At 36.3% G+C, this 144,179-nt stretch overlaps 3 protein-coding genes and 1 long non-coding RNA gene across 5 annotated transcripts in view; 2 read left to right on the top strand and 2 right to left on the bottom strand.

The window, feature by feature from the left end:
* Positions 1-26,539, top strand: part of LOC145667040 (uncharacterized) — a 43,814-nt gene extending 17,275 nt beyond the window's left edge. Inside the window, exons 4-8 of the mRNA XM_081734733.1 lie at positions 9,816-9,891; positions 10,979-11,206; positions 13,636-13,763; positions 21,314-21,534; positions 25,158-26,539. Coding sequence (XP_081590859.1) covers positions 9,816-9,891; positions 10,979-11,206; positions 13,636-13,763; positions 21,314-21,534; positions 25,158-25,346 — 842 coding nt within the window. The 3' untranslated portion in view covers positions 25,347-26,539. The remainder of the gene's footprint in view (positions 1-9,815; positions 9,892-10,978; positions 11,207-13,635; positions 13,764-21,313; positions 21,535-25,157) is intronic.
* Positions 26,540-46,540: 20,001 nt separating this feature from the next.
* LOC145667038 (DDB1- and CUL4-associated factor 10 homolog) lies at positions 46,541-82,666 on the top strand. Its single transcript, XM_081734730.1, has 6 exons — positions 46,541-46,949; positions 53,462-53,575; positions 60,716-60,913; positions 63,536-63,707; positions 68,372-68,587; positions 75,104-82,666. The coding sequence occupies exons 1-6, from the start codon at positions 46,735-46,737 to the stop codon at positions 76,187-76,189; spliced, it is 2,001 nt and encodes a 666-aa protein (XP_081590856.1). The 5' UTR covers positions 46,541-46,734; the 3' UTR covers positions 76,190-82,666.
* Positions 82,667-103,923: 21,257 nt separating this feature from the next.
* Positions 103,924-140,788, bottom strand: LOC145667036 (facilitated trehalose transporter Tret1-like). 2 transcript variants are annotated; one of them, XM_081734729.1, is made up of 3 exons: positions 140,655-140,788; positions 115,802-115,947; positions 103,924-106,274 (listed from the first exon to the last, which is right to left on the bottom strand). In XM_081734729.1, exons 2-3 carry the CDS (start codon positions 115,899-115,901, stop codon positions 104,950-104,952), a joined length of 1,425 nt encoding a protein of 474 aa, XP_081590855.1. In that variant the 5' UTR covers positions 115,902-115,947; positions 140,655-140,788; the 3' UTR covers positions 103,924-104,949. The 2 variants fall into 2 exon arrangements, with proteins under 2 accessions (XP_081590855.1, XP_081590854.1); XM_081734728.1 differs by lacking the exon at positions 140,655-140,788 and adding an exon at positions 126,142-126,194.
* On the bottom strand, positions 132,701-140,361 carry LOC145667035 (uncharacterized). The gene is made up of 3 exons (XR_014127855.1): positions 140,209-140,361; positions 137,836-137,941; positions 132,701-132,934 (listed from the first exon to the last, which is right to left on the bottom strand). It is a non-coding gene; the product is annotated as an uncharacterized LOC145667035 (long non-coding RNA).
* Positions 140,789-144,179: the final 3,391 nt, after the last annotated feature.

The following is a 144,179-nucleotide window of genomic DNA, read 5'->3' as shown; positions in this document are numbered from 1 at the left end:
AAAACTAATATTGAAAGTCATAGAAGCACTGCAAAATTTTCAATGTAAGTTATAATTGTCAACATAAATATTTGTCTTCTAGCCAACTCACGTAAACTATCATATCCAGTAGCGGCTATAGTGGATAGGTCGGGTAGGCACAGGCCTACCCAAAAATTTTGAAAATATATAAATACAAGATACCATAGGCGCCGACTTGAAGAAAATATTGGGGGGGGGGAATGAATAAATATATAATCATATTCACCCGTTTTCTATCAACTGCTGGATAAAGGCCCCCTTCCCTCCAGATCTCGGTCTGCTGCATCCGCTCCGCTGCTAAATTCATGACCTAAGTCAAATTTGTGTAAACGCATTAAAACAAATTCAAGTTCAAATTTTTGGAACTTCACTGCACCACATTGATCTTCACTTCTCATATCAGTGTTACCATAGTGTTGGTTGAAGCTTCAGTGCTCTATTAGCTCTTTTTAGGATTTTTGGTAACTTCTGTCACCATGGCGTACTATGGTCTTTGACCTCTTATTTAGGTTCTATAACAGGTACTTAAATCGTTTTTGTTTTTTATTAGTCAAGTCAAGGATGGACCAAAGAACACCCCAGATGCGTTTTGGAACCAGATGGTCAATTTGGCTGCGCCAAGTGGGCGCGGAAGGGCGTGACTTTTTACTTTTTCTTAAGGCAAATTTCAAAAATTTTTCACGCCTGTAGTTTTCACGATATCAGATTGCAATTGTATGTACCTTTGGATATTTCTCAAATCTTTCTGGGAATCTCTACGTGAAGCCGAGTCCGGGCACGAGGGCCGCAAAGGGGTTCTGAGGGGCTGATTTTTTAAAGAAAAAAATTCAGTTTTCCCGATTTTTCCGGTTCAGGAATACGATACGTACATGTGTTTGGCGCCGTTGGAAAGAGCTTGTTGTACCAAAGAAAATAACGTTTAAGCCATGACTCTAGCCTAAATAGTAATGATGCAGTAAATTTTTATAAGTATATACGTATGTGTGTGTATAAAGAGAGAGCCTAAATTCAGACTTGCAACAATTCTGCCCTTTGTATTTAAGATACAAGATTGGAATTTTGCACACGTATTATGTACAGGGTTTTCATAAAGCCTGGACGGATTTACTTTGCTTATAATTTTCATAAAAATGCTCATAATGAAATCAAATAAAGTGCAAACGGTAGCGGAAGGATTAAATTTTTAGTTGGCAACACTGTTACCGTATCAAAGATGGCGTCGGTGAAAGAGAAAGCGCAATGTGTTCTGTGGTACGCAGAGCTAAAATCACCAATTCTGGTGTGTCGAAAGCTCACCAAAGAGTTAAAAAACCCGGCACCGACTGAGAGTGCAATCCGAAAGTGGCATGCTGAGTTCTTGGAGACAGGAAGCGTCCTGGACCGTCCTCGAAGTGGGAGGCCGCCAACATCGCCTGCAACAGTGAGCATGGTAAGGGAAAGCATCATCAACAGCCCACAGAAGTCGATTCCTAGTGGCGCCCAGTTGGAGGTGTGGCGGTGAATGAACTGAGCTGGTGCAGATTACAGGTAAAAATTTAATCCTTCCGCTACCGTTTGCACTTTATTTGATTTCAATATGAGCATTTTTATGTAAATTATAAGCGAATTAAATCCGTCCATACTTTATGAAAACCCTGTACATAACAATGTATTTTTAGAAAAAATTCAGATCCCTACGTCAACCCAGGCCTAGGCCAGAGGGGCAAAATGTTTTGGTTGGATTTGGAAAAATACTTCCGAGTTTTTCCCTAATTATCTTATGTAATTGTATGATACGGATATGTAGTGATACGTTGGAAAGGGCTTATTATACTGAAGAAAATTGCGTTTGAACCATGACTTTAGGCTAAATAGGAATGACGCAGTACATTTTTTTAAATATTTTATACCTAGGTATATAGAGAGGAAGTTCGGGTATTATGGAATACCATTTTTGTTTCGCTTGTAACTCAGTCAATAATTGCATATTGAAACAAAAAGGAAAACAAGTATACGCCTTACATATTTGGCTTTATTTATGTATATCTTGATAAAGAAGTTTCGTTACAGGGGTGGGTAAAATTTATAATTTGTAAAGAAATCACTTTGGAGGGTAATATGAAATAGTCGGGTAATATGGAACATAAATGCTATATAGAAAATAAAAAAGTTTTCTGTTGAACATACAACGAATACAGTGACAATATATGAAAATTCTGAATGCCAAGCCATAACTGAATGTGATTACTTACAAAAGTCATAAATATAATACTCTGCTTCAGGATCGGCACAGTCATTGTGTGCTCATATTAAAAATGATGATCACTGGACTCAATCTCACCCCTTGTATCATCAGAAAATTTGCTGTAATAAAAAATACACTTAGTATTGTTGTCATCATAAATGTATTTTAATTGCCCAATACCGATAGATATTTTTGTAATCGGAATACCATACGGAATACGGAATACCATGCTTTTATTGCGGGTATTCCATATTGCCCTCCACGCCAGCTTGGAAACGAAAGAGCTGTTAAACGCATTTGAAGGCGTATAGGAAAATGATGCTTATCAAACTACCACTCTGTATATCCAACGGTCATAGTAAATAAAGAATTGTTGTTCTATTACATTTCAATAGGAAAATATAGGTTGTAAACCACTTACCTGTAAAAGTATGCCTGAATAAGAAATCAGATTTTCACGTCTACTAACACAACGAATGTCCCAATCACATGAGACTGACTGTAGAGCATCATGGGGACGTGAGGTAGTAGTTTCTTTCCTCTCCGCTTGGAAGCAACACATCACAGGCGAGCTAATGAGGTATTCCATATTACCCGACTATTCCATAATACCCGAACTTCCTCTATTTATATACATATATGAAAAGATGGGTCACCTTCAGACTTTCAACAATTTCTCCCGACCTCAGTTTTCAAGATACAAGAACGAAATTTTGCGCACGTATTATGTATATAACAAGATTTTTAAAAGATTCAGATCCCTACGTGAACCCAGGCCCGGGCCAGAGGGGCACAAAAATTTCGATTTTTTTTTCGAAAACTCTCATGTTTCTTTTCAATTTTCTTATGTCTGATGTATAATACGGACAAGAGTGCTACCGTTGGAAAGTATGATCTATCCTGAAAAAAACGAGGTATGAACCACGATCCTACGATAAATAGTAAGGAAGCAGTAGCTGTTTGAGTGAAAGTCTAAAATTTACCTCAAAAAGTGGCAATTCTAAAAAGGTTAAACGCCGATTTGAAAACGGTGCTTTTTATCGAATAAGAAGGCTGTTCCTAATATTGAATTAAAGGCACTACGTAATTTACGACAGTAATTCCTCTTTGGTAATTCTTCCTCAACTGGATTATATTGGGGGGGCGAGGACCCCACCTTTAAATATTGGGGGGGCCAAAAATGCCCTGCACCCCCAAAGTCGGCGCCTATGCAAGATACAATAAAGAGTGAATATATTTTATAATATTTATATTGTAATGTCCCACGTGGTGTTGTATACAAACAACTTCACGCTTATGTTTACAAACACCACCACATGGTTTTGCAAGAGAACTCTACACACCAGATGGATCCACTATCACCTGCAGACGACGGACTTCTGGCTCCTCCCACGAAGCAGACGACGACAACGGAGCAGTAGCGCCATCGCCGTCCAAGGACCCCTATGAATTTGATGCCTGACAGTGTACCTGTACCAGTTTTCTGGTGTCCCTCCTACTAATTGCAACGGAACATTAGAAGTAACCTAACCCCAGGCCTTTAGCCTGCTACGGGACTCTTGGTCTATCCTTTCTCTCAGCTTAGCCTGCTACGGGTCTCTGGGAATCCTTACCTCAGGCTGCTACGGGGCTCTGTTGGCCACTTAACCATCCCTCTGCTTGCCACGGAGCATTGGGATCCCTGACACCACACTGCTTAGCCTGCTACGGGGTTCTGTGGAGATCCTGTCTGCGACCACACGGTCAAAGACTACCTGTAACTAACCTTGCAAACTTGGAGAAAATCATCTTTGTAGTATTTTGTAAAATACTGTTTCTAGTGAAATTTTTATAATAAATGTCAGTAGTGGGAGTCTATTCCGGACGCTCTTTTTATTAACGCCCTACCTACAACCTATATACTATGGGACAGAGTTTTACATGGTCGAGGCTTTGACCGGCTCAGTTTTGATCTGAATACCCCCTACCGGACGTTATTTTTATTAACTGGAAATGAACTTTTTTCATAGGTATACGATCTTCTTATCTGTGAAATTAGTGACTCCGATTTTATTTTAGTGTATGCCTCATACAAGGTCAAGGGGGAAAAACACTTTTCCGGATGACAGTACAAACATGGAACAGAATTTTCGCCCTTCTTTCAATATTCTACACCTTACTAAATACTCGGGACACGTTACGGAAGACCCTGATAGGTTTTTTTAATGCTATTTGACCATCTTGCGTTATTGCATTCTTTTAACGCAGAGAAAAAGAAAGAACTGTTACCTATGTACCTTCAGGACGTGGCTCTTGATTTAGTGTTGCAGTTGAAAGCACAAAACAAATTAGACTCACTCAATTATGAACAATTAAAGAGAAAACTAATTGATACTATGGGGCTCTGTTTGGGAATCCTAACCACAGCCGCTTAGCCTGCTACTGGGCTCTGGGGTCACCTAACCAACCCTCTGCTTGCCATGGAGCTTTAAAGTGATGTCAAAGGCCAAAATTACTTGCATTTGAAAAATTTTAGATTCAACAAGGGTAAAACGAAATAATTCACATATTAAAAAAAAAAAAGAAAGAAAATTCAGGGTTATCCGTCAAGTTATACCTCAGGCAACCGAAGAACAGAAAATAAATTATATATCATTAGGATTAAAGATTTTTTTTTTTTTTTTTTTTTTTTTTACAAAAAATCGCATTAGAAACATTTACAACAGTTCAAGCTTTGCAGTCACACTTGTATAACTTGGAAAAGGCGCGCAACCTAATGAAAAAACGTGATTATGTAGAATTACAGCAAGTAATCTATTCGCTTTGTGATCAAAATCCGCCAGCCAATCGTTTACGTTCGTCGCCAGTTGCTAGCGCTTCCTTTCCCACATATCAACAACCAACTTATCCTTTATGTAATCAGACACCCAACTGACATCACTACCAACAACCTGCTCCAGTATTTCCTGTACCTTCAGCACTACAACTACAGGGTGCCTCACAAACTCAATTACCTTCAAATCCTCCCTCCCAAGTTGGTAATTCGCAACCCCCACCCGACCCCCCTGCACCTAGCACATCTGGTACATCGAACACCAATAGTTCATTAGAATTTAGTAAATTAGCTAATTAAATGGCCGAATTATCTCTTTTTTATGGTCCAAAATGCTATTAAAAATTAACAATTTAGACAATTTAGACAAAAATTAACAATTTAGGCCGTAATAATGCAATTAATGTAAGTCAAGAAATTCAATTAATGGCAACAGTAACCTACACAGAAATGGGAAGAAAAGCAATTCTAAAAAACAATAAAAATAATAATACACCTAAACGAGAAACAGTCACAGTTTGCGGTACGTGCTATAAACAAGGACATTCTTCTAGCATATGTTATAGGAATAACAAGCAGAGAAACGCATAGGGAGGCCCCAGGACAATTTTCCTCAAGAACATGTTCTGAGGGCCATAGCGCAAGAAGTAAATGAACAACAAGAAGTCGCACGTACTAGCTCTAACAAACAACCATTGACATCATTTTATACTGTGGCTCCAGTGACCGACAGGAGAGAGAACATTTCATTATTAAATCAGGAGCATAAGCTGTTAACTAATGTAATAATTAACAAAGAAAACTATCAAGTAATAATTGATACAGGGAGCTCGCTGACTCTGTGGGCGAAATCGGTGATTCCTCCAAACACACAATTAATTTCATTTAACACCAACCTTCGAGGAATTGAGAATTCCATCGTAAATTTGCGTTACATAGCTCTAATTAAATTCAAAATTGGCTCAACAACATTTTCTCACTACTTCCGAATTTTAGAAACGAAGAATTCTTGCCTTTATTTGTAAAAGATATTCTAAATCGTTTGAAAGCCAAAATTGATTTACAAACTAATACATTGTCAGTAGACGGGAAGCCACGGCCACCGCCGTATCCAATTTAAGTTAATGCTCAGGAAGAATTATCAGCAAGTGCAATTCATTCAATAAAACAGCATAAGTCGGCTGATGTATTTACCACTCGCAAAGTTACCATACCAGTTAGGACACATTTCTTTCTACCCATTAATATTAAGAATCGAAAAATGGATACAGAGTATTTCATTGTCTCTCCACTAGAAAATTTGTTAGATAAATACGGATTACAGATTTTACCTACTAAAGTACCTAGAAATAATTTCATTCTCCTTACATCTAATCCAACTATAGGCCAGTAACATTAGCAAAAAATACACCGACGGCATATGTCGAGGAGAACTTGCAAGAAGTCGATCTACAGGCAGATCAGCAAATAGACGAACAAAATTACGAAACTTTTTATAGATCTCAACAAGAAATTCAGAATAGACTGGACAAAACTAAATCACTTTTTGACATTAAATTATTTGACACAAACCCGAACCTTACGGATGAACAGAAAAAGGCTGTACATAATTTACTTTTTAAATACAGGGATGTCTTTTCATATTCACCAACAGACATAGGGTATTTTCGTGAATATGTCCATAAAATAAGAATAGACAAAGGAGCTTCTCTCCATCAGAGGTCACCTCCTATTTCTTTGGAGGTGAGACCGCAAATTGATTTACAAATTAAACAGCTCTTGGAAGCTAATATCATTAAAGAGACCAGTGACAGCTCGTTTTCGTCGCCATTTCTCATAGTGCGCAAACCAAACAGTTCAGAATTTCGTTTAGTTTTGAATTTACAGGCATGCAGTAAATTTACAAAATATCTTAGCATACCATTCCAGTCCACAGAAGACATTTTAGATGAACTTAGGGGCAAATCTTGCATTTCTACCATTAACATAAAATCTAGTTATTTCCAGCTATTATTGCATCCTAAAAGCCAAAAATATATGACTCAGACAGATAAAAACACTTTTCATTGCGATACAAACGCTTCCTATTCTCTCTCTCTCTTTTTATTTTATTTTATTATTATTATTATTATTATTATTATTATTATTATTATTTTTTATTATTTTACAAAAAGCTGATTCATTATTCTTCACTGAACGAAAGAATGCTGAGATTGCATTTCCGCATTTACAAGGCAAATGATCTGTACAAGGACAAGTACCTATAATTCTACATTTCCTGGATATTTTTTTCTTTTTTCTCTATGAACTACATATTGTCACCGACATTATGCAATATAAACATTATACAGGATGCTACAAAAGTCATGATCACTGTTGCGTTATACAGGATGTCCAGGAATTCAAGTTCATCATAATTATCATCATCATTGGCATTTAAAATTGGATTATTTTATTTAAATACATATGTTTAGTGCAAATATATTAGATATTTTACACGTTATACAGGGTGACCAAGAAATCACGCTGTTCGCATTATGAGCTTTCCAATATATAAGATCTTTATATTCCTATGATAATCACAACTTTTTTTAGTATTCGCAACTCTTATTATCTTATATATACTAAAGATAATAAGCCGAGCGCCGGTGTATATGGTACCGAGCGCCGTCTTCGCTCGGTACCAAAAACATCCAAAAGACCTCGTCTAGATATATCTCCACTAATTCCAATGGACACATTTTATAACATTCATACAACTAATGCGAACAAACGATTTCACATACTTCAACACCCCTCACCATTAGAAAGTTAATATATGTATATTAACGCCAAAGCTTAAAACAGCCCTACCTTGAGGAGAATGAAGTGACATGTAATATGCACCGATCCTGCCTGTGTTTAGGGAATAACTGTTTAGTGCTTTCTTTCACTGCCTTAATAGTGCTGCTTCGAAAAGGTGAAATTTTTTCAGTGTTATCAGCGCTTTTGATGATTTTTGTGTGTGATCCCTTAGTGCTAATACCCACCCCCCCAAGAAGAAAAATAACCCTTCTGCTTATTTTTTAAACAAGCCAGGCGGGTGTAATGTCCCACGTGGTGTTGTATACACACAACTTCACGCTTATGTTTACAAACACCACAACATGGTTTTGCAAGAGGATTCTACACTATCACCTGCAGACGACGGATTTATGGCTCCTTCCACGAAGCAGACGACGACAACGGAACATCAGCGCCACCGCCTTCCGAGGACCCCTATAAATTTGATGGATGACAGCAGACCTGTACCAGTTCTCTGGTGTCTCTCCTACTGTTTGTAACGGAACATTAGAAGTAACCTAACCCCAGGCCTCTAGTCTGCTACGGGACTCTTCGTCTATCGCTTCTCCCAGCTTAGCCTTCTTCCAGCTACGGGGCTTTGTTTGGGAATCCTAACCTCAGCCGCTTAGTCTCCTACAGGGCTCTGTGTTCACCTAACCAACCCTCTGCTTACCACGGAGCATTTGAATCCCTGACACCACTCTGCTTAGCCTACTACAGGGCTCGGTCTGGGAATCCTAATCTCAACCGCTTAGCCTGCTACGGGGTTCTGTTGGCCACTTAACCATCCCTTTGTTTGCCACGGAGCATTGGGTCCCTAACTCCACTCTGCTTAGCCTGCTACGGGGCTCCGTGGAGATCCTGTCTGTGACCACACGGTCAAAAACTACCTATATCTAAACTTGCACACTTTTTCTCGTATTTTGTAAAATACTGTTTATAGTGTTATTTTTATAATAAAAGCAGGTAGTGGGAGTCGATTCCGGACGCTCTTTTTATTAACGCTCTACCTACAACTTATATAGGACAGTATTTTACAATATTAATAGTAGATAATTATTTAACAAATAGCATCAACCACTACTGTAAAAGTAATTTCCTACTATCATTAATCAATCAAATGTGCATATGTACCGTGCTATGCAAAAATGAACTAAGCGCCAAACTTTGAAAATCCACGTAAATGCGACGATTGGTTCCTGATAAGCATTAGAACGTTTTGCACAATCGAAAAGAGAGGAAAACCAACATCTTTCCAAAAAAAGAAACATAATTTCACTTTTGATTACGGCTACATTAATGTTGGACATCAACCTTTAAACGTAATTTTCTTAAAAGTATAAAAGTGGCGCTTAGTTCGCTTTCGCAGGACACGGTACAATTATGTATCTATAAGCGAGGGAGCGGGCCTACCCAAAATTAAAATCCTAAAGCCGCCCCTGGTCATAGCGTAACCAACAGATATTAAAAACGTCTCTTTCTATTTACATTTCAGTATATTTTCATTGTTTACTTCTTTTCACATTTTCCTAGGTTGCGTGTATATTGACCTAACTTTGAAAGTATTGTAACACTACCTAGTTATAATTAAAATGACAATACTGATAAAGGGGATATAACATTGTGTTATTATCTCGATGGAAAATATGCGAAGTATATTGTGTCATAAAATTATTACTCGTATTTCTGTCATTGACAGCTACAATTTTGCAACTATTCACTTGTTAAGGGAAGCTACTAAACCAACTTAGCAAAATTTCTAAATCCTTTTAACAGTTATGAAGTGTTTCTTGTTGATTTCATCTATGAACGGAAAACGACAAACGAGGTAAATTCACAAAGTCTTGTATTTAAAAGTGATAACCAAGTGAACATGTATACCCAAAATTGTCATTAATATATATAGATTAATGAAATTCATTTTATTGTTTTCAGGGATGCCTGCTAAAGACTTACAGCTTGCAATTGAATATGGAAAACACCAGAAAGCACAATCTATCTTGAGCAACATGTAATGAACTAATTAAAAGCTGATTGGTACAGTACAGTGTATTTGCATGCTGCTGTTTCTATTCCTGATCAGGATTAAACACATTATAGATATGCATTTTAGGTTGATAATCAGGGTCACATGCTTTGCTCGTATGCATTTTAGGATGGCCATCAGGAGCAAAAACTTAGTAATTATGGGCCTTATGCAGAGTCGTTCTGACAAGTGATTAGTGCAATACTAAAGAGCTCGACTAACATATGTTTCCTGCAGGTAGTCAAACCTTTAGTATGATGCTAATCATAAGTCAAAACGACTCTGCATAAGGCGGTAAGACTCTAGAATGATTAAACAATGAATATCTGCACTATAGAGTAATCATCACTACATTGATTTGCATTCTACTTTTGTCATCGGTGTTGAAAAATTTGTAGATTTGCCCTCCAGTCTGGTCATCACGATTAAACATTTCGTTGGTCACACTCTAGTCTAGTCACCACAATTAAAAGTGCAATTAATATGCATTCTATACTCTGTATGTATACATTCTATGCTGGTAGTCAGAATCATACATTCTTCTAATCTACATTCTAAGTTGGTAAGCATAGTAGATGTGCACGCTGGTCTGGTTATCACAGTCATTCTGCTGATATGCACTGAAATTTATCACTAGTATCAAAGGTCCTGTAGTTTCCTAAGATTTGGACAAGTGGTGATAATTTCATGGGATGGCCGCGGGGAATTTATCCCTAGAGCTACAAAATTATTTCTCGGGGTCATATAGCCGATCGTGTTGAACGTGAATTTCCAGTATTCTTGAAGTAACATTTTTCATCCCGTGATTTTATTTTGAAAATCCTCTTCGGGAAAATCTTATGAAACCACCACTGTGCATAGCATGCCTATGTCAAATTATGAAGAAATATCTTAAATAATGCCACCTGAAATTATCGCAAATTGAAATTGACTAGTTTTAGTCACATGTAATTTAACCTTCAATCACATTTCACATTGAATCGAGTTTTACATGTAACTGAAGTTTGACCGTGCTTATCAAATCATTTTTATTTGTGCAACTACTGATAACGAATATTTTAACTTTTTTCAGACCTAGAATTGTTAATGTGATTACTAGCTTTGGCTTAACGCCTCTTATACAGGCCACAGAGAAAGGTGATATAGAAATGGTAAAAATATTACTGAAAGCAGGTGCAGATATTAACATGAAATGCGATGGTTCTTGGAGAACTGCCATTATGGTGGCGTGCTTTGGTGGAGACTTGGATATAATTACTCTTTTACGAGACCATGGAGCTTCTTGGGAGGACCGTGACAGGTAAATATAAGAGATAAAAAAGATGTTGAATAACAATTTAGTTGCTAATATTGAAAAATCAAACAGTTGCAGTATAAAGTCAACTTGTTCAAGAAATAAATTCAGTCACTCTTCGTATAAAACTTTTTAAAGGGCGTGTTCTATGTGCATAATGTCTTGTTGTCTTATACAGGTTTTCAAATGTATCATTCAATTCAATCGCACATTCGGCAAGACATGTCTTATCCGGAGTTTTAGACAACCAATAGTAACGAATGTTATAGGAATTTAACTTGTCTGTCACAGAGAAACGTGATTTGTTAGTTAATATAGGACACCTTCTACAAAATTTGGATCAATTACAGTTTCAACAACGTCGCGTCATAAAACCGTGTACAATCGTTCTCAATTAATTTCTGCGCAGGATCCGGTAGTGTTGTTCTGTAATACAACTTTTTTGGAGGTGGGATAGTGTAGCGGGGAATAACGTATACTGTAAGGGTGTAGTGGGGAGTAGCCTACACTGTAAAAGTGTAGCGGGGAATACCCTATACTGTAAGAATGTAGCGGGGAATAGCCCATACTGTAAGGATGTAGCGGGGAATAGCCTATACTCTAAGGATGTAGCGGGAAATAGCCTATACTATAAGGATGTAGTGGGAAATACCCTATACTATAAGGATGTAGTGGGAAATACCCTATACTGTAAGGATGTAGCGGGGAATAGCCTATACTGTAAGCGTGTAGCGGGAAATACCCTATTCTGTAAGAGTGTAGCGGAGAATAACCTATACTGTAAGGGTGTAGCGGGAAATAGTGTATACTGTAAGGTTGTAGCAGGGAGTTGTCTATATAGTCTATACTGTAAGGATGTAGCGGGAAGTAGCCTTTGCTGTAAGAGTGTAGCGGAGAATAGCCTATACTGTAAGGGCGTAGCGGGAAATAGCATATGAGGGGCAGTGAGAAAGTTCCCGGAATTTTAGCTGTAATTGTTTATTATCAGAATATAAGTACATATTTATTTTATCGCCGTCAAAGTTGGCATCTTCGGAACAGACACACTTTCTCCACCCCTCGTGCCATTGCTGGAAACACCGACGAAAATCCTCTTTTGGCATCTTCCAAAGTTCAAGTGTCGCGTTGGTTTTGATCTCTTCTACGGTGGTGAAACTTAAAAGTTCCATTTTTAGCTTTGGGAAGAGCCAGACATCCGATGGTTCTAAACTATTTTTAAGGCTATCAAAGTCTCTGAAGCAAATTTTTCCAAATTTGCACATGAACTTGATGTTTGCGCGTTGCTCGACCTGTGTACCAACTGATCACTACACACCCCTCTGTTCAACTACTAGTCGCGCATCGCCTGTTATGACATGTTCACACATGTCAATTTCATAAGTAGGCAACCTAAGGACTGTATTGCACAAGATTGCATTACACATGTCAAAATTAAAACAAGATTTCTGGAACTTTTCGACTGCTCCTTGTTGTAGCGTGAAATAACCAACTGCACCAAAATTAAGCCTCGATCGTTGTTCGGGGCCCATGTAAGTAGCATGATACATCCTTCATAAATTAGTTATATATAAGGACACAAACCAGAAAAGCTCGAATTCATTCAATTTGTGGAATAGTTGCTGTTTATAAAAATGTCACAGTGATTATGTGGTAAATACTGTTATTACTGTACAATACGGTCAACAGAAAGGCGTATCAAGCGACTTCCAAAAGAAACTGACAGATATTTCGAACATTTTTCTGTCGCTTGCAGCGCATCCCACACTGGAACGCGAAATTGGTTTTTGGTTAGGATATAAGTGACTTAATTCCGCTGCCGCCTATTAGTGTAATTATCGACCATCAATATGAGACACGTACGACACTCTTAAAGATCAATGTGATGCATTACGTAACAGGGGCGTCATTTCAGACTTCGCTTGAAGGGGGCAAGAGCACCATCGACGTAAACTTTCACGTTTTGTACTAGTATATCTGTAGACAATCGATTAAAATATATGTATTCCTTAAATTCTTGGAGGAGGGGGCCAATTGCCTCCTCCTGCTCCCCCCAAATGACGCCCCTGTTACGTAACCTCCTAAAACATCAAGACAAAATACCCACTTGATTTGGAACACCCTATATAACGAAAAGAAAATATAGCATTACAATTACATGTCATTAACTAACTATAACTTTTAAGTGAAGATGGCGGTTAAAACATTTATTTAAGTATAATGCTTTAGAAAACAGTCCTTAAATCCTTTTTAAATTTAATATAATCATAATTACTATACGACACAGTACTTTCTTATGGATCTTCTGTTTCCTTCCACATGCGCATTCGACTAAGTTCTTCATAATCAATTAATTTCTTATCACCTGTTCCTTTTACCCTGAAAGATCATTTACGTGGAACATTAAATTATTTTGTATTATTATTATTATTTTACAGATTTGGAGCCACCGCGTTATATTACGCAATTTTGGGATCACATTTGGAAACAGTTTTGTTTTTGTTAGAAAATGGTGCAGAGACTGCAATTACTGATAGATACGGTGACACACCACTTATGAAGGCAGGTATGACGTATTTTGATGTTCTTTATGAAACTTCTCGCCTCTGTTAGATAAAACTTAATGTCATAAGGCGAATTACCAATTTAGTAGACTGTTTCTTCCGTCTATACAATTCTGGTTATTTTCATTCTGTTTAGTTACACAGTTTAAATTTATTTTGATACGTTTTTTTGTAGTAGAAATCAAGAAATTGTAAACATTAGTCTGACTACTTCAGATATGAGTAATTTTATCATGTTAGTAATCTATACACATAGAAATGAACTTGACTATGGTTGTGATTTAATAACTCTTGAACCGCACGACCGATCTCGATCAAATTTTCAACACAAATGAGTTTCGGACCTGGGATGTTTTTTTATCATTTCACTTTAATGGTGTAACTTAGGGGAGGGAAGGGTATATATTCGTGATATATTCGTATATATATAAATGATCCAAAAAGACCGATATCTGTTGAATCCATAGTTTTTGAGGTCGCTGAGATTAACAGTGACACTGCTGATGCCGTTTAAATCCAAATTCGGCCCAGCAACTTTGGGCAACAGCGGCATCAAAAGTGTCACTGTTTATCTCAGCGACCCCAAAAACTATGGATTATATATATATGAACATCATCGAAAAGGACCGGTGTCGAATCCATAGTTTTCAGGGTCGCTGAAATAAACAGTGACACTTCTGATGCCGTTTAAATCCTAATTCAGCTCCGCAAGTTCGGGGAGAGGGAGATATATAAAAATGATCGAAAATGAACGATATTAGTATCGAATTCATGTTTTGGGGGTCCCTAAGTTGGTTGATGACAGTTTTGATGCCCTTTATGTCCAAAATGGAAAGTATTCTCCCCAGACGAAGAACGGGCATTCTACTATTTAGAAATAAACAAATACAATCGCTGCACCTGTATCTAAGAACATTTTAAATAGGTTTTAAAGTTAAACCAAGACTAAGTAAATGTCCTTAACAGTGTTGGGTAAGTTACTTGTAAAAATGTAACGCGTTACAAGTTACTTTACTTTCTCTTAAAATGTAACGCGTTAGTAACTCGTTACTTGCCCCCAAAAAGTAACTGTTACTTTACTTCGAAAGTAACGCGTTACTAACGCGTTACTTTTAGGTCCGAAACTTTAAAAATGTGAAAAAAAATTATTACTTCAATTTTCCGTACTACTATTACTACCGCTATTATTATTATTATTATTATTATTATTATTATTATTATTATTATTATTATTATTGCACGTTCTGAATCGCTTTATGTAAATGCAAGGACAATTTTTTAAATATATGAACATTTTCATATAATGTAACATTGATAAAATGCCATAATGCATTACTCGTAGGGATGGACACGAGCGAGTTCGAGCGATTTGACTAAAAACAGACATCTTTGAGCTCGACCCGAGAACTCGACTCGAAAAATTTCCTCCAACTCGACTCGAATTGGGGTCGAGTTTCGAGTCGACTCGAGCCAAATCCGGTGTGTAGTTTCGAGTACATTCTTTAATTATATTACATAGACAGTATAATTATTATCAATGAATCTACTACTACTGCAACTTTTATTATTATTATTATTATTATTATTATTATTATTATTATTATTATTATTATTATTATTATTATTATTATTATTATTATTATTAATTATAACAACACTGTATATAAAAATGAAAGATAGGCGGTTTGTGTTTGAATACTAAAAAACTAATTGATTGACAACCTCAGTAATCGTGAAGTCTAGAAGTCAAGGATATTGTTCACGAGCTTCTGAATTTGGATTGAGGGTCTAGGTTGAGTATTCGGGCTCGAAGCAAACACTGTTAAAAGTTATAGGTCACTGGCTAAATATCTTCAAAACTGCTCGCCCCAGGTTCAGAATTCTCAACGACTCGGGCAGCTCGGCTCACAGTTCCTTCACTATCGACCCGAACTGAGAAGTGAGCCTAGCCAACAGCTCATCCAACCGACTCGGCTAGAGCCCTCGGCTCAGTTGAGCCGAACCAAGTAAATGGCTCATCCCTACCAAGCCAGCTCGAGTCTATGGTTCACCCCAAGTTAGCCGGTTCGAGCCATCTTCTCAGTTGAGCCAAGCCGAGCTGAGCTTGTTATAAAAAATCTCTTTTGGTCTCGCTATCGAGACGAGACGTGATGCGAGCAGTGTCTCCTCTCGAGAGCAACACTAAAAGTATTCCATATTACTGTTTAGCTTACATTTCCCATGGCTTTCGTTTTTCAGTGTGATCAGACCATGATTTCAAGACGACTTAAAACGAACGAGCCATTTTACAAACTCGACTGGACTCAAAAGTCGACGCGAAAAACTGATTCGGCTCGGAACTCGACTCAAGGATATTGCACTTGACTTGACTTCAAACTCGACTTGAATTCGAGTCGAGTCGAGTTTTAGCTTGACTCGTGCTCATCTCTATGAGTTAGAAAAAACGGTTGCTTGTTATTATTCTGCTAAACTAATTATATAATAATAACAATGTTATTATGCAAAATTAAAAATAAAGAATATAGAGAAACATTACACTACTCTATAATCAACGGGACTCTAGGGTAAGCAAAGTGATCTGAAAGAACTCCAATATTACATACTATCAGCAAACTATTTTCTAGTAATAAAGTAGACCTGCTCATCAGAACACAGTTTATTCATATTAACCCCTTACTGTATATCGTTAATTATGGCACCCTAGTTGTTGATAAATATTTTCCGCCGGGGCACTTCAGACACTTTACTTTTAAATTCTGTATACCATTATCCTCAGGTTTTAAGAAATATTCTTTAAAATGTTCAAACAGTAAACTATTTTCGTTCTCCATTCTTATAAAAACAACACCAATCAAAGTAAAATAGACTACCGGTATAATTGCACTCCTAGTTCATTCACTGATTGTATTGATTTGGAGCTGTCAAAATCTACGACAAAATCTTCCAGGTGCTTGCAATCAGTACATGTGATTTCCCTACGGCTGTCCTCATCTTCGAAAAACAGCAAGTGGCACTACGAACTTCTCTGTTTCTCTGTGTGTCAATGACTGTCGGTCATTGACGTACGTAAATCATGCTCGATTGTTTCATTCTGAAAAATTCACTTACAGGAAAGAAACATTTGTTTCCGAAAAAAAATATACATCTATTGTAGTTACTCATCCGAAATGTAACGCGAAAAAGTAACGCAAACTAGGTACGTTACTTAAAAATTTGTAACGCGTTACCGTTACAGTTACTTTGGAAAAAAGTAACGCGTTACTAGGAAACGTTACTTAAAAAGTAACGCGTTACAAGTAACGCGTTACTTGCGTTACGTTACTTCCCAACACTGGTCCTTAACACATGGTAACCCTGGTGGCGGGTCGTGAGGGAAGTCACATTGTTAAAAACTAAGCTTTACAGTAGCGACGCAACTACGCCAGTTGTCGCCCGGAGCAAGAACTCGCCTTAGCGACCCTTCCCCTGTCCAACCAAACCAAAACGCTCCCCGACTACACCTGATATGGGCATCACACAGTAATTCTCTTATTCCATTTTTTCTTCAAATGGTAAAGCTTGATTTCGAAATTGCAGTACATAATTTAATTTTTAGTACAAGATAAATCACCAACCTAATTAGTATTTGATTGGTAAATAATCTGAGTAGCATGCTTGACATATTCTTATAGTCTTATCATAATAACTGCAAATCACAATGTTTTTGGAATTATATCGGGATGTGTATGTGTAGAATGAATTAACAGTCTGTTGTTTTAAAATAGAATATTTAATTATGACAAACAGTCAAGCGGTTTTCTCGAGTACAGTATTATTCTTGGACTTTTGCAAATCTCTTAAATAGATGTGTTACATAAAAACAAAAAGCTGGAACTAACATTTTACTTTGAGGCACTTTTGGCTGCAAAGGATTTTACAATGTGCTCAAACGATAGCTTTGAAGCTAACTTATGCTCTACGCATATGATCCCAAGTCGTTTTTGTCCTGGTAAGTTTCTGAGCTAATTTTTTTAATGATCTTTAGTTTGCTAAATGTCCTTTCCTTCCTTGTAGTGAAAATAAATATTTGCCCAATTTTACGCCTTCTCAATCTAGTGCCCGGGGCACAAGCCCCGTTTGCCCCTCTTAGTTACGCCACTGCTTTATAGCTACAAATTAAGGGAAGAAAACTAACCGAATGAACAAAATCTTGTAGCCTATATAATAATAATGTTATAGTACGTCCGCTAATCTTCACGATAACTCTTGAAAGGAAGTGAAATTTAGAACCCATTTTTTCTTTATTTCAATAGATTGCTAAAGCAACGGTGACTTATATCCGCCCGTTACTCCACACGCAAACTTTTGAATTAAGTGATTTTAAAAAAAACTGTGTTATTTAAATAGCCAGAGCGATTATCTCGGCCCAGGTGGTTAAGGGGCAGACTATTAAATATTTTCCAAAAGCTGACATATTTTTGCCCATTTTTCGTAAGTGAAAAGGGATAATGAAATGTAACTTACCACAATAATAGATAATGTTATCCTACACCCGAAAATTTGAATCGGAAGAATTTTCAGTGTTGCCATCCACAGAAATTACAGTGTGACCAGAATTTGAATTTCCGAAAAATCTAGGTTAAGGCAGCGACTAGAAAAATGAACTCAACAGTAATTGATGACTTATCATGCTGTCTTTGTTCCTTATTAACTACTTTTAAATAATATTTGTATTTATTTCGTAATAACTTACATAAATTATTACAAAATAAATAATGTTAAGTTATTACAAATTAAAGAAAAGAAAGAAAAATGGTTAGCTTTTGAAAAATATTTAGTAATCTTTCCCTCTTAATAGAATATATATCTTTTAATATCTTAATGGATAACGGTGACTTCTGCTCGTCCGTTACTCCACATAATAATCCTTGAACAAAATCGGATGTTTATACTTTGTTTTAGGATTAGGGATTTTAGGATTTAGATTTCTGGGCATTCGGCATTTAGCCCATTTAACCCGCCACGTTTTGAGGGATAACGTCCCTCGGCGAGCATACTATCCGGGGAAAGGGAAGGAAGAAATGATTGGGAAAGGCAGGAAGCGGCCTGGGACCTATAGGTTACGTACCATCCCGGTATTTGCCTGGTGTGAATGAGGAAAACCCAGGAAAACCTCATTCAGGGTGGCTGTCCTGAAAAAGCTTTTTACACTTTTTCGACCGAGTGTCCCCCGCCGGGAATCGAACCCGGGACTGCTCGCACCGAAGACGAGAGCGTTAGCGACTACGCTATGCGGGGGCCACTTATACTTTGTTTGTTGCAATAGATAGCTAGAGCGATTATCACGGCCGAGTTGGGTAATTTAGTCAATCTTAAATATCTTAATGGGTAATGATGAATTTAATGGGAATCCATATCCCATTTTTTACTATTGAAACAAAGATAGTTGAACTTACACACTTTGCCGTTAGGTGGCAGCAAGTATTTTCCAGCAACTGACATCTACCGGACGAAATTTAAACTTCTACTGCATGATACTTTTTACTGTCTACCATCTTATATATAAAAGAGAACGTACAAAATCCTTTGTTCCCTCATCACGCTAATACGGCTGAACCAATTTCTTTTATTTTTGGGGGGTTATTAGGATTTGGACCCTAGATGGTTTTTATCATATCACTTTAATTTTTAATTACCAGTGTCTTGAGATAATTGACCATTCAAGTGTCCATAACGTACAAATCCTTTGTTAGTTATTCATCATAGGTAAAAATAAACATATTTATATGCAACCCGCATGACCGTTAACTCGGCGGGTTAACATAAATGACAGGCGATATACAGCGGAAAATAGCTTGAATCTTCTGTTTAAAATTTTTTAATTGATTTGCTTATTTTTACAGACACTTTTACAATATGCCAGCACCGGGATGACCGCAGCGAAGCGGGGCGGGTTAACATAAATGACAGGCGATATAATGTTAAGATTTACTGCAATCTTCTATGGTTTTTATCATATCACTTGAAAGCGAAAAAGTAAAAATTATCTAAGTAACAAAGTTTATTGCGTTCCGGGGTGACCGCAGCGAAGCGGGGTGAACGCTGCTAGTAGTTTATAGTTTTTATACTATTAATCAAACATATAACCATAGAATCTAAAACTTTGATGAACTTAAAGTTCCACAGAGGACGTCGTGAAATGTCTCGTCTCGTCTCGAAAATAAGACCAGCATTTTCGTGTTTCTCGTCTCGTCTCGTGGTCAACACTTACCAGGACTTTCTGCATAATGAAATTGCATTTTGACAAAGCAAAAGGATATTTAACGTAGGGAAATTAGGGAGATGCGTGGTTTAGAGCGTTGAACTCACGTCTGCATAATCCTGGGTTCGATTCCCGGCTGGCGCATCTAAATTTTGGCGTTCGCCCAGTGTCGTGGGGCGAACTGGGATGTAATGTGAATAAAAGACGTTTGACGGTCACTAGATCCAGAAACCTCCTGATATCTCTGTTAGAGGCAACATACTGATCACGTGTTGGTCGCTAGGATGGACGTAGTTCATTCGGTCGCTAACAGATGGCGTTGGAGTGGCTCAAGTCTGCAAAGAGCTGTTACCCCAGTGGTTATTATTATTATTATTATTATTATTATTATTATTATTATTGTTATTGTTGTTGTTGTTGTTGTTGTTGTATTGAAATTTTTTCTAGAGTTGAAAAAGATATCAGCAAAATCCAAGCATTAACATTCAGGGTTCGTTTCAAACAAAAAAAGAAGAATGTTCCCCATATAAATTCAATGAACTAAAAAAACAAAGATGGCGCTGATGCTCTACACCTTTAAAAATATTGTAATATTCTACACGTGGTGTATATTTCTAAACAACAACACATGTTGCTTATTTGTAGACTCAACACGTGCTCTATTACTATAACTATTACAAGCAGATAGACGACAAGCACCATCACCATTATCAAGTCATGGGACAAAAGAGGAACACTAGCGCCACCATTGTTCAGAGGAACATATAAAACATGCTGTAAGACCTTCTGCAACATCATTTTCTGCTGGTCATTCCTGCTCTCTTAGCTTACCTAGAGCTCTAAGAGACCTAATCCAACCCAAGTTTCTTAGTTTGCTTGGAACTTTGAGACATCCTGCTCACTTACCTTGCCTGAGCTCTGTGGTTTACCTACTCGCTTAGCTTGCCTGGAGTTCTGCGGGAACTCAACCTCTCTTTGCTTGCCTGGATCACCGAAATTTCTTAATTACTGCCACTTAGCTTGCCTGGAGCTCTGTGGTATCCTTCCTTTGGCTGCCTCGATCTTGGGACTTCTATTTACCCAAACTACATGGAGAACTTTGTATTGGTCCTCGAACCACAATTAGAAAGTGACTTTGTTATATTTGTATATAACCATTTTTTTTTATAATAAAACGAGAAAAACCCCATCCCGTATGCTAAAATTATTCCACCTACTATCTTACCAAGGTAACTTTAAAATAGATTTAACGGTTAATAACATATTCTAAGTTTCTAATCTACTTTTTCTCTTCTTCTTTCTTTTTTCAAGTATGCTGGAACTCTTCTTCTGAGATAATAGAAGAACTGTTACGAAAGGACTCATTTGTTGTAAATAAAAAGAACAAAAGGGAGAAAACGTGTTTAATGGAAGCTGTAGAATCTAATCAAGAGGATATTGTAAAAATATTAGTAGACTTTGGTGCAGATTTAAATCAATGTTACGAATCAGGCTTCACTGTTTATGACATCGCTGTTTCCAAAGGGTTTAAGGTAATTAATAAATAATGATGGTTATGGAACACTAGTTTTTCATTTTCGAATAATTACAAGCTCTTTTCGACGTATCGTCAAATTCTTTCCGTTAATATTCGATTTCTTGAGCATAAAAATATATGACAAAGTTGACCATAATCTTTTTTCTTTCTCGTTATTAAAAAATAGGACTAAAATTATATTCTGGATCACAGTTCATAGACTCATTTGAGCGACAATTACAGGTTTTCGGATCAAAGCCGAACTGTTTACGTAAATTAATCATCAATCATCATCTTATACGAACAAATGACAAATGACAATCGATATTATTTCAATGTTGTCACTACTGTTTTCAAAAATATATATTGGGTTCACCGTACTGTAGTGTCCCACGATCAAGTATTTAATAAAATCATGCTACTAATAACTTATTTATAATATCTTCATTCTAGCAATATTTTATGCATCTTGAAACTTCGTTGACTTGTTTAATTAATTAGTCTCCACAGTCGAAAAGGAGGACAAAAGCGCGTCCGGCTTGGGTACAAAGCGGGACATCAATTTTTATGTCCAAAAGCCGGACGGTCCGGCTGAAGTCCGGTCCGGCGTCTGGCAACCCTAACCCACGGCCAGTGCTGGGTTAATCCGCGTAGAGACCTCCAAGCTACTCAGAAAATTAAAAAAAGGAAATAATACTTGGCTGTAGATACGCATACCCAACTTTACATTTCGTGGAGCGGGAGTTTAGCCATGCAAGTCTCCAGCTAAGGGTTCATTCCTAAAAGGGCAGTCCAGAGTCCAGACCAAGTCGGTATTCAACAAGGCCTTTAAGCATCATTCTCCGGGTGGGCCCTTGTACTCCCAGTCCGCCTGTAGGTGCCACTGTGGTGAAATGGAAGGAAGTAAATCTAGCACGTCTTTCTTTCTTCAGGCGGTTACGTTTCTGCCATCCTGGTATAGTTGCTCGAGCTGATATGCAGTAAGGCTTGTAAGGTGTCCAACTTACCTTCTTTCTCTTCGGTAATTTCGTAGGTCAAGCACAAAGAATTTCACTACATTGCTTATATTTTATCTTGGAATGACTTGACTGGTATCAAGTCTATAGGCTGTTTTAGGTGAACAATAACCTTATTCTTTCTTCGGGCTAAAGCCATTGTGTTGTATTCGTCTTTAGAAATGTGGATAGTGTATCCCTTAGCTAGAGTTTCAACGGACTAGAAGTCTACAACATTAGGAAAATTGAAGTGCCCCTTACGTCACTCTCCTCGCAGCACTTTTTTTTTTTAATAGCCTCACCAGTTTTTCACAATTTACAGAAAATGTATGGGTATGATTTACACCAGCACTGTGGGATGGAAAATTGAAGTCATACTTGTTGACAAGAATTCGGAGCGTCTTTGTTTCATCTTGTAAACAATGTCGAGCAACATCCACTGCTTGAATGAGTTCACACAAGTATGCATTTTGCTTGGCGAAATTTCTCCATTTCCCAGAAAGGCTTCTGCATCTGTTCCCTTTCTTCGTCAGTAACGTTTGAAAAGCACTTTTTCCGACACATGTTATTCACATTATGCAATACTCCAGGAAGATTTGTCTTATCTGCTGGAACTGCATAGGACTGTCACTCCATTACCCAAACTATTGAACTCAAGCGAACCTCTCTCTCTCTCTTTTATTTTTTTTTTTTTAAGTTCATGAAACACCTTTATCTGCAATACATTTCATGATAATATGCACAGAAAAACACTGAGGAACTCAGTTTCATACGAGCGAATGGCGAACCACAACAAATAAGTGAAGTTATACCAGTTAGTCAGTAAACCGAATGACAATTTAATTCAAAGAATGAATACTATCTGATGCCGTAATTTTGGACTACGGTTTAAACTAGGGATGGGCAAAACCGGTTTTTATAAAAACCGGAAACCGGTTTCTAGAAAAACCGAAACCCAAAAAATGACATTTCGCTTTTCTCCAAAAACGGTTCGGTTTTCACCGAAACCGGTTTCGATTTTCTCCAAAAAACGGTTCGGTTTTTCACCGAAACCGGTTTCGGTGAAAACCTTTGGAAAACACATAAAACTATTGTATTTCTGTTGAAACGGATTTGGTTTCCGGAGAACAACGAAACGCTATTCTGGTCAGAATTAGAAAACATTAAAAAAAAAGGAATCGCTTTTGAAGAAAACCGAAACCGGATCCGGCGAAAAACCGAACCGGATTTGGAGAAAACCGATAACCGGTTTCGGTAAACCCGATCCGATTTTGAAGAAAACCGAAACCGGTTTCGGTGAAAAACCGAACACCGAAAAACCTGTTTTTGTACCCACCACTAGTTTAAACCACTTGGTAGTCAAATAAGTATCCATGTATAAACATTAATAACAGCATTAATCCAATTTTTTTTTAGTTAGGCCACTTGGCATCCAAGCAGTTTAACTGATGCTGGACATACGTCATGCTTGATTCATCCATTACCACGTAATCATGAAAAGAGATACAAAATGTCGAAAATATCACAAACGGCACTATAAAATAATTCGCTCGCTCAGGGCCGGCTCTACTATATGTGTAACATGTGCACCTGCGCAGGGCGACAAGTTTCGAGGAGCGGCAAAATCTGCCATGACTATATTATTTTAAAAAAATATTTCTTGTTGGAAACAGACTTCATAATGATGGTAGTTAAATTTACTAATGTGACCTATTTGAATACTACATTCATAAATTAGCGTACACCTCTGATGCTTGGAGTCCCGGGTTCGATCCCAGCCCCCGCCAAGTGAACTTTGTGGTGGACAAACACCATGTGCGTGGGTTTTCTTGGGGTTCTCCCGTTTCTTCACACTTTCTTCATTCCACCAATTCATTCATTACTCATCATCACCGTCTCCTTTAGCATAACCGGCATAAGCGTGGGACGTAAAACTCAAAGATTTCATTTCATTTCATTTCATAAATTAGTTTAGATCGCAATAGTTTAAGATCATATGGGCAGTGGAAATGGATATACAAATCCCAGCATGAATTGTTTGATTGTTGTCAAATACAAGAACTCAATTCTAAAACAGTAGCGAACACCTGTTCCATTTAGTTAGTTTGATATGAAAACTAGTCTTGTCTTTATCACAAACAAGTTTCTTATCAATGAAGGTAGAAATTTAGCAGATATAGAAGAAACATTAAAAAAAAAAAAAAAAAAAAAAAAAAGATGAAAGAGCTAGTTGCACTGGAATTGCAAACTGATATATTGAGATTCAGGCTCGATGTTGAATTCTATAAAAACGATTATTATGTTTCATCTTTAGATGTGTTTGAACACAATAGATCATTATTTTAAAAAAATAGACACAACGAGATTGTATTAGTAGTGTTTAGGCGTTTCTGAGTGCGAATGCATTTTCCCTCCCCTTTCATGTTAAGGTAGCATACTTAAAATCGCGGCTCTTAAGATTTGTTCTTTGTGGAGAAAGGGGGAGGAAAACAATGCCATTGCACGGGGCGGAAAATTGCGTAGGGTCGGCCCTGTACTCGCTCATTGCAATTAACCAAACAAATTTTCGAGCTCTAGAAACTTAATGATAAATAATGCTATATATAGATTATTTTTACAAATTATTTTTTCTTTTTTATTTTAGGGAGTTCTTCATATTCTTGATGAAAAAATTAAAGAAGAGAGTAATTTGGAAGATGAGAAACCTTCAGACCCTAAGATTATAATTAGGGAAAAAGTGAAAGAAATTATTGAAAGTCATAAAAGGCTTAAAGAAGACCCTCGAACGAAATTACAGGCTCTGACTCAGAACGGGCCATCTACACTTTCATGAATATGGAGATAGATAGTGTCCTTAAACGTATAGAGTGAGTCAAAATGATGTCCCCCATTTCAATGATTATTTATTTTATTTTAGTAACACGTATGTAAACAGAGATTACACATAGTGACTGATCAACTCTACATGACAAGTTTTTTTTTTTCTAACATAAATGTTCGATATGCGATCCAGTAGTTACAGGACACACATCTAGCCTATAATCAAGTTTCTACCAAACTCTTCCAAGCATGTCAGGATCGATATCGGCCACACCTGCAGTGATGCGCTCAAGCAATTCAACCACAGTTGTAGCAAGTGTCAGCACAAATACCCTAGATTTTCCACAGAAATGCCGTTGAACAGACACAACGGACTTAGTCGCATGAAAATCAAGCACACAGAACGCTGTGTGTCGCTCAGAAGCCATATTGCCCACTTTGACTAAACTGCCTCCTAGTGGACGTCTACGTAATTACACCTCTAAAATAGAAAGAAGCGCTTTTTGACATTATATTCCAGAAAAAAAATATTAATTCGAATAATAAATTAACGATATCGTTAACATCATTTTGACTCGCTCGGTATATACACTCATGTCCAAAATTATTTTCGCATGTCTATAAATATGTTGTTGTAGGAATATAATTTGATAACGAATTCGCCAGGTATTTCTTATAATATTAGTACTGTATAATCGACAAAGACATGTGTGTGGTAAAAATTTTATGTCAAAAGAGCAGTAAATAAGAACAGTAAGACGAAAATAAAACTTTCTTGTCTATTTAACAACATTTTATTTTACTCATTCTGATTTTCGTATTTATAATTCTTTTCCAATGAAATTTACCACAAATATACATTTCCTGATTATACACATAGTTTCAGTATTAAAAGTACTCTGCAAAATCATTGTCAAATTATATTCTCACAAGAAGACTGTTATAGATATGCGACAATCATTTTGGACATGAGTGTACACTATATCTTAAAGAAATTTCTAGTTATATCGGGGTTTTTAACATGTGATAACGTGGCTTACACATTTAAACAAGAAGATACATTTACAATTTATATATATAGGGTGTTTCAAAACAACACCGAGAACGATTCCTGACACCAACATAAGACAAAAAGTATAGACCAACCTGGGTGCATAAATACTTCCTTTCGGAGTTATAGGCTGCCGAGAACATGAAAAAAAATAATGAACTTTAAAGGTCCACAGCTCCAAAACTGTGGAACCTACCGGAGTTGGGTCAAGATTTCGCTTAAGAACTAATATATGAGTTATCGAAAAAAATGCGTGTTTCGGAATCCTAAGGTACTCACGCAACAATTTTTTAGAGGGAGTTTGGCTACGTTCATATAATTTGAAGTACTCACCAAAACCCTTTATAAAAATTGTTACGAAAGTACCGCAGAATTGTGAAACTTTTATATTTGGATAGGGTACACATTAGTTCCTAAGTGAAGTCTTGATCCAACTACTGTAGGTCCCATTGTTTTGGAGCTATGGACCTTTAAAGTTTAATTTTTTTCATGTTTTCGGGAGCCTATAACTCAGAAAGGAAACATTTGTGCACCCAGGTTGGTCTATACTTTTTGTCTTACTTTGGTGCCATGAATCACCTCCCAAACGTTGTCGATGTTGTTTTGAAACACCCTGTATGTTTTTATTTTTCTGAAAGAGCTAGTTAATTTATTTGTGTAATGCAGTATGTATAAGAAATAAATTGTTTATTAGCAAATTGTATTTATTGTTGGTTGTCGTTTTCTAAGATACCTTTCAGTGACATACACACACACACACACACACACATATATATATATATATATATATATATATATATATATATATATATATATATATATATATATATATATATATTCTACACATATATATACTCTAAACATGACACACCTTTATGACAGTAATACACATGAAGAGCATTAAAAATTTACAAAGTAAGCTAGATAGTATTTTTTAAAAAAAGTTATTAAATGAATCGATGGCGTACGCAGAAATTCGTGACGGAAAGGGTGGTAGCTCAAACTCCCAACTTCATATAATTTCAGATGTTTGTATATATAATCTTAATCACGTCTTCTTAAGATGTATTAATATGGTAAATCATTATTTTTGTATAGTATCTTGCTCAGGGGGGGGGGGGTAAAAGTCGAAACTACTTCTTTACGTACGCCACTAAAATGTACTAATAGTAGTTTTCAAGCCTTTCCATATTCATCGCCGTTGGTGCGAGCGGTTCCGGATCGATTCCCGGTGGGGCCACTCGGTCGAAAAGTGTAAAATGCTTTATCAGACTAGCAACCCTGAATGGGGATTTTCCTGGGTTTTCCTCATTCACACCAGGCAAATGCCGGGGTGGTACCTAACTTATAGGTCCCAGGTCGCTTTCTTCCTTCTCCAATCCTTTCTTCTTTCCCTTTCCCCAGATTGTGTGCTCGCCGAGGGACGTCATCCCTCAAAAACGTGAAGGGCTAAATGGCCTTAGATGACGAATGCTCAGAAATCTAAAATTCTATCCTATCCTTTCCATATACAGAAGTGTATAAATTTTTGTGTCCAACAGTTGTGGAGTCAGGAACTACCCACCCAAATTTCTGGTCCACAAGAAAAGGTTTGAAAACATTTTTTTTCTTTATTTGGAAATACTATTTTGTAGATACTACCAGGCTTACTTCCAGTGGCGTCTCCTAATGTGGATGTTAGGGCGTTGGTAAGAAAGGAAAAATATATTAATCCTCACAACCATAGGCGAAACTAGAGGGGACCTCCCTCTCCCCGGGAACAAAGATGGACCTACCCACTTTTTTTTTACTGATCAAAAATAATGTGATAAATTTACCACAATTTACGCATAACTATTTTTGTGGCAATTGCATTCGACATACGATTATCTAATAGTGACTATACTTTGCCCACTCACCGATTTCTTGAATACAGTCTGTACCTGAAAGTTCTCGCAGTTTTCGGAAGTAAGGGATCATGGCCGTTCTTCCATAATGTTCTAGTTACGCCAACCTATAAACACCAATTTTCTTCTAACAATTTAGTCTGCAAATTATAAAGATGAATCAAGAAGGATATTATCACGTAAGGAATACATTTAATTACAATAATTATATAAGTAAATATACCCTAAAAATATGAAACTGAAAATAAAAAAAAAGCAATTATTCACTAACAATTACTTGAATTCCAGCTCGAGTGGTCTTTCTTTGCGTAGAAACCTTTGGATGACTGTATTAGGAACAGTAGTAGAGGGCCCGAAACCGTAAGTCTTGAGAATGAGCCAGTAATGACAAAGTAAATGAAAATTAGGGAAAGAAAAAGGCAGAATGGAAAACTGTTCTGTAGCTTAACGTCAGGTTTTTTCCCATCAAGTGGCCCTTCGAGCACAACTTTATTGAATCGAGAGAAAAAATATGTTTCATTTCACCATGTTGCTCACATGTATTTTAGCAAGAAATCGATTGTACCGTTAACTTATGAATTGAACGATATGTTTAACAGTAAAAAAAGTTCGTAGGTCATACCCCTTCCCCCAAAAATGTATTGCTCCATATTGCTATATAAAAAAAATCTGTACACCCACAGACAAACCTACAGACTTGCAACGCTGGAGACAAGCAGAATACTCAAGACGTTGACTTTCTAAACAACGCCTTGGATCGCAAAAGCACGAGGTGAGAAACACGAAGCGCATGCTCAATATGAGTCTTCTAAAGCATTCAAAATGCACCCAAAGCGTTGCCCAACGATTTACTCGCAGAGGTGCCTCCTCAAAACATGACGAAGATCGCACAGCACTTCTTTGTTCTTCTGCACTTAGGGTTGCCAGATTTTGTAAACAAAAAACCGGGACAGCATTCTCAGGCTATGAATAAGGTCAGGGTTCCTACTCATTTGGTCAGAATGAACTAATTACCTGTCTTCTCCAGGTTACTACTCACAGTTTTCCAGTTCATTCTATACACAGTTAACACAAATTAGGGTCGGCTCTACCATATGTACAACATGTGCATTTGCACGGGGCGACGTTTCGAAGGGCGGCAAAACCTGTTATAACTATATTATTTAAAATAAATATTTCTTGTTGGAAACAGACTTCACGATGATGGTAGTTAAAGTTACTAAGCTGACCTTCAATTTGAATACTTTCATAAAGCATGTTTAGGTCGCATTAGTTTAAGGTGACATGGAGAGTGCTAAAGCAAATGGTCAAAAATTCCATTATGAATTGTTGTGAAATTCAAGAACTCAATTCTCGAACAGTAGCGAACACCTGTTCAATTTAGTTAGTTATCACAGTTTTGATATGAAAACTACTCTTGCCTTTGTCACAAACGAGTTCCTTATCGTTAAAGGTCGAAACATTTTTTAAATCTTTAACAGATGTAGAAGGAAAATCAAGAAATAAAGATAAAAAATCTAGTTGCACTGGAATTGCAATTGATATTGAAGCTCGATATTGAATCTATAAAAGGGATTACCACCTTTTCTCTGCAGGTGTGTTTCCTTTATCTTTTACTAACATAATAGATTATTATTTAAAGATAAAACAGACACAACGAGATTGTATGTGTAGTGTTCAAGCCTTTCTGAGCACGCTTTTCCTCCCCTTCGTTGTTCATCATGGGGCAGCATACTTAAAATCGTGACTTTTAAAATTTGTATTTTCTGCAGAAAGGGGGCGGCAAATTATCTAGGGCCGGCCCTGACACAAATGAAACCCCACAAGGAATTCATAGGCCTAAAGAATTTGAAAAGATAATATAAGAAGAGCTCCTTGGCGCTTCTTATTCCAAATTCAGATTTGTTCTGTTTAACAGATTCTAAATATTGTGCCAATCACGACACACTCTCCCATTTATGATTGAAGAGGTACTTTTTCTTTGTTATGTCATCACCTGAGTCAAACACTATCCTAAAGGAAATACAAATTTAGCATTTAACAAGAAAACTACTATGTTAATGTAAGACACATTTTACATTCCACTTCGTAATCATTTCTTTCTCGTTATATAAATGACCATTCCACAGAAAATTTCTCATGAAAAGAATACTTGCGTTTGGGCATGATGGGAACATTTTATACACCAGACACCAGAATGTGAAACAAGAACGCTGACTTTACACTACACTGACAAAGAAATTCAATTCACTTCACTTTACTTGCAAAGATACCCTATCTGGTGAAAAGAATCCGAACACCCTCCGAAGATCAGGCTGGTAACGTCAAGTGCGCGTGACTGAAAGCGAGAGCAGTATCGGGAGTAGTGTGGGAGGTCACAGTGATGCGATCGTGCTACAATGAGTAAGTTTATGGAGCTCAGTGACTTAGATCATGGCGTGATAGTAGAATGCCACCGTAGTAGGAAATCTGTTCATCAAATTGCGGACATGGTACAGACGCCAAAATCCACTGTGAGGGATGTAATTATGAAGTGGAAATGTCGAGGCATCAAACGACCGGCAAACAAAGTGGCAGGCCGAAAATACTTACTGAATGTAGCCAAAGAACACAAATGTGTACTGAAACAGAATCGCAAATCCTCGTTGTTGGTAGAAATTCACAGGAGTTTCAAAGTGCATCGGGCGTTAGTGCTAGCTGTGTTAGAAACATGGATTCTAAGAAGTATCTGGGCATTCTGTACGATGCTGCTCCCCCAACTCTATGGCAATATTTCGGGGAGGGCCCATTTCTCTTCTAGCAGGATAATTTTTCCCAGTCACACATCGAGACTTATACAGCCATGGTTTGACGAAATGGGCATTCAAAAACTGGACTGCACCTCTCAGAGCCCCGATCTCCATCTCACTGAGGCCCTTTGGGACGAGTTGGAACACAAATTAATTAGCCAGCCAAGACGACCAAGAATCTTACCTGCAAGAATTCACTTCAGCACTCTGATGGACGCCTGGATGTCCATTCCTATTGTCACATATTAAAAACTGGTGGAAAGTCTTCCTAGACGTGTGCAGGCTGTCACATGTGCAAAAGGGGGACCAACACCCTATTAATATCTGCCTCAGGACTCTCCGATTCGGTATCACTGGGTGTTCGGATAGTTTTGGCTAGATAGGATATGTATAGTATACCCACTGAACTGGATGAAACGCTTAATTGTAAAATTGTACCTCAGAAGACGGCAGACAGTTTAAATGTGGTTAAGAAAATGAAATTTTTGAGTTTTACGTCCCACGGTTATGCCGGTTAGACTAAAGGAGACGGTGATGATGAGTAATGAATGAAATGGTGGAATGAAGAAAGTGGGAGAACCCCGAGAAAACCCACGCACACGGTGTTTGTCCACCACAAAGTTCACTTGGCGGGAGCAGGGTTTGAACCCGAGACCCCTAGCACCAGAGGTGAACGCTCTACCACTGAGCCACCGCGGCCCCCAAATGTGGTTAAGAAGCAGCAACTGAGAACAGTACCACCACTGATGAAAGGTCTAACAATCTGCGATCCCGATTGAAGTATAAAATAATTGCCACAACATACGTCCCCTCTTGAGTAATATGTTTTTTTCCTCTAGCCAATGGAAGCTAAACAACCCATAAAACGAAAGAATGAATGTGATTTTCAAAGTCCTTTTTGTTTGTTTAGTGAAACTATTTAGGCTACACAAATCTTCCAAATCTTTCCATTTTTAGGTGAGACATACTAGCTTTTAATTTTTTTTTTTTAAATTTCAAGGACGAAAACCGGGACAAATAGGCGCCACGAAAGGCTTTTTCCCGACAGTTAATTTCTTCATTAAAAACCGGGACGTCTGACAACCCGATCTGCACTTTAACAGTTGATTCTGTCTCGTTGAAAATTAAAAAAAAAAAAAAAAAAAGTAGTTCTAACGATCCCTTTAATTAAATTAAAATATTATTTTCTTCATTTTGGGGGGCGCGGTGGCTCAATGGTAGAGCGTTCACCTCCGGTGCTTGGGGTCCCTGGTTCGATCTCAGCTCGCGCCGTGTGGACTTTGTGGTGGACAAACACCGTGCTCGTGGGTTTTCTCGGGGTACTCCCGTTTCCATCCACTTTCTTCATTCCACCATTTCACTCATTTCTCATCATCACCGTCTCCTTTAGCCTAACCGGCATAAGCGTGGAACGTAAAACTAAATATTTCATTTCATTTTCTTTCTTTTCTTCATTTTTCGTTGGGCGTTAACACACGACTTGCACACCCATAGAAGACGCTATTGCTTCCTTCCTACATTTTTCATAGTCTCAAATACGTGGTTAGTCACAGAAGTACCTGGACTGACGTATAGATGGCGGTTGCTGTTTGAAAAACATTACTATGGTCGAAACTGCCAACCTTATTAGGCTTATTTGAAGTTTGAAGACGCTACGTTGTTTAGTATTTGTTTGGCAGCCATCAACAGTGAACTCTCTCATTGAATTTGTAAACATAGAAAATATGGGTCATCGCCATGTTGTGCAATAGTTTCATTTGAAACTCTCACTTCAACCAGTATCAAAGCCGAACTAGGTTTTACTCTCACAAGTAAAGGGTCCAAATGAATGAATCGAGTTGCAGGATGAGACGTGGTGCTCCTGATAGAGGATGTGAAAATAAGTGTATCTGCAAATTTATAGCGGCTGAGCGCCATAAGAAACAGCGGGGAAGGGGGTCAAAGTTGGTGGAAGACGGGCTATGCTCTTATAGAAATATATCACATAAACTGTTGAATTGTGGAAATAATGAAAGATAGACAATGCAAACAGTGGTAGTTTGAAATATTGGCAAAAGAATGGCTAGCGTAGATCATGAACCTCCGCCGCCATCTTGAAATCCGCCATTTTGAAATACATGATATTTCTTGAAATGGAAAGGAAGTCATGCGACACATATGTTAAGACTGTATTTTGATCAGAAATGCAATGCTACTGTCCATTTTGTCAGATCACTAAACCGGTGATGAATTATGACCTGTTTTATAGTAGCAGATTCCAGTGAGTAACCAATGATGCTGACGTCGCAGGAACGCATTGCGATCATCCTGATTTGTGGAAATCGCAGCTCGAGTGTGGTGGCTGCGGAGTTTAATGCGTTACCCTTGAAAGAGGGCCCATATCTTACAATGGGGCCATACTTTTCAGCAGATTCCGGGAGACAGTTCTGTGTACAACAGACATCGTAGTGACCGTCGAAAAACGTCTACAGATGAGGAAACCACAGTCACTGTCCTCGTATTCTTCATTAAAAGCCTCTAACGTAGCACACGGCGTTTATCCCAGGAATGTGGAATTAGTCGAACGTCCATTCGGAGGATACTTTTCACTAACAAGCAGGGCCGTGCCGTGGAAAATCAGCGCCCGGGGCGAGAGTATACGACGGCGTCCCCATACATGTATTCCAAGCAATTTTTCTTATCTTTTTTTCCTTTTTTCTCCCGAATTTTTCGCCCCCTTACTTCGGGGCCCGGGGCCGTTACCCCGCCACGGCACGGTCCTGCTAACAAGTGATAACTAAACAAACTCTAGCTGCACCAGCATCTAACAGAGCACGTTCCACACCGTCGGGTGCAGTTTGCAGAATGGGCAACAGCTTAACTGGCAACCAATCCATGTTTCCCCTTGACCGTGCTGTTCTCCGACGATGCGAATTTTTACGTCAACGGAGGAGTAAACAAACAAAACGACCGCTACTGGAGTGACAATGACCCTCATTGGAGTGATACATCAGAGATGGTTGGTGGTCAACAGGTTATGGTATGGTGTGCTACTTTTGGCACAAGAGTCATTGGCCCATTCTTCATCTACACTCTGTAAGCCAATCAATAGCTACGGCTCTGGACGAGGATACCTGCCGTCAGTTTTGTCGGAGGACGGTTCATATCCAACATTCTTCCAGCAGGATGGAGCCCCTCCCCATTACGGACTCGGCGTGCGGGGAGTACCTGGATCAACAGTTCCCTGGGAGGTGGAACTGGCTGCGGGGACCGGTGGAGTAGCCCCCCCCACACACACACACTATCCGAATCTCGACTTCGAGGCCACCTTCAGTCTATAGTATACTCCGTCAAGATTCGGAATTTACCAGATCTATAGCACAGCAACGGTGCAGAGTTACGAGCTGTATATTAGCAGATGACTTACATAGGAACGCAAGATTACACATGTAAAAGTTCATCGTTCTACGGTATTTCAAAGTGGGTCAGGGTAAAACTTTCTTGCGCACCTCTCGTTAGCCAGCAAATTTCAAAGAAATCACACATGTGTAAATTACTCAGGAACTATTCATTTCTGAGTTCAAAGTACTTGTAAAATATTCCCTTGCAAGGAATGTATCGAACTACCAATCATCCTGTATACATATACAGGCTGTTTCAAAACAACACCGACAATGTTTGGGAGGTGATTCCTAACACCCTGATAAGACAAAAGGTATAGACCAACCTGGGTGCACAAATGCTTTCTTCCGGAGTTAGATGCTGCCGAAAACATAAAAAAAAAAAGAATTTTAAAGACCCATAGCTACAAAACTATGGGACCTATCGTAGTCGGGTCAAGACTTTACTTAGGAAATAACATGTTCTTTATCCAAAAATTCATGTTTCAGAATCCTAAGGTACTCACGTAACAATTTTTATAGAGGGAGTTTCGCTACGGGCATATAATTTGAAGTACTCACCAAATAACTTACGCTTATTCCCTTTAGATTACAGAGAACGTATGATTAATCAAAGTAAATGATTGCAAAATTATTATTATTATTATTATTATTATTATTATTATTATTATTATTATTATTATTATTATTATTATTATTATTATTATTATTATTATTATTATTATTATTGTGCTTTCCTACCGGGACACATGCACCAAAAGCACACAGGCTATATGGCGTCCTTACGTTGCACGAGAATGCACACTCGGAAAGGACTGTTCAGACTCTCCATGACTTTCAGTATAAAACCTTCCTGATATATCGTATTCTTCTGACGTCTCACACACTACCACCTTATTACGGCATCTCGATCATTTTTTTGGTGGGGAAGATCTTCCCTGATTGCTGGGCTGTGCATCGTGTGACTGAGACTTGTTCAAAAAAGTGAAGTGAAATGAAATATTTCAGTTTTACATCCCACGGATATGCCATGGAGGCTAAAAGAGACGATGATGATGATAAGGGAATGAAATGGTAGTATTAAGAATTTGAAGGAAACGGGAGAACCTCGATAAAACCTCTTGCACATGGTGTTTGGCTATCACAAATCCCACTTGGCACGAGCTGCGGTCGAACCAGGGACCCCACGTACCAGAGGTGAACACTCTACACTTCGCCTCCGCGGCCCACACTTTCTCGCATGGCAGACTCCAGATTTATTTCGTCATGGAATCCAACCCTTGGCTAGTGATGCCAAAAGTATGTAGCTGCAACTGGCGACTCCTTTGACTAACCACGTTTGTAGTCTTCATGTTTTTGACCTTTGAAAGTGACCACCTCAAACGGGCATTTTAATCGTACCAACCCAAAATATTCAAATTCTCATTTACTTACACTTTAGTCTCGTTGTAATTCGAGTCATTAAAAAAAATACATGCTGATAATACAAATATTTATGGAAGTAAATTACACAAAAATGGAAGAATAATTGCTATAAGAAGGCCAATATTACAAATTTCACGGACAAAATCTAGTAAGTGGGAAAGAAAGAGTAAAATTTAAGAAACTTAGAAGAAAGCGGAAACGAAATTAGAAGATTAATAGTAAAATGGTGCACAAATAAAGTGGACAGAAGAAGAAATCGTCGTTCACATAATAAGTAAACTGAGTGGATGAAGACGCACACCAACATTAGGTGAGTTCTAATTTCTGTTGTCACTTGTGTCGTAGCATATTACAGTAAACGTGGTAGCTTAGTTGTCTAAAGATCTAATGCACATGAAACGACTAAAAAGCAAACAAAAAAATCTACAAAGTAGTAGAGAATAGGTATGATAGACGGTAACACAACAGGAAGCAATATTATTTCGGGAGACCTAAATGCCAAAGTGGAAAATAAATTAGAAGTTGTAAAATGTTATTTGCAAACATGGAGACGAATCCGCTTGGAAAATGGAGCAAGAATGTTTAAATATCTGCATTTGCAAACAACCTAATCGTACCAAATACAAAATTCTCACACAAATGTACACTAGAATAACATCATCTAGGCACGAAAAATCAATAATTTATTACATAATTGTAAATGAGAATCAAATGAGATATGTTAGAGGGAATTGAGTAAGAATAGAATCCAAAATTGGTAGCGATGATTATCTTCTTACAATAGAAATGATAAGTAAAACTACAAAGATGGAAAAGAGAGCACAGAAAACAACTACAATAAAAATCTTCAAAAGCTGTGAGTAGAAAGAGAAAGGCCATAATGACAAAGGTTCAGGAAAAGGCTGAGGTAATACAAGAGGAAAGAAAAACAATTTAGAAAAAAGTTGAAAAATTGAATCAAGTGATATTGAACTCAGCAGAAGACTTAAGAAGAACTGGTACATATAAAACAGGAATACAGAAGTAAAGAACCCGTTCATGGACAACACAAGTTTAGGAACAAGTACTAGAGAAGAAAGAACTATGGCAGAAATATCTAACAACAAGAAAAGATAAGAACTATCAACTCTATAAATCCCAAATGCAATAAATCAAAGAAAATAGTATAGGCAGCGAAGAAATATTATCGAAAGAATTTGGCAACATTGTCAACAGCAAGGAAAACACAGAACTGTTTTACAGTGCTTTGAGAAAAATCCGTTATCTGGACATCCGTATATTGTACAAATATACGGGATCCATAAGTTTACTATGGAAATCTGTACAGAGCCTACGTTATCCATATGCTACATATGTACTGTCTTTTCCCCGTTTAGATGTTACATTATGCCGCCGCAGGATGTCTGACATCTAACAGCCTTCCGTATGTTACATACGTATACGTATATAACATATGACTACGTCCATCTGTATGTGAGATTTTTAGCGCGTATTTACAGTTTTTTTCTTTCATACGGAAAGTACCTATAGATGGAACAGTTATACGGGAAGTATTATGAAACATACGTTTTCAGTTATACGTTTGCTGCAGGACCCTAGTCATAAGTTAAGTCCATAAACTACAGAATTTACGCATATAATCTACGCGTTTACGTACTAGACATAGTTTTTTTTTTCTCTGTGTACTAAAGAGCATGAGAAAGGAACAAAGAATGCCAACTAAAATTTACCAAAGATAAAGAAAGGAAATTACTAGCAACGGAAGATTTCATGAACAAAAAGAAGGAATATTTTACCGCTTTATTTGAAGAGAATAACTTCCACTCACGAAACGAAAACGATACAAAAACAAAAGATTTAAATTTAGTACTACAAGACGAGAAAGATAGAATTATGGAAGAAGAATTTAAACAAGCCAATTGGTAAAGGAGCTTGGCATAACATGATAACACCTGAAATAGTCAAATATATGGGATTAGCAAGGAACAAGTTACTATTACCTACACACAATCAGATTGGCTTAGAAATACAAGAAGATCTCTAGAAATTGGATTGGAGGCTCATTCATTCAGATATAAACACAACAGACCGCCATAACCATAGAGGTATACCATTATTGAACACACTAGGAAATGAACCTGCGGAAATAATGAGACAGGAAATCGAACATTTACTAGAAGAAAACCGATGTGGCTTTAGACCAAATTGCTGCACCGAAGATGCAATATTTACTTTGAGAGTAGGCTATTGAATACAATAAAACGGTGCATCTTTGTTCCATCGATTTAAAAGAGGCTTTCGACAGAGTACTTTGGAGTCCTGTATGGGAAGTTCTGCAAGAAAGGAAGGTGAAAGAAACGTAGTGTATGAGATATTGAGTTTTTATAGGACTACAAAAAATATGTGCAAGTGTGCAACACCACAATCGATGAGTCCCATACAACAGGAGTAAGATAAGGCTATATTTTATACTGATTTCTCTGTTATTAATAAATCTAATGAATGATATTATGAAAAAGAAACCTCCCTAAAGATAAAAAGTTACGATAGTAATCTGGTGCATGAAACCAATAAAGATATTATAATCGATACTTATAGACAATTTAGTACTAATGGTTAAAGTGAAAAGAACTTGTAACGCAATATAAATATACAGGGTGGGTTAAAAATAACTAGATATTTAAAAAAACTGTTATAAATACTTTAATATTAATTTTTATTTGTTAGTTACAAACGAAAAAACAAAAGAAAATGTTATATTTCAGCATAGGCACCTGGGTTGTTAACCTGCTTCCTCAAATGGCCGGGAAAATACAATTGATACCTTTCTAAAAGTAGTCAATTGGCATGTTGGCAACAATCCCTTGAAGCCGTGCCTCCAGTTCATCTACTGTGCGAGCTTTAGACTTGTACACCACCTCCTCAGTGGAACCCAACAAGAAACAATCACACGGAGTTAAATCTGGAATTTTTGCTGGCCATTGATGAGGTCCAACGCAGCGATCTGAGCATGCTCATAAACAAGTAAAGAGTTCAGTCTTTCTTTCTTTACATTACACGTGCTGCTTCCAGCAATCAATGATTGAACTAAGTGAAGCAGGCGGTTTGAACACTTAATTATTTCATGGCACTGTTTTCAACATGAAATCAGTAATATTAAAACTTTTATAAAATATTAAAATATCTTTTTGTTTCACCCAGTTAGTATTTTAAAATGGACTAGGAAAAGGAAACAAGAAAATCAGTGTAAGCAAAACAAAAGTATGATAACAAGTAGAGAATTATAAAACCACACAAGCAAGTTAGCAGACTTACAATAAGTAATAATTTCGGTATCTATAAGCTGTCCTTCTTCTCACGTCAACATTTTTCGTTTGGATTGACGCAGCTCTTTACTATTCTCAATTTTAATTTCTATGTACTTTTTCTTCCCCGTACCTTGTATTATTTGGTCCGAATACTTCAATTTCGGCCTTTCTCTAGATATTTATCCTTCTGCAATTCCCTGTTTAGCTAATAAGGTGATTCTTGCAATGTGTCCTACCATCTTACCTCTTCACTTGGAATTATCGAGGCCAAGCACCGTGTGCGTGGATTTTCTCGGGGTTCTCCCGTTTCCTCCCCCTTTATTCATTCCATCATTGCATTCATTTCTCATCAACACCGTCTCCTTTAACCTAGCCGGCATAATCGTGAGACTTAAAACCGATTTCAGATTTTGCCTAGTGGATAAGACCAGTGGTGCTATTCAGCCGGTTCGCCGAATATTTCGAGTTCGCAGAACCGTTTATTATACTGAGTCATAAACTCTCTGTCTCACACACACAGGCAGCTGGAAGGAAGAGCTTGCTGGATACAAATTTTTCACAGCCAAAAACAAGTGACATGTAAACAGCGTTGATTTGCTCTGTGCATATCAGATGATTACTGGCGGGGTGGGGAACGGTCAATTTTATTTTGTCTTTGCTTTTCAAAATTCTTATAGCTATAGGGTTAAACATAGATCTCTCAGAACAAGGTATAAGCCTGTATTTCTAATATCAAGAAAGAGAACTGGGATCACATGACTTTAGTGGTGAGGGTTATTTATATTTCAAACACATACCTACTATTATCGTCAATTACCGATCCATTGCTGGATGATCTTTCCAATATCTTTGGACAACCATCTAGCTTGGACAAATTTTCAATATATTCGCAGTGTTGCATGATTTCGTGACACTACCTTGTATTATGGTGCTGTATACATGCTCGCCGACTACGTAGGTGCTCCGGGGCTCTGGCACCCACACAAATAATCTTGTGGGTGCGGCACACCCACAAGCTTTTTAGCTTGGACCCGGGTTTGAACTCATTTCTCTTGCGTTTAAGTCAGCCGTGTTACTGACAGCTAGGGTAGCTCCAACTTATTCTTACAGTGCCGGCATATTCTGCTTTATCACAGCACAGCACTTTATGATAATGTTCATAAAAGATTTTTAACTAAAAATAAATCAACCAAATATCAAGACTTCCCTGAAAAGACAGACTAACACGTCCCGCCATTGATATGCACCCACATAAATTTTCGAAAGTCGGTGCCGTTGGCTGTATATGTCGCTATTTATCACTTGTGGTATTAAATAAAAATTTTGGTTTTGTCTATCTTGTATAGTTTGTTTCCTAAGAGAATCATATCTATCTACCTATCCGCCTACTCTCTCTCTCTCTCTCTCTCCATCTATCTATCTATCTATCTATCTATCTATCTATCTATCTATCTATCTATCTATATATATATATATATATATATATATATATATATATATATATATATATATATATATATATATATATATATATATAAGGTTATTAAAAATGGTGTCCCGACAAAACGTACCAGCGACAAAACGTACCACTTGAATTTTCGCGACAAAACGTACCACTTTTGACGACCTGTCATAAATGACAACCTGTCATGGATTAACTAAAGCATTTCTGATATTTATTCCACGACAAAACGTACCACTTATTTAAATTACAACCTGTCTTGGACTAATTAAAACATTTGGAATATTTAATCTGCGACAAAACGTACCACTTCAAGCATTTTTTTTTCAGCGTGTTCACAGATTATTCTCCAGATCAAACAAACTTCTCTTAAAGGTTCTGTACGTGACAAACGTAACATTAAACACGTTTATCAGCGAGTAAGAGAACACGAGTCTTCCAAAATACATTGGACCAATGTGGGTGTTTACATATCTAACAAAAGAGAACATAATTTAAGAAACTAGTTCCTCATGAACAGGTAAAACAACGGCAGTATAAGGTTGAGAAGAACAGACAGGTAATGTATCGAGTTGTCAAAGTGCAGAAACTCATTGGTAAAAGAGGGCTCATTTACAGAGGAAATGTAGCAGCCTATAAACTGAAAGACACAGCTATAGATCATGGAAACTGTTTGGATATTATTTCTTTCTTAAGCAAATTTGATCTTCCGCTTAAAAGTAATTTAGATAAGGTCACCGAGAAGAGTCATATACGATGAATTAAGCAGGATAGTGGTCGCATAACTTTTACTAAACACGGTGAATTATGTTTTGAATGCTATCAACATACTTATCAGAGAATATATTTCGAAAGAAGTCTCTCAAGCTTCAATATTTTCTGTTCTATTAGACACTACTCAAGATATAGTAGTTTCAGGCCAGTGCTCTGTTGTTTTACGGCATGTTGTTAAACAAAGTATTGTTGTCATAGGAAAATGCATATCTACCGCAGACCAGTGTCCTTGCGGTTTACTGCTGGAAATTCTGCAGAAGTTGATATTAAGAAGTGTATTGGAAATTCAACCGATGGCTCAAGTAACATGCAAGAACAATATTCGGATTTTTACAATTCACCTGTGATCAGTTACACGTGTGATTCAGTTGATTTTGAGTTTAACGGCCCTTTAGCAACGAGGCTATATGAGACGGGACATACTGATTTACGGGAAATCCGAACATGAGCTCCCGCCAGGAATCGAACCCAGGTCTCCCACGACAAAGGCGCATACGCTAACCGCTTAACCACTAAGAAACTCAGTTACACGTGTGGTGTTACGCTCATATAGTCAATCATGTCATATGTGATCTGACAAAAAAAAAAAAAAGCACTGATTCTGTGTCATTGTTCTGCTGAATGGCTGTGCGATATTTATGCGAGTCTTATCAGCGAATGAACATTTGGAAGATCAAATGTTAACAAAGGCGTCTTACAATTATTGCGGAAACAAGATGGTAGAAAACACACTGTTTTTCAGAAAAAGTTTGGTCATTTTTCGAACCTAGAAAGTGCTTTGTATATAGAGTTGACCATAATAATTAAGAAAATTGCTTCTACAGAAAATATCACACCAAAAGCTAGGTGTAAAGCGAAAGGATATGTAAAAGATCTCAAGTTCAAAACAACTCGGACAGCACAAATGTTCCTTAAGATATTTCAAGTGACGACCTCTCTGTCAAACTATCTCCAAATAGAGGGTGCTGCTAGTGTAGTCCTATCGCATGGTGCAGACTACTCTGTTCCAAGTGAAAGAGTAGAGAGATGATTTTGAATCCGTTAAGAATGCAGCATTAAGCTTTGCAGAATGGGCCAATAACAAATTTGAAGACTTAGAACGTGATTTTTTTTTTCTATTGACCTGTCGACAATTCGTCTTCAGAGATGGACAAAGATTTTCCTGTGAATATGAAAATGAAGCTGCTTCTATCCAATGACCAGGTACTGCATCGACGCATTTAACACAATATTGGACATGGTAGTTTCGAGTATTTCTTCAAGATTCAAGAAGCAATGTACTTTATGGATTATTTGGACCCTAGACACTTCAACCAAGTAACAGAACTTCCAGACGTGCCTTTCGATAAACTTACATATTTTCTGAAAAACTTCAGTAAAGAAGTTTCCAAGGATACTATAAATGTATTCTCTTGGACTTTTGAAGGACGTGGATATCCTTGAAAGTTAGTCTTGATGACGAGCACAACCGAGAAAAAATGACTGCTGATGGTGCAAGTGATTCAGAATTAGGAGAAAACATATTTCTTCACACGGAAAGCGAATGCAAAACGTGTTGCAAAATTGTCCAATGTGCTGCTTTTAATTTTGAAGAATTGTAAATTTTGCAGTAATATTTATCCAGGTTTCCAGCATACAAATTTTTATTGACTTTGCCCATAACTCAGGTAACATGTGAAAGAAATTTTTCAAAACTGAAATAAACTGAAATACATTAAAAATAGGCTAACGAGTACCATGTCTCAGAAACATTTGTAAACATTTATGTTGATGTCTATTGAAAAAGATTTACTAAATAATATTTCGAATGTAAAAGTGATATATACAGTAGCATCAAAAACTAGTACACTAAAACATCTGCTAATTTTGTAATATAGTATACGTTCTCCTTGAACTTCATATAATATTTTGAACAATTCAGAATAATATACTGATGAAAGAATATCAGGTTTTAATTGTCAATTGTTAATACTATTGACTTGCTGTAGAAAGAAAACTGTGCAATTGATTTGTGATATTGAGATGCTGGTGCCCCTTGTGGGAGAAAGCGGCCGCGCCCCTCTAATAATGCCTATCCGTCCCTGGTCCTTAGCCTTAGTCTTAGTCTTGGTCTTGCATCGGTACTTTTCTCACCACCAATCTGTTCAACTTTTTACCTTATTTTGGCCGATGTATATATATACTTATATACCGTCCTATCAAGTGGTACGTTTTGTCGCCTGTCATTATTTGATGGCTGATTGGAAGGCTCTTCGCAAGTAGCCCTCCAGTCAAGTGGTACGTTTTGTCGCTTGTCATTATTTAAAGTGTTTTTAGAAAACCCTTCACAAGCAGCCCTCAGGGTAAGTGGTACGTTTTGTCGGTGGTACGTTTTGTCGCTAGTACGTTTTGTCGCGTATTCATTAAAAATTAGAAAAAATGAAATGAAATCTTTGAGTTTTACGTCCTATGGTTATGCCGGTTAGGCTAAAGGAGACGGTGATTATGAGAAATGAATGAAATGGTGGAATGAAGAAAGTGGGAGAACCCCGAGAAAACCCACGCACACGGTGTTTGTCCCCCACAAAGTTCACTTGGCGGGAGCAGGGTTTGAACCTGGGACCCCATGCACCAGAGGTAAACGCTCTACCACTGAGCAACCGCAGCCCCAATTAGAAATTAGAATAGCACCTCTGGGGATCCCTGATGTAAATATATTTTCACATTTTCTCTGGTATATTATTATCCTGTTGATTAAAATGTATATAAATCTCGAAGTCAGGGAAAAAATTGCCTCCTGCCCTCCCAAAATATCCTCATTTCCGTGTGTTATGTGGAAGCTCTCCAATTCCTCCCAATTTCCCACGATTCCATCATAATAATTTATTTCCATTAATCATTCGTATCCTTTAGCTTACAGGACATAATCGTAGGACGTAAAACTATAGCCTATAGGCCTACAGTAGGCTTCGTTAGTCTGGCGTCCAATTGTACGGAATGCTCGATAGCCCGACATTTTCATCGTTGAGTTTTTTTTTTTTTAATTCAATCTATTGTAGGCCTACAACAGTCTGTATCAGTCTGTATTCTTTAAAATATAGAATTAAAATTAGGTTTTGGTTGTATCTGAGTTGAAATGGTCATTGTTCCTGATAAATAATATTTGCTGCCAAACATCATGTTATAGCTGTATTCAATTTACGAGTTTAGCGATTGTTGGAGGCACTGTCGGATAATCTGACACTGACCAAGTCCCGATCGTGCCGGATTATTGGAAGTCTATTGTCTCAACCAATTTTTCAACCTTTGTTGTACCTCTGTATGATTTTGGTGGGTAAATGTCAATAAAGTAAGAGTTCTGTCTGAATTTGAACTTAACTTTGAATCTTTGACCAACATCGATTTTAATCGACATCATCTGGTAGAATTCTGATTCTCAGGCTAGTTTTAGATGGAAGCATTTATCGTAGCAAAAATCGCATCGTCGATACCCTACCGTTTAAAGTAGCAAATGCTATAGCATTTCACATGCCATGGCATATCCTATGACATTTCTTGTCGATAGAACTGATTCCAGCGCAGTGCTGGGTTAAAAGGAAGCACAAGATTTTGTGTCAAATATCCATGCTCTTGTTTTGTGTGGGAAATTGAATTGTATTAAAGAAAAGTGAGTTGGAGTAGGGATGCTATTATTATGCTGATTGAAAAATATGAGGAGGATCCTTGTTTGTACAAATAACTTTTCGAAGGCTTCATTATCCATACGCAGGAAGTTTTTGAATGCAATGGTATCCTCGGACTTCAGTTCTTTCTCTACCATAAAGAACTGAAATATTGTCGTCCCTTCGCAACAACCAATTCTTTCCCCACATACTTCTTTGTGGTTTTTGTTTTCTAATATAACCGACGAGAACTGTTGTTACAACCACTATAGCTTTACTACTTCACGCAGGAGCGGATTAAGGACGGAGCCAATAGAGCCCAGGCTCCGGGGTCCCAAAAATCCCTCTCTTTAATACGAAAATATAACAATCAACTTATTATATTATAGGCTTCAGACTCATGCTAATTTATTTCCTGCTCGCGGTAGGCTTATCTCTAGGGTTGTCTTGATGCTTATTTTGTAAGGGAGTGAGCTATTTTGGGCCTCTATTACAAATCAAATTATTAGCTTGTGGTGATAATTCCTCTGAAATATCTTTGTCATTACTTAGAGCAAATCTAGAAGGTTTTCCAAGTCTTCTTAACAATAAAACATTCCTATTCAAATCAATTTGGACTCTGAGATTCTAAAAAGTCATTCCCTAACAACATGTTTTGGGAAAAATGACTTAACACGCGAAAGGCATGATGAAATGTTCTCCCATTGTATCTTGTTAATCAAAAGATAATTTTGAGTAATTCCTATTATTTGTGTGTCGATATTCAATCTCTTAACCTTAGGTGAGCTAAATCCTCTTTAATTATTGATATCTGCGAAGCGGAATCTAATACATCAACATTCTCATCTTTATTCATAGCATAGGTGCCCCCTTGAAAAAGTTTTCTTCAGGGCCCTGAAAGCCTTAACCCACCCCTGGCTTCACGCTTTAGTCCCGGAGCCATAATTGGGCTCTTCTCCAGTGATTTGTTTGCTACGTCACGACAAGATGCTTATCAAAATGCTACCGTGTAAAATTACCATTACTTTCGATGCCATAGAATATTATACGAGATTTTGGCAGCACATCTGCTACGAGAAATGCTATGATAAGCGTTTCCGCCTAAAACTAGCCTTAGTCTGTACCAAATAATTTTCCTTCAATGTAATTTCTTGAACTTTAGGCCCCATTCCGTAAAGCTTTTCATCAACACAACGCAAATTTACGTTTGTTTGCGATAATAGGCACAGCAGTTATTGCAAATTTTGCGCTGTTACATTCCGCAATTTTTCCAAAGATTGGTACGGAATAAAGCTATTTTCATTGTTCAGAAAATTGCTGGATACTTATTTTTAATGTCTTGTCCTAAGATCCAAAGTTGAGCTCAGTTCCATGTGTTAAATGACCGACAATATGGCAACGTGCCAAAGAAATCGACTGTAATCATTCTAATACAATTTCTGAAAGATTTGTTTACATCAATCGATATATTTATCGAATTAATCGAAGGATCAAATTTCGATTTCGATAACAACAACATGGTGTATATGTGAGGTATAAGGTTTGGAATGGTGGATGTGGAGCAATTGATAATATACGTAGCTTTCTGTTGACTCAAATAATTACAGAAAAAAATACTGTGTGTACTATAATTAGAGTGATAAGTGAGACGAATTTTTTACTAAGTGACAAAATAAACCGTCACCATGCCTAAAGTTCGTAGTAGGAGAATGCATTTAACTTTCAGCTATTCAATGCTAAAACAGAGAGAGATAGGCCAACGATTTCCTTTAGGGTTTGCCGACCGTTTATCGAAAGAAATGTATTCGGCAATTCTTCCTTGTACTTCTTGGGATCATACAGAAAGCGTTAAGGACCCCGTTCATGGCGGTGTGTTCAATTTAGAATTTTCTCCTGATGGGTAAGTTCATAAATTTGAGACCATTCATTATTTTAAACTGTTATTTAAAAGAAGTATGAGTTTCGTTTACATTGAATTACCTATTAAGAAACAATGTGATGATTGATTATGCTGTGTAACATGATAGTGGTAAAAGACAAATTATACTACGGAGCTTGAGCAGGTGAATTAGTGTTCATTTCCGTTTTCAACATACATGTACACGGGATAGACGATGACCGGACTGACCGACAAATATCGAAGAGTTAACTTTGTACACGTAAAAGCCTGGTTGTATTTCTTCTGACAGTATCGTTGGAAGTGTCTCTTCCTTCGGCCAGTGACTTACGCTGTAATTGTACGTAAAAGCAAGGCTGTTATTCTTTGTAGTACTTCCAACAGTAGTAATGCAATAGTCACAATGAAAAGATTTATTTGATACAGCCTTAGTAATGTAATTTCCATTACACAAGTGTAAGTTAACTGACATGAAACCTACCAGCATGATGACAAAAGAAGGTCGTTGTCCGTGTGTAATGTATGTTTATTTAGAAAATACGAGCTATAACACGTTAATAACCACAACGTTTGGAGAACAATTTTAGCAGAAGGAGTCAAGCTATATTTTTCCCCTAAAAAATGTTAAATTTTTGTTCACATGAGGTTTATGTTAGTGTAGGGGTCCAGCATAATTTTCGAAACACTTATAGAATTTCACGTATTTCTATTAATATTTGGTTAGGTTATGCCAGGTCTAAGTACTTCCATTTCTCTTGTAAATTTTGTACTGTTTACGTACTTCTGGCCCCCTTCTGCCAAACATTGACTAGTTTGGGTAATGCTCAGGTAAATTCATTTTTCAGCGATTGCAGCTGTATGTAGAAAAAGTTTTCGGCTATTGTTTAATTTCGGGGGAACAGGTTTTTAACAGTTTTTTTTTTTTTTTTTTTTGCGATATTCTATCCACGTTCGGTTAGGTTAGGTTAATAAGATGTAATTCAGACAGTATTGCCAAGCGAGCGTCAGCGAGTGAAGGCGGGTTAGAGCCCCGCAGGCCACGCTTTCTGTCTTCGCTGATGTTGGCCCCCCATTACTAAACAATTACCAAGTTTTCTTTTAGTTTAACGTCCTACGATTATGCATAGAGGCAGAGGGAGACACTGATGATGAAATGGATTATCACGCTAGAATGACGAAAGTGGGAGGAAACGGATGAACCCGGAGAAAGTGCATGCGCACGGTAAATGTCCACCACATAACCCACTTGAGGGGAACCCCTACGCGCCAGTGGTGGGTGCTCTACCGCGGGCCCCAGTAAATTTATGCTAACAGCATAAACTAGTGTTAACTGTTCCCCGGCCATGTAAATTTGTAGTTGAGATTGTTTCTGGGTCTTTTCGGTTTTTTTTTTTTTTTTTTTTTTCAAATTCACATTCCACCAATTATTTCAATAGTCGCTAGTTACGTATTCGTCTACTTTAGCTTACAGGGCATAAGCATGAGACTTAGAAAAGGAAACAAAGCATCTTAAATTACTTTCCGGAGATCACTAGAAATATACTTGGTGGAAGTAAAAATATTATGAGATAGTAAATCAGATGCCGGGAGGAAGAAAAACTGATCAAAAAGATTATCAAAGAAGGAAGTAAGGGAACTTAAATCTCTAACCTAGTGTATGTTCGTAAGCTATTTACCAATGGAGTCTCATCACCTACTAGGAACATTGCGTGCTCTCACTTTGCCCGGAAGTGGATTGGATGTAAACTAGTTTGTATTGACATTCTCGTGCAGTCAGTTCGTGGGCTTTAAGATGCGTCTGAAACCTCATTATACCGAAATCGTACTTTCACTTCACGCTTAGTTGTTCCTCGCGTAAATTTTGTCTATGCTTCGTGAAATGCTGTGTCCGCCAATGAAGATGAGGTACCGCATGGAAATTAGAGGTAATATCTGAACTCAGTTTCTAAATGCTGACTACGATTTGCAACATAACATGCTGTTCCTGCGCATGCGTAGATTAGGTTATATTTGCGTAACAAGTTTTTATAATTTTCATCATACATTAGCCATAATGAAAACCATAGTACAGAAAACACCACCAACCAGCCTCTACTAGGTGACCACTAAAAACGATAATTTAATCTAATTCACGTAAGAGCAAGGCGAAGCTGATGGGTCTACGCGATAGTGTGGAGATGCGTCCTTTTCAAGTCTCTCCCACCGGGAACGAACCTGGGACTGTAAACATATTAATGTGGAGATGATAGATGAAAGGCAATAAAATCCCATTTGTTCATAATTACTTTATATATATATCGAGTGTTCTAAAAAATGGCGCCCACGGACCACAGAGTACTATTGTGCAAGTCAAACACACACACATATATATATACCTTTCGGGTCTTTGTGTGGAGACGCGAATTGCATTATATGGCAACGTCGCAGATAAAGAACCATAGATTAGATCTCCCAATCCATCAAATAATTACATCGATTCTTGCCGGATGACAGTTCAATAGACGTTGACGCTAGCACCACTTATTACCTTAACAATCGATGTAACTGTGTGATGGACTTCTAGAGCAGTGCTAATGGTTCCAGATTAATATGCGATGTTGCCACATAGTGAAATTTTGATTTCCTATATCGGCTAAAGGAGGACACAGAGAGCGTTCCATCATATAAGATTTTCTCTTTATTTTTACCTGTAGAATAGGGCTGTGTGGTCCGTGGGCGCCTTTGTTAGAACTAGGTATACAGTATCGTACTGATCAGTTCATCGCATTTTATATCATTTCTTATTGTTATCCATCAGGTAGATGTAATTTCTTTATTATTTGTTCTTAATATGCTTTTACTTACACCTTATGCCCGGAGCAATCGAATCAAATAAATCCATAAACTAGAATGTTATACTTGATCAATGCAGAGATGTACACCTACTTTTGGGCCACCCACTTACCCCATAGCAGAACGTACCGTGATCTGCAATGTGATCGCAGAAAAATTGCCAAAAGGAAAATAAATAAATAAAAAATTAGCCAACAGAAAACTATAAAAAACATGCCTGCTATGTGTAGATGTCTTAAATGCACGGACGACTCGTGTAAATGTAGTTTGAACTGTGTTTTACGTCAAATACTCTGTTGAAGTAAAGCTAATGATGTTTGTTTGAGTATACCATTGTCTGAGGCCATGTGTGAAAACGGGTTCAGTGGTTACTAATGTAACGGAGAAAAGGCCAGCAGCAAAGGTCAGACTTAGTGATGATATTGGAACAACAGACCAGCTTATATACATTATCCTAAATGGACCCAGCTGGTCTCATTACAAAATACGGTGTATCGTATCATAAAATATTTTAAATCTATTTTTTTTTTTTTAAAGCAAAACTTTCAAAGAAGTGACTTCACGAGTTGTAACTCGAAGTAGGGGGATACCGCTGAAAACTGTTTACCATACTTCATGCAATACTGTAGTAAAAACACGATAGTATCATCTTGATTTTTTATTTTGGAATTCCTGCAGAAAATTTTTGACTTACAAAAGCTCATCGCAGAAAGACAAAGAAAGTTCTGTCATCGGGCCCACTTATAAGTTATGTTGGAAGTAATTTTCTAATATAGACCTGGTCCCTAATACACTTTCCGGTTTGTTTAGTAGGTCTGCGTGTATTATTGAAATTAAATTTGTTGTTTTAAATGTCAGTGTATGGCCTCTTAGCTAGAGGAGACGGATGATTAATGGAAGTGAATGATTATTTAAAAAAAAAAAAAAAAAAAAAAGTGGTGGAATGATAATGGGAGAAAACCCACAGACATGATGTCCATTACAAACTCACATGGCCTGAGACCTCTCACACCGAAGGTAAGACCTGTGTCACAGAACCACGAAGCTGCCTCGTATACATTTTATTGGGAGAAAGTGTATACAGAATCAATATGTGATAAAGAAATGTTCAAATATATGGAAGCAAACCATATTCCCGTCGGTTAGGTATTACGTATCGTAATAAGGTAAATGTGGGGGTTCTTTTATTAAAAGTTGTAGGCAGTTTTAAGCTTTTTTGTAGTAATATGAAAATATGAGGGATTGATTCGAACTGAAATGAGAGAATGAGTAGGAGAGCTAGGTCTATGCGTAACATGTAACGCATGTGAAGATTTTATTCAACGGGGGTAAAAGAACAAATACAGGCTAGCGTATCGAAGTCGGTAACGTAAGTTTAATCTAAAAGCTGAATTCTTGCAAAATTTCAATTATTGACCACATTTTTTAGATGGTTTCCGGGTGGCGAACCCTGTTTTCGATTCGCAATTCACGATCTCAGAGAGCGTCAGAGACTGCTGCTTGCGCTTGCCGTAATGGGCAATGATATTTGTAATGTATCACGTGCTTATGTATATACAAACAATGCCTCTTGTTTGTAAACATCACCACATGGATTTGGTACACACCACGTAAAATTACTACGTGCAAAAGACAACGGACCACTGGCACCTCCTACGAAGCACATAACATGAAAACGGCAACAGCACCACCGCCGCTCTGGACGCCTATAAATTCGGCAGCAACCAGCGGAATAGTACCTGTTCTCCGGTGTCCCTCCTACTGCTTGCCTTGGAGCATTAAGAGTAACCTAACCCCAAAGCCTCTAGTCTGTTTCGGGACTCTTGGTTATTCCTTTCCACTTGGCTTAGCCTGCTTCGGGGCTCTATAACTTGTAACCCCCTCACTGCTTGCTTCAACGCATTGGGGTTTCCTTCGCCACTCCGTCTAGCCTGCTTCGGGGCTCTTTGCAAATCCTGTGCTCGGCCACACAGTCAAAAGTTACCTAGTAAATGAAAAGAAAGCACTTTTGTAGTATTTTCTGTACATATATGCAATAGTGATAGTCAATTCCAAACCTTGTTTTTAGCTCTACCTACAAAAAGTTTTACAATATTAATATTGTTGATCCTGTACTTGCTTTTATGCACGCTTGTGACATTGCTCATGTTCTCTGCGTTTTTGAATCATATATTTTTTTATTTATTACTGCATTTTTATCTTTTATTCTGACTTGTTATTGTTTTTACTATTTATTGTTATATATTTTCTTTAATGATAGTATTATTACTATTTCCTGTTATTGTTATATATTTCTTGTTCTCATATATTTATTATTTTCTCTGTTTTTGGGTTTTTATGTCTATTTTGCAGCAGTTTTTTAATATTCGTTTTTAAATTTGACGGAGACAAAATAGCCCCGTTGCTGACGTCCCCATTAAAATTTAACCAATCAGAGTCAGTCTTGTTCACAATGCACGTGCACAGACTGCTAACTACAAAATTGTAATTAAGTGATAGATGCTATGAGGTATATCTTAATATAGAACAATGGAGTTACTCTTTGTACCATTGTATTTGTTTTGTTTATTTCTTAAATATTTTTTATATTAAAACCCTTAGAAATGTCATGATCACGAACACTTTTATCTGCTTGCTGGAAACTCATTGTTTTCCCATCATGTGTTGTGTTGTACCTCCTTGATGCTCGAAGCATTGAAAATATTTATAACAAAAAATCGGATGGAATATAACGGTATAGATAGATCCATTGGTTTGCACTAATAACAAAGTAAATTTCATTGTGATTTTCAGCACAGAAAATTACATCTGGTAGGAGGACAAAATGAACGATTTAATATCATACCTAATTATTCATGGGGGACGCGGTGGTTCTGTGGTAGAGCGCTCACCTCCGGTGCTTGGGGTCTCTGGTTCGATCCCAGCTCGCGCCGTGTGGACTTTGTGGTGGACAAACACCGTGCTTGTGTGCTTTCTCGGGGTTTTCCCGTTTCCTTCCACTTTCTTCATTTCACTCATTTCACATCATCACCGTCTCCTTTAGCCTAACCGGCATAACCGTGGGGCGTAATATTCATGAATGTGAATTCAGTAATATACAAAGACTGAAGAATGGATCAAGAAAGAAACCCGGGTCACCGGCTTACTGTACTGATGCGTTAACCACTATGCTATCCAGCCTGCTTCTTGAATAGCTGTGTATTCTTATCACACGTGAAGTTGGTGCTCAACCACTCACGACCGAACACAGATTACAAGAGTGAAGATATATATGACTGGTCAATAGAGGGAGTAAATGACGTAATGATTATTATACCGACATTACAAGTTAAAGGCCCATGTTCGATCCTCCAAGCAGGCACTTTTACTTTGCGCTGATCATCTGTTTTAAGCTTTGAAGAATTAACTTGTGGAGCGTGAGGCCCCCAGCTCCCGCCAAGTCGGCGTCGTGATGGGCAAACACCGTATGCCTCGGCTTTTTTTTTCGGGGGGGGGGGAATTCCATTTCCTTCCATTATCATTTATGTCGTCATCACCGTTTCCCTTGGCCACGGTGTATAATCGTTGAACGTTAAACTTTTAATAGAAGATAATTAACATTAAAGGAATCAGTTGTTTCATTTACTTCTCTGTGTGGTGCAGCTTTTTTTCAAATATATTAATTTTGTTGAAATTGTTCACAGGTCTCTGTTAGTGGCAGCGTGTGAGAAGAAGAATGTTCTTCTTTTCGACCCACTTTGCAGACGATTAATAGAACGAGTGAATGAAGCTCATGAAGACTGTGTGAATTGTGTAAGGTAAGAGGAAATGTTACGTTTACACACACTTAACGCTCTTCATCACTATTTTGAATATTATTTAATAACTAAAGATGTTAAAAATTGATAATTTGGAAACAACACTTGTGAGGTAATTCCAAAATCTCTGGAATATAATAATAAATCTAGATCTAAAATTTTCCTCACAATCTAGAAATGTGAGGAGAAATTATGACGTGATATCTAGACCAGGGCGCAAAATTTCAGGTCGCCATTGGCGACTAGAAATTTAGAGCTGGCGACCCGTATTCAGTAGAAATGGTTTCTGCCTAAACTCACAGGGCTGCGCGGTTTCTGTTTCGCACGAAACCATTGTCACTGAGTGAGAGAAGACACGGAATGTAAAGTTTTCACAAAGTGGACCTTGTCTTAGCAGAGTGAGCAGAATATAAACTTCTGTTTTCTTCATTGACGTTGAATCAGACACTGATAAAGATTTACAGTGAAAACTTCATTACGAGATTCGCAAATTTGCTTCCAATTGTCGCATTTTGTGCAGTTTGACCTGTGAGTACTTGCTTCATGTGAGAGAGGCTTCAGCAGTCTCCACAGAGTTAAGATTGCCTACAGGAATTCACTGAAGACTGACACACTGGATGATTTACTAACAATTTCCATCAATTGACCTTCACTTAAGGACTTTGATCCGAAAACCGCAATCGAGAACAGGTACTTCAGTGCAGAGAGAGCATTACACAAATGTGAAGTCTTAAGGTAAGATATTTTTTTAACATGTATATGAATTGTCCAATACAAAATTGATTATCCTGAATCTAATTGTCTGGTTTTGAAGTCTTATGCCTTTATGTAATCTCTTTCTCGGTCAAATCAAAGGCCATGAGAGGGGGGGCTTTCATAATTTGTACATGAGAGATACTAGCGACTGTCATTTTTAGATTGGCGAGTGCATCTGACTTTTAAATTTTGCGCCCTGACTTTGACAGTATGCTAAAACACATGATTCATTTACCTTGAATTCTGACCCCCAAAACTTCCTTGCAATACCAAGCTTTTCGGTCTCCCTAGAGGCCTCGTTCACACAGGATAAGAATTGCAGTAAAATAAATAAAAGTAGTAAAATATATAATGGAAATGACTCAGCGGAAAAGAGCGTTGAAGCTTGTCAATTGCTTTTTCTTACTCGTCAAGTGGTGATGCAGCACGCTGTGAAATTACGGCCTTTAGTTGTTGATTGTTTGATCAGACAGGAAAGATAGACAACTTGTGTTGCTGTTTTTGTTGTGCTAATACTACACAGCAACTTGTAAGTTTACTGCTTTTTGTAAGATCAACAAAGTCAAGCAGTACGGGATCTGGTCAGAGGAAAGATGGGACCGTTTGTATCCACCAGGTGATGCTGAAGTTGCGGCGTCCAATCAGTGTCGTGAGGACAGTTGTGGAGCCACTTGAAGGAAAGAAGTAGCGAATTCCGGTGTAGAAAGCTGTCATTAGCGGCGAGAGGAGCTGATGTACTGACTACACATCACTTCAACATCATGAATGCTACAAGCCTCCTAGTAGGTTCTGGTCCCCTGAAAACTATTGCACCAGGAGTTTAGTTTCAGTTAATACACTGTTTCGGTAAGGAAGTATTTCCTGACACCTTTCTCAGCAGTTCACGCTAAACTGATGGCAATTTTCAGAATTTCCTCTTATACTTTTTTAATGTGATGTAAATTTCCTTGCACTAGAATCCTCTTTTGAAAGTGTAATTGCTATAAAAACTTAAGTGAAACGCTAATGTAATCTTGTGCTAGTTTGTGGAAATTATGCTCACTTCTAATAGGCACTACGTTGAACTTGGATGATTACATACTCCTTTAAATTGTCGTAAAATTATTGTTCAAAACATATTAATGTTTACACTACAGTAAATAATTAGGTATCTTATTACAAAGAATCTCGTCAACAGTGGTGTTTTGAATGGTTCTAAATGTCCAGCGCAAAACTGACACGATATTAAGCATGTACATGATACTCTTAAGTTGTAATATGTTTAATTCAATTGTTAGTTATGGTACAGGAGTGATGTTTGATTAGATTCGATCGTTCAAGGTCCTTCATTTCCTTGAAAAATAGATCTACCTTGAACAGATCTCGCGTAAAAACAGTGTCTCTGGCAACATTTGCAACCTTAATCTACAGTCCGTCACAAAACAATAGCACTACTCAGAGCAACCGCAAGGATTTCATTATATTTACTATTTAAATAAGCCATTCCGTGACATACTGGTATTTGCTTGATGTTTCCAACAACCTTTAAGTTTAGGTAGATCAGAGTAGTATTTTGCGTTACAGTAGTTCAGATACTCTCCGTTTGGTGTCTCTGTACTCAATATAAGTGTGGTTGAGACCTAAAATGCTTGTTTTATTTGTTTTTCTGGAGCGGTGTAAAGTGCAAATTTTAATGAAAACTATGTATTATTGAATGTTTCTTTTGCTTACGTTGTAAACGGAAGTGCTTCACATACATTTATAAGGCGCTGAAGAATCTAGTTATTCCCTAGAAACTCGAAATATGAGAAAAGTGTGTGACACAAGTCTTTGTAAACAAAGACGAATTCGGGCACAGCAAAGTGATTGCTACTCAAATAGACAAATCGTCAAAATTCTAGTTATACATCATACTATCTTTCGTAGAATAATACAGAATCAAGGAGAGCATGGTATTGTCTCTTCTGAATGAGAATGATGTGGCAGAAAATGATAATAAATGTGAGATTGGATCGAGAGAATTATCGCTTGGCTTTGTCAGACAGGGCTTCCAGGGGCATGAAATGCATGGGCTACTTATTCTAATGCAGTTTATAACATAAGCCGAATGACTTGTCAGACGATCTAATAAGAACGGGTTACATAAGAAAACTTAAGAAAGAACCCACTTTTAACTGATAAACATGTAAACGCTAGAAGAGATTCTGTGAGTAGACACGATGCATGGAGTGATGAACAGTGATGGCACGTAATTTTCTTGGATGAGAAGTTTATGATTGTTGGAAATGGCAGTGTAATGAAATTTTGAATGAGAAAATGTAAAGCCAAAGTACGTTTCTAAAAAGAAATTCGAAGAATGTGTCATGTTGTAGGGATGCTTTACTTTAAATGGAGTGAGATAAATTAAAATCTCGAACAAACACGTTAATGCGGCATATTTCCTCATTTTTTAATTTTTTTTTTCATTGACATTCTGAACCGAAAGTTACTACGACCATCTGGTGACTATTTCTCAGGTCCTGATTTGAGTTGATTTATTTTCCAAGAAGACAGTGCGCCGTGTCACAGAGCACAGAGTGAAGCAGACTGGTTTCCAAGTATGAATTTCCAAAGATTATGTTGGCCACCAAATTCTCCGGATATGAATCCTATATAGAATCTGTGGCATAATTATGTCACAAAAAGTACATGGAAAGATATATCATTCTAGGGCACAAATCACTGAGAAACTGGTTCGAATCTGGCACCTCAAACTGGATATTACATTAAGTGAAACACTTGTGAACATAATATCACGTTGGTTTGCAACATCAAGAGCTACCCTTGGTGATGTAACAAAAGACTGAAGTGTCATAAAGAGTGTGATGTAAACAATTTTCTTTTTTCATTTACTTTCAATAACCTACGTACCGTTTAGCGATAAACTTTGCGCAATAGTACAATAATAATAAAATATGCGTTAAATGTAATTTCTGGTTATAAGGTCCCTTAATGTATAAAACTCGTTTTTTTCATATAAGTTCATACATGTGTTAGCACAACACAACATAAACATTAGAGAAGTATTAAAAGATCAGTTGAATAGTGTGTGACCAACGACTTGAATAAAATAGGGCTGGAGTTAACAATATAACAGTATTTTTCAAACTGGTGCTTTTTTTGTGACTATGTTGTAACCATATGGCTGTCTGTCACCAACAAAGGGGCCGCGGTGGCTCAGTGGTAAAGCATTCAACTCTGGTGCATGGGGTCCCTGGTTCGATCCCTGCTCGCGCCAAGTAAATTTTGTAGTGGACAAACACTGTATGCGTGGATTTCCTTGGGGTTTCTCTCGTTTCCTCCCATTTTCTTCATTCCACCATTTCATTCATTTCTCATCATTACCGTCTCCTTTAGCCTAGCTGGTATAACCGTGGGACATAAAACTCAAAGATTTATTATTTTTTTTTTTTTTTTTGTCACCATCATAATTAGTTCGTAATTTTACCGACTGCATAGTTATTTCAGGCATGTAGTAAAATCACATTTACATGTTTTATTCACGTTTCTTCAGCAGAACCGTAAAACGATGGGTTTCAGCGGGTTATCTGCAGTCGTCAAATCTATGGGTAAAGCTTACCCTTTCAGTGTCGTTTCTCAGAATAATAATAATCACAGCAGAGATAACATATACATTAACTCCGGTACCTTCATAGACAAACAAGTGTGAAACGAGCAAACCAGGAGGATTACCAACCCACTTACCCGAAAATAAAATTTGACATTGAAGTGAGTGCTATGACACAGGGTCGCCCAAGGCGGGTTTTAGAGTGCCAGTTGCTTCCATGAAATTATGTGTGGATACCATTTTTTTAACTAAAAATAATACAATCAAACTGGAGAATGGTAAATTTGAAGAAAGAAAGATACATTTGGGGACCAGAAGGGTAAATTTAGGGGAAAGTCAAACTCGAAAATGGTAAATTTGAAGAAAGATATCATGGTAACATTTTGCTCCTGGATTGCCATGTAATTTGGTGTTACAGTGAAACACATATTCCCTGTCAAGTGTCATTCTGTCAACCAATGTGATAAAAATTTTGGTTTGTGCCACTAAAAGTGGCCAAGGAGGAAAAAGTGCATACCCTTGACAAATATGTGGAAGTGCTGAAAGCAAGTCGAAAATCCTTATTTTATGGTGAAATATGGGGTACCTGTTATCAAACAGTGGAAGGATGGATTCACAACTATAATAAAAAGTAAACCACCAGCAACGTGACATTCTTTCAAGATTCAGTCCCCATGTACGACTGTTTCAAATCAGCGACTGTTCAGCTGCTGATATGTATACTTATACATGCCGTTTAAGTACTTTACTTGATCGAACTGTAACGTAAATCTTGCAGATACACTGTTAGGAAGTCAGCCACTGCAGCTGAACCGAGCCAAAGAATGAGACGTACGGAGTTTGTTCCATTTTCTGGACTCAGATGCTGTTGCTTCATACAAAGAAGTGTTCTGTCAAGCTTAAACCGTAAACCAAGAACTAGACAGCGGGGATGCAGAGAGTGTTCTTCATGAGTAGGTTTTACCAGCCGTACGTAATGCATAGACTGTTTCCATTGCCCAGGATTGTTACATGTCCAGTTTCTACGTAATACATGGACTACTTTAATGTATGATTATTACATACATATTGTTCTGTTTACTTTATACTGTGTTTCTTACATTGGAATTACGTTGCTTTCATTTTCGCCAAGTGTATCATATGACTGCTGCGACACATGTACGCGGGAATCCTAAGTCTTTCTTCCTAACAAGGCCTGTGTAAGCTTTATATATATATATATATATATATTCATATTTACATTATAGTGAAAAATCTTTGAGTTTTACGTCCCATGGTTATGCCGGTTAGGCTAAAGGAGACGGTGATGATGAGAGATGAGTGAAATGGTGGAATGAAGAAAGTGGGAGGAAACGGGAGAACCCCGAGAAAACCCACGAGTATGGTGTTTGTCCACCACAAAGTTCACTTGGCGGGGGCTGGTATCGAACCCGGGACTCCAAGCACCAGAGGTGAACGCTCTACCACTGAGCCACTGCGCCCCCTACATTATAGTGAAACATTGTTAGGTTTTATATATATATAATTTGTAGAACAAAAAGAATAAATCCATACCTTTCTTGTTAAGGTCCACATGTACCAACGTTAAATAATATATAATATGTGTGTATGAAGTGTTTACACGCAATTTTCTCAAAACACATTTTCTCGTTTATTACATAGAACTGCACAATTTTAAATATAATTGAAAAGAGAAAGAGAAGCTGGTTGGGGCGTTGGCTGAGAAGGAACTGTATCTTAGGGATATGCCAAAGCGTGTGATGGCAGGAAAGAGGGAGGGGTTCGAAGGAGGTTACACTTGATGGACCATGTCAAAACAGAAGAAACGTACGTGAAGACGAAGAGGTTAGCTGAAGACCGTGTAGTATCACAGTGGCTACTGACCTGCCAATAATGACAGAATACGAATACCCATGATGATGACATGGGTCCCAGTAATAAATAGACCAGTAAAATATATGGACATGGCGCTTAAAATGTTAAACCATTTTTTGCCCCCTGATTGATCATCTCGTAATTCTAATTATATGTGAAGTCAGTCTAGTGATAGAATCAAGTACATTGTATGATTGATGGAGATACAAGAGCCCAAGCCATCGGTAAATAACTTACATTTAGAAAAAAATGAAATGAAATCTTTGAGTTTTACGTTTTATGCCGGTTAGGCTAAAGGAGACAGTGATGATGAGTAATGAATGAAATGGTGGAATGAAGAAAGTGGGAGGAAACGGAAGAACCCCGAGAAAACCCATGCACACGGTGTTTGTTCACCACAAAGTTCATTTGGCGGGGGCTGGGATCGAACCCCGGACCCCAAGCACCAGAGGTGAACGCTCTATCACTGAGCCACCGCGGCCCAACTTACATTTAGAATAAGTACAAATACATCGTTATGAGTTGTGTAATTTAGGATTGTCAGTTAAATATTTATTTACCCGGAAAGCACCCAGATATATCCAACTTTAAACATTTTAGCCTGCCTCAGTACAGATCCTTTCAGAAACGTAAGTTGTAAATGGAACTACATCCTGTTTATTATGATAAGCAGTGGGATGTATTTTTATAGTTTTATTATTATTATTATTATTATTATTATTATTATTATTATTATTATTATTATTATTATTATTATGTGAGGATGTGCGCTAAGGTGATAACATTTGCCGAAATGTTCACAGATGGATAATTCTGGGTGCTTTTGTGGTAAGTACTTTTGTAATTAATATTGAAAATGCATCTATTAAAGCAATTATCTGTTTAAATTTGTCAGTAATATTATTTTATTTTCTTGCTTACAGATTTTTAGATTCTCGTGTGTTCGCAACGTGCAGTGATGATAATACAGTGGCTTTGTGGGATGCGAGAAATTTAAAAAGTCGAATACGTACACTTCATGGACACTCGAATTGGGTGAAAAATATTGAATTCTCGTCGCGAGATGGTTTGCTTGTTACATCTGGCTTTGATGGAAGTATATATACGTGGGATATTAACAGGTAAGATGGGAACTCAGTGTCATAAAGGGTGCAAGACTGATACGTAGGGACCTTTCTGTCGTGAACAGAGAGGTAATAGCATGGTAGCTCAGTGCGGGAATGCTCACTTGTAGTATTAAGGAAGCTTGGTATAATCCCAGATCTCATGAACTTATGGTAGAAAGCGTTGCGTTTATGGATTTAATTGGAGTACTTTTGTACGATTTCCTTCCACCTTCTTTAATTCGTTTGATTCTTTCATAATAATAATAATTCATTTAAATCTTCATACTTCAGCCTACAGAAGATAAGACAGTAAACTAAATAAAGTTAATCTAATTTGACCATAGATAGCGACAGTGGTAATTTCAGACTCCCGTCCTCATGGGAGAGGATTTTCAATACATGAGGAATGAAAAAATACCTCGTACGGGCATCTTAATAAACTATCTCTACGTCTTTTTGTTCTCTTGGTCAAGTATTGAAAAAAAAAAAAAGGTGAAACACGTGTTTAATTATGTTTTAATGAACGCTGGAACACATGTTTAATTAATTTTTATTTATTTTTTTGAAGTCGAAATACCAAATGTCACTTCTTTAAACGTATAGTATTTTGAATATAGCCATCTTAGTGAACCATTCTTCACTCCTTTTTCAGTCCCTTTTAAGTCCAATATATATATATATATATAGTTAAAACACGTATCTAATTATTTTAAATATGTCTAAATGCCAAATTTCATGTCCCTAATCTTAAGGGATTCCGAGGTAAGAATATCTCACTATAAAAATTGCATCGACCATTTCACCCCCGTCATGTCAAATTTCCAAACAAATTTCTTTAGTAGTCCTATTCTATGTTGTAAATTCTAAGTACTGTCTTCGTTAGTAGTCCTATTCTATGTTATAAATTCTAAGTACTGTCAGAATTTCAAGTTTGTAGGTTAGTTGAAGAATATCCAAGCATCCTTCCAGAAAGACATAGTGCCCTATGGGTAGCACAGAAACTAGAAATGAATGGTTTCTCATACTCAGCACGATTTAATTGAGTTTCCAGATAAACTTGAACGAAACCTGATTGGTACAATTTAATCTCATTGTTGTTCGCTGTGAAGCCAAGTCCTTTGTAGAACATGTCAGTGAATGGAACATATGATCTTATATTTACTTTATAAATAAGTATGGTGTATTTACTTATAAAAGCAATAAAGCACATGTTCTTAAGGAAAGTGACTTACCTTATGCCTCCGTGTTTGTGCCTTAAATGGATATCTCTTTCTTCTCTAGTTATGTATTTATTATTATTATTATTATTATTTAATTAATGGGTCACCGGATCTTTACCTTTACATGTCTTATTGTAGTCTTTGTTTTCTTTTAAAGAACAATTTGTACAGAATACTCAAAATAATAAATTTCAGGTTTGATTTCCCTATTTCCCTTGATGATTATTCCTTTAGTTTTAATCAATTCGGTTTATTATTATTATTTTTTATTTTATTTTAACTTGTTTGAATATGTGGTTGTCCCTAAGCTCACCTTTTGGCTGTTGTAAACACTAATTTTGCTGGCAGATTTAACACTGCAAGCTTTGAGAATTTTAGAGCTCAAATGGTTGAATAATATATTTCATTTACTTACATTCAATACAAGGGTTGTTAAGAAATGTCTGCAAATTAAATGAATATTTTCTTACCTCGGCGACCGAGCGCAACAGGTTGTTTTCAAAGTAATGACATCATAAAATAAAGGTTCCAAATCTCTGCCCGTTCAGAGTTAAATTTGGATCAAGGTAATATTAACAAAAATTGAAATTATATTATCAATGGTTTCTTTCAAATTTTAAGGTTCATGAAGTTTGAACTTGTTAGTTGACGTAACGTATAACTCCAGGGACTTGATATTAACACTTGATCATATAGTTATAAAGTGGTAAAATCTAAGTTTAGTGTTTTCACTGTTTATCGTATTTGAAGCGACTGAATATGAAAGTAGCAGCGGCTTTCAAAAATATTCTCTCTCAAATAAGATTAGTCATATCACAATATTGCGAGCGGTGATTATATCCAATGAGAAAAAGTAGAAAGGTTATTACTCACCGCAAAAAATATGTAGCAGAATTTTCTTCTACATGCAACAGGTAGCGCTTTCGGAAGATACAACTTCCTTCTTCAGCCTGTGGTGGACTTCAAAAGGGATAAAAAGAAGGAAAGTGTAAAAAAAAATCTTCTGTCAAACATTAGTGTGTGTGGTAATGTTTGACAGAAGTTTTGTTTTTTACATATCCTAACCTTTTAACCATTTTTTAAAACTTTCCTTCATGTTTCTTATACTTTTTGAAGTCTACCACAGGCTGAAGAAGGAAGTTGCATCTTCCGAAAGCGCTACCTGTTGCATGTAGAAGAAAATTCTGCTACATATTTTTTGCGGTGAGTAATAACCTTTCTACTTTTTCTCATTCAAGATTAGTCGTATCATTTACTAAGAAAAATGTGCCAGACTGAGTTTATATTTCACTTAAATTGCGAGTTAACTAATGGTAGTCTAATTGAAATTGTTTGTAACTGCTTTTTAATCACTAAAATGGTCTTCGATGTAGTAAAATCATGAAACTTAATAATCTTTCTGCTTGTTTTGTTTCAGCTATACTGAAAATGGATTTGTATATAATAGAATTTTCCATACAAATGGTCTTATGAGGACACGTTTAAATCCTGATGCATCGAAAATGATAATGTGTACTACTGGTGGATACTTGATTATCATTCACGACCTTAATTTAAGATCGTTATCACAGGACTTAGCAGGTTTCAAGGTATGTTCAAAAGACAGTGCCTACAAGTGTAACTTACATGAGGTGTGCAGTAGTTGAATCGAACGAATTCGTGCATTCAATAGAGAGCAAAAGAGATGGACTTTTTTTGCAAATCTCAAAAACTAGTCTTTGTAGAGAATTTCTAACACTTCATGATGAAGCAATTCTCGCTGTTGCAAACAACAGCAGATTTCATTGCTATCCGTTTAACGGTTAATGAAATAAACATACTTAAAATTTATGTACACTATGTTTGGAAACATTACGCAAAAAGGATTAAAAGCGATTGGCAGCTTTCGAAATGTGGATGGGGTTGAATTAGCTGGGTCGAGCGGAAAACGAATGAGAGGGTGTTAGGAATGATGAAAGGAGGGGGGGGGGGAGAACAATCTTTGATATTATTAAGAAGAGGAAGAGAAACTGGTTGGAACATTGGCCAAGAAGAAACTATATCATGAGGGACGTGCTAGAGGGTATGGTAGCAGGAAAGAGAGGGAGAGAGCGAAGCAGACTATAATTAATGGACAGTATCAAAACAGAGAAATCGTACGTGAAAATGAAGAGGTTAACTGAAGACCGTGGAGCATGGTAGTTTCTCAATTGCAGCAAGTGACTGCCAATAATTGCAGAATACCTATGATGGTGATGTTTCGAAACAGCTGTATTTTATCATCAGATTCTCAAATTATCTTACTCAACATAATTTTCAGTGTAAGGAAAACTGTTGTAATATGAAAAAAAGTATTTGCACCAAGAACATTGGATAAATACAATTTTCATAGCCGAAATTAAATTTGAATTTAATATGCGATTGAAACGGAATATAGCCATGTGTTTTGTAAACACCTTTAACGAATGCTTAGTGCCAGAATCCAGTGTGTTGTGGGGAGCAAAACTGCTATAATAGAATAAGACATCAACCGCAATCTGGCACTGCAGCGCCATCTAGTAGTCTTCGGCGTACATTACTTGAAATGTGCGCCATCTAGTTGATATTGAACATTTTGTTGATGTTGAAATACCAGAATTATTTACGTCGTGTCAACCTTTTTATCTCTTATATGGGGCATTCAGAGTACAACGGAATAAAGTCCAATTCCGAAAGTTTTGAGAAAAACACATAAAGTTTGTACGTTACCCTTAGTTACCATGGAAAAGTTAACGATTTTTTTTCTTTTTACATTATAAAAATACTTTACATTATCTTGACATGATCTTCGAAGCTCCGAAAGGATCTTCAGGTAGAGATACAAAAACTTGTTTCCTTGTGCACTGAACGTGCCATATGAAAATCTGTTAATAATAAATCAACAGTTTCCAAACATAATGTAAATAAATTTTAAGTTATTTATTTCACGTTAGATGTATGGTAATGAAATTTGCTGTAGTTTCTAACATTATGCGGTGTTGGAATTTTTTTCTACAAAATCTAGTTTTCTAGGTTTGCGGAAAATGTTTAAGAGCTATTCTCTATAAAACCCAATCGAGATTTTTTTTTAAGTATGATATAGATCAATTAGCTCTATCGACTGCACAAATTAATTCGACTCATTTTCGTGGCAAATTCATCTAGTGCCCTTGTTGGGAGCACTATAATCAATAATAGATGCTATAGGATACATTATGAGTAGCTCAAATATGAATAGTCAAGAGTGTCTATCGGTCACAAAAGTCACGTAATTCAACAGTACAACTCCTTACAATTAGTGTGAATTTTTAAAGGATTGCTAAGGATTTGTCAATATATTTACATCATGTGTATTTAGATATTTGGTCTAGGAATTAATTTGTGCGGGTGGACAAGAGATGGCACAACGAACGGAGCGTCCCACAGTTCCGTGTATCCACACATGTGTTGCAAACCCCCGTCATCGCGTATCGTTCGTAGTATAGGGCAGTGGATTAAAGCGTCAACAACACCAGTTTGTAGTTAAGTGAACATGGCGCAATTTGTGCCTGATAAAGTGTTTTTGCGGGGTGTCCTGCTGCATTACTTTAACATGCAGAAAAGTGCGACTGAAAGTCATCGTATTTTGGTGGAAGTGTATGGTGACCATGGTCTAGCTGAGCGAACGTGTCAGAAGTGGTTTGCACGGTTTAGAAGTGGTGATTTCGGCTTGGCAGACCAAGAGCGAGCTGGACAGCCAAAAAAATTTCAAGACGAAGAATTGACAGCATTGCTCGAGCAGGATTCGTGTCAAACGCAGGAACAACTTGCAGCAGCATTAGGCGTTGATCAAACAACAGTCTCCAAACGCTTGAAAGCCATGGGAATGATTCAAAAGATGTCACATTGGGTTCCACATGAATTGAAAGACAGAGACGTTGAAAGACGAAAAACCATTTGCGAATTGCTGCTTCAACGACAGAGCAGAAAGGGGTTTCTGCATCGAATTATTACGGGTGATGAGAAGTGGATCCATTATGAGAACCCTAAACGAAAAAAGGCCTGGGTGAAACCAGGTGAACCAGGTCCATCACAACCAAAACGAGATATTCACTGTGCAAAGGTTATGCTGTGCATATGGTGGGATATGAAAGGTGTGGTGTACTATGAGCTGCTGCAACCGGGTGAAACTATGAATGGAGAACGTTATCGACGACAATTAATTCGTTTGAAGCAAGCTCTGGCCAGAACACGACCAGAATGGGAGAACAGACATGATAAACTTATTGTTCAACATGATAACGCTCGCCCACATGTCGCAAAACCGGTCAAAACCTATTGAGAAAATGTCGGATGGGAAGTTTTACCCCACCCGCCGTATTCACCAGACGTTGCTCCTTCGGACTACTACTTGTTCGATTGCATGAACAACGATTTGATTGGACAGCGGTTTACTTCTTCAGAAGATATCGAAACATGGGTCTCTGACTGGATCGCTTCCAAGGATGAGGACTTCTTTCGCCACGGAATCCGTACATTGCCTGACAGATGGGCGAAAGTGGTGGCTAGCGATGGACAATATTTTTCTTAAGGTATTTATGTATTTTGTGTTTGTACTACAGCTTCAATGTGTGCGTACCAACCGCACGAATTAATTCCTAGACCAAATATGTAGTTATAAGATTAGTGGATTTGTGACTATCTGCTGTTGGTTAGTTATCGAACAAAACAGACTATATACAGCAAATATAGTGAAAGTGATGTGAGGAGACACCATGTTTTTATTAGCTCGAGGGAACAGCCTTTGAAAGATTAGATATAAGATAAAGATAAGTGCTAAAGAATATAGGTACTGTTATTATTTGTTGAATGTTACGAGGTTTTATAGTTCGGTAAAGAAAAGATCACGAAATTTCATTTTGGAATTTTAGTAGACATCCTGTAGTCTTGTATCACGAAGTAGTAGTACTGCAATTCGAACAGTTTCAATGTGCACTAGTGCGCTAACACCTTTGTCAAAGATGTTGCTGAACTGGTGACATGTGTGAAGGTTCTTGCCTTCCTGTGAAACCTCTCTGAGACAAAAAGTAAACACCATTTCTCAATATTATAACGAGCTCGGCTTCTTGGAAAAAGTACGGTGCACAGTTTATAGAGTTGTTACTAGTTCATTGCGGTGGTCGCGTACCGTAGTCGCTAGAGTTTTTGCCTTAAGTGCGAGCAGTCTTGGGTTCGATTCCAGGTGGAGACACTCAGTCGAAAAGAAAAGATGTGAAAGCTTTATCAGGCCAGTCATTCTGAGTGTTTTTTTTTTTCATAGGTTTTCTTCATTCACACCAGGCAAATACCAGGATGGCACTTAACATAATGGTCCCAGAGTGCTTCCTTCCTTCACCATTCCTTTCTACCGTCCCCAGTTCCCCAGATGGTATGATTAGCGAGGGACGTCATCCTTTATACGTGACGGGCTTAGTTAGGCTATACGTAGATGCCAGCAATCCTCAGCAATATTATTTCTGACTTTGCTAATCTTACAACTGACTGAAAAATGAATTACAAATATCAGGAAATCAATCCAATTTTTCACTCACAAGAAGGGCAACAAGTTAAAACAGTGAAAGCCTATAAACTGTGCATCGTACTTCTTTCTTCTTAGAGGTGTTCCACAGGAAGGTGGAAAGCTTCACTGAAGATCCAGTATTTTTGTTTGAAACGTCAAGGAAAAATTCATTTAATACGGAAAATTTTACCATCTCATTTCCGTAATATGAATAGTAAAAGTAGAGTGCTTTGTCCAACATCCTCATAAAAGTTTGCAAAATTGTCCGCCCATTTTGGATTGAAGTGCTTGGATAGAATATCTCATTAATTTATTTAGTACATTGTCATTTTAAGCCTATTCTTATATCATAGTGAGTTTATTATTTATTGTAAAGTTCTGCGAAGCTAGTAGAAGGTATAGCAGTCACACACGGAAATCGTTTTCTCCCATTGTGCCAAATTATAAATAATTAGTAAACTAATTGAGTTCACTTAGTACTCTGAGAGGTTCACTTTGAACAGTGTGGGGCTACGTTACAGTAATTTTTTAAATCATGTTATTTTGTATTGAATTCATAAAAGCACATTGAACCTACCGAACATTAATCTATTAATTGTCAGGATTCATAAATCCTTCTGTGATTTAAATTATACATAAAATGAAAATAACAAAAGAAATATTGTTGCGTATGATATTTTTAGAGAAATTATTATTAAGAATAAGATTTTGTTCCAGCCGAATATGTATCGATTGATGCAGTTAAGTCAGACAACAATCCCAGCTGCTGCGAACTTCACTCATCTCTTCTCACTCGAACGGAAGCGAAATCGAGTGGAGTTCATCGCCGATTTCCCGCCAGGAGACGATGCAGAGGTTTTATCATCGCTTCAGGTTCACCCACAAGGCTGGTGTGTTCTTAGTCGCAACATTAGCAGTGATGAAAGCTCAGAGGTAAGTGATTTGTCTGCTTTGCAGTTGTTCTTCCAAAGAAATATGTTGACTAGTGTTTTGTACAACTATTAACCAAACTATGATCGCTGGAGAGATGGAGACTTGAACACCTATTTCTTGCTTTACTAACGACATTATTAATTTTCTGGGTTTGTTCTTCCTCTGGTCTCATTAACTGGAAGCTTTTGGAAATTCTTTTGAAGAGTCAGTTTGACCCTAGCTCGCGCCAAGTGGGCTTTGTGGTGGACAAGCACCATGTGTTTGAGTTTGCTCGGAATTTTGCTTTTGTGCCATTCCACCATTTCATTCATTCTCATCATCACTGTCTCCTTTAGCCTACCTAGCATAATCGTGGGACGTAAAGCTTAAAAGATTTCGTTTCATTTCATTTTCGTAGATTCAAACCACATCTTTCTAAAATTATTTAAGCGAATTTATCTGATGCATAAATGGATGACGGGTTTTAGAGGCTGCTGCAAGATCTCCAGCCAATGCAGATGCAGTGTTGGTTGGATGTTGTCGGGTATTTAATACCAGATAGCGGTTCTTGTACTGGGTTGTGATACGTGGGTGGCCTGCACCATCCTCCTGGAATCTTATCCACAGTCACGGAATTACAGAATGAGTCACATTTAACTCTGCACTTACAGCTTGTTGAATTTTCCCCTTTGTAGTCGTTTCATGATACGGCTAAGCGTAATGTCCAAATCCCTTTGTGCAATCTCATATGTTTCGTATGCATTTGATGTGTATTTCACAACCAAGCTATCCTTGGATGTGTCACCCGAACTAAGTCTATGGCCATTGGAACCGGAGTTCAGTGCTGCGTTTACAAAAGCTCTCCATTGACTTATATTCTTAGCCAACTGGATCCAATTTCTTCTTTGTATTCCTATTTCTGCGAATTCCTCCCATCTGCGCCTAGGTCTTCCTAATGGTATTTTCCCGATTGAGCTTCCAGTTAAAACTTTGAAAGTGTTCCTACTTTCTGCCAATCTGAGCATTCTAGACTTGATGACACTTACAATGTTTGGTAAATAGTATAAATTATGCAGTTCCTTGTTATTAAGTTCCCACCATTCACGATGCTCGAATATTCCCTTTGGGTTCGAATATTCGTCTCAGGATCTTGTTCTAAAATACTTTTAGTCTACGTTCTTTCCTCAGAGTAAACGACCATGTTTGGCAACTGCATGTATCATCCATCAATGATTAATAACTTTTGTAGAGGACACCTGTGTCTTTTCGTGGTTACAGCTTACCCCGTTTGTGAGAGACAAGACGTGGTATTTTATGGTACCCACAAAAGATTTTGTGCTATGGTGTCGTGGGGTTGAAAAAAATCTTGGATATAAATGTATAAAGTATTGGAAAATCATAAAAGTATGAGGAGTTGTTTTATTTGGTCCCTGATTTCCCGTTCACCGAACGGATGGATCCTCCATTACTTGAATGTACTTATGATATCTACAGCAAATGAGTTTCTTCACGGAGGCTTCCCAGAATTCATCTAGTTAGTTGTCATTCTTCCAGAGGAAGAAACAGTAAACACAGAAACGAATTCTATCTAATAAGCTGAAGTGGTAGTGCATTCTTACAACAAGGAAGAAATAAGGTTCAAGTCCCACCAGTATATCATAATCACTATAAGTATTGTACCATTGCTGGCAAGTCACTTATAGTCCTCTTTTCCCTTTCGTTGTTTTCCTTCCATTGTACTTTCTGTTATGTCTGCCTTAGAATTCTATTATTTCTCGATGCTGTAACCAATTTCATTTTCTCTATAATTAGTCCAGCATTTTTTTGGGATAATTTTATCAAATTTTCTTGCCATTTACATTTCGAAAGCCTCTGATCGCTTTGGCGTAATGTCTCTATTTTTGCTCCGGATATACGAGGTGCACACAAAAGGTACGTGCCGCTTTGGTGTAGATCCAAAGCGCGTGAGAGCATTTTAGTGAAATTGCAGAGGATTTAACTTTAGACTATAAAATTTATGTTAGTTCATGTAGTTTTATATATAGTTAAGATATAACTGTTTCTATTATATTCACTTGTGAGAGACAGCCTCTTTTAACACTGACGTGAAATGACGGATTCTACCATAGAGGTGTGTAGTAAAGATTTTGTCTACATCTGAAAAAGGTACTGATGTTCATCGCACGTTGAAGGATTGTTCGTGAAGACACTATCCGTGCTGACTGTATTGTTAGCGAAGTGGATCAGTGGATTAACTCGGATAGGGAGTCAACTAAAGATCTGTCAAGGTCGGGAAGCCCAATTTGTACAACCAACTCAGAAAATATTCCTCCTGTTGGGGCCCTGGTCATGAAGGACAGAAGATTAATCTTTGAGAATATATGACTAGAGAGGATTTTCTCACTTCATCGTGGAAAGAATTTTGACAAACTACTTAAAGTTGTCAAGGTCGGTACCCTCGTCATGAAGGATAGAAGATCAACCGTTGAGGATAACTATGACCTTACAGAATTCTCACACTGCATGAGAGAAATGAATGCAATGGTGGAATAAATAAAGTGGGAGGAAACGGGAGAACCGTGTACCAAAGGAGCAAAATTTTTCGCTAAGTAGTTCAATATTCATGTAAGTGACTTACTTGTTGCCTTAAAAAAAAGGCAACAGAATAAGTGACTGAATGAAATTCAGGAAAATTCTTATAGATGCAAATAAAGCAAGTAAGTGCTACAGTTATTTACTATAGTTGGCTGGTTTGAAACTGATAGTTTAAAAAAATTACCAGAAAAATAAATTTAAAAACAATACTGTTACAAATCATTTGAACTTCATGTTGACTTTTCCACGTATCTGAAACCAACTACATCTTTTCCCATATATTACAAACCCAGGAAACGTGAATATAAGTGATTTATTGAATGGTTTACCGGTAGAGCCAGAGTGAACTCAAATAATTCGTATCTTTATTAATTTCTATTATTGATACACAAATTAAATTAAATTGCTATATTTGTGATTCAGTGAACAAACTGGACTAAATTAGAGGTTGTGTACTGTGTAGTCTTTTGAAATTGTCCGTTTATTTTAAAGATGTGTCTGACTCTGTACAGAGATTTCGTTGTGCAATTGTACGGTATATCCTTTTGTTTTTCTGAAGTGAACCTTAAAATAGTCAGAAGCATGCAAGATCAGTTCAACGTATTTCTATTAAGTGTCCTGGATGAGTCAATCGACTCGCTGCCTTTCTAATGAAGGGATCTCGAGTTCGAGTACAGGTGGAGGACAGTTTCTCGGTGGGAAACGAGTAGTGGTTCGAATCCCTCTTTTAAGGTGTAGTTCCCCTTCATAACTGCTGTTGCATAGGAACGTTAAGACCAAACAAAGTTATTTCTATCTATATAAAATAACATAAGAAAAAAAAAAGAATCTGTTTAAACCAAAAAACCTTTTTTTTTAAACAGTTTTGGCCAATCCTTGCTGTTACTTTTAAAATATATTTAAAAATCGCATTAATTACTTTTTCAAAAAATAAGTAAATGAAGTATTTTGGTGTTTTAATTATATTAGCACCAAGGGCGCCCATGATGTGGTTTCCAAGGGGGGGGGGCAAGTATAAGGGACATTTCAAATATAGTTTCAAATTTTGCTGTAACTATTCTAAAAATTCTGTTGGGTTTCCGATATTCCGAAGTACAATTTTCATTGGGGGGCGAGCGCCACACCTTGCCCCCCCCCCTAATGGGCGCCCTTGATTAGCACTGTTGGGGATCCAGTTTATTATTCAAATTAGCAGTTTATAGTTCAAGTTTTTTAGACATTGAAAAGAATGGAATAAAGCCGTATTCAATAAACTTTGAAGGATCAGCTCCCGATGAAGTCAACAAAACTTGAGCTGACAAAATTGTAGCTGAGACAAAACAGAAATTAGAAATGCTGTTTCGGGAGAAAAAAAATAGAAATAAATCTTGTATTACATAAAATGAGTATAAAGATGCAGGCGTTTAACATATTTAGTATAATGGATCCGTGGTCTACAATCTTAATTTGTCCTGCAATGCTGTTTGTGAACCGAAATCACAGAATACCGTATTTGCGCGAATATAGGCCGCACCTAAACTTTTGACACGAGATTATAGAATAAAGTAAATCTCGCAATATAGGCCTTAGTACTAAATTTACGAGAAATTTCAATTAGACAGTATCTCTTCCAGTAGTTCTTTAACTCTCGCATAACTAACGGTGACTCATAAAGATGACCTTTTTTTGTGATAATCGCTCTGAGCAACATTCTGGATCGCCTAGCGAGGGTGAAGAATCAGACGCTGGTGATGCTGAAATGGTGGGAAGTGATTGTGCGTGATTTGGGTGGGTACAAACAAGCTGACACAGTTTTGCGAAACAAAGTTGCTTTTCTTTTTTCAAGAACAGCTACTGTGTATATATATGTTCCGTCACAAAGATATCTATTCCTATTAATAAAAGTATTAACTGTACAAGTGCTTTTTGTGCTAGTGTAAGGTGTTACCGGTACCCAATGCAGATGGCAACTTTTGCGAACAAAATATGCTTTTCTGCTATTTTCTTCTTAAGTATTTGATGGTTTACGAACGTAACTGCAGTACCTTGTAATGGCATTAATTTCAACCCGCAAGATACGTGTACATGTCATTTTAAAAATTGACGATTTATGATCTGAGGGGGAAAATCTCCATTATAGGCCGCGCCATGATTTTTCAAGCCAAATTTTAGGGGGGGGGGAGTGCGGCCTTTATTCGCTCAAATACGGTAATAAGTTTTATGTAATAGAGTAAGAGGGACAACACGGGAATCGGCACTTGCTTATGCTCTTATCTTTTTTGAAAAGTAGTAATTTGAATCGCCAGGATGATGTATGTATCTTCTGGAATTCCGAAGCCCATCATCTCTGGAGGGGATAACGTACTATTTGTGTGGTAATTTTTTTTCTCTTTTTAAGCACTTTTTTTAACAAAAGAGACACTGACCAAAGCTTAAAACTTTACTTTATTTTAAATTATAATTTGTTACTGTTTCGGATATCTAGCATATCCTTCTTCAGACACGATCGAAATTAATGAAAATACAGACATATATATAAATGTTGTTATAACAGAGTTTAAATTCTTTAACCGTCATATATATATTCATTGTTATAAAAAAAATTTAAATTCTTTTAACAGTCATATATAGAGTCATTGTTGTACTTTTTTTATTTTTATTTATTTATTTATTTTTCTTATTTACCGAGGCCTTCAGCCCATCCTATAAGTCTTCGTGTTCACTTTCCAATTAAATACTTCCTTTATTTTTGGTTCTTATAAGGGTCTTTTATATTTATTTTTATTTTATTTTTTTTAAATTTTTATTTATTTATTTATTTATTATTTATTTTTCTCTATGTTATTCAAACTTCCTTGCCATGATTCATTAATTGGTAAGCCCCCTGTCCAGTTCATCAGTTTATCTCTTCCTACCTTCTTTATCCAATCCGCTTCTTTCCACTTCCTTATTATCATTCTTTTCTCCATCCCCAATACAATTATAATTTAAAATAAAGTAAAGTTTTAAGCTTTGGTCAGTGTCTCTTTTGTTAAAACAATTAATCCAAAGCCATGAATAGTCTCACTTTTTTTAATGTTTCTTCTTTGTTGAGATCTTTACTTCCCTTAATTTTCAACAATTATTTAAAGATACATAATAATATTGGGGTAATGCCGTCTTAATCTGCCGGGATGGAGTATCTTCTGGAGTTTCGAAGAGCTTCACTTCTGGAAAAGAGGGTTGCCGTATTTGTATATAGTATATTATCTTTCTATATTTATATGTATTTTTCCTTTTTTTTTTTTTTTTTTTTTTTTTTTGTGGTATTAACATGTATTCAAAATGAATTACACTCATTTTAGACCCATTCTAAATTATTCGTAAAATTCGTATATTTTTCTTGTTCCTCTAAATAAATAAAATAAATTCATCATTTCATCAATCAATTGTTTCTGTTAACTCTTTAGGGTCACCTATCAACCTTTCTTCAGGGACGGAAAAATAGACGCCCGAAAAGCCATCCATACCTATGATTGATGAATGGCTTATTTGAGAAATTAAACGCAAATTAGGCTTATAAGCCACAAAGTTCTCCCCAACTAGATTTTGTGTTTATATGCCACGCCTGTCTCTAAAGGGCTCTCTTTAGGAGGGACGGCTATCAGTCTTTTTTAAGAGACAAAAGAGTGGACACTCTAAAAACAATCCAAGCCTAAACTGGGTATTGAATGACTTATTTGACAAATTAAACGCAAATGTCACTGATAAAGCACACCCATATTTGCGTCCAAATGTTGTGTTTATATACCACATCCATATTAAATTGATTGACCGGCTGTGTTTATATGCCACACTATCTTTAAGATGCAGAAGGAATGAATCATTGTATTTGTTGACCTCCTGTACTAATAGCGTATGAAGATTCAAGGATTTAGAAGCTGATTGCTTATTATTTTTTTTTTTTTTTTTTTTTTTTTTCAGTGGAGCTGTGTGCATGACATCCAGGATAAAGAACCTTCAGAAGTGGAAGCTCTGAAAGAATCGAGTGAACAGTCACAGGAATCTCGTTGCTCGTCAGCAGCTCTTCTGACGTATCGGAACGATGTAGTGAATTCGCATACGTACAGTGACAGTGACAGTGACTCTAGTGAACCTGTTGCTTCGTCGGGAGCACCAGCTAACTCCAGCGCGAGAGTTCCTGCGAGACCCATAGTTCAAGTCCGAATTCCCGCTCGCAATTCGGATGAGTCAAATAGTTCTCTCCAATTGCGACAGGATGATAATAATGATACGGAAAACGTGGATCCCGGACGTCGTTTTAATAACATCGAATTCCATGTAACGTCAGCCGATGTATGGGAAGCGTTAGTTGCTATTCGTGAATCTCGAGCTCGTCGAGAGGGAAGAAGGCTATCTGAGCAGGCTAATCGAGAACCAATATTACTTGCTTTGCGTTCTAGAAGTAGCGGAACAATCTCTGAAAGAGCCGATCAGCAAGATGTAGCAGTTCAGGTACGACCAGAAGCCAGTCAAACTAATAATGAGCGGGGTACGGAATCAATTCGCGTAAGGAGATTAGGGGGCCCTGCTGTCAACAACAATGAAGATGGGGGTGCGTCTAGTAACGAGGACACGACAAATGCTTATTTTATACGAACTGGCTCGAGTATTTCGTCTAGAACAGTATTGTTACTTGGTGCAAACAGGTCGCAGACTAGACGCTATAATATCCCAGCAAATCATAAGATACACCAAAACATTCCCCGTCTCACACACTTTATTGAGGAACCAAATGTTGGCAAAGGTTTTATAAAAGAGTTATGCTTTAGCTCTGATGGACGCATCATATGTTCCCCGTTTGGTTATGGTGTTAGACTTCTAGCATTTAATCCCGAGTGTGCTGAGCTATCAACCTGTGTTCCAGAAAGTCCGGTTCAGTTGTATGAACTAGCAACAAACGTTTGTCATGCACATACTGTACTGAGTACGAAATTCTCACCGACGCATTGTTTATTAGTGTCTGGTTGTCTTGGCGGCAAAATTGTGTGGCATCAGCCTGTGCTTTGAGTGTTGAAACGATAGTCTTTTTGGGAAATTTTTGGCGAAAAAATTTAAAAGAAACAATAATGTTTTCTAGATTATACCAATAAAACTGGCAGCTGTTAAAATGTCGGTCTTTCTCTTCTCTCTCTTTTTTTTAATTTTTATTCTTTAAAAAGAAGAAGAAAGTACAAAATATAGCCATGAAATTCAAGGACTGATTTCTCGGAGTGTACGAAGCTTCTAGTCTGTATTATTATTTTGGTATGTGCGGTTTCTGAACTTCGGCTTCTGAGTTTCATTAGTCACCGTTTCATTGCATGTAAATTGTAAGTTAATGACGTGGAAGAGAATACTTGCTTTTTCAGGTTCATGGCATGCGAACCGGAAGTCTGAAATACAAGTTATGCGCGATGGTGTGTCACTATTTGAAAGAAAGAAAGAAAGAAGAAAAAAATCATTTATTTTGATTACGAAATGTGTATATATATATATTCTACTGAACGGTAGTAAAATAAGAATTTCGATAGTCCTCTTATGTTTTGTATGGATGTTAAATAGTAAGAAAGTTTATTGTGTATAGTTTTGTTTGTTGACACAGAGATGTTTATGGTTCAACCCCATGTATTGTGGCTACTGTGTATCAGAGAAAAAGGTAAAAGAAACATCTCGTTGCTGCACTGGAAAGTTAAAAAGAAGACTATGGGTCGAAGAAGGAGCAGATTTGCAACATCAGCAAATTTTACCTTCCAAACAACAAAGTGTGATAAATAATAATAATATTACCAGAAAGGAAGTGTTTCTTTAAATTTAATCGTAACACTAATCTTAAAATGTGTTTGTATATTTATTATTGCATTCAAAACACTGACCTACTAAGCTATTTATGCTATAATAAAGCTATGTCTTTATTATAACACACACTGTCAACTTTCAGTTAAACATTATCAGAACTGGATAGTTGTCAGTCAGTTCATAGAATATTTTTCGTCTATTCCAGTTTCAAAATATAGTTTTATGTTAACCTTGTCAACAGGTTAAGATTTTATGTACAGCCTTACCTTAACGTTGTCAGCTTTCTTAAATACCTTGTAACACAAGTTAGTATGTTTCGGGCATACTCGTACCCATCCTCAAAGTGTGTGTATGTGTGTGTGAGAGAGAGAGAGAGAGAGAATAAAGGAAAGATAGAAGAATGTTAAAAAAAAAAAAAAAAAAATTGAGGACGATCAAAGAGTCATCGAATCCGTACGGACTGTTACTTGTTACCCTCGATGAAAACCGTGCGTCTGCCACTTTCGTGGGGGAGTCATTTGACACGGTCCATTTTTCCTCGAATTTATTGTAGAAACGATTAATGATTGAGTTATGAGTTATTCGGAGATGTCTTTCCGGAATGTGCCTCTGTACAGCGTGCCGCGGTGGTTTCGTAAGTCAAATCTTGATATGTGCTCTTCCAAAATGGAAATTCTTTAGGCCAGTACTGTACTACAGGTTCCTCACCTCAGCTGTTACCATCTTAAAAGTAAACAAATAAATAAATTTTAAAAAATATGCTGTAAGTGCGTAATTTTTTGATCACTGTTTATTAGTTACCTATAGAGCACAGAAAATGGATAATCTAAAACAATTGTGCAAGCAAGCAAGAAAGGAAGCATACAGAAAGGAAATGCATGAAGGAAAGGAGGGGGAGATGTGGATGTGTGCAGAGAAAAGCTTGATACCCAGTATATACGGTAGTGGTGCCTACAGACGAGTTTTAGGGCCAAAGTTGCGTCCATCAGAATATTTGAGAGGGTAGTTCTTCATTGAAAATGGTACCATCAGGTTGGAGAATGGTAATTTTGAAGCGTAGAGTGGTAAATTAAGGGGTTGCACCCAAGCTCTTGAAGGGGTGGACACTCCTGATATAAAGTGTATGTGCAAATACACAAAAAGAACTTATTTTCTTTTCAGAAACCTACATGATCTAAAATAAAAGCGCAATAGAATAATTTTGGATTACGTATATTAAAAAAAAAAAAAAAAAAAAAAAGGCTTTCTCAGTCATCTCCCATAAAACAAAATATTAAGTAATTATATGTTAACTCAGATGACAATACTAAAACATTAAAACAAGACAAGTTGGGTAAGTAAGAACAATTACTTCCCTTGTAAAATTTAAGTTAGAGCTTTTGTATTTTACCTCCTTATAAAATATCGAGGTTATGGAAGATAAGATGTACTATTAACGTGGAATCCGAATCTTGATCGGTATTTGAATTTGGTGCATTTGTTGGGTTAATAGACCACCATACAAAATCAGTCTTCACAATGTAGACCGTTCCTCACCACACTTTCGCCTTCAAGAGAGTTAGTTCTGACGTCAGTACTTTTCAGTTATATACGTTTAAAAGAAAATAAATATTGCTTATTTATTTCTTTTAGCACAGAAAATGTGTGCATTTATATAGATATTAATGAAAGAAGAAAGAGCCGATTTCTTTTAACACACCATATCCTCTATAGATGTGAATTCACAACCGTCATAGGTGCTCAATATATGGACACAGAGATTAAGGTGGGCCGGCTCTACATATATAAAACACATGCATTGGAACGGAGCGGCAACTTTCGAGGAACAGCAAAATTTATCACATAACTATAAACAAGACTCCATGATGATGGTAGTTGGATTTACTAAGCTGACTTTCTATTTGAATACTACCTAAATCATGTTTAGGTCACATTAGTTTAAGATCACATGGACAGTGTTGAAGCAAATGGTCAAACAAATCCTAGCATGAAATGCTTGATTGTTGTATTCTCGAATAGTAGCGAGCATCTGTTCCATTTAGTTAGCTATCACAGTTTTGATATGAAAACTAGTCTTGTGTTTGTCACAAACAAATTCCTTATAATTTGAAGGTGAAAACAAGGTTTTTTTTTTTTTTTTTTTTTTTAATAACAGATGTTAAAGGAAAATCAAATAATAGTAATAGAGATAAAAGATCTAGTTGCACTGGAATTGAAAACTAATATATTGAGATTGAAGCTCGATATTGAATTCTATAAAAAGGATAGCCATCTGCAGGTGTGTTTGCTTTATCTTTCACTAACATAAGAGATTATTATTTAAAGAAAGAAAAAACACACAACGAGATTATAGTGTTTAGGCCTTTCTGAGTGCGAGTGCACTTCCCCGCCCCTTCGTTGTTCATAATGGGGTAGCATACTTAAAATCGTGGCTTTTAAGATTTGTTCTTTCTGGAGAAAGGGGGTAGGCGGCAAATGATGGCATTGCACTGAGCGGCAAATTGCCTAGGGCCGAACCTGACTGTAGACCCACGTATCATATAGCCTCAGTGCTAAAAGAGATCCTCAACTCTAATTCAACCAACCAAAAGCTGCCTGCTCTTCAGGAAGTTTGTCAACATGACTATTGAAACTCTTAGAATGAAACTGGCACCTATTTCTCTCACTATACTTTATGCGATTTATCCATCCAGTGCATAGCACAACATTTCAAAAAACGCGAGAGTAATTGTCATATTAACATGTAAGATATAGACACGCTCTAAATTTCGACCAATAAGAGGGCGCATGGTAATTGGTTAGCAATTCAATAAGCTCAAAAGATACTCACTTTTGCTTCTTTAAATTATTATTATACATTCAGAAAATTATATTAAACGTCGAACTTTTCGCTGACAGTTATCAGTACCGTCAATGAGGATGGGCTCACCTAAAGTGTGTGTACTTGTGCTACATCTTGTTTTGGAAAGTTGACAAGATGATTTTTGTTGTACAAATTTTTGTGTGGAGTTTGCAGTATTGCTTTAATGTCGGTTGTTTCCACAAAAGGAATAACATCTTGTGCTGCATGAAACATATGAATGCATATATTAAACATAATACACGGTATTATTAGGAAAATATATAATTTCTAATGTCTCAGAAACACTTCTAGGTCACACACAGTTCTCACAAGTGAAAAATATTCCTTTTTTTAACGATAAAAAAGGTGAAATCAAAATAGTGTAGCGCAAACAGTACGAGTCGCCGGTAGCCTGCAATTTTTCGTTAGTTACACTTTCATAGACACATTTCACATCTCACACAATTAGGAATGTATTTCAAAAGTGAAAATCCGGATCACTATGCTTTCATCTTTAAAATGCGCGAAATAAAAGGAGCAAAGTTTCACTCAGTTCCTTGCACTGGTGTAGTAAATATAAAATCCTAAGATAAAAGTATTTAACCCCTCCCGCCGTGGTAAACATAAACGTAAACCTTAACTTTCTCTTTTGTATTGTCGGTGGGACCGCGGTGGCTCAGTGATAGAGCGTTCACCTCTGGTGCATGGAATATCTGATTCGATCCCTACTTGCGCCAAGTGAACTTTGTGGTGGACAAACACCGTGTGCGTGGGTTTTCTCAGGGTTTTCCCGTTTCCTGGCGCTTTATTTATTCCACCATTTCATTCATTTCTCATCATCACCTACTCCTTTAGCCTAGCCGGGATAATCGCGGGACGTAAAACTAAAAGATTTCATTTCATTTCTTTGTATTGTGGGACACAGCGGCTCCAGAAATACGAAGGGGATAAGTGGAAGGCATATTGTAACATACAAGCTTTAAATATCAACTTCTGATCTCTAGACGGATACAAAGAGAAATACTGACAGTTTTACAGTAAATGTTATGGGCTTGTCAGTTTTACGTTTAATCTTTTTGTGCTGCTATATCCATATAATTTTAAAAGATGTTGAGAAAAGAAAAAAGCTTATTTATCTCTTGTTCGCCGAAAGTCGGGACATTTATGTGTCTCAAAATTTACTCCGGAATGCCAGGACAGACACGTCGATTCCTGTACAATCTCGGAAATACTGGGACGTATAGAAACTTTACATGAAATTAAATTGATTTGTTAAAAAATAATTTAAGAAATAACTAAGAATGCGTGTGCATGAACAAAGAAGAATCTATGGTAACATGTTTGGAAACCCGAGTTTATTTAGGGAGGAGGTAGCAAATGCTGCACTCCTTGTGACGATATTTCTAGGAACAACCTACTGCGAAACGTCAAAGATAAACTGAAAGTTGCTACCAGTGAAGAATACAGCCGATTTTTCATGTATACGTGCTATTCAGTTGCTAGGAGTAAAATTATGTACAGTAAATACTCTGTAGTGTTGGAGTTAAACAGATGTTTCATTAATTCATCTACCGGCGACACTCGCCTACAAGCGGAAAATCGAGGATCAAGTTTCCATCAGTCAAGCGATCACCCAACATATCTCTATACCTTGAAATAACTTTTTTTTTTTTTTTTTTTTTTTTTTTATAAGTTGCTAACGAAAATGAATATAACCTTTCTTCATTTTTTACAAAATAACTTCGGAAGGAGAAAGCCAGTTGCAGTTACTATATAAAGAATTATTTTTTTTCTTTATATCAAAGAAAGCAATATCTTTCTGTCTGTACCTAAGCTATTAATAAACGAATATGTGAAAAGAAGGTATTAACTTTTGTTGACGACTGTACCTATGCAATAGAAACAGAACACACCCACACAAGAGTGTTTTTTTTTTTTTTTTTTTTTTTTAGGGAGGGAGGAAGAAAAAGCCATGAATTCAGCGTAGCATTCAGTAGTCTTGAAACAATAACATGTAACATGGTGCAATTTCACTCTTTCCTTCACAATTTTAATTGTTTATGAATAGAAATCAGTACAGTACAGTGTTAATTATGGTCACAAGATTATGAACCTTGTGGGCATATTCATTGAAAAGACAGTACTTCTTAAAAAATTGTTAATGTAAATGCAACATACATTGTAAGTGAGCGTTTTACTAATGTTTGGCAAGAACAGTATTGGTAATCCGAAAAATCAACTCTACAGGTATGTTTTATATAACATGTTAATTGAAAAAAATTCTAAAATGTGATTAATAATGTAATATTGGTATTTAATAGTATTTTTTTTTTTTTTTTAAAAGATGTGGGCTTAAATAGTTGACCGCTGTCGCAGAGTTTTGCAAAGACCTATGTCACAGTTGCCATAAATAACATATGCCTCATTTGTTGTTCTGTTATGAAATCATGGTGTTATCTTCATTTATTTGTTGAATTTTGACCTCATGTAAAGAAAGAAGTGCTTTTTTTAAAAAAAAAAAAAAGAAAGAAAATGATTTAGCCATGTTATGAAATTGATTTCGCTTGTATATACAACGTGTTAGATAGGATATTTTTTTCGATTCGAAGAAATGGCTTCTACTCCGGCAGATGTGTTGACGTTGGAAATATATTTTGCCGAATGGCGGACTAAATTTGCGGAGATAATGTGGTTATGGAAATAGGTTGTTTTCATCTGAGACTTATTTTTTTTTTTCACCTTACAACATGAACAAAAGAAATTACACTTCTTTTCCGTTATTTTGTAACTATAATGATGAAGTAAACCAACTTTTCGACAATGTACGTGATAATTTTGTAAATAAAGTGTACTCTCTGAGAAGAGAAGTATGATGTATTTTTGAAGTTGAGAAAAGTGTTTATTTCCTGTAAATCCAAAAATTTTATAATATTTAGTGTCGCGAAAGTGTTTATGATTGTATATCCTTCATTTAATTAGTTTATACGAAAGAAGAACATGATAACTGAATTTTTTGTTTACAATTTTCGGATTAATAGTGGTTTATGTTAGTAGAACTCAGTGGTGCTAACCTGGAACCTTATAAAATCTCATCTTGAAAGGCAGAAATTCCCATTTCACTCTTAAATTTCCCACACACAGTACTAATTACAAATTTTTTAAAAATTTATAAAACATGAAAATTGAAACTATCATACCTTACTTACTTTTTCCGATATTTAAGTGAATTATTCGTAAATTCTGATCTTCTAAATTCCTAATAAGTATTTTACTTAATTAAAACAGGCTATTGAAATTGTTGATGAAAATAAGCACATTTTGTTGCTGGAATTTAATATCGTCAACACGCTTTTGTCCCATAATGATTTGCTGAACGTAATGGAACTAGATAAACTTAATTATCCAGTTAGTCCGTGTGAGATGCTTTAGAAACCGGTTGTTTCTCATGTGGAATTTACTTTGTTTCATTCATGATTTAAAAAAAAAAAAAAAAAAAAGTATAATTTGTGTGTCTTGTTACACTCTCAAATAACAAAATTGGACAATTAACACTGATTTCACATTTGTTGAAGCGCCATTAGCCTGCTTCTTCCTCATAGAGAGTTTTGTTGGCGTTTATGAATTAAACATATATACGTTGTGATAAATAAATCCCATATTATGCTGTCAATTTTGAGGACAATTCCCTTTGTCCCTATTCGAAAAAATAATATCAAAAGTCCCATATTATACTGCCAATTTTGAGGAAAATTCCCTTTGTTCTTCAAAAATCCCAAAATTCCCCTTGTTCCCTTTATCAAAAATCCCAGAAATACTGTGATAAATAAATCCCATATTATGCTGTCAATTTTGAGGAAAATTCCCTTTGTTCCTATTCGAAAAATTAATATAAAAAATCCCACAAAAACGGTGATAAATAAATCCCATATTATGCTGTCAATTTTGAGGAAAATTCCCTTTGTTCCTATTCGAAAAATTAATATCAAAAATCCCACAAAAACTGTGATAAATAAATCCCATATTATCCTGTCAATTTTGAGGAAAATTCCCTTTGTCCCTATTCGAAAAATTAATATAAAAAATCCCACAAAATGAGATTTTCTCCACAAGTTGGCATCACTGGTAGAATTGAAATCTAAATGCTGGCGAATTATTAAAAGGAATACGATGATAACTCCGGAGATATTTAAGAATGAAAAGGATACCATCAGGGCAGTTACTTGGTAGGCGCCGATTTTGTTTTGATTCTCTTCCCCTGAGCCCTTTATATAAGAACCTGTAATAGGTATCTATTCATTACACTATATTTCCTTCAGTTCAGCCAAACTTTTTCAAGTGGATTAGCATATAAGCATAGGCGTGCGCACGTGGGGATAAGTGGGGGCGCTCGCCCCACCTAATGTTTTGGCATTGCGTTTTTTTCTTAGATTTTTTAAAATAATTTTTTCAGCTAATAAGGATTATATTTCACAAAAACGGATCCTGAAAGACGTCTGTAATCATCCCTATACAAAGTAACACTTTGACCTTTGCACCTGGTCCGCCACCTTCCCAGATACTTCAACATCCTCCGGGCAAATGAAAATAAAAATTAAATTATAAAGAAAGTAATGATTACAAGGTGGTTGCATATATTCAGGAGTACTGCTATTGATTCCTCCCCTCCCTAATTCAAGGGTATGCGCACGCCTGTGCATACAAAGGTCATAAAAGAGCCGCGATGGCTCAGTGGTAGAGGGTTTACCTCTGATATATGGTCTGTAGTTGGATCCCAGCTCGCGCTAAGTGAACTTTGTGGTGGACAAACACCGTGTGCGTGAGTTTCCTCGGGGTTCTCCCGTTTCCACCTACTTTCTTTATTCCACCATTTCATTCATTATTCATCATTACCGTCTCTTTCAGCCTAGCCGGCATAACCATGGGACGTAAACCTGAAAGATTTCATTTCATTTCAAAGACTATAAAAGGCTATTCAAGGTCAAGTCCTTATACACTTTAGAAAGCCCGGTCAAACCAAGCGAAATAATGTGCAATTAAATATTACATGTTCAAGTATAGAAGGTATTTTGGTGCTGTCACAGCTTATTTTTCCGTAACAACCGTCTATTCGTAGTTTTGGCGATTATTTTTGAAACAACACCTTGTAATGTATTTCTAGTTGAAATGCATGTAGGTAAATATGATTTTTCTTTGTTGTATTTCTGTTTTTCATGTCATCATGTACTTGCAGAACACTACCGATTGAAAACTTGTGTAAAAAGGGTGGTGGTTGCGTGACGTAAATGTGGTGGTAGAGAAAAGGTAATGATCTTGAATGGTATACTCTGATAATACAAACGTATATTGACACGGGAAGGTCTCACAAGTTATCGCTAAAATCTGATTGCCACATAACACATCTGATAGAGCATCATGAAAAATGAGAATGAACAAAATTTAAGGTGCTATGGACCAGAAGGATAGGAGCTACGGGGCTTCAAAATTTGAATATCCAAAATACTATATTATGGAATTATGTATGTTTAAAGTAAATATCTTGAAAACCGTTAAAGCAATCAAAACAATGGTGTACAATATAATGAGAACAAAATGCCCTATCGAAAACCATAAACAGTGTTGCCAACTCAGCATAAAAATATTTTGTTTGAAATAACACCATATGCAAGTGTGCACAGATTTAAAATGCACTATTATCACTAAACATAACAGTGAAGTGTAATGGTACAGAGTTGAACACTGTTGGAGCTACGTGTGCTGAAAATGTACAACGGAGAAATTTGGTATGTGGCAACAAAGGGTAATAAATTAATCTAGGTCTCATACTATGAATTTAGTTCAAATGCATAACACCGATAGTATAAGTCAGCAGTGTCACAAAATATTGATGCATTTGAAAACCGTAATGAAGTGATGTCATTTTTACGTCCTATGTCAGCTCCGAAGCTATATAGGACGGGACCTATAGTATAAAGTGGGATTCCAGTCACTATGAAAGAGAAAGATAACGATTAAATGTAAGGTGAAAAGTACAACAAAAACATGTTCGAGGCGGGATTGGAACCTAATATGCCGGTTGTCTAGCCTTCTAGAGTACTCGGCTATCCGGGCCGACTAAAAAACGAAATGAGGTACCAATAAAATAATTATATTTCCAATGTGAATATGGTAATATTACAGTGTACAAATATAATCATATGGTGTGTAGGAGAAAAAGAAAAACAATATGCCATTTAACACGAAAGACATAAACCAAGAAAGTACTCTTCTAAATATTCGTAAGATAATCTGGAGAACCAGTTTACAGAATTAGAAAACACATGTTTCTTTCCTCGCATATATGTTTTCGCGAGTTGTCTGCTTATTCACCGGGGCTACGGAAGTGTAATGCATAATCCTCACTCTTTTATAATGCATCCAAACGCGAATAATAAGAACACAATTTATAGATGGTTGGGACGTGAGACAATTGATACTGACAGCACTTGTAGTGATACAGCGAAGTGAAAGGATGAAGTAGATGGAAGATCAGTTTGACGTTTGTAGACGGATGGAAAATGTAATGATAAATGCATTCATCCGGCCAGCAGCAGAAAAGACATTATTACTGTAGACTGTTGGAATAGTGTTGCCAACGTTGATCACCATGGAATAGATAGTTTCTAGCTTGTGTTTTTTCTTTAGTGAGTGAGCTATTGAAGTGTAAATACTGTTTCATATATCTCTTTGTGCGTTTTCAATTGTCACACAAAATTAAACAGTCAATGATATTTCATCTTTTAGTGGATTATTTTGGTGTTTCGAAAGAAGTGTCAACGAGGAAAGAGCTTGTGTTATTCGAACATACAAAAAAACAACCTGTTGAAGAGGATGTTGTCGTGGATGAGTTTTGTACACTTGTGATCGACGAAGAAGCTTCAGATGACGAGGAACTGTCTAGTGACGTCGCATGAATGTTACGGTGCGTCAACACTTTAAGCAGAATGTGAATCATCTAAAACACGGGATGGTAGTCAAGAGAACAGAAGTTCAAGTGACTGTCCCTCACCACCGAAAACTCTGAAAACGAAGTTCCCGAAAGGATATTCGGCTGGTGCTTATAAGATCTGGTCAAAGCAACCGAGAGGAAAAGATGGAAATATTGACCCTCCAGAGCGATGTCTTTCTGAATTATCGATTGATATAACGCCTAAAGTGAGTTTTAACACTGTTACGGCACAGAAAAGAAAAGAGAAAAAAAAAAAAAAAAAAAAAACAAAAAAAAACAGTTACAAAAGTTCGAAGCAACGATCACACGTGTGGATGAACGAAAGCGAAACATGCAGTTGCTTGACACGATAAATAGGAAAGCGCTTGAACAGTTTATTGAAATAAGACTCAAAATGCAAAAATACATTACCGCATTTTTGGACTCTGGACAATGAACTTTAAGAAAGAACTCGATCGTATTGACATGTTATTGTTCAAAGTGTCCAGAGCCTGGGTCAAAAAATTCAAGAAGAGAAACAAGATAGTTTGTCGCAAGATAACCTACAAAGTTGGCAAGAGAGTGACGGCAATGAGCATGGCATACAGCGCAAAGAGAACAGTTTCGTTAGAGAAATCAAATCTTTTATTGAAGGCAATAAGTTGTTCCCAAGTGAAGTGATGAATGCAGACCAATCCAAATTTGATAAAGAATTGCGATCTGCAAGAACACACTCAATTCAGGGAAGCAAACAGGTGCTCGATGCTATTGGATCAGTTTCAGCAATCACACATTCATACATGATAGTGCCGGTGCCGGTCATTGCCATGGATGGTACGCTAGTACTACATGTTGTACGTCCTCGTGTCAGAGCTCACAGGACATTTCTCATCTACTATAAATATTAATCTACCAAATATCAAGGCATTTGCGAGCAAGTCAGCTAACATGACCAAAAAAGATTTAAGGGACTTCCTTGAAGAGGTATTGTGACCCGATTTACACGACCCCCTTCCCCCCCCCCCAAAAAAAAATGTGACGTGGTGGATTTCTGGACAGCAAATAAAGATGACACATTTTAAAATGTTGCAGTGCCTGAAGGTATTGAGTTCATCAAGAAACTCATTCCGTCACAATGCACAGTGGTCCAGACACCCTCAAAACCTGGCCAAAATTACCTTTTCGTGCTAAAAATTGAAATCTTGTGTTTTTCGTTGCAGAAATGTTGTTATGCTAAAAATAAGACAAAATAATGGAAGAACATGTATAATAATGTATTTGCACATATTTGTACAACTAGAATAATATTTTTCCACATGAAATAAAGCATAGCAACAGCTTATGATTTTTACACATAAAGGCTATTCCAATTCATCCTCAGATGACAGCTGTTAATAAATACGAAACAAGAAGACAAAATGTTTTACTAACAATTTTAATAATATATTTGCACAATGAGAATAATATTTTTGCACGTGAAATAAAGAATAACTGAACAGTTTAGATTTTTATACACTAAGCCTATTCTGATTCATCCTCAGATGACAGCTGCTCTGGAGCCTCCATCTCTTTCAAAAGGTTCAGTACGGCTGAAGATAAGTTTCTTTTCTTGTGCTTCTGTGCCATGGGATTCCGAAGCGTGGATATCTTTGGATCGCTTGTTACGAGGAGCAGCAAAAACACATCCTTCATTCTTTCTTTGCGTGAGCACTTTCGGGAATGATGCTCCCGATAATGTTTAATATGCTTATGTCGGGCTTCTTGGGTCTCCTCTGACATCTGCCCAATGGGTAATAGGCCGTGCGAGATTATTGAGGACCCATGAGCGAGAATTTTGTGAATGGAGGTGGGCATGTAAAACCACGAATAATGCTTGATGTACAGATCCCTGATATCGTTTGCCCAAGCTTCAAATTTGTTTGGATCAATAGCCAGTCCACAAGACAAGGCTTGCAGCAAGACGCCACACTGCTCAACAAGCTTTTCATTCAGACCTGTTATTGCTGAAACTTGGTGATAGTTTCCAAAAAATCGTCTGGCTGTATTGCTGTCGTTGGAAGTACCACTGCCGTCTTGCCTCGGTTCGTCAATATTGAGGCCTAACTCAGCTTTCATGGCCTCTTGGATCTCTTTTTTCTTCTTCATCATGGTCGGTTGGTCGTCTTTCCGGACCTGCCATTTCTTAATATCCAAACGGTATGCCACATGCAGCAACCACTCTATAAATCTAATCCAGGCATATAGCGTGGACAATCCGAATTGGAAAGTTTCCGGTTTTTCAGCTCTGAATCCCTTCTGGAAGGAATTCATTTCTTTTGGATTAGCGCCGCATACGTAGCAAGTTTGTGTCGATCTTGTTTGTGTCACGGCGTTACATATTTTGCCATCCACCATTGTGAACTGCAGACTGTGTGTAACCTCGAACTCAGTTGTTTCTATACTGCGATCTCGTAACAGCGAAATACTGATGCAGCTTGGAGTGAGGCACCTAATTTGCTCTTCCATTAGTCTAGCATCTTGCCTTGCAAGTTCTTCAGTTTCTTTCCTGAATTGTAATTTTATCGACCGACAATATCTTGTGGATGAGTTGCGTTGATTTTGCCACACTACAACTCTAACCCATTTTTTCTCATAATAAAGTTGCTGAGGCACAGCTGACGTGAAAAAAAAATGTCGCTGTCTTGAAAGCCCTCCTCTCGAGCTGTCTGTCTGCATTGGGCTTGCCCGGAGGTTCCGTCGCATCCCCATTTGGTAATCAGCTGCAGAGATTTATGATACTTTTCTGGGATGGTTTCGAGTACAGGTTCCTGTACTTGCAGAATTCTTGCAGTTGTATGGTCGAGGAGAGATTGTAGAGCTACTTCAGCTACAGATTCTATGACGTTAATGACTTCAGGATAGCAGTCTTTTTTTGCGTCCAGAACATGGTTGTAAGCAGGATATATATTGTGATCCAAGTCCTTCGCGCCGTTTCTTAGCAGCTGGTACTGATGACGTGTCAGATCCCCCTCGAGTATCAGTGCTAAAGCCTCCTCTGGGTTGTAACATTTGGGATTCTGTTTTTGGGTATGTGCCCATGACTTTCGAATCTTGCCAGCCCTGGTAGGCGATTCTTCTATTTCCTGAAGAAGTTTCGTTTTTTTTTTTTTTTTTTTTCAATTCTCTCTCCTCTCTATATTTCATTTAAGTAGCATAAGCACGAGTAGTACCGCTGAATGAATAGCGCAATGTTTCTGTTTTTCTCCTCTTCGAGCGCTCGCTGCTCACAGAGAAGGCCACCTCTGGTCGTCCAGGTCCAGCTACACCTGCTGAGGTCGATGGCCCCCAGTCGTCTTCACTGACAGGTTCAGTCATCATTAGTAACTCACCGTCCAGCCAATCTGCATTCTCATCTTCCAATTTTTGGTAATTTCTGTTACACTTGTCAAGCATGTGAAACAATTTCGAGTAAAACACTCTGCTTGGCTTCCTTTGACAATTCAGCAGATGCTTTATCTTTGAGGTACGTGAACAGGTGCTTCTTTATTCACAGCTCTGTCTCCTTTTGCCCTCCAAAGGACCTCCAATAGCTCTCTTCTTGATGTTTGATAGGATGATTGAAAAATAGAAGAAAAAATACAGTACAAAACATTTTTGCACTTTGTACAATGAGTCTCATCTACAACAAAAATATTTCACAGACGAGCAAAAATGAGCAAGTTTGGTTTACGGTTTCTGAAAGAGGAAGAGTTGAACTACTTCCAGAGTGCGATACCAAAGTGGAAGTACGTGGAAGTCGAAGATAATTCTACGAGAACAAAAAAAATACACATAACATTTCTTGCTCCAATTTACTTGCATTTCATCCCCTGTAAATCGATAAATTTAATAGCTACACACTAATTTAAACTCATCATCATAAATAATAATCTTTGTAGATGTGACAAAAGTACTTCATTCCATCTGGCTACAGGAAGACTAGGTACAAAACATTCTCACACTTTGTTGGCGCTAACTTATAAATCTTCAGTAATTAATGCACAAGGTCAACCTCTCACTTCGGAAGTCAATTTCTGACTAAGGGGTGAAAATTTCTTTAAGACTCAGGTAGGTTTGAATACCCCAGGTCATTGACTTTCAAACATATTTGGTTGTTTGCTATTTTTAAAGAGTTAGTGTTTGGCCAGGTTTTGGGTGTTTCTGGACCACTGTGCAATGTACTGAATTAATGCAACCAGCTGATGTATTCATTTTCCGTCCGTTCAAAAACTTCGTTAGATTCATCACAGATATACTAATGGTATGTTCCGACATTAACGTCTGGCATAGAAACAATTTCCTACGTCTTCAGTCCTTTGTACATTTTCAGTTCTTTGCTGCGAGATTTGCTAATTTGATTAAATTCGCTTTCTTCAAATGTGGTTATTCCAGTGCTAATCCCGGTACGTTTCAAAAGCCCTCAGAGTACTGTTTTGAAAGTAGACTAACAGAAGAATGTTGTGTAATGCATTGTGAACATCCCGCTTTAATTAAGTGTGCTCAGTGCTACAAGTGTTTGTGCATACAATACGCTTTCATTCTTGACTTGCATATATTCTACAGTTTACCTGTTACGGCAAACTTGAAGGAGTAGCAACTCAAGTTCTTTCCCTTCCTAACATACAGGGCGAGTCAACACTGTTTTATTTCGTTGTTCAGATACGTTACATAGATCATGTTTGTTTGTTAATTTAACCCATTGTTTTCGTGTGTAAGTTTCTGCCACATTAAGTGTTTGCACCTGTAGCAAGTGTGTCGTATCAATGACACATTGTTGATATTTTGCTGGATCGATATGCAGTAAAAAACGGTAAAATATGCGCTAAAAATCACGAAAATATGCACTGAGAATATGCAAATATGCACTAAAAAGGATAAATATGCACCAATCAAAAGCTAAAGTTAGCGAGAAATTTTATTATCTTTAGAGAAAAAAGTTGTATTACTTGAACTACATATACTTGGTATACAACTATGATGCATTCATGCTACAATAGACAACTATATAGTTTTCGGTATTTTCTGGAAAAAGCCTGCATTTGTCGTCAAAACATTAGTGTACATCGAGAATGTTCCTTCCGTGTCACGGGTCGTTAAGGGACAGTATTTCAAAGAAACAATGTTACTTGCCAATAAATCTGTAATTCGTTCATCGTTGTTCCCAGGAACACTTTATTTGCATTAGACAAGAATTTTATGCCAGTTTTTTTCGCATCTATTGACTGTGCTTTTCGAAACAATGTTTGTCCGACTGGTCTTGGCGGAGCCTGTTTCGTTATTGAATCAAACAGCTCAAATGCACTACAATGTCTTAATCATCGCTCTTCTCATCTCGTTATGATCTTTGAAATTGAACTGAAATGAGTATTGATAAACGCAAGTTCGCTTTTAATGTTTTCAGTATCCACGGCTTCTTGAATATATTTGGTTTCTTCGGGTTCGAACAGCTCAGTATGTGAAATTGAAATACATCTACCCCATGCGCCAAGTATTTGTGTATAAAGAATAAATATACTCAGAGAAGTAAATAAACATTTGTGGTATAAGCATATAGTAAAACATGACTAGCGAAATTGAACAGGACTCGTAAAAATTTCCCTTACGGGTTTTAAAGTTAACGGAGATAGATCTATGCAAGAAAATAAATAATGGACATAGGGAGATAAAATAAAATGTTATACATACGCTATTAAATTACAGTATTTAGTTATGTTACAAATTCATACACATAATACTTACAGTGAACAAAAAAAAAAAAAAAAAAAAAAAAAAAAAAAAAAAAACCTACATATATTTTCCAAAGCCAAGGCAAAAAGTAGATGATATGCCCTTTTCAGCGTTCCTCTCTCTACTTTTGGCTCCCTTTGATCTATTGTGTATATTATGCTCCTTGTTCCATGACTCTAAACCAGCTAGAGAAATAGTTACTCGTTTGGAAATTACTATACAAATTACACTTCGTTCAAAAAGTTGTACCGTATCTAGCGCCTTATATGGCGCTAGACTATAGGTTAAATGTGTAGGGTAACAAGTAAATGAAGACCTTTACAGACAACGTAGTTCATATACCTAACCTCTCACAGAATGCCTAAAATTTTTCTAAACGCTGTATTCCGGAACTTGAAAATTTCCGTTAAAAAGTATATTTTAACGTCCGTTGTTCGCAACACAGATTCTGACTAATCAAGAAAATTTAACACTTATTTTACCTTTAAATTCATGGGACCGTGAAATATTTCCGTTTATTAAGGGGCCTTTTTACTGTATTAAAAGCCTGCATTCAAAACCTTATGTTCTTGTTTAAAAGAAAATAAATCCACTTCAAATTACTTTTTTGTATCCAATTATGTGTTAATCCTAGAATATTTTCTTCTAGCGTGACATTGTCCGTTTAAAACAGTAAGAATTTACAATGTATAATATTGACACTTTAAATGGAATAAACTGATTTGAGCGAGACATGGAGCATGAATAGGAAGAAAGTGAAGTTATCAAAAACATAACAGAAGACTTAGTAGGAAAGTTACGTTTCGAGAGACTGAGATGCATATCAACGCAACACATTCTTATATTTAAATAATCTCATAAACTCTTTAAAGGAAAACTCGGTAACTTATCTCAAAAAGTAACTGCTGCGACAAGTTTTAGATTTTGTAAAGCAAATATTTTAATTAATTGTAGAGCATATTTTCAAAAGGGTTGTTCATTTCTTCCCGGAAAAACTTTTTTAAAGTGTTTCTTTGGGATAATCTCTGTCGAGTATGCAAGCAAAAAAGCCACAACTGGGTTGTTTCATACTTGTAGAACTCCTTACCAGACTTGAAACTGTTATGAAAATATAAGAAGGCCAAAAAAAAAAAAAAAAAAAAAAAAAAAAAAAAAAAAAAAAAAAAAAAAAAAGGGCGCTGCTGAAGTGTAAGCTTTTGCTGTCGAACAAAATGGAAATGTCCTCTCCTGAAAACAAGTATATTCAGTTTGAAAATATTACTTGTTTAGCACACACTTCGCAAAATATATTTTCTCCTTGAATTGTTAACGATTCAGTTTGAAAATATTACTTGTTTAGCACACACTTCGCAAAATATATTTTCTCCTTGAATTGTTAACGTCTCTCGACTTCAATCCATTGTTTCAGAGGGTCCATTAATTCTACAAATCTCATCTACAAATCTTCATCTACATCTTCAAATTTCAATTTTAACTAGCTCTCAGAATTTTGTCTATTTTTGTCCAAGCAAAATTTTGTACCATTTAAATAAACGACGGAAGGCCATTTCAAAATTTGGGCCACTTCGATCACCTGTCGTACGACATCTTCAAATTCGAATTTTAAATAGCTCAGAATTTTGTCCGGTTTTTGTACATTGGTGAACCACGAAGAAGTTTTTTTTTTTTTTTTTTTTTTTTTTTTAACAATTGAAATAAACGAGAGAGGGCCATTTGAAATTTTAGCCACATCGATCACCTGTAGTGCGACATCTTCAAATTCAAATTTTAACAAGTTTAGAATTTTGTACGATTTTTTACATTCTTGAACCACCAACAAAATCATATATACCATCCAAGTGGACGAGGGAGGTTCATTTCAAAATTTGGCTACTTCAATCACCTGTAGTGAGACATCTTCAAACGCGAATTTTAATTAGTTCAGAATTTTGTTGAATATTTGAACATTTTTTTACAACCAGGAAAAAATTTCGCACCATTCACATAAACCAGGGACGGACATTTAAAATTTTGGCCACTTCGTTCACCTGTAGTGAGATATTTCAAATTTGAATTTTAACTAGTTTAATGGTACAAAACCCTACAAAAAACAGTGAAAATTCTAAGCTAGTTAGAATTAGAATTTAAAGATGTTACACTACTGGTGAACGAAGTGGCCAAAATTTTGAAATGACTCTCCTTTGTTAATTTGAGCGTTCAAAATTTTATGTTGGTGGTACAAAAACGTACAAAAATTGACAAAATCCTGAGCTAATTAAAATTCGAATTTGAAAATGTCACACTACAGGTGATCGAAGTAGCCAAATTTTGAAATGACCTTCCTCGTTTATTTGGATGGTACAAAATGTTTTGTTTGTGGTACAAGGTTTGGACAAAATTCTAAGCTTGTTAAAATGCGAATTTGAGCATGTCACACTGATCGATGTGGCCAAAATTTCAAATGGCCCTTCACGTTTATTTCAATTTTTACATAATTTTTCTTGGTGGTACAAAAATGTACTAAAATCTGACAAAATTAGGAACTATTTAAAATTCAGATTTTAAACATGTCCCACTACAGGTCATCAAAGTGGCCAAATTTTAAAATGGCCCTCCCTCGTTTACTTGAATTTTACTAATAATAATAATAATAATAATAATAATAATAATAATAATAATAATAATAATAATAATAATAATAATAATAATAATAATAATAATAGTAATAATAATAATAATAATCTTGGGTGGACAAAAATGAACTAAATTCTGACGTAGTTAAATTTCAGATTTGAAGATGTCGCACTACAACTAAATTGACCCTGTTTCAGGAGATAATTTCTAGATTTTTCTTTCGGTATTTTTGTCCTGTCACAGAACCGCACAATTTCAAATCCACACACACACAACGGTAGCAACTTTAACTTCCGAGATGGATGATGTGGAAATTTTGTTGTAGGTGATTTGACACCGTTATTTATATCTTGTATTTAAAAAAAAGTGTCAATCATGCATCATTGCCGAGAGGATGAATCACTCACCCCTTTCTTATTCTCCTTTCACATGACCTCGGAAGATATTCGAAACCGACAACAATAAACCATTTCAAGGTCTTGAGTCTATTTATATCAGAAACTTGGAATTACATTTATGATGAAAGTTATTGTGCATTAAAAATTATCAATTTGGTCGTTTCTTTAAATATGCATTTATATGCAATAACGACATAAACATGCACTAACCCCCGAAATATGCAAACATATGCACTATAAAACTCTACTATTTTACCCCAAAACAGCTGAAACGAATTTCTGTTTAAAGAGCATATCAATATCACATCAGGAAAAAAACATGCAAATAAGCAAAAATCCGAAGTCTAGTTATAATATCGGTGTTATTCTGCATTTGAATTAAGTTCATAACACGAGACCCAGATTCCTTTATTGCCATCTGTCGCCACATATCAGACTTCTCTATTGTACACTTTCAGCACATATAGCTCCAACAGTGTTCAATAGTGTACCACTACACTTCACTATTATGTTTAGTGATAATAGTGCATTTTAAATTTGTGCACACTTATATATGGTGCTATTTCAAACAAAATATTTTATGCTGAGTTGGCAACACTGCTTCACCTATGGCAACACTGTGGTTTTCGATAGGGTATTTTGTTCTCATTATATTTTACACCTTTGTTTTGATTGCTTTAACGGTTTTCAAGATATCTACTTTAAACGTACTTACATAATTCCATAATATAGTATTTTGGATATTCAAATTTTGAAGCACCGTAGCTCCTATCCTTCTGGTCCATAGCACCTTAACCCTTTCGGGATCCTGGGTTTTTGGGGTATTTTTTAGACTTTCAGTCAAGCAGCTACTGCATCGTCACTATTTATCCTAGGATCATGGTTCAAACCTCATTCTCTTCAGAATGAAGCTGGCTTTCAAATGGTATCACTTACATACCCATATCATATACCAGAAGAGGGAAAATTGATGTCAAAGGGAAAATTTCGGAGGGAATTTTTTCACACTTTGGGCCCCTCTGGAGTGCCCTGTGTGAACGTAGAGATCTCAAAAAAATCTGATAAATAGTACTTGGTATACTGAATATGTGTGCCAAATTTCAAGTTTCTATCTTGAATACTAAGGGCGGGAGAAATTTTATCAAGAATCCCAACGATGCCCCAAATTACCGCAAAAGACCATGATCTCAGGTAAAAAAAAATTCCTGAGACATCCCTAACTACCCTAGAGTCATGTTTCGCCCATCATTCTTTTCAGAATAGAACTGCCTTTCAGACGATACGACTCACGTGTCTCCATCATGTATCTAAGGCGGGAAAATCTCGAAAAAAGGGATTTTTTCGGTCTAAATATCCCTTTTTGCAACTTTTTGCCCCTCTGGGCCCCCCTGTTTTAACGCAGAGATCTGAAAAAATCTGATAAATACTACTAGATGGGCTGAATGTTTATGCACAATTTCAATTATCTAGGTGCAAAAGTAAGCCCGCCAAAAAAAATATACCGACAATGTCCCATATTCCCCTATACAGAAATATATTTGGATAAAAATTCCCTGAGACATCCATAATTACCCTAGGGTCATGTTTCGCCCATCATTCTCTTCAGAATAGAACTGCCTTTCAGACGGTACGACTCACGTGTCTCCATTATGTATCTAAGGCGGGAAAATCCCGAAGAAAGGGATTTTTTTGATAAAAATATCCCTTTTTCAACTCACTCTTTGCCCCTCTGGATCCCCCTGTTTTAACGCAGAAAGCTGATAAGAACTAGTAAACCTTTCAAAAATAAACAGCCAAGTCTGAAACGCTAACTCTGAACTGAACCTATCCTATGAGAAGTTACGCTTTCAATTACCATCTATTCTCATTCTAAGTTGCACTGGATAAATAGTGAATCCAGTGGACTTCGTGTTTAGTCTCATTCTTCAATATACAAGGACAAGCCGTTTCACTACACTATACCAAACATACTACATTTCCTACATGGTCACTATAAAACTATTGAACTCATATATAAAACCTACTGCTGTGTTAAACACTTCATTTCTTTTTTAAAAATGCAAGATTCGTAAAGTATATGTATGTTTATGACACTGAACATTATAGTATTTTAACCTTTGTGTTCATTCCTATAATATGTCATTAAGGCATGTCATTACGGTGATGTCCGTACAGGTTGGGGATGCCATACATATGGGCCAGGGTGTTCTCTGGGTTAACTTTTTATTTATTTATTTATTTATTTATTTATTTATTTATTTATTTATTTATTTGTAAGGCACGTCAACAGTAACAGGGTTCCCCGACTGCAATATTCTGCCATCACCAGAAATCCCTTGGAAAACTTTACTTTGCACTGGAGAACAAAGACAGAACGGTTCCTGTAATTATTATTCCTTTTCTTTTAGGAAACTTTTCCCCAAATTATGACTCCCGTACTGGTTATGGAGCTCAATGTTGAAACAAATAACATTGATGTGGTAACATTAATCTCTTTAATCAGTACGGAACTCATGGTTTGGCAAGATACTTTCTGGAAGAAAAGGGAAGAGGAATTGAAATTAATGCGACTAATAAATTTAAAAAAAAAAAAAAGTGTTAATGTTAAAATCAAGTAGGATACTGGTTAATTACAGAAACAAAGGAGTAAATGCTCAAGTGTGAATATTGCGCGAAAGTGGTTTCAATCATACAAAGGATGCAGTTGATATTTTTAACGCTCTGAATGCTTAAAGGATAAGTGACAAATATTCCACAATTTTGCAGGCCCACAACCAGGCTTAAGCAACTAACAGCGGGAGACACAAGAAATAGTTACAGAAGTTAAGGCAACAGGTTTTATTTGTACAAAAAACAGAAGTTGTGAATAGAATTGATAGAAGTGTACTGCAGAATATTCAGTGCCGATTTTTCTATTCACAGATTTTGGAGTGGTAATATAACCAAAAAAATATATTCCGGCTAACAGCATGTCTGCACTTGAAGATGGCTACACAGAGAGTTGAAATATTGTGTAATAACTTAAACGCAAATAGAAGTTAGGGGATTTAAGTTTTAAAATTCTTATGTGTATTTAACCCAAATATTTCCGAATTATTTTTCGTCATGGATTTTGATTTAGTTAGTGTCAATAATTGCTAAAAGGGTGAAAATAGTTTGATTGTTCTAATGAGTGCATCTGCAGGGGGGGTGGGTCAAAATCGACCCCCTGGGAATACTTTGGCTAATACTCTGGATCGTTTTCGAGCCTGTGGGAAGATAGGTGTAGGTTCTATGTACATATTTGAAATATGTATTACCTATAATGTGCAATTTTATTTTATTTTAAATTATTTAGGCCCACATATCATATTCAATTTCTTTATTCGCCTTTCCTTTTTATATCCGTGTCTTTCTAGCTATCTAAGTATTTTCCTTTCGTATAATATAAAATTTATGAAAAATCTTGTAAAGACATCTTGAAACAATTTTTTGATTTACACGTATCACATATGTCTCTTGACTATAAGTAATAATACACATTCACAACATTTTTGAATACAAGAATATACAGTAAATAAAGAAATGTCTTTTGTCAATGTACTTTATAACTATTACTAGGCGGAACGCCTAGATAGGCCACAAGTGTTGTATTGTTCAAGTAGAGGAAGTGATTAAAAATGATTGCAAGACCAGTGTGGGTGGAATAATATTTCGGTCGACAGGTAACTGTCTTCATCAGGGTAGAATTTTGTAGAGTGATGAAGATCGGTCGATGGTCTGAAAGCAAAAATTAGTGGCTAGACAGGGAATTCCTCCATAAAGTTGTTCCAAAAAGTGAAAACAAGTAATGGAGTGTTGTGTGGTTAGTGGCTGCTTTTTTTTAATAGTTATTATTCTTTGTGAGCACATCTTCATTCATTCAACATCTTTAGTGGTGAAAATAAGGTGCACCAGACATGTAACGTTCCAGTGTGCTACAAGTTTAAATTGTTTAAATGGTTTAATACATATAATTAATCTATAATATGATAGCAGCGATTACGTGTCTCAAATGTTCATAGTCATTAATTCCGGAATATACCCATAACAGTCTGCATTACCTTATATTTCATCTTAAACATAATACATTAACATTATGAATTACAAAATCATATTAAAAGAGATTAATTTACAGTTCAAAAAGGAGTAAAGATTTCAAACTAAATCTTGATACGAAACATCGTGACAAAGATTGGAACAATTCTGATGAACAGTAAGTCCAGTTGAAGAAGAATAAGGATAGCTTCGAAATATGACTCCACCTATTTACCAGACCAATCTAGACTATAAAATTTACTTATTATTTTCACTTTTTTACACTTTTAGCTCACCGAGACAACTCGTCTGGAGCAATCTTTCTAATTAACACTATTAATAGTGAAGAGGAAGGAAGGAAAATATCCATTAAACTATACTTGTTCCATTGATATTAATTTGCTGTGACTATATGTGTAATAACACATAACATTCTACGGAGCAAAACTGGTTTGAATAATTTTATCAATACTAGAATTTTGAAGTCTAAATTGAAAAAAAGAACATTACATTTTTATTCGTCACGACTCTTTAATTCTGTTACAATATTAATAATTTACATATGTAGTAAAATATTGTGCAGTGCTTGGAAATACAATTATTTTGCTCTGTAGAAAAAGGAGATAAAACAAAACTAGCCACCACTCATGTTACTTGCCTTTGCAATACTTTCAAAATCTCAACTTCCTGCCAGTAAAAGTAATTTTAACTCTAATGTCAAAACTGTCGAATCGTTATATTTAGTTGTAACTTAATTTGAAGAATCCTCTAAACCAAAATAAGGATTCAGCTTACGATAATGCTCAAGATTTACTGATCACCAAGCAGATTAAAGAAGTTAAATCACTGATGTAATAAGAAGTACTTTTTTTTTACTTCAGATATTTTCCCAAATTGTTTTATTTGATAGATTTCCTGCAGCAAATTTAGTTCGATACTTATTTTGAGCTTTATTAATTGCACTTCAGTTGTCAAACGTACCTTATTTTTGATGAAATTAGCAAAGTCGTTAAATATCTTCCGGAACAAAAATTAAGCACTACAGGCTTCCACTGGCATTTATTTTCAACTACTTAACCACAACCGCAGACGTTCCTCAAACCAGGGGTTCACAGGACTATTTCCATGACAAGGTTTACATTAAACCACATGGGAACGTAAACATATAAAAGACTGTGAATATAATCCGCTTATTTTCAATAATCATCGGATTTCCTGCTTGACTAATTTTGAAATTATTTATCCCAATTAAAGAAATCGAATCTTTAGAATACTATAATGCTAAAACAATATAAATTTATATAATTTAGAAAAGATTTCCTAAATATATGTATTTTAATGGGTAACAAAATTGGATCATTAGCATCACTACGCCTACATACTATAAACTAGTCAAATCACAACACAACTAAGTGACGTAAACGAAAACTTGGAAAGATTGAATAAATATTATTAATATACGAATTTTTCAACAAATTATGCTAATATTAAATAAAATAGCACTCTAGAAAAAATAAAAAAGATGGAATTCCTACAACGAAATGTCATCTTTTTCTGATATTGTGAACAAAATGTCTGTCAAATACACATAATATTACACTTTGTTCTGAAAGCAAAGGTAATTTTAAAATGCATGTTTTTGCAAGTGCAAATTTTCAACTTTTTTTTGGTCATTTTTCCTAAGTTTCGTTGACTTTTTTTTGTCATTTTTCGTATATTTCTGTAATATTTATTATTGTTTTGTAATTCTTTTGATTTTGGCGATATGTACGAAACTTTGCACCGAGGTAAACATATTTTCTCATAAGATAACAATTTACAAGCAAAAGAAAGATGATCTGTGCAGCAATCATTAGTCTATTCCGATGCTGTCAAGACAACGGTGATATACTGCAACCATATGTAAGGTAAGTGGATAAACTTGGAGTTTTCATTTTCATTAAATATTTTCAAAATTAATTTGTGTGTGAGATATTTTTTAAAAATAAGTTCTGACGTTTAAATTTCGACGGTACTTTGCAGCTACCTCGTATGTCAAAAATACACAACTTGACAAAAGGAGAACTAAAACGTTTGAAAAAGTTGGAAATTAGTTAAAAATCGACGACTTTTTTTTATTATTATTATTATGGAGAGGTCGGTTTGTTATCGTAATTGGTTTCTCCATCAGAAAAATCGCTGACTTTCAACTAATCTCCAACTTTCTCAAACTTTTCTTTCTTCTGTAAAATAGTGTTTTGTTTTTGAGATACAAGTAGCTGCAAAGTACTGTCGATTTGTTCCTTTACCGACAGTTTTTATCTTGGCGCAAAGAGGCAGCGTGTCTAGGAAGTCTTCATACCCTGAAAGTGTCCCTCATTTTCACTTTCTGATTTTTCATATACAGTTTGTTAGTTCTAAACAATAACTATACGATTTGTGTGCACGCATTACTTTTTTTTCCATCTTTGCAGTAACGCGCAGAACATGGAAACACACCATGCTACATAGTAGGCCGAGATGCGTTAAATAAGTGCATTTTACGCTGAATAATTTGCTGTATTTGTTTGAATCATTACGTTATTTAAATTTATATTTTATTTTGTTATTTGCATGTATTTGGTTATTTGTAAAATCGAGCTTACATGCCTATCATTTGGTATGTTTTTCAATTCTTTTAAAACTACAGTTACACATTCATTTTTTTTTTTTTTACAATTTTGTCATTAAAAAAATTTTAGATAATTTTTCCATGTTTTTAAAGGGTATTTTATAGGTCATATATCTATATTTTTTAAGTTATGAACTTTCGCCTCTTACTCATACTTGTATCATGTCGATTTTATAACCTGTGAAAATACAGCCTATTACTTTTTTTTTTTAAAAAAAAAAATCATAACCTAATTATATTTTTAAAAATATATTGGATATATCCAATATATTAAAGCATATACGTAAAAATATATAAACATTCTAAATTATATAATAATATACAAAATATTAATGGAATAAAATAAAAGAATAAGGAAAATTTAACTGCAACAGAAATTAACAAGTAAATTTCCTACTTGTAAGTGCTATTATTTCTCCAAAGGAAATCGGACTTCCTAGATTCCCTTTATTAACAGAGCTTAACGTACCCGGTATTCAGAGATGACAAGACTTCGGACTTTCAGAAGTCATGTCTATATCTTCGATGTCGGGCAGATTAATTTAATGCAATTATTTCTATATTGCGAAATTTTTGTATTTCTTATGCAAAAACTAAAGAAAAGATAGAAAATGGCTTACATAAGCAATAGCTTGTGTGTAAGCCTGATTCTCGTATCTTACCGTAACGTATAAGGTTTATAATTCTTACTTTTACTTAACAATAGTTTTTTTTTTTTTAATACTTTTTGATTCTTTTAATCACTGTAAAATTAACCTTTTATACACTTTGAAATTACTTTCCTCTTTGATTCGGAATGGGAGTTTATTGTAGATCTTCGGAGCTCTGTAATATGTTTGATATTCAGTTATAGATTTACTCGTTGCTTTAATTTCTATATTTTTGTTTGTCATATTTCTGGTTATGCACGTATGTTTTATTTCGTCCCATTTGTTTCTGTTCTTTTTAACATATATTAATACATTGTGCAAATGTAATTTTGAAAGTGGTAACACTGAAAATTGGTCATAAAGTCTATTTAGTGTACTGTCAAGTACTTTTTAAAACATATTCTTACAATATTATTTTGCTGAACCATCAAAGGTTTTAAATGAGTAGGGTAAGCAGCACCCCAAATTAATATGCAAGTATACTAAAACTTTCGACTATTAACATTGGATCACGTTCAAACGTTACTAGACCATATGAATGATTTACACAGTGAGTGTTAATTTACACAAATTGATGGTTAGAATTACAGGAACCTCATCCGGTCCGTTGAAATTAAATAAATAAAACATTTTAATAACTACAACCATCAGCTTCTAAGACGAACAGTAAGCAAATGCATCATATATATATATATATATATATAGACGCGGATACATGATATGGTTAAGGGGCCGCGGTGGCTCAGTGGTAGAGCGTTCACCTCTGGTGCTTGGGGTCCTGGGTTCGATCCCAGCCCCGTCAAGTGAACTTTGTGGTGAACAAACACCGTGTGCGTGGGTTTTCTCGGGGTTCTACCGTTTCCTCCCACTTTCTTCATTCCACCATTTCATTCATTACTCATCATCACCGTCTCCTTTAGCCTAACCGGCATAACCGTGGGACGTAAAACTCAAAGATTTCAAAGATGATATGGTTAAGTAGGGGACTAAACCGTAGTTCTCCATAAAAATTGTTGCGTGAGTACTGCAGGATTCTGAAACATGTATTTTTGGAAAGCGTACATATTAGTTTCTAAATGAAGTCTTGACCCGATTACGGTAAGTCCCATATTTTTGGAGCTATGGACCTTTAAATTTCATTTTCTCATGTTTTCGGAGGCATTTGTGAACCCAGGATGGTCTATAGTTTTTGTATTATTTTGGTGTCAGAAATCACCTCCCAAACGTTGGTCGGTGTTGTTTTGAAACACTGTGTATTTATTTTCCAGAGATGTTCGAGAGTCAACTCTAGCTAATAATGAGAATTTGCCACAGTGTTACCAACACGTACGTTAATGCACCGTGCGAACACTCAACAGAGGAAATTATGCTGTGACCATAAGGAAAGGTCGATGACCACTGATCTATACAGTTACAACAATCTATATAAAAGCGTTATTTTAATGTTTTTTTAAAGTAGTACGCACATTACATAGAAAGGAATGCAACTTAATATATTTTTATTTTTATTTTTAGGTATTAAAATATAACGGAATATAGCTACATGATTGTTCCTAATTTTACAGTTGTTTAAAGTTAAAACTAAGAATGTATTACATTATCTTTGGCATTCTTTCTTTGTTTATTTCATAATACAAGGTGGCGCGGAGCCGACTGGCATATTTCAAACTTGAATTTTGCGCAGGCGCGAAAACTTGAAGGAATTCGTGGGTGGGGTGTTGGAAGAGGATAGAAAATACAATTTCATAGGAATACCATGAATTAGCATAGAGATTGTTGGAGCATTGATGTTTTCTATGTTGGGAACGAAACGAAACTTAAGTTAGTTATTAAACATACAGTGACTGTTAAGACAGTATTTTATTGTTCCCTGACATTGCACTGAAGGCCCATTGTAACTGTTACAATGTTTTTAGAAAATGGTCCTATCCACTTTCGATCCCCTACCTACAACCCACTTCAAACTTTTGTGCCTGCACAATATTCAAGTTCGAAATGTGCCAGTCGACTCCGCATCACCTTGTATAAGTGTATTAATACTGAGAAAACCTAGGTACAGTATCAATAAAAGAGCTCAACTTTTTTGCGTTCGCTCTGCACCCAGTACACGTTGAATTTCTTTAAATGATTTTCCTTTTGTCTCGGGAACAAAAAACAAAACAAAGAGCGTGGTGATGATAGCACATCCAGAAAACGAAAGGAAGCTAACGCTAGCTCCAACAATGTCAGACCAGTCCTGAAACAATTTTGTAATAATGAAAGCTAGTGCCCAACAGAATGATCCACAGGTGGCACTTGCTGGTCCTTTCACGTTGGACGGAAATAGCTCAGCCATCACTAGCCAGGGTAAAGGCCCGAACCCTAGGTTGTACCCAACAGTATATACAGTTAAAGAGAGAATTGGTAACCATGAAATGCTGTTCACATCAACAGCATGTTCTTTGAGATAGAAATATATGCCTAGAGCTGCCAGACATGTGGCCATGGAGATGCTTGAGACAAGAAGCAGCAACCTCCTTCCAGCTCGATCTACTAAAATGGCCGTCAGACAGGTTGACACCACTTGGATTACACCTATAATGATGGCGCACATATTAGGGTTTACTGAACTACCTGCAAGGTAAAATATTTCAGCTGCATAGAATAAAACGACATTAATACCACATATTTGTTGTCCAGCCATAAGGCCCATTGTTATAGCAAAGGCCTTCCTAGCAGCCTTTGAAGCAAACACATCCGCTAAGCTACTTTTGTTTCTAACCATCTCATCCATTTGTTGTTGTATGTTGATTAGTTCTTTATCAACGTTGTAGTCACTGCCACGATACCACTGGAGGGCCCATCGGGCTGCTTCCTTTTTAGCTCTAGTCAATAAGAAGTGAGGAGTTTCTGGAATCCATATTATTGTTAGGGCAAAAACTATCGGAATCACAATACACGCATAAGCTATTAAATTGTACGATTCTACGGCACCAACAGCATATGCAAATAGAGTCCCCACTGTCACCATAAAGCAAAACATAGCACCAAGAGTACCTCGTATTGCATCTTCGGCGATTTCTGTCACAAATAAAGGTGTTGCAACAGATATAGCACCCATTCCGTAACCTGCAAGGAACCTCGCAATATACAGCACCCAAACTGATGATGCGTTAAGAACTAGTATCCAACTCAAAATGAACGGAAGCCCTATGGAAAGAACGATTGTCTTCCTCCCGAAATGATCCGCTAGAGGGCCTGTGGGTACCGCTCCCGTTGCACCTCCAAGAGCAAATAAAGATCCAATCCATGAGCTTTCTATGTTGGTTATTGGTAGAGTGCTATTTGGTTCTTGTAGTAGAGGCAACATTGGCGAAGACCATCCGATGCATGCTCCACCAGCCATGCCTCCTAAAGTAGCTGAAAATAGAAATATAGATGTATTCTGCATTAGGTATCGAAAAACTAATTACTCAACAAGAAATCTTAACTAAAATATTACGAGGTTTCCAAAATTCTGGGGATTTTACTTTAAATTTTTAATTTAATTATTTTTCGTCCATATTATGTAATTGCCGTACACGAACACTCTTCTCAGCACAAAACCAAACTTTTTGGTCTATCTTCAACGAAATATTTCTGGAGTCTCTTTCATCCACTGATTTACAGAACGTTTTATGTCATTCAAGTACTAAACTTGCACACTACTCAGAAGTGTTTTTCAGTTCTGGAATAGAATCATAGTCTTTGGGTGATGGGTCAGGTGAATAAAAAAATTGATGTGGGAGAGTAATTCTCAATGTATTTCTTTAAAAATCTTCCTTTGTTCGGTGAGTAGTGTGTGGTATTGTATTATCATGTGACATATATGGTCGTTGTTTGTGTGACATAAATGGTCGCTTGCTTCAATGATCCACACGAACTGTTAGAATGATATTCTGCGTTAATTGTAGTCCCTTTTGGTAATCTGGTCCCTTTGAATGAGTATCTTACCAACAGCAAGAACAGAACGTTGGTTAGTTACGAGGGTGATTTAGAAAGTAATGCCTCCAAGCCCATTACTCGGCCAATAGTACTTCAAACATTCTAAACTGTTTATCGAACCGATGTTTAAGCTATAGAATGTCACTTGTTTCATTTTCCTATCTCTTCTTGTTTCAGAGTAATGGAGCAATCCATGGCATGCACTGGTGACGACCGGTTGGAACAGGGGCTGTGATTGAATTTCTGACTGCGGAAGTTGTGCTCCCAGGAATATTCATCACCGGGAATGAGTCGTGGATACACCATTAAAATCCAGAAATGAAGTGTCAGTCGATGGAGTACCATCACACGCCCTCTCCTCCGCTAAAAAAGTCATTAAAGTTGTCCCATCTGCTGGCAAAGTGTTGTTGACATTCTCCTTCATCCTGCCTATAGTCTGGATCTTGCGCCCTGCGACTTTTGGCTCTTCTCCAAACTTAAGGATCACCTTAAGGGCCGACGCTACAGTTGTGGCGCGGGGATGAAAGCAGCAGTTCGGCAGTAATGTCGCCAGCAGCCACCACAATCGCCGACGGCATGAAAAACCTTGTTTCGCGTTGATGCAAGTGTGTTGCCCGTAATGGGGACTATGTTGAAAAATTAGTGTTGTAAAAAAACGTTTTTTTTTCTGTGAAGTTTTTTTTCAATAAAAAACATCGTTCTTTTTCATGTTTTTTTTCAAAAGTCTGTTTTTTTTCTGGCAACTATTATTTATTGATTTATGTTGCAGATTATTGAAATAATCAATAGAACTTGAGTCGAAGCCCTCGTAACTTACAAGTCGTTTGTTTCTTTGTACCTATACGAGCAAAATTGTGTGATTATTCCTTTCGACCCCAGGTCATTTTTGGCGTTTTCCTACATTTCCAGTTAGTGACTTATTGCTCAAAAACTATTCATTCGATTGATATGGTTAAGACCTTGTTTTTTAGAAAATGGATGTGGCTACTTTTGGTGTAAGTTGTATTGCAGTGTTTCCAACGGGTGGGAAATTATTGAGGGAAATGTAGGGATGATAATTTACAAAAAATTCCCTAAACGAAATTCAAAAATTTTTTTTCTAGCACCACTGCTCCTATATGGGTTCAAGTCACCAAAAACATCTTTGGTGTGTTGACAAGGTACAGTGAAATCCTGAAGTCGCTGGCTTCCATTCAAAGAGGGAAAGAAAATATTCTGTCATACACATGAAATTTTGACACTTTTTACGCCTCAGAAGCAAAAATCAAATATGCCGGGGTACAGCTACTCTAATTATCCTATGGAAAGAGGAAGCTTTCAGGTAGTGGTAAATTTGTTTCAATGTAGCCAGTAAGAGGGTAATAATAGAGGGGAAAAGGGAAATTTTCCGAATTTCTCACCTAATAGCGGGAATTAATTGTTTTGGCTGGAAACGCTGCCATCAGATAGACGAAAACTATCTGAAAATAAACCGTAGTGCTTCAAGAATATATCCTACTAGTATCATGGCGATATAGAACAAAGTAAGCATGAAATTTAAAAAAAAATCTCATTCTACCTCAGAAATTCACCATTTTCTTACCATTTCCAGAACATGGTTTATTATAAACCTCAACTGTACTTCCCCTAATTATTCTAGTAAAACTTTTTATGGTGCGCTGTGTAGGATAAGGATGAGGCTGTTAGACACTGGTACATTTGTTCGAATGTAGCCAACAAGAAGGAAATAATAGGAATAAAAACAAGAATTTTTTCCAAAATTTGCCCCTAAAATCTGGAATTAAATTTTTTTGTAGCTAGCAACACTACTATCAGACACACACAAACTATCTTAAAATAAGCTTTGGTATCCCTTTAATATATCCTACAAATATTGTGACGATATCTAATAAAGTAAGCATGTCAATAAAAAATATCTCATTCTACCTTTAAAAAATCACAGTTATCTTTCCAATTAGAGAACAAGGTCCACTGTAAACCTCAACTGTACTTCCCCTAATTATCCTATTGAAACTTTCTATAGTGGGTTGTGTAGAGCAAAGATGAGACTTCCAGATACTGGTACGTTTGTTCCGATATAGCCAATAAGAAGGAAATAATAGAAACAAAACATATAATTTTTCCAAAATTTCCCCCTAAAATTTGAAATTAAAATATTCTGTAGCTGGCAACACTGCTACAAACAGACGCAAACTATCTTAAATTAAACATTGGTACTCCACTAATATATCCTACAAGTATTATGGCGATATTTAAGGAACAAAGCTTCTAATTACCAAAAATATATTACGGTAAACAGAAAAGTAAGAGAAAAGTAAGGGCTAGAACCTAAATACGAATTTTACGTGCGCCCCCTAATTACCCCATTGTAACGATCTGTACTTTCGTTTGTTAAGTGAGAACAAATGTTCGATTGGCTTAAGTTGACTTGCACTCGGACGTATAGGTACGGATTTATAAACAAAAATTCCTAATTTTTTTCCCAAATATAGGAGAATTTTAATTTCCCTAATTGGCAACACTGCGCGCAGGCCCGCCCATTTGATGTCAACAGTTAGATATCCATCCGAGGTATCTACCTGGCAAGTCTTAAGGATGTCTTTCTACAACGAAGGAAGCTACAGGGGGAAAAAATAAAGGAAATTCGAAATTACAAAATTCTCGAATTTTTGACTGGGGTGAAATTTGAGAAGGAAATTCGACACCAGAAGAAAAAGAAATTAATATGTTAAACTATAGTCCAACCACATTTTGCAAGAATAATATCCCGATATCTTAGTGTCCACACTGGAGCGGATTAAACAAGTGACACACCTGTGTGTGCCACTTTGGCCACCTGGGCCACCGAGTATACATTATTACATTTGATTACATTTTATTGACTACTAAATCGTGTTGTTGTAGTTATAGTCTCGACAAACAATAATATCGTTGTAAACAATAACTTTATAAGGAAAATTTTCTCTCCTTTTTACATCTTAGTTCCAACACTGTTGGTGAGAAATGTAGGGTGTTTCAAAATAAATTTTGGGGTTTTAAATCTTCGTAGTACTTATTACATTTTACGTACAATTATAAGCAATGCATCAAGTAAAAGAGCACCTCAAACAGTCTTTGCTACAAGTGTTCAATGTGAGATTCATTCGTCACACGGCACACATCTGGTCGATAGGCGAGAAAGGCCCATAAACTTTCCGCCACATGGCACAAAACACATACAATTTAGGGGAGTTTCGTCTCAATTGTACCATCTCATATGGATTTGCTGACGGCTAGATACAAACATTATGAGTGTTCACATTAGCTCTTAGGTGAAAAGTCGATTTATCACTGAAGAGACACGATCAAGAAAATCTTCATTGTTATGCAGGAATATTTCACTTGCGAAATTGGCACGTAAACCGTAGTCTGTAGGCTTTAGACCTGTAGCAACTGCAAACAATAAAGACGTAGTTGCAAGCGTCTCCTTAATATTCTTCACACAGACGGTTGCACTGTACACGTTCAGTCTTTATTAAAACACAAAAAGCTTTCTGCTCTCTAGTCTCCATCTTTGCTACTTGCTCTTTCTAACGGCAGACAGAAGAAACAATGCATGTACATGCGTGCATACAAAACTGTTTGAGTTGCTCTTTCATTTGATATAATATTTATAATTGTAAGTTAATTGTAATAGATACTACGAAGTTTCAAAACCCTAATATTAATTTTGAAACACTCTGCATTACTTCAAATTGAGTCATCCTATATTCAGGTCCTAGTCAATTTGTCGCCTCGTGCAATGGCATAATTTGCCGCCTCCCCCTTTTTCCAGAAAGAACAAATCTTAGAAGTCATGATTTTAAGTATGTTACTCCAGCATGAACAACAAAGGTGAGGGTAAGTGCAGTCGCACTCAGAAAGGCTTAAATACTTACTAAAAATGCAATTCCGTTGTGTCTGTTTTTTTCTTTAAATGTTAATCTATTATGATAGTGAAAGATAAAGCAAACACACCTGAAGAGGAAAGATGGTAATCCTTTCTATAGAATTCACTATCGAGCTTCAATCTCAATGTATCAGTTTGCAATTCCAGTGCAACTAGCTCTTTTATCTTTATTTCTTGATTTTTCTTCTACATCTTCTAACATTTTTTTTAAATGTTTCTATCTTCAATGATAAGGAACTTGCTTCTGACAAAAACAAGACTACTTTCATATCAAAACTGTGATAACTTAATAAATGGAACAGATATTCACTACTATTCGAGAATTGAATTCTTGCATTTGACAACAATCAAGCAATTTGTGCTCGGATTTATTCGACCATTTGCTTTAGGATTGTCCATGTGGCCTTAAACTAATGCAACCTAAACATAATTTATGAATGTAGTATTCTAATAGGTCAGCTTAGTAAATGTAACTACCATCATCATGAAGTCTGTTTTAAACAAGAAATATTTAATTTAAATAATATACTTATGACAGATTTTGCCGGACCATCCAATCTTGCCGTTCCACGCAAATGCACGTGTTGCATACAGTGGCGTATTTAGGGGAGCTTCCGGGCTTAAGCCCTCCCCCCGACATCTTACTTACTATAGTAAAGTATATGAAATATTTTGCAGAATTTTCACATTTTCAGGCAAATCCCCCCGAAAGTTAGCAAAGCCCCTCCCGAAACAAAATCGTAAATACGCCACGGCATATATGGTAGAGCCGGCTCTGCATATCATATATATCTAGTCGACAAATTATTTATGAATGACATTTAGAAAATACTATTAGGCAAATTAGTATTAGTTTTTACCTTTAGACAAGTTATTGGAACTTTATACTGCTCGTGACATTATTTTCGTACTTATTAAAGGCCTGCATTCGCGAAAAAACAAAATTTCATTTCTACTTTTATTTCTTAGTTGATATTGATGAAAACTGCTGAAGCCCGAATTGTTAATAGGTATGGTATTCATGTAAATTGTAAAATACTTGTAGCGTATCAGTATCTAGCGGTTAATTTATGTTGCATTTTACGGTGATTACACCTACATAAAAATATTTCATACTTAAATAGACGTAAGATGCATTACAAATGACTGTTTGAAAAAAAAACGAAATTTAGAAAAAAAACGAAAGCCAATGTTTTTTTTTTAAAAAAAACGTTCATTTCTGAAAAAATACGAACCGTTTTTTTTCTATTTACAACACTATGAAAAATGATGCCACCATTTGCAGCTGACATTGCAAGCTTTCCACTGATACCTGAATCGGTGCTATCTATCAAATACAAATAAAGGTATCGCCTTGGAGGCATTATTTGCTGAATCACTCTCGTAAATTGTAGTTTAGCATTCCCTTCAGCACGGAGGCTACATAAGACATGGACTTAAAATTTAAGATGGAATCCGAACCCTCCGAATTGCTTCACATTTTAAAGGATCTTCCATCAGGAATCGAATCCAAGACCTCATTTTCGAAAGACGCACTTGCTAGCCACTGGATTCGCGAAGAGGGACCCCATAGAATGTTCTTCAAATGGAGGTTCTTCTAGTCCGCCACTCTTTGCTATTGGGTCTTAATATTATTTCCCAGAACTCTGGAAACATCCCTCGTAATTCGACTTAATGCAATTTCGTATCGGGCTGACTACTTGCCATGACTTAGAAATTTAAAGAAATTAGCATGCAAATGATTTATTCTGTACATCCTACTGCTTCTAAAGACAGAGCAGTGCTGCTAATTTTGTGAAGTATTACATAAAGGAAGTTTTACGAAACTTTTGCAAGAAATGAAATGTATACTGACTACGAATACCCATTCATACTCGTATAAATTTTGGGGGCATGCCAGTTCCTGCGCCCCTGCATTGAAAAAAAAAAAAAAAAAATGAAGTCCAGATTTAAGGAGAAAATGGGGATCATATGCTTTCTGTTGGGAACACAATGTCAAGATTGTGGTGTGAATCGTAATACTGGGTGAAACACCGTTATTTCCTGTGGTGACGTACGTCAGTAAGTGAGAGCGGTGCTTACTGTTTTCACAGGAGTAATAGGTGCTCTCACTTATTGACATACGACAGGAAATAAGGGTGTTTCGATTGACACCACCAGTATTACGATTGACACCACCGTCTTGACATGGTGTTCCCTACAGAAAGCATATTATCCCCATTTTCCCATTAAATTTGGACTTCCTTTTTTTAGTGTGCTTATTTCTTTCTGCTACAAGATGATAATAATAATAATAATAATAATAATAATAATAATAATAATAATAATAATAATAATAATAATAATAATAATAATAATAATAATAATTCATTTGTATTTAGCGCCCGAAGGCAATTACAAAGTACAAATTGTTAATTTTATAATGGTGCAGAATGTGTTACATGTAAAGTAATTGTAACAACTAACCATTAGTCATGTTTTGTTCACTTACAGTTAATAAGTACCAGATATAATAATAACAATCTTTACACTTTATTAAGTAACATTTGGACTCATTTTTGTTTAAATATTGAGCATTTCATTTGAAATATGTTCAGACCCATAGAATGTGGATAGTTTTTAGCTAAATTTGTTTTGTTGTCAGGCATATAAAACATTTGTCTGAATCTCAGGTTTTGACGTAGGCAGCAGAATGGTAATTTACCTAAGAAAGGCATATTATCCTCTTGGTTATCAATAAGTTTTTTCAAGTACAATACACATTGAATAAACCTTCTATTCTTCAGTGGCAAAAGCTGAAACCTCCTGAGAAGTATATTGTAAGATACATAATGAGTTGGTATATTATCAATTTTATAACTAATATATTTTAATATTTTCTTTTGTACCTTTTCTATTTGTTGCTTTGGTTTTTGGTAGAATGGTTCCCAAATTATAGAAGCGTACTCTGATTTTGTTCTAACAAAAGACTTATATAATATTAATATTGTTTTTATGTTTTTAAAATGACAGCACGACCGTTTAATAAATCCAAGCATTTTAAACGTCTCATTTGTTTTGATATTCATATGATATGTAAACTAAAGATTTGCATCAAACCATACTCCCAGATCCCTGACAACTTCTTTCCTCTCCAGTACTTGATTCCCTATATAATATATTTAAATATAACAGGTTTCTTTGTGCTCGAAAATGTTACAACATTGCATTTTGAAATATTGAGTTCAAATTTGTTTCTTCACACCATTCACTCAACCTCACCAGATCTCTCCGTAAGATCTGATAGACTTCCTGAATGTTATTGGATGCCACATCACAATGTTTAAGATAAGTTATTTCTAAATTAGTATTATTATCTTAAGTTACATCTGGTTAGAAAAAGAATAAATAAAATTACAGACTTATACATAGTTAAATATAATCAATTAAAGCATATGGGATTTCAAATCATAAAAAAAAGAAAAACAGTTCTATTGTGGTACGCAACCGAATTGATGTGCAATCTTGAATTCTGCTTTCATTTCTACAATCCGCTTACAATGGCGGTACCGGCGCTATGATGTTGGAAGTCCGCTTCGGCTGAACATGGTATACAGGGCCGTTTTTAGCCTCTCCGGTACCCTAGGCACTTCAAATTGTTACGTCCCCTACTATTTCCAGAGCACCCTTCTTCAGTTATTACCTTGTCAGTTTTGGTTCGGAAGGGATTTTCTCTTAACTCTCTTAGAAACAAACGCTAATAATTGCTGCTAAATAAGCAAGTGACGAGATAATCCCATACATGTACGAGAGATTGAAATTTGTTGGGCGCACTTTTAATAATAATACACTCATCAAAAGTATATTATAATTGAGGCCTATTCCGGAAGAAGGGCACATAGACCGTTTCCGTGAATGGAGAAAATGAGCCTTAAAGATTTTATCAGAGCATATGTTATTGTTATATGCTCTGATAAAATCTTTAAGGCTCATTTTCTCCATTCACGGAAACGGTCTATGTGCCCTTCTTCCGGAATAGGCCTCAATTGTTGTTTTCTTTTTTATATTATTATTATTATTATTATTATTTCATCATGTTGATGTTCAGTTTATCATATTAAGTGACAAGCTAGTAGTTTTAAATGGATGGAGGTTCATTTATAGGTTTATCGTAAATTATTATAATTAAAAAGTGCACAAGGAATGATTTCCACAGTCTCGGCTTTTGTCTGCTAATAGCAGAAAACACGTATTTTTCCTAATATTAGTACAGTTAATAGTTTGTCGCCCCCAGTTATCCTGACACAATTATCCTTAAGTATTCTTCTTTAGCAAGTAATATAAATCTCTATTTTCAATTAACAAAAGTAAAATTATACGTACCACATTTATATCAGTAACCGAGATCTTAATTTGTTTGTAACCAGGTAGATGAACCGGAACGGAAATGACGTTTTCTGCAACAGCGTATTTTAATTTTTCTCTTTTTTCGCCCTCCAATTCTTTGCACCCCAAATCTTTTGCACCCTAGGCACGTGCCTAGTGTGCCTAAGTCGAAAATCGCCCCTGATGGTATACATATGAGAAACTTCTAATACAATAATTCAGATTGATAGAATTATTTATCCGAGAATATGGGTGATCAAACTGTGATTTGTTAGCTTTATTGTAGGCATTTTACAATCAAATTTAATTACTTCTTATTATAGTGTTTGCTTCATTACCAATCGACAACTGTCTTATGCTCCTAGAAAACCCCCAGGCTCTGCGATTCTGGAGACGGAACCGTTGCGTTGTGATGAAAAGTGAATTTGCATGCGATCGCCATATAACATAAGAAAGTCACCTAGTATTCTGGTAAGGTGATAATAAGCTATACATCCCGCTCGCCTCTGTTCCCCATTCAGGACAGCATTGTACGTTCATAATGTCAGTCTGTAGTTATTGCGTATATTTCAGGCATCTAGTGATTTATAGACTTCGGCAGCGTATCCATCCCCTCCCCCCCCAAAAAAAAAAGAAACACTAATAATAAATAATACATAGCAAATTTTACCAGAAAATGCAGCCATATACTGAGTCCATCTTCGAGATTTAGTCTCGCCTGTATCTTGAATCTTGAGAAGTAAGGAAGAAGGTTGTGTATCTTCGTCCATTATTTGTTGATGTATAATTCATGGAACAGAATTAGTGACGGAAATTCTGAAATGGAAAACAAAACTTCTGTTCAATGATAAAAAAATCTCTACAAGAACACTGAAATCACACGATATTCCGTTAGATGATTAAGAAATTTTATATCAAGTTGTAACTACGACGTTACTCGTTAGGTTTGATGGAACTGTATTCTGATAAAGCATATTGAAAGATCCTGTTAATAAATACGCAATATCACTTTCATGTATTCCAAAAATCATTCACAAGAGAAAAAAAAAATGAAAACACGTGCCGTTACAGGACGAATTCTACGTTATAACAGTACGCAACGAAATATTATTTTTAGTCTTGACTCTTGACTTTGGCATTCATGTCAGTTTGGCATTTAGTCTTGGTATATACTCATGGTCTCTGTTGCACGACAATGCACCCGTGCATAAGATCTTATGCCGTCAGTCTATGGCCGAAAAAGTGATCGATCTCAATATCCCCTATATTCTCTTGATTTGGCTCCATATGACTTCTGGCTACTTCTAAAACTGAAATTGACGTTGATCGTTGAAAGGAAGATGTTTCGCACCATTCCCGATATTTAAAAAGGCTTCGACCGTGATTTTGGAGGCAATTCCGAAATGGGAATAGCAAAACTGCTTTCCCAAGTTCTACAATTCTTTGGAGAGTGTATTAACCCTCACACTACCTAGATTTTTTTTTTGTAACGTGTACTACCAGGGAGGGGGGTAATTTTGTGCCCATTTGTTAAGATTAAATATATCTTAAAAAAAACAAAAAAAAAAACAAATTAGAAACACTCACAAAAATCTACAGAGACTGAAGTGAACAGTACATGGGATAAGACTATTTATTATAGTGCCATCTAGGAGTGACACTTCTAAATGTCAGTCACATCTCCTACCAACGGGCAGTGGCAGATCAAGGGGGGCGATCGGAGCCATCGCCCCCCCAGAAGAGGGAAACTTTCTTATTTTATATATATATAAATAAAAACCATCCCAGAGTTTGAAGCTGTTAAAAAAGTAACTCTAAGTAGCAGTATGACAACCCACCGCCCCCCCAGAAATCGGTCCTAGATCCGCCCCTGCCAACGGCAGGATACTTTGTGCGCATCAACTTTAAAATAACAAATTTATGAGACACGCTAACGTGAAACTCAAAATAAACAATACACAAGGAAAGACTAACCGCCAAAATTCAGAAAAGGTTGGATACAGCTATTATACTGCCATCTAGGAGTGACACTTCTAAATGTCAGTCACATCTTCTACCTAGTGTTGTAAATAGAAAAAAAACCGTTCGTATTTTTTCAGAAATGTACTTTTTTTTTTAAAAAAAAAACATTGCCTCTCGTTTTTTTTCTAAATTTCGTTTTTTTTCAAATAGCCATTTGTAATGTATCTTACGTCATTTATGTCTGAAGTATTTTTATGTATATGTAATTACCATAAAATGCAACATAAATTAAACACTAGATACTGATACGGTACAAATATTTTACAATTTATATGAGTAGCGTACCTACTAATAATCCGGGTTTCTGTAGTGTTTCACCAATATCAACCAAGCAATAAAAGTATAGATGAACATTTGTTTTTTTTCGTGAAAGTAGGCCTTTAATAAGTACGAAAATAATATCACGAACAGTATAAAATGCAAATAACTTGTCTAAAGGTAAAAACTAATACTAATTTGCCTACTAATATTTTTCTGAATATCATATATAAATAATTTGTCGACTAGATATATGATATGCATTGCTGGCTCTACCATATGTGCAACACATGCATTTGCACTGGGCTGCAATATCTGTCATTAGTATTTTATTTAAAATAAATATTTCTTGTTGGAGACAGACTTCATGATCATGGTAGCTAAATTTACTAAGCCAGGGATTTACAAGGGGGGCTATGACGCAAATTGCGTCATTGAAATATATGGGGGGTTAAAAATCTATATAAATATGCTTGAGGGTGTGTAAAAATTAATCGAAAAGATTTTTTTTTTTCATGGAAGAACACCTACGGATAGACAATTGAGGGGGGTGCGTCATTGACATGAGGGGGATGAGCACACTGACTAAGCGGACCTTCTATTTGAATACTACATTCATAAATTATGTTTAGGTCGCATTAGTTTAAGTCACATGATGAGTGCTAAAGCAAATGGTAAAATAAATCCCAGAATAAAGTGCTTGATTGTTGTCAAATACAGGAACTCAATTCTCGAATGCCTGTTTCCTTTGGCTAGTTATCAAAGTTCTGATATGAAAGCTTCTCTTGTCTTTGTCGCAAATAAGATCGTTATCATGGAAGGTGGAAACACTTTATAAAAAAAATAACAGATGTAGAAGGAAAATCAAGAAATAAGGTAAAAGAGCTAGTTGCACTATAATTGCAAACTGATATGTTGAGACTGAAACTCGATATTGAATTCTATATTGAATTCTATAAAAAGCATTACCATCTTTCAGATGTATTTGCCTTATCTTTCACTAACATAATAGATTAATAATTAAAGAAAAAAAACAGACACAACAATATTGTATTTGTTATAAGTATTTAAGCCTTTCTGAGTGCGAGTGTAGTTTCCCTCCCTTTCGTTGTTCATGCTGGAGTAGCATACTTAAAATCGTGACTTTTAAGATTTGTTCTTTCTGGAGAAAGATTTAGGCGGCAAATTACGTCATTGCGCGGGCGACAAATTGCCTAGGGCCGCGGCCGGCCCGATGATATGTACACTCATGTCCACAATGGTTGTCGCATATCTATAACTGTCTTCTTGTAAGAATATAATTTGATAATGATTTTGCAGGGTACTTTTAAAACTGATACTATGTGTATAATCGGAAAATGTATATTTGTAGTAAATTTCAAAGGAAAAGAATTATAAACACGAAAATGAGAAAGAGTAAAATAAACTGTTGCTAAATGGACAAGAAAGTTTTATTTTCGTTTTATTGTTCTTATTTACTGCTGTTTTGACATGAAATTTTCCACATACATGTCTTTGCCGATTATACACATACTGACACTATAAGAAATACCAGGCGGATTCGTTATCAAATTATATTCCTACAACAACATATTTATAGACATGCGACAATAATCTTGGACATGAGTGTACATACAAGACATGGATATAGGATGACATAATTTGAAGTAATGTAGGGTGTTTCAAAATTAATATTAGGGTTTTGAAATTTTGTAGTGTCTATTACAATTAACTTACAATTATTGTATAAGTATTATCAAATAAAAGAGCAACTCAAACAGTTTTGTACACATGCATGCCATGCATTGTTTCCTCTGTCTGCCGTTAGAAAGAGCAAGTAGCAAAGATGGAGACTAGAGACCAGAAAGCTTTGTGTGTTTTAACTTTGCAAAGACTGAATCTGTAGTTACAGTGCAACCGTCTGTGTGAATTGAATGTTTTGTGCCATATGGCGGAAAGTTTGTGGGCCTTTCTCACCTATTGACTCAATGTGTGCCATGTGTCGAATGAAGCTCACATCGAACACTTGAAGCAAAAACTGTTTGAGGTGTTCTTTTATTTGATGTATCGTTTATAATTGTAGATAAAATGTAATAAGTACTACGAAGACTTAATTCCCCGATATTCAATTTGAAACACCCTGCATTTCTCAGCATCAGTATTGGAACTAAGATGTAAAAAGGAGAGATTGTGATTGTTTACAACAACGATATTAGTATTAGTCAAGACTATAATTACTACAAGAACACAAGTTAGTAGTCAAAAAATGTAATTAAATGTACACACGTAACCCTTTCGGACCCAGGTGGCCAAAGTGGCACATACGGAAGTGTCAATTTTTTAATCCGCTCCTGTATGGTCACTAATTAAGATATCGGTATATATTTTTTTTGCCAAATATGGTTGGTCCATAGTTTATCATTTTAGTTTCTTTTTCTTCTGTGTGTCGAATTTCCCTCTCAAATTTCACCCCAGTAAAAATTCGAAAATTTTCGAATTTTCTTTATTACTTTTCCCCTGTAGCTTCATTCGTTGTAGAGAGACCTCCTTAAGACTTGTCAGGTAGATACGTCGGATGTATACCTAATACGCTGGTGAAGTAAACGTCATTTCCGCTTCCTGTTCAGCTAGCTGGTTACAAACAAACCAGCTTTAAGCGGGTTATATGAAGAAGCTTACACGGTACTCGCCTATGAAAATGATTTGTTTCGTTTTCGTATATAACCATAACAGTTTAAGAGGTACATTCATTTTTTTGTTTGTTTGTTTTCCCAAGAATGAAATTACAAATATTGTACTATGTAACATATTAAAGAGAAACAAAAACAAAGCCACATTGTACAACAAGCGATATAATGATTAATTACTTATTGCGGGAACAAATATATATCAATCTTTTTGAAGAACACTTTCTCTTCTTGCATATTCTGCCAGAAAGAAATTAAAATACACATATTTTTAGCAAACGCTTCTTTGCTCTATCTTTTTTTGTTCGTTTGTTTGTGACATTTTAAGGCTAATTTCGCTGTTTAATATATATTAATACTCAGAACACTGTAAAATCGTTTCTTGGTAAACTGATAATTGAATCATACCTTTAAAGGCATGCTATAATCTTCGACAATGCCTGCCCCAGCATGGAGTGTGATTCTCACCTGCCTCCGCTCTTTCCGATTCTCACCAGCGTAAGTTCGATAATAATTTTACCTTTGTGGTTACATATATGTGTAAAAATTTGAAACTCTTGATACAATTGAGATTTACAGGCAATGGATGATTTTAAAATTGGTAAATGGCGTTACACATATATGTAAGACAAAAGCATTTAAGCAATCACAAGCTAACCTAACCTTACCATATGAATGTTGGTAATAGTATAGTACAGGTAATATAGTAAAGTTTAAACCGGACTTGTTACTTTGTCTCATCCCGTTTGACATAAAATATAATTGCTCGATCCTATCGCTCTACGCTCCATGAAAAATACAGGATCATTTTTTGAAAAAGTATGTGTAAAATTTGTCTAATCTACGAAAATACTTCTGTGCAAGAAAATTATGTATGTAGAGGGAGAACATAGAGACAGCGTTAAAAATGTGCCATGGTTACTAAGAAATTGAAATACAAATCCACTTGTAGTGATTACTAATTACTAGCCCTGGCTAGTGTACGCTTTTCGTACCTGTCTTTCTTTCACGCATACCCAACTTCACTAATCTACCTGATCCCTACAGATGCATCCTTATATCGCTTGAGCTTCAAGCTGCCCTTATTTATCATAGATGTAGTGTTACGTGAAGTGACCACCCAGCGTAAGTTGGTACGTATTCTCCTTACGAATTTTAATACATGTATAGTCTGAAATGTTACAAATCTGTACGCCGTTTGTGGTAGACGCAAAAAAAAAAAAAAAAAAAAAAAAAAACAAGATGACATTATATAAGATAGAGAGTTAACCTTTTAAATTATTTAATTATTTCTGGTGACACATTTCAAGTTTAACAGTGACAAACAAAGAATGGACACCCGCTAACAAAAGGATGAAGAATAAATTAGGAAATTATTTCCACGAAGATGCTAAGTTTCTGAGATTATGTATTCGTAATTGTATACTTTAAAATGCATTGGTTATTCTAGCAGCATAACAATTTTCAATAGCTTTAAGTAAACTCAATATAAAATTATTATTAAGGGCGCTCATATACATGCGTGGGATTCTCAATCACTTCTTGTCCAGCTAGTTATTGGCGATTGAAGAAATTAAAATGTAGAGCAATTTTGTTTCATATTATGATAAATATGGCCTTTCTGTAAGTATAAAGTAAATATATTCACTGCTATTCGTTAAATATGTAGCCTCATATTTATACTTTAAGTTCGTTTTTCACAAGACTCACAACTGCCACGTACAACGCCATTGAAACTGCCTTAACAACACCTTAGCAACAGGTTGTTTGTAACCAATATGGCTGTCCCCAGTAAAATTCACAGCAGACGACTTCAGCAGCGTATTGTTGTCATCAATTGGACGGGCTTGCGCGCAGTGTTGCCAACTACGGAAATTAAAATCTTAAATTTGGGCAAAAAATTCGAAATTTTTGTTATAAACCGTACCTATACGCCCGAATGCAAGTGAACTTACGCCAGTCGAACATTTGTTTTTACTGAACAAACTCGGGTACATATCGTTACAGTGGAGTAATTAGGAAACGCACGAAAAATTCGGATTAAGGTTCTAACTCTTGATTTTCCCCTACTTTTCTCTTTATCGAAATATATTTTTGGTAATTAAAAGCATTGTATCTTAAATATCGCCATGATACTTGTAGGATATATTAGTAATGTACCAGTGTTTATTTTAAGATAGTTTTCGTCTGTCTAGTAGCAGTGTTGCCAGCTACGGAAAATTTTAATTCAAGATGTTAGGGGAAAATTACGTGTTTTGTCTATTATATCCCTCTTGTTGGCTACATAGGAACAAAAGTACCAGTATCTGAAAGTCTTGTCTTTACCCTTCACAACGCACTATAGAAAGTTTCAATAGGATAGTTAGAGGAAGTACAGTTAAGGTTTACAGTAGACTTTGTTCTCTAAGTGGAAAGATAACTGTGATTTTTTTAGGTAGACTGAAATATTTTTTAATGACCTGCTTACTTTATTAGATATTGTCACAATACTTGTAGGGTATATTATAGGGATACCAAAGCTTCTTTTAAGATAGTTTGTGTGTGTCTGCTAGCACTGTTGCCAGCTACAGAAAATTTTAATTTCCGATTTTAGGGAGAAATTTTGAAAAAAAATCCCTTTTTGTCTCTATTATTTCCCTCTTGTTGGCTACATTCGAACAAACGTACCACTGTCTGAAAGCCTCGTCCTTGGCCTACATAGCACAGCATAAAAAGTTTCGGTAGAATAATTAGGAGAAGTACAGTCAAGGCTTATAATAAACTATGTTCTGTAAATGTTAAGAACATTGTGAATTTCTGAGGTAGAATGAGATTTTTTTAAAAAAAATCATGCTTACTTTGTTAGATATAGCCATGATACTTGTAGGAAGTATTCTTGGGGTACGAAGGTTTACTTTCAGATACTTTACGTCTGTTTTATGGCAGTGTTTCCAGCCTAAACAATTAATTCCCGATTTAAAGTAAAAAATTTGGCAAATTTCCCTTTCCCCTCTATTATTTCCCTCTTGCTCGCTACGTTGCAACAAATGTACCACTACCTAAAACTCTTCTCTTTCGCCTACAGAACGCACCATAAAAAGTTTCAATAGGATAATTAGAGAAGCTGTAGCCCCGGCATATATGTTGGTTTTTGCTTCTGAGGAGTAAAAAGTGTCAAAATTTCATGTGTATGGAAACAGAGATTTTTTTCTTTCTCTCTTTGAATGGAAGCCAGCAACTTTAGGTTTTCACTGTACCTTGTCAACGCACCAAATAATTTTTTTAGGTGACTTAGACCCATATGGCGACAGTGGTGCTAGATACAAAAAATCTTGAAATTCGGTTAGGGATTTTTTGTAAATTTTCACCCCAACATTTCCCTCAGTAATTTCCCACCTGCTCGCAACACTGCAATGTAACGTACACCAAAAAATAGCCACATTCCTTTTCTAAAAAACAAGGTCTTAACCATATCAATAGGGTAAATGGTTTTTGAGCAATAAGTCACTAACTGACAAAGTAGGAAAACGCCAAAAATGATCTGGGTCCGAAAGGAATAATCACACGATTTTGCTCGTATAGGTACAAGGAAACAAACGATTTGTAAGTTACGAGGGCTTCGACTCAAGTTCTATTGATTATTTCAATAATCTTCAAGATAAATCAATAAATAATAGCTGCCAGAAAAAAAACAGACATTTGAAAAAAACATGAAAAAGAACGATGTTTTTTATTGAAAAAAACTTCACAGAAAAAAAACCGTTTTTTTACAACACTACTCCTACCTACCCTACTTTCTGGTGGAGTGGAGTGTATCCTACTTTATGCCCACCAACTTAAAATTTAAAATTTTATGACACACACTAACGTTCAATTTGAACCACCAGTGGCTTATTTACTATTTTGTTTCGGGGAGGACTTTGCTAACTTTCGGGGGGGGGGGATTTACCTGAAAATGTGAAAATTCTGCAAGATATTTCATATACTTTATTATAGTAAGTAAGATTTCGGGGGGGGGGGGCTTAAGCCCGGAAGCCGGTACTGCTAGCTTTAGATAAACATGTTGAGTAATAATATATATTCTTAAAATTTTAAAGAAACAATTAGAAGAGTAATTACAAAAAAAAATATATACTGTGGGGGGGGGGAACAAAAGTACCTCCCCCCTGTTGGTAGTCAGAGGGTTAACTCAAGAAATGTCTATTTTAAAACGGTATTGCAACCTACCAGTCCACAATGTCTTGTCTTTCATTTCTCATTAGTCACCTTTCTTACTGGATATATACAGTAGTACATAATGATTTAAAAAAAGAATCACAAATACATCCTATGTCGCAAATATTTTTTTCCTTTGTAACAAATGGCAGCTGGTGATAATCGTAGCAAAAAACGTGTTCTTATCTTTCCTTTGAAACGAAAAGGTATTTTAATGACTTGATTTTAGTGATATCTTGTTTAAACCATTTACGAGCACAAACACCGTGCTCGTGGGTTTTCTCGGGATTCTCCCGTTTCCTCCCACTTTCTTCATCCCACCATTTCACTCATCTCTCATCATCACCGTCTCCTTTAGCCTAATCTGCATAACCGTGGGACGTAAAACTTAAAGATTTCTTTTCATTTTTTCATTTCCACGAGCATGCATGCGTTTGTAGAAGCTACTCTTTGCATAACAATAATTCGAGGATCAATAAATGTTACAATATTTTGCGTACTTGTGTTTTAAATACAAATACAAATAGCGTTGTTTCGTTTCTCAGAATACAACAACAAAAATTTAAAATTTTGTAGGTTATTCCTTCTCTTACGAATCCTTTCCTTCTCATCCGAATCGACGTTAAACAATTTCAGTTTTCTCTAAATTACTGATTGGCAGTGGCGTATTTAGGATTTTGTTTGAGTCGTTGCTATGCATAACACGGGGAAGTAGGGGAAGGCAATTGCCCACTTGCGTTTGAGCATTAAATATATTTTAATCAATTGTCTACTAATATACTAGAAAAAAAAAACGTGAAATTCGCGTCAGTGGAGGATTTCCCCCCAGGGAAATCTAAAATGACGATCCTGCAAACACATGTTGAATATTTGTAATCTCATTTCAACTTAACTGAATTCATTTTAGAAAACAAAAATGAAAATGTTCAGTTTTATCTGTGTGCGTTTTTACCTGAAAGAAAATGTTGAGGCGAGTTGAAGCTGAAATACACTGATTGCAGTTTTAATGGCAAGAATTGCAGACTGGTGAATTTTATGTGATATGATACATAGACCCTACAAAAATGTAGTAGTAAATCTAACCTTTTATTATATTCATAGAAGAAAAAGGAAGCATCCTTTTGGCCTAATTTAATTCAAACATTTACCTTTACAACTAAACGATGTAAATATTCATTTGGTATAATAACTAAAGTCCCATTATGTTGATATCTGTGCAAAATTGGTGTGGAACACCAGTTTCGCTTATCAGCTCCTTTTGGTGTTACTGACGACGGCCGACTTGAATCACAACCAACAACGGTCGAAAGTAGGATAGGAAAAACGAAAGAAAGTAACAACTAAGAAAAGGAAACAGAAGAGTAGAATGGACGAAAGAAAGAAAAAAGAACACAGTTCTTACATGGAATGAAATCCGATAAATACAGTAATATCTCTCAACAAACAGCATAAGAAAATGGAAAGTGAATGAAAATCTTAGAAGTGGTAAGAGGGATTATTGTACATGAAATGCGAAAAAGTAACAAATTTATTTCGGGGAAGGGGTGTTGAGCCCGATAGCCCCACTTTAAATACGCCACTGGTCTTTGGTAAGTGAAACTGGCACATTTCATCATTCTTGTCGTGACAAGCAAGTTTCAAAATCCTACATAAAATCATGCCGAATAATTAAAATTCGATACTCTGAAAATATTCGATAAATTTGACATTGAACGTACCGTAAGTTGTCCGATCTAGGGTGGTGAAGAGGTTAAAACTGGTTCTGAACATTGCCTAATACTAACACTGTTCTAAAAGAAACAATACTAAATTCGTTAATAAAATAGGATAGAAAATGTCTAATGCTTACGTAAAAGTGGTGAAGTTGTACAGACCGGTTTCTGCTTTCCGCATCCTAAGAACTGGTAGGGAGATAACTTGTAGGTAATTGTGAAATGTTTTTCAGATAATTTTCGTTATCATGTTCCCTACGTATTCTTTATTATCAGTGTTTTTCTCTTATTAAAGAATATCATTGTCGGTTATCAACATGTTGCATATTGATATTAAAAAATAGCGTTCTATTGGCTTATCAGTTATCTGTTGAATATTTATTTTTCATTTATCGATGGTTATTTCCCCAAGCTACTAGGGAAATATTATGAAGTTGATGTTATCAACTTGTCTTTTTCTTTCTTCGAAACGAAGCCGTATCTGTTGTTTCGCAAATGATAACCTGCTTGAATCTCGTTTATTAGGTATGGAGGGAATTGCGGAAGCAAAAAGACCTAGCGGAAGGCCATGATTGAAATGTACGGACCAAACAATGCAAACAAGGATTTTAGGAATGATCCAAGAAATTTATCAAAAAATTGCGATCGTGGTCAATATTTAGTTTGTGGATAAGGGGCCACAACATTTTTAAAAGACCCCTAAACCAATTTTTCGTTTTTTTTTTTTTTTTTTAAGGAATAAATTTATTTAGGGTTTAGATTTCTGGTTTCTCGGCATCTCATGGCCATTTAGCTCGTCACGTTTTGAGGCATGACGTCTCTCGGCGAGCACACTATCCGGGGAAAGGGAAGGAAGAAAGAAAGTTAGGTACCACCCCGGCATTTGCTTGATGTGAATGAGGAAAACCCAGGGAAACCTCATTCAAGGTGGCTGGCCTGAAAAAGCTGGTACTCTTTTTCGACCGAGTACCCCCACCGGGAATCGAACTCGGGACCGCTCGCACCAAAGGCGAGAGCGTTAGCTACGCGGGGCCACGGAATTAATTTATCATACTGAGTTCAATGATAGTTTGGGTTTGGCTACACTATATGTAGTTCTCCAGATATAAGGCGTACAAGAACATTTTTGACTGATATATATATATATATATATATATATATATATATATATATATATATATATATATCGGACCTTTTGCACCAATTGGATCAGGACCACCACAATATTTTTGGAAAGCCCCTAAATCGAGTTTTCGTATTTTTTGCGGAATAAGCACATCATACTGAGTTAAGTCATGATTTAGGTTTGGTTACGCTATATTTAGTTCTCCAGATATAAGGAGTACAAGAAAATTTTTGGCTGAAATATATTGGATCTTTTGGACCAATTGGGTCAGGGCCACCACAACATTTTTGAAAGGCCCCTAAATCGAGCTTTCGTATATATATAACACCATACTGAGTTAACTGATAGAGTTTGGATACACTCTATGTAGTTCTGTAGATACGATTGAAACATATTGGATCTTTTGATCCAACAAAATATAAGGAAGAAAAAGTTTCAAAGAGCTGTTAGTAAGCTACAAAGTTACAAAGAAGTATGGCCCAGGACAGGAAAGGGTGAAAACTGTGCGAAACCAATCGAGAGATTGCTGACCTCACATGATGATGAAGCCACTTGAAATGTAACCTCTTCACTGTCTAGATTTGTGGTTTCTGTCTTTGTTTACCTGACGCCCTATCCCCTGTATACTCCACATCCCCCTCTTCTTGCCGCTTGTTGGTCAGATTGCTTTTGCGATTTCAGATACGGCATTGAATTCTCAAATCTATAATCACAATTTATTTCTATAAAGGTAACCATGAAAGTTCAGTCGCTTTTTCATCCACCACCTTCGAACATAGATATGTCACCTAAGACGTACCTGGAAGATCAAAAATAGTATCCATCAGCATCAACGACTTTTTGCCAACGTTCTGGAAAGCCATGGAGTCCTTCCCGATAGAACTTGGTGGGCCGTGAAGCGATGAAGGTATCAGTGTATTTAGCACCTCTACTAGGAATTTGAACTGGAATCCTCTAAGATGATTGACCAAAGAATGGAACAGGTGATAATCGGACGGTGCAATGTCCGGGGAGTATGGCGGACGCAATAGTGTTTCCCATCCAAAGCGGAGAATGGTATCCCGAGTCATCCTACGCGGGGCTTAGCGTTGTCCTTTGTGATTCAGAAGTGCTGGCTCCAGAGTTTTGAGTTTTTCTTGAACACGGCTCAACTGCTGACAGTGGACAGTTGCATTGATGCTCTGAACAGCTCGTGGCAATTCCCGATGCACGATGCCGCGAGCAGTCCACCAAACACACAGGAGGACCTTCTTCTGATGCAGTGCTGGTTTTGGCTGTTTGAAACCGTCATGGGATCCTAACCAATGATGACGGCTCCGTTGGGATGATTCCGGAAAAGTTTCCAGAACTTCTCCCAAATTTGTGGATTATAACACGGCATGAGTATGTATTACTGGAAAGCATACTTCATTTCTAAAGAATATCATTAATATAAATATCGTGAGTCTAAGATAGTGTGTACTTCTTTATTGCTTTTATGATTTTCCTTTCTTCCTTTTTCGTTTCATTTTTTTCTTACAATTTCTGCACTATATTTTGATTTGAATTTTTCTTTTATCTTCATTCCAATTACCCCTATTTCAACAACTCGAAGAACACTGGACTGAAATGTATTGTTTTTACATGCGTTTCTTTAACTTACAATGGTAGAATCCTGTGCTGAAATCTTAGAACCTTAATTTATCTCATTTTCTGACATAGTACATTGACGAAATTTTGCATAGTCGGCTGAAAATACAACACTCCATTATTACTTTCATATGTGTTAATATTGCTCTTTACTACGTATTTATCCTGTCCTGTTATGCAACCAACACTGTTCCAGAGTAGTTGGGTACAGTATAACATCCAGGGAAACTGTAAGTTACTTTTCAGATTGTGAAAGTGCGATCCGCGGAGACTTCAAGAACTAAATGTGAAGAAAACATTTTTTTTAAAAAGTAAAAAGTACGAAGCGTAAAAAATAATAAAATTAATGCTTTTATAAAATACCAAGAAAGGATTCTTCTGTGGCAAAATGAAGGAATGGGTCTAAGACTATCTAAGACTATAAAAGTATTTGGTGCGATTGCTTATAATGGATTGCAGCAAACATTTAGAACGCCTGATGTTTTTAGTCTTAATCCGATTCCTAAATTTTTTGCGGGGGGGGGGAGCGATGGAACAGTGGTAGAGTGTTTATCTCTGGTGTGCGGGATCCTTGGTTCAATCCCAGCTCAAGCCTTGTGGTCGGCAAATACAGTGTGCGTGGATATTCTCGGAGTTGTTCTCCCATGTCCTCCCACTTTCTTCATTCCACTATTTCATTCATTTCTCATCATCACCGTCTCCTTTACCCTAACCGGTATAACAATGGGACGTAAAACTTAAAGATTTCATTTCATTTCATTTCTAAATTTCATCACACAACATTTCTACTATAGAAAATGCATTGAATTATGGCTAAAATGTAGAAAATAAAATGAAATAAAAATATATTTTAAAAAAGTGCTTTCCTTTTTTAAAAAAACTAACAAACAAAATAAAACAATCAAACTAAAAAGAAAAAATGGTTTCAACAACATTACTTTTAAGAAGAAATTACATTTAGGCATGACCAAAAGAAAAACCATGGTGAGAGTACTCTCATGTATACATAAACAATTTTAACTCTTCAATTTTGAAGTAATGTTATATGTAAATATACATTAATTTATATTATTAATAAAAAAGAATGTTAGGGTTATTAGAATAGTAACATTATATTATAACATTACGTCAGATTGAAGAATTTATCGAAGAGCGCGGTCGTTCGTTTTAGTCGAGCATAAAGATTTTAAAAAACATAAGTGTCTTGGAAACAGATTTATTGTTTTACTTTGTAGTATATTTTGTTTTATTTGTTTAATTTTTCTAAAAAAAAACACGTTTTTTAATATTTTATTTGTTGAGATGTCTTTTGTAGACAGGGAACCCTAAACTTTGCACCCCACTAGAGGTGCACAAATCTGTTTCCAGAAAATAATTTTCTTGAAAATTTAAGGATTTCTGCCGAATTTTAATTTTAAGAAATAGGAGAAAGGTGGGTAAAGCGGCCACTCTAAGGAATTTTAATTTCTTTTTCAGTCCTATATAAAGATGCTAGCAAGTAAATAAAATTTCTATAATGTAAGTCCTTCGTTAAGTTTTAAGACATATTTAAATGAGCCTGTTTTGAAGAAGCTTTACGGAGTAATTATTGATAATTTCAAGTCATACAAAATGTCCACTTTACCCGACCTAGGATTAGGATTAGGATTTTAGATTTGTCGTCACATTTTGAGGAATGACGTCTCTCGGCGAGCTCACTATCCGGAGAAAGGATTGGGGAAGGAAGGAAGCGGCCTGGGACCTATATGTTAGGCACCACCCCGGCATTTGCCTGGTGTGAATGAGAGAAACCCAGGAAAACCTCATTCAGGGTGGCTTCGTTTACACTTTTTCGATCGAGTGCCCCCACCGGAAATCGAACCAGGATCGCTCGCACCGAAGGCGAGAGCGTTAGCTTCTACACTACACGAGGCCACTTTACTCGATCTAGTCGAGCATAGTAGGCACGCTTGTCCACAATATCTGTTGCTTATGGGATTCGCGGCGCCATGATTCGGTGTGAGAATTTAAGGATTACAATTGACTTGTTAATTTAGAGGGTTAAAGAGCATCTTTATATCCAATAGTCATCTATTAATAGTCCAGTTAAATCTGAAAGACTGGAAGAAACTGTTATTATAGTATATTACTCGTACCTGTAGTCGTGCTGAATACAGAGAATTCAAATAGAAGCTACCAAAACCCCACCTTTCAAAATAGTCAAATACATTTATTAGTTACATGAACAGAATAGGTTAATAACTTCTATATTATTTCGATCAAGAATATAGACCTAAGTCTATATGAGCGTACCTAGCATTGCAAGAATATAATAAGTGAACCGCTGTTTCAACATTAAAATATTAAGCCTAAATTATTACATAATTTAGCAATATTTGGATCAATTGGAAGCGTCGGGCCAAATGGCCACAGTGAGATGGCCACTTTCTGACCACTTTGCCCGATTGCATGCCACACTGTATATTTCTTTCTTCGCTCTGAACAATAAAACTTAAACGCTACTAAATAATACAAAAATTAATAAAAAGCATTACGCTTGATAATAAAAATATTATATAGTCATCAAGTTCTGTATAGTTGGGACACTGTTAAAAATACTTACTTAAAAATGAGTAAAATTGACTCAAATTTGAGAACATTGTGTTCTCAGAATAGCTCCGAATACATTGTTCTCAAAAGTGAGAAAGTGTGGGTGTTCAAAATATAAGAACAATATGTACTCAAATTTGAGTAAATTTTACTCACTTTTGAGTAAAAATTCTCTTAAAAGCGAGATAAAATATTCTTAAATAAAATGAGAAACTGCTATTTCTCAAAAATAACGAGAACACATTTGCTCAAAAATGAGAAAGTTAACCGTAAAATGAGATGAATGTAATCAACATTGAGAAATTCTTTGTTCAAAAACTAGTAATGCTCTCCTCACAATTGAGAACATGTATACTCAAAATTGAGTAGAAAAGTATTCGAAATGCTCAGATAGCCGCAAAATTGAGAAACACACTTTCTCAAAAATTGAGAATATTTCCTCTCAAATTTGAGAAAAACCCTTCTCGAAAATGAGAAGGGTTTTTTTTAAAAAATGAGTAAAAAAGTACTCAAAAATGAGATTTTATTAGTATTCAAAAATGAGAAAAAAGTACTTATTCTGCTGCCTTGCTGACACAGGGAAGGTTTCCTGGAACTAGAAAGGAAGATTACTCTCACACTGCACTGGACAATTTATAGTAAGTACGCCTTCTACACATTAATATTGAAGTTAAAACATTTTCCTCTTAAAAGTTGGAAAATAGAAATCAGTTTTTGAAAAAATACGAGTACTTCAAAAATTACTTCTATTTCCCAGCTTTGAAGATGAAAATGTCTAACATCAATATTAATGTGTAGAAGGCGTACTTACTATAAATTTGTTAGTGCAGTGTGAAATTCATCTACCTTTGTAATTTTGGGGAATTTTCCCTGTGCCTGCAACGCAGCAGAATAAATACTCCCATTCCTATTTTTGAATACTAATATAATCTAATTGTTAAAGTACGTTTTTACTCAATTTTGAATCTGCAAGTTACATTTTTATGCTGAGACCTGTTGTTTCCATAAATAGCATAGATGAGAATTTTAATTTAATCAACACACAAGCTCCTTTTACATTATTATGTTGGTTTGCGTAGTTTGAAACAAGTAAACCTGATATGGTGGACAAATTTTATGTGCACTGGTTTTCTCGATGTATTCTCGTTTCCTCCTACTTTCTTCATTGCATCACTTCATTATCATTTTCTTCTCCTTTAGCCTTGAAACATAATCATGCGACGTTATATATATATATATATATATATATATATATATATATATATATATATATATATACAAAAACACAAACAAACAAACAAACAAACTTAAATGTATATACATTTGTTTCATTTTGATTAAAGGAAAATACGTTTGTACATTGTATTTTTTATTTGTCAAATAATAAACTAAGTCTATACATGAGCACAATTTTTATAACAACTTACACAAGACAATGAGGATACATGAACCCACTGAATAGGCCTACAAAGTATTATGACAGATGTATGCATTCGTTGGAAAACAGTCTGTGTCAACTGCCAATGGACATGAGATCCTCCCAGAAGTTTTTCATTTGCTATAAATGTGTCTATGCCTTCATCTCCCTGGAAACAAAGAGATTGTGTAATTAGTGACAATAGAAATAAAAATAAAATGAAATACTTATAAATCTTATTCGTGTATGGCGATATCTCGAATAATATTAGTGTTGCTACGTTCTAATTTGAATTAGTATCAATTGAAATACGATAATATAGACTCTGGTAAAGACAGTAAAGAGAATTACGCAATATTTCTTCAATTAATATTGAAACCAGAAGTTGTAGTAGATTTACCATTTAGTGTTTTAGCAGAGTGATTAGAGTGGAAATGGAATATATTCTAGGGACGCTTAATCGATTAAAAAATATACAATGTGAGATTACTGTCTATGCTCTATAGTGATCAACGTTAACCGGAAATGGTTTATTTCTATCACTACAAGTAGGTGGATCACATCCATTAACGAACTCCTCCGAGATAATTATCTAGCTGTTGATTGCAGAAAACAATTTTAAAATTATCTTTTGTTGAAGAGTTATTGAGAGGTGTAACGGACGTACTAAGCCAGAGGTGTTTACCCTTGCGAGGATGGCCCTCTCGAGGGCATCCTCACCCTCAAATTCTCTCTCAAACATAATGACGCGAGGGCGATGACAAGCTTGGACAGCGAGGGCGAGGGCCAACTGTCACTGTCAGGGCTAGAGCGAGGACAAATTCCCAACACGAAGGCGAGAGCAATGGTCAACTCTCTTCGAAGGTGAGGGCGAGGGCCAATTCACTGTGAGAATGAAGGTGAGTGAGGTCGGAGTAAAATGAACACCTTTTATGGTACTAACATTACAATATTATATATATCCCACTTGCGTGATCCTAATAAACATCAAATGAAAGACTTAAGACCTGACTCGTCTATGGCGATCTTTATAACTAGGAATGCAATGGATGTACCCGATTGCAATGAAATGAGCTGAGCGAGCTTAAACTACGTAATCATTCCTGGCCATTATGCAATAAGAAATGTCATTTTTAATTGTTGACAAAAAAATCGCGTGAAAACTTTTTCCCCATGTTAAGTCTATGCAAGCGTTTTTCGGTCATTATTCCTCGATGGTACATCGGATTTTTGATTTCGACCTATGTTGTCACTCAGCACGACATACTTTATCAGCGTGCTAAGTTTGGTTGAGATCGGCCAAACGGTCTAGGAGGAAGCGTTTTTCGGTCATTATTCCTCGATGGTACATCGGATTTTTTTATTTCGACCTATGTTCTCACTCAGCACGACATACTCTATCAGCGTGCTTAGTTTGGTTGAGATCGGCCAAACGGTCTAGGAGGAAGCGTTTTTCGGTCATTATTCCTCGATGGTACATCGGATTTTTGATTTCGACCTATGTTGTCACTCAGCACGACATACTCTATCAGCGTGCTCAGTTTGGTTGAGATCGGCCAAACGGTCTAGGAGGAGTTCGCGGACAACCAAACGGCTAACCCGAGTATAAGAGCTTCGCTTCGCTCAGCTCAATAATAGTAGGGTTGTCACGTTCTGGAAGGATTAATATCAATTGAAATAAGATTATAAAAATAAGGAAATTGAAAGGTAACCAAAAACATTTCGATCTGTTTCATCTATGCAAGACAAGGAAACAATAAACCTGAAAATTGGTCATTTCTGCTTATGTGTGAGGAAAAAAAAAAAAGAAAGAAAGAAAGAAAGAAACAATGAATCACACCACAAATTCTGTTATATAAAGTTTCACCGTTATTCGATTTCTACTTTTTTTAGCAATTGTTAAACAAATTACTAGAATGTTTTGAGAATAGTAGCGTAACTAAGAATGCATGCCCCCCTCCATCCGCGAAAATGTCAAAAGGGCTCTTCCTGTTTCTACGTTCATGGCACACGTACAATTTATACAGTAGTAGAGTTATTTTTCCATCTAGTCAGACACTACTTGCTAATATACAAAAATTGCACATTATTATTATTATTATTATTATTATTATTATTATTATTATTATTATTATTATTATTATTATTAAGCAATTACATGGGACTAAAAAGTTTCTTAAAAGAAATAATTTCTAGGAATTAGGAATTAGATTTCTGGGCTGTCGGCATCTAAGGCCACGTTAGCCCATCCCGTATAAAGGATGACGTCCCTCAGCGAGCCCACTGTACGATGAAAGGGAAGGAAGAAAGGATTGGGAAAGGAAGGAAGCAGCCTGGGACCATTATATTAGGTACCTCCATCCCGGCATTTGAATGGTATGAATGAATGAAACCCAAGAAAGACTTCACTCAAGATGGCAGGTCTGAAAAAGCTGTTACACTCTTTCGGCCGAGTGTCCCCACCAGGAGTCGAACCTGGGACCGCTCACCTCAAAGGCAAGAGCAGAAATAATTTGTTTCCTAACGTTCACATTACAACTAACATATGAAAACTCGTCACAACTTGTGCAACTTGCTCACATATTTCTAAACCGGCGTATTTTTTTTTTTTTTTCGGAGAGTAATTCGCTGACTACTTTCTCAATATCAACGTGGTGCCATTCTTCGCTTTCAGTGCTCAGGATTGGCAAAGGGCTCAACCAATGCCGTAACTTTTGCGGGGGAATGGGGAAACTGCCCCCCCCCCAATTAAGCTTCCAGTTGTTTGATAGGATTCATTTGAGTTAAAACTTTGTTGCTTTGTATGATGTGATATGAACAGGAACTTCTAAATAAAGCTTGGAAAAGGTTTACCACATAACAGAAAAAAAAATGAAACGAAAATGTGTTAAGAGCCTCATTCAGTAAAATGTGTCCTATTAGAGCCCCAGACAAAATATATATTTAGTAATACTTTCAACATATTGTCTCATTTAGTTAACTTGTGAAGCACCGTACTATTTTCAAAAGCATTGCAAATAATTTAAGATGTTTCTGCTGCCCCACTATCTGAACGAAATACATTCCTTTAAGATGTAGCATATATGTAATCTGGATGTTACTTTAGTAAACCATCAACTGGCGCCCCAAGAATTATCGAACACGTTTAGTAAGGATTTCACTTCAAATGCCATCATTACACTAGGGGGCCTCAACTTGACATATTTTAGGAGGTCTAATTAATGTTTGGTCTTCCAAGAAAAAGCCCAAGTTACGGGGCTGAGCTCAATTTCATCTTCGACCTTGTTCTACGAATATAAAGTTTGATGGCTTTTAGTGTACTGAATGATCGCTCAGGATTGGCTTCGTCAGAGGCACAGTGAGATACAGTTGCAAAGAAGTACACAAATCCAGAACACTACTAACATAGGAAGTTATCTACGACTAAATAATTGGCTAATTAATTCCAAGTTAAAATTTCACTAAATTGTTTCTTCACTACTCATCGGAAACTTGTTAGTTGTTGCAACAAAAGGCGATACATTTTCCGAGTAGAATTCACTAAATCTATTATAGCTGGTTCCGTGATTTCTTTTTCCTCTAAGTAGAGTACTCTTGCAGTAATATGAAACCTGCAAAGTGCTTTTGAATGGAGTTGAATTTCAGTTTAGCGTCCCTTTCAGCAGCGAGGCTATGTGAGACGTGGACCTACTGATTAACGTGGAATCCGAACCACATGAGCTCCCGTCGGGAATCGAACCCGGGTCTCCCGCGCCAAGAGCGCGTACGATAACCGCTTAGCCACGGAGGAACTCTGCAAAGGGCTTTTAACATCCAAACATTATAAAGTTATACTCCGAAACTTAAATACCGGGAGCCTGTTAGTTACGCCACTGCTTGAGAATACAGATTCTTTATTCATAGAAAGGAAACTTAATGACTACATATCAGGGTTGGCTGGTTTAAACCAATGTTTAAAGCAGCTGGTTTTTTTCAAAAAAACCAACTGGTTTAAACCAAATAACGAAAATGTTCGTAAAAGTGTAAGTGTTTGTAAAATCTTGATGAACACACATTTGTGGGTTATCACGTTTCACTCCCGTATATTATTTGTATTATATTCAGACCTAAATTCCCCATTCATTACTCAAAGAGATTATACTACAAAAGCAACTTTTTTTTATGTAAGTTTATAAATGTTTGTTTTGTGATTTTTTTTTTTTTTGTAGTGCGCAATTGATCTATAGAGAGAAAATATGACTAAGTCAGTATATAATAATGTTTGGAATTAGTAGATATTGCTATTGTCTGCCAAAATATTTTTTTAAGTACAATGTAAATCACACTAAATTATTCAAAAACTACTTCCATGAGTTGAAATAAGGTTTTACTTAAAGTGTACTGCTTTCTAAAGCCCTAGACAATTGTTATATTCCTTAGCACAATGATGGGGAAACATTTTGGGCCGCAGGCTAAAGAAAAACGGAAGAAAATATAGGTGGGCCAATATAATTAAAAAAAAAACAACAGTGATTGTATCACTTGTAAAACCAAGCTCTATTAATACCTGAAAGTTCATGAAGGGGAATGTGATAAATGGTATTGTGAATGCATTTTTAAACATTTCTCATAATTTGGGTGGAAGTATAATCCACTGATTCTCAGAAGTGAAGTTATATTCGTCAGGTAATGAATCACATCGTGGGCTGGGTGGAAACGTTTAAGGAGCTACATCTAATCCGCGGGCCATGCTTTGCCCATCACTGTCTTAAGACGTGAAGATAATAAGCCAAAGATGTGCAATTTTGAGTTCATGTACGTTTATTTAAAAGGTATTACGTGTTTCAAAATACTGACTTATTTTTACTTTTCAAAGTAAAGCATATAAAAGCTACCATTTGCTGCGATTGAATTATAACAATAAAACAATGTTTGTGAATAGACACTATAAAAAGATAATGTAAAGAAAAAAAACAAATGGGTGCTTTGCCAGAAGTAGGGTTGTGTTGATGACAAATAGACTCTTGTGTACATATTTATACATGCAACCTGAAATATGATAAATATACACGAAAACTTGATCTTACTCACCAAGAACTTTCTCTAGCGAAACCTTAAAGAAAATTATCACTGCCAAACAGATGACATTGAAAACAGACTCTGTCGCGCCGAACAAATTTTTAAATTCAGCATCCATCTGAAACATAAAGATTTAATTGTTATACAAATATATTCTATTAAATAATATATTTTACCTTTTTCTAGTCATGAAGTTCAAAAGTAGTTCATTGTCATAATGTTTTACTGCAATGTTAGAAATGCGCATACATGAATAATGTGAAGTAGCAATTAGACTCTTGTTAACGAACATCACTACTTAAATTGTTCTTTGTTATTCAGAAATAAACCAATACAATTGCAATAGTTTGTGTGTGCTGCAAGTAGCATAATTTGCACCCATTGTTAGCTAGTGGGGTGCACGGTGGCTCAGTGGGGAGCGCTTACCTCAGGTGCATGGTTTCCTTGGTACGATTTTCACCCAAGCAAGCTTGTGATAAACAACATTGTGTTCGTGGATTTTGTCGAGGTACTCCCGTTTCCTCCCACTTTCTCATTCTTCCATCATCATTCACTTGCTTTAATCATCGTCTCCCTTAACCTAAAGGCATAATCATGGGATGTTAAACTGAAAGATTTCACTATATTTCATTTTGTTGGCTGTGTGTATACTTTTGCAAAAAAAAAAAAAAAAAAAAAAAAAAAAAGTAAAAATAGAAGGAAAAAGTAAATGAATAAACAAATGTGGTTGGTAGCAGAAGCGTCATTTCAGATTTTGCTTGTGGGAGGGCAAGACCCCTTGATATAAGAAAATTTTGCGTTTTTCACTGACTACTATTCTACTCAAACCATATAAATCTCAATCTCAGGGGGTGCAATTACCCCTCCCTGCCCCCTAAATGACGCCACTGGTGGTAGTTCCCTTAATATAGCTAAATTAAAATTATTACATAACTTCTGTCATAAGTATTGGACACTCAACAAACAACGGACAATTTGATAAAGTGAAAAGTTTGTGTCAGTCGAGGGAAATTCTCTTAAAGAAACCTACGAACAGTGCCACCAGGTTCGTCCTGCACTGACTCGGTTAGATAGCATTCATGCTTTTATTGCCACCTAGCACAAGTTTGTTCTTGTTTATGCGATACGTCCACACTGTATTTACATCGAGCCCTTCTGAAGTTAATCTGTATGTAGTACTGGAGCTTGTTATTTAGTGCTGTTAAAAAAAAAAACTTTAACCCAACCTGAGAATGTAAGAAATGTGTCAAAACTTGATAAAACAGTCTGCTCGAGTAATGCCTGTGTTTTATTTTTTTTTTTACATTGTAGCTTTTATGCAACAGATACGGAATCCGTATTTATATGGCAATCGTAAAGAAATTGCAATTTTTCAACTAATACTTCTGGTGGTCCCTTGAAATTTTATCCGTGCAAGTGAGCAGGCCGGTAGCCAGCCCAAAAATGTAGGGGAGGGGGAAATCCAACCATATTATAGTTCATTTGCCAGTGGTGCCCACCCCCCTCATGTCCTTGACGCAATCCCCCTCAATTGTCTATCCGTAGGTGTTCTTCTATGAAAAAAACTTTTCGATTAATTTTTACACCCCCTCAAACATATTTATATAGATTTTACCCCCCAAATATTTCAATGACGCAGTTTGCGTCATATCCCCCCCTTGTGGGCACCCCTGCATTTGCAAGCCTACCGTGAACATTTTAGGCAGGCAGTAAAAATTTAGGAGCCCGACCCCCTAGACCCCCCCGCGCGGATACGGGCCTGCAAGTGAGGGCAAGGTTCTAGATTACTGGTCCCCCTTCCCATTGAGCAATAATAAAGACAGAAAACAACGTGCCCTGCGGGGCTCTAACCCGCCTTCACTCGCTAACGCTCGCTCAGCAATGCTGTGTAGATTAAATGTATAAACTTTAGTAGAGAAAGAAACCAACCCAGCTACTAACCTACATAGGGGACCAGTAATCTAGAACCTTCCCGCAAGGGAGTTTTTTTCATGTCACCCACTACAAATCTTTTAGGGGACAATAAGAAGGAAATTATTAAAAGAATTGTATTTTTCCAACAGTTATTTAGAGTGCAGCGCCAAAAGTAAACCTGCACGCCCTAATTCACAAAAAAAAAAAAAAAAGTAATCAATTTACTGAATATATTGGAAAGTCGCATATCATTAACACAATAACTTTGTCTAAGATATAGAATGCCCAGAAGCATAGAGTGAGGCTTCCGGGCATTCAATCTGGGAACCAGTACCTAGAAGCATTACTCATGATTTTCGAAGGAAAATAATGCTTTGTCGTGATTAACCGCCAATCGATTACAATGTTCGTACACAAACAATGTTGCATTCACACTTATAAAACTAAATTCATGTTGCTAGCAGTACTTACCTGCGTAATCCTCTGATTAGTAAACAATGCTTCCATGTTTTCCATCCATCCATCTTTCTCTTTATCCATCCGCTAAGTAGTTCCTCCATCAGCCAGAATGAGAACATATAGTTCAGGATTATAAAGGACTTTTGTGCTCTTATGTTAGCTTGTTCGTACTTGTTTTCCATAGTCTTGCATTTGCAAACTGTCTTTTATATCTCACGATATTCCATTATATATCTATGTCATAAAACAATATTTTTAAAGACTACATTATTACTCGTTTTTGAGAACCAGTCTCTGACTCAAATATGCAACTAAATTTCCTCATTCTCATTTTTTGAGTTATTTTCTCCTCAAAATTGAGACAAATTTACTCAATTTTTTTTGAGTAGTAAAATGTATTCATTTTTGAATAAATCATTTTTAACAGTGGAGAAAATCATTGTTAAACTATTACTTACCCTTAGATCAACATTAGGTGAAAACACCTTTTTCTTCATACAAGCAGAACCACAATTGTGTCTGTGCTCTTTGTCGTTTACAACTGCAATGGCAACTAGCGCAACTGATTGGGCCTACTTGCAACAGGTGTCAGGTATATACAGGCGAGAAAAGTGCCGATGACCACTTTACCCGCACTGGCCACTTTATACTCCCTTCCCTTCCCTTACCTGTCTGAAACCACTTTAAAGTACTTTCCACTTCGAAGGCAATGATGCATGAACCATCGATCTAAATGTAATTATCGTAGAAGTAGCAGATTCCTAACTAAAAGTTATTAGAGGGACACGATGTGTTCAGTGGTAGAGTGCTTATCTCTGGTGTCTGTAGTCCTTGGTTCGATCCCCGGAGCAAGTAAGTTTGTGGTGGACAACACCGTGTCCGTGAGTTTTCTCAGGATTCTCCCGTTCCCTCACGCATTCTCATTCCACCAATTCTTTCATTAGCGTTCACCTTCTTTAATCGCCCTTCTTCTTCTGCCTAAAAGAGCCACATGCACAGTGTTTCTTCCAGACATGTTTTCATTAGGGAAACACTGCCCCCCGGATCTCTGAGAGTGCCTCCCCGGAGGGCAAAAAAATAATACGTCTATAATATAATAATAAATAGAATAGTACCAGCAGTGCCCCCCTTAGAATATTAAGAGTGCCTCCCGGAATTTTTTTTTTAAATGAAAGAACGACTGCACATGCATGGGACGTAAAACTAAAAATTTCATTTCATTTCAATAAGTAATTGCTTCTCGTAATAAGGAAATCACACTACGCCACTGTTAATTAATAATCCTATCGAAAAAACGAAAATTAATTACCTGCTTTTAATGTCTATTTTCCAACATCCGTACTTGTCTTCCTCCGTTCTAATTAACTCTATTTAAAATGTGATTCATCCGCCGCTCTTTTTACAAGACTTTTTCACTTTGATAGTATCTCAAAGTAACAGGAAACACCTATGGTCAATTTGCTCATAATCGTTATTACACTATCGGAAAGCAAGTTCAAAGAAAACATTATGAACAATGAATTCTATGACGTAGTAGTTTGTTTTTTTTTAAAATATGATTGAACTGGATACGTCCGGTTTCAACCTTTGTGAATAAAAATGACAATAAATATCAGAAAAAAAAGTTAAAAGAGTAAACAGATTTGTTTACTGGATTGACGAGCGTTGAAAATAAAATTACCATAGTTGATATATTCAAGCGTGTCAACATGTTACGTGGTAGTCCTTGGCACTGAATTGTTTTCAATGTAACAGCAATAACAACGATTGAAGTTTTCCTTTTGAATTTGGTGTTAAGCAGTAAAATGAATACAATAACTTTAGTTTAAAAAAAATTCGGGAAAACTAAAAATGTATCAAAAAATTGCGATCTTGGCTAGGGATGAGCACGAGACGAGTCGAGACAGGATTTTCCTGACAAAATTCGAGTCGAAACACGGCTCTTTTAATAGTGAAATATACATTTTTTCGAGTCGAGACATCACTTTTACACCACATTTTCGAGACGAGACAGCCACAAATCTTGTCTCGTGCGCATCCCTAAACTTTGCCAATAATATTTTTTTTTTGGACCAGATTCCACAAAATATTTGAACTGTCCCTAAATCGAGTTTTCGTATTTTCTACGAAATAAGCACATCATACTGAGTTAACTGATACTTTGGATTTGGCTACACTATATGTATGTAGTTCTCCAGATATAAGGCTTTCAAGAAATTCTTTGTTGAAATGTGTTGGATCTTTTGGGCCAATTGGATCATGGGCCGCAAAATTTTTGAATGGCCCCTAAATCGAGTTTTCGTATTTTGTACGGAATAAGCACATCATACTGAGTTAAGTGATAGCGTGGGTTTCGCTACACTATATGTAGTTCTGCAGGTATAATGCCTACAAGAAATTCTTTGTTGAAATATGTTGCATCTTTTGGGCCAATTCGATCAGGGGGCCACAAAGTTTTTGAACGGCTCCTAAATCGAGTTTTCGTATTTTCTACGAAAAAGCACATCATACTGAGTTAAGTGATAGTGTGGGTTTCGCTACACTATATGTAGTTCTCCAGATATAATACCTACAAGAATTTTTTTGTTGAAATATGTTGCATCTTTTAGGCCAATTCGATCAGGGGCCACAAAATTTTTGAACGGCTCCTGAATCGAGTTTTTGTATTTTATACGAAATAAGCACATCATACTGAGTTAAGTGATAGTGTGGGTTTCGCTACACTATAAGTAGTTCTGCAGTTATAAAGCCTATAAGAAAATTTTTGATTGAAATATCTTTAATCTTTTGGCCGATAAAGAAAGCGTTTTAATTAAATTCAACATTATCCATGTTCTATACATCAAACTATTCATTTAATTTATGCATGTGCAAATTGGAAGGCAGGTCAGCTCCTTCATTGGTAAGCGGTTAGCGTACGAGCCTTTGGCGTAGAGTTCGATTCCCGGCGGGAGCTCATGTGGTTAGAATTCCACTTTAATCAGTAGGTTCGTTAATCAGGTAGGCTGAACGGGATGTTAAAGTCAAAATCAACTCAATCGACTCATTAGAAGAGGAGGTAGGTCAATCACAGAACACTTACTAGCATCGAGGAGCGTACGTATTCAATGGAGAAACCCGATCATCGTACACTAATATCACAGGGACACAAAATCTGTTATAACGATAACCAACATATTAACTTACTAAAGAAAAGTGGAAAAATCTATTTATTTATCATTTTAATGAGAAACTTGACTTTTTATGCCCTGGGCTAATCTCTCCATGTTTGGTGGTACACTGGATGTTCCAGCGAGAGGAATATTTTCAAAATGGTCATCAGTTATCCATAGACATAAGGAATACACTTTCAACAACGGAACAGGCGGGGTGGTTGAAAGGGTTCAATGAGCCGAAACTGGTCCGGGGGCTGGCTTTTGAACGTGGCTGATTTAATTAAATATAATTTACATTGCTTAACCCTTTGATGCAGTTTATCTCATGGATATATGTTTAAATATCTCAATCATGACATTAAACTTTTTTTCTTTAAGGGAAGAAGGAAAATGAAATCTTTGAGTTTTACGTCCCACGGTTATGCCGGTTAGGCTAAAGGAGACGGTGATGATGAGTAATGAATGAAATGGTGGAATGAAGAAAGTGGGAGGAAACGGGAGAACGCCGAGAAAACCCACGCACACAGTGTTTGTCTACCACAAACTTCACTTGGCGGGGGCTGGGATCGAATCCGGGACCCCAAGCACCACAGGTGAACGCTCTACCGCGGAGCCACCGCGAACGGAAGAAGAAAACAAGTGGTAAAGGACTATATTTTCTCTTAGTGGTAGACAGTTTTCTCGACGAGACTAGAAGTAACTTTTTAAATTCTAGATCCCATCAGAAACATGGCAGTTCTCGCCTCATATTCGAAACGAGAATCGAGAAAAGTAATTTCACGAATCTCGTGAGCAATATTAGTTAACCCAAGTCTTTTTCAAACGCTG

The sequence above is a fragment of the Thermobia domestica genome, chromosome 12 (assembly GCF_964235325.1).
Source record: "Thermobia domestica chromosome 12, izTheDome1.hap1.1, whole genome shotgun sequence".
NCBI classification, from domain to species: Eukaryota; Metazoa; Arthropoda; class Insecta; order Zygentoma; family Lepismatidae; genus Thermobia; species Thermobia domestica.
This window is presented reverse-complemented; position numbering and strand designations above follow the sequence as displayed.

What these genes read in the sequence shown, in the direction of transcription:
- LOC145667038 (XM_081734730.1), top strand. Translation starts at nt 46,735, where the DNA reads ATGCCTAAAGTTCGTAGTAGGAGAATGCATTTAACTTTCAGCTATTCA. An exon ending in TTAGAATTTTCTCCTGATGG is followed by an intron (nt 46,950 to 53,461) that starts GTAAGTTCATAA and finishes AATTGTTCACAG; the next exon opens with GTCTCTGTTAGTGGCAGCGT. An exon ending in TATACGTGGGATATTAACAG is followed by an intron (nt 60,914 to 63,535) that starts GTAAGATGGGAA and finishes GTTTTGTTTCAG; the next exon opens with CTATACTGAAAATGGATTTG.
- LOC145667036 (XM_081734729.1), bottom strand. Translation starts at nt 115,901, where the DNA reads ATGGACGAAGATACACAACCTTCTTCCTTACTTCTCAAGATTCAAGAT. An exon ending in GTATATGGCTGCATTTTCTG is followed by an intron (nt 106,275 to 115,801) that starts GTAAAATTTGCT and finishes TTCTATTTTCAG; the next exon opens with CTACTTTAGGAGGCATGGCT.